A 129,610-nucleotide genomic window follows, 5' to 3' on the forward strand; every position below is an offset into this window, starting at 1 on the left:
CATTGTTCAGACGCTCCGAGTTGTGGCGATAAATAAATGTGTTACAAAAAGGAGGGGATGCGGCACAATGCCTATTCATGAAGGCAACATATGCAGCGCTCAAGCGCATGTATGCACATAGGTATCGGCCCATTTGTCAAGCCAGGAGAGCTAATTATCTCATAGCGTGCGGTATTGTTTTCAAGCCACGCCATTTCAGTTCGCAACATTAAAACACACGTGGCGGAGGCAGCCGAAATGGTTTCCATGAGCATGAATGCATTAGAACATTTTGGGAAGGGGGATGTTGTATTAGAACTCAGCGGGGACATCAGCGTGCTACACCTCTTTTGGTTTGCCATTCATCTTCCTGCGCGAGGGCGGGGAAAGAAGCAGTGGGTAGCGACGCCTTCAGCCAACTTGGCAGGTTAATGAAGGTAATTTGATTTCCTACATAATGGCTGCCCATGCCACGCGGGGCCTAATTGCGCACGGTGTCCGGGTGTCGCTTTTTCGTGGTACCAGCCGAGGCCCCGTGCATTTCCTGAAGGTTGTGCGGAGGCAAACAAGTTCCTGATTCAAGCGAGATGGAACCGATAGCTCTGTTTCATCTGCTAATAGTTGATCTTATTTCCCAGGCAGCTGTGAGCGCAGTGAGACGGCGGCAGCTCGAATTTAGCGAGTCAAGCGAGTTCATCGCAGCGGGGCAAACAAACACCACGGCAGGCCGTTCAGTCCTGGGAGGACTCTAAAGGAACGTTGATGGCGTTAACGCAGTCCTCTTTGTTAAAACCTCAATATTGTGTTATGCTGTCCACGTGGAATCGGTTTTCGGGTGATTGTTCTGTCGGTTGTTGGCATTGTCAGTCATCTGCGGCTGCTGTTCAGAGACATTTTATCCGCACGCGTGGATATTTCTTTTTCAATAAATATAAAAAGTAAATTGTTAAGTGTGAGGTGATACTAAAGCGGCCCCTGTTTCCGTGGTTGGAGATGCTCTTCGCAATGTGTTATTGAGAAATATGCATGAGCCTGTCAGTTTGTGCCTGTCGATGCAAACAAAGTATTATTATAAGTTCTTAATTTAATAGACAACATATCTAGCATGAGGCAAGTAGCGGCGCCATGTTTTTTGTAGTTTGAATTTGTCCCTCTGTGGGTATGAAGCCCAAGGTGGTTAATGTATAATACAATACGTTGTGAAAGAAATGTTCATGAATCAAACATACAAACTGCATCATATAACCATGAACATTTTCAATAATACATTACTTTTAAGATCAGTTTTTTTATCATCATTTATACATTTCTTTCTTCGACCTTTTTCTTTTCTATAAAAAAAAACTATACAAAAGAAATAGTAAAATACTTGTTTCTGTGTGAAAGTAAAAGAATAAATAAATAATAATTTTGCGGTGAAATTGATGTGTTGTTGTTTGTTTTGTTTCCCACCGTGCCATTATTAGGTTACGTAACCTAATAAATAAATGATAATATAGCATCCAGAAGTATAAATTAACAGGATTCAGTGTTGTCTCTGTTTTGCCCCCATCGCTCTCTGTGATGTTTTCTGGAAGTTATGTAATGTAGCTCCGATAATTTGTTCATTCGGCATTCAGTGAACACATCAGTCATAATTTTAAAGTAACTGATCAATATTTAAAGAAACTCAAACGTCGGAGGAAAACAGCGTTCCTCATCAGAATCAAACCCAATAGTGGTAAGTTTGATGGAGTCTGAAACATCATCCCAAAGTTAATTAGTGTTTTTTCTCACCCTATAATTGGATCCTAATCAGCATTGGGGTTCAAGCTATTTTCCTAAGACCTCTTCATTTGATCATTATCTACAAAGCCGTGGTAGATATTATAGACCATATTCCTTTTACTCTGCCATACAATCTAAATGGATCTTGTTTCAAAGCCTCAAGGACAGGCTGTGATGAGCTTGACTAGATTGCACTCTCCTACTTATCTTCATCGACAGAGAAGTCTGTAAACATAATAACGCACAGATCAATATAATATTGTGTTGCTAATAAAAACCAAAGAGTTTCTAAATATTACACACACCGTGCTCCCAGCGAAATGTCAAACTTTAAAACCAGTGCACGAAGCATTCAATTTTGGATGTTACAGTTGTGCTTTGAAGAACCTTTTAAAATTATAATACTTCATTATGTGTAGCCGCTTCACTGGGCCACAGTAGTTGAGAGCAGCCTTGTTAGTTTTGACTTTTTTGCTTCCATGCTATTGACTTTTCTTATTCTCTCAATTGCAGCACACGGTGTGCAGTTGTTCCCACTGACTTGTGTTGTTGGGAAGCAAGTCCTGTGCAGTAGGCCTATTATCGCTGGAAGGTCACTGGTTATTGTGTTAAATATAGCGAATTATAATTCTTCCTCTCAGCTACTCCACAGTCTTGGAACAACTATCCCTGGTATGGAATCACTGTTCTAAGAGACCTCGTCTCATTTTGGTTGCTAATGTTTGCTAAAATCATTTTTCACAGACTAACAGAACAAAGCTGCTGTGAATGCGCTGCAGATTCTGATTGAGTCGATTTAGAATATTGCAGAGTATAACTGAGGGACTCCCAGAAACTATAGCCATGGGTTGGTATTCCACATCAGATAGAAATGATGGGGCTTGAAAAACCTTTTCAAATATCAAAACAGCAGAGAGTGGCGCTTCTCTGCCTAAGAAACCCCCATTAGCCAAGCATACCGACACCGGCCCTGTCATCTGGAAACCCAGAGCAGGGTTTCCAGATAACAGTTTGATTTTAAAGCTTGGCTAACTCACAAAATGAATGTTGATACAGCTGACATACCGAGAAGTCTGCCACTAGTATGGATCCTGCCTGTTATATAAAAGATGCAGGGAGGCTGTAGTGAGGGGGGATTTAATGTTTATCGCTAAAGAACAGGAATCTGACAAATGATTACATTTATCATGCTTTATTAATATTGAAGGAAAACGTGGGGTGAAACTATGAATGAGGTTGAGGCTAGAGGGCCACAAGGTAGTAAAGTTCAACAGGGCTGTAACGGCATACCGGTGTATTAAATATGACTGTTATCATACTATGTTCAATTGCTTATCTATAGTCTTGAAATAAATGACATAAGTGTGTGTGTGTGTGTGTGTGTGCGTGATAGATAAAGGTACAGGAAGGAGCAGTCTGGCTGCGCTGTCCCACACCCAGGGTGTATTTTCATCATTAATAATCATGAGGACTTAACTTTAAAACCTCATAGCTGATGTTTTTTTCAAAAAGTTGTTCATTTAACATGCTTTAGTGCTGCCAACCGGTAATCTAACAGGCTTTATTTACATTATATTACATTACATTTAGCTGACGCTTTTATCCAAAGCAACTTACAATAAGTGCATTAAACCACGAGTCCAAACTCAGAACAACAAGAATCAAGCAAGTACAATTTCTTCAATAATGTTAAACAACAGAGTGCTATCCGTAAGTGCCATTTAAGTGCTACTAAAGTGCTAAACAACAAAGTGCTATCGGTAAGGGACATTTAAGTGCTACTAGAGTGCTACTACGGCTCTACCTTCCCTATTCAAGGTATAGTCGAAAAAGATGTGTTTTTAGTTTGCAACGGAAGATGTAGAGACTTTCTGCTGTCCTGATGTCAATGGGGAGCTCGTTCCACCAATGAGGAGCCAGCACAGCAAACAGTCGTGACTTTGTTGAGTGTTTAGCTCGAAGTGAAGGAGCTACAAGCCGATTGGCAGAATTGCCATTTATGTAACATGTTACTGTTACATGATCATTTTTAATAGCTTTTTGTACTAATCTCTAATATTAAAGTTTCTCTATACAATAATCAGAGGATTTACAGCAAACAAATATTTCAAACAAAGATATAGTGAAGTAATGTCTGCCCGAGCAGAGAATGAAGACACTTGTGTTTCGTAATTCAAGCTCCTCTGTGCTTTCTTTACGTTTCCGGGCCAGTTGCGTTCAGGTGCTTGTGAGTCTCTCTGTTGCGCCCCACTGGGTAGCTAAGGGTCACCTCTCTGCACTGCGCTCATACGGCGGTTACACCGATGGTGTTGTTGCGCAAACCCCTCAGGTCAACACTGTCAGCCATTGTTTGCACCACTAGCACTGTTAGCGCAGTTAGCTCAGCCGTCAGCCTTTTAAAAGTGTTGCTGTTGTGGGTTAACAACAAGGCGATGCTTGCTGGATAACACCGTGACTTTGGGGTCGGGGGGGATTTTGTGCCAGCAGTTTGGAGCGAAAGCCGACCATATGGCTGGATGTAACCTTCGACCCTCATCAGCCGGGCTCACAACCGCCAAAGTGTTATTTGCATTGGCCGGTTTCATTGTCCTCTTACTGTACAACAATGTTCACTTGATGTCGGGCATGAAATGGAAAGCCACTGGACTGAGTGCAGAGTGGATAAGCACTCCTACAGATTCTCATAATATGGAGCTAAAAGCCTGCTTCTTCTCCACCTCACTGCCTACCTTCACTAGTGGCTGTACAATTGGCCATAAAAATCCCTTGCATAATGTATTTGCGTGCCAAGTCCACCATTAAGCGCTTCTTTCACAGTTGCAATATTTGGGCTTTGATTCGCATTTAAGGGTGTTTAGCTGCTACCTCGATCTATCGAAACAAAACGTCTTCTTAACCGTTAACGACAAGAAACCAGTATGAACCATAGAGGCTTGACATTTCATGGTAGTCATGGTAGAATGACCATCTGAGAAGAAATGGAAAGGACATCAAAATGTGCATCTGCTTCATGTGTAACAAGCAGAGGTGCGAGCATCGGGCACAATTTAACTTCACCGTCGGCTAATCTTAAAAGGATAGTGACATCCACAAAACACAGAACAAGTATGATCAACAATAAAATGCGACAGAGGCTTTAGCAATGAGCACGTCCTTGATGACCACATTAGCTATTTTTCCCGTACTGGTATTATCCCCCCCACACACACTTTTTCTTTTTATGGAGCCAGGCCCAGTTTAAAGTTTAATGGCAATGAGAGTGTTGAGTGGTTTGTTGGGATGCATTCTTTGCTTTTTAGTAGAATATCAACAATGTGAATGTGTGTCCTGATGGAAAGAGATCTGCCTTTGCCCCAAATGAAGCACAATAATACTTGTCTGCTCGAACATTTATTTTCTTAGTTTGTACAAGAACCTTTCTTGTTTTTCACCGATGTTCTTCTTTGGACTGTCTGGTTTTTGGCAGCAATGTGTTGGACTCTCAACTCCGACAGTATCTCCGTTTCGTTTGAAGAGGTCGGGGACCATCCACCTCAGCTTGGCATGAGCTACGACAATGACGACCCAGCAGTCTGGACTTCACACTATGCTGGGTAGCATGTGGGAAATTGGTGTGCTCTGTTCAGATCGATGGCCATGGTGGGGGGTGGAGGGGTGAGGGATACAAATTAAGTCGGATCAAAAACAAATAATATTTAAATTCACTGCATTTGGTTGTCTGTGTGTAGTGCACATTTTACATCGTTTTTTCCTTCCACTCTTCCTTTATAAACCAGATTTTGTAATCTGTGGCCTTTGTGCTAGTGCACAGTCACGTCGGGCTTTTTCAAATAGATAAACTTTCCTTTTATAAGGTCAACATTCATGGTTGTTTGACTCTATAATCTACCATAAAGCCAAAGCCAAAGTCCACTTCGAAAAATGGCTCATTAAGATTTTGATCAATCTTGTTCTTTCGGTGAGACAGACTTAGGAAATGCCATCAGAAAATTGCATTTCCCAATGACATTAGGCGCCCAGTTGACCATCCAATTCCATGTGTTTCTGTTGAGATGTTAAGATCTGATATTGTTTGGGTCAGAAAACCTGCTTTTTTTTCTTTAAGTGAGGCAATTAAATTTCCTTGATGGTCTCTCGGAGCACTTAGCTAAAGAGAATACACTTTTATATCAAAAAGCTTTCAATCATCTCAAATCATATTTGGGAGAAATTTGCCCCCGAGTGGAGTGTCACATGCAATGCTACTGAGCATGTGACAGCCTCGTGCTGAGATGGGCAATGTTGGGAAAGGTTATTGTGCATCTCTCTGTGGGCTGTGTATCAGTCGCGGCATGTTGTTTGTCGGCATTATAATGTTACTTCATATCAAAGCCTGCGAGGATAAGAGTGCCCGGCAAATTGAGACCCCCCCCATTACAATTTTTTATTGTAATGACAGATGACTGAACTAAGACAGGGACATTGTCTTTAAGAGCAGACAAACACACTTCACTCCATTTCTTACACTTTTGCTCATCTTATTTCAGTTTGGTTTAGTCCTTACACGCTTGGGTCACATGACTGTCGCAACGTAATCTGATAGGCCCGACTAGCGATTCCATTCAGGCTTGATTACAGCTGATTGTATTTCTCAAAATTTAAATATAGTTTTTGAATATGGAGTACTTGCATTGACCCGCATTGACCCATACTGAATATTGAAAATTGCGAAGAATTCACATGACCACATGAATTAAAGTGGATGCATTTTTATTGGAACATTTCTAAAAGTTATAAATTAAATTTCAGTATTAAGGGTTCGTCATTAAATTCCACAAGGTAGTAAATTGCTTTTGTACCTTTGTTGTGTTAGCAGTTTACAAAAATACATGATGACAACATTTTATCAGGCAAAAGTACACAACATAAAGTGCTTTTTCCTCAAAAATAATAACAAATAAAGATAAAAATAATCAAGATGACTTTCTGGCAAGTCTGAAATCTGAAACCTCTTTTTCGATAACTACCTGTTCCCTGGTTTACCATCATGCTCTATTTTACGACAGCTAATTAGGCAAGTTTTATAACCAGGTTTACTTAACTCTGTCACACAAGGATGAATTACCATTTTGCACTTCTCACTTAATCATTTTAATTACCACAGGCAATTTATCAGGCTGTCTTCAGGGTATGAATAATTGCAAAGATTATTAGATGAGAGCACAAACTGTATATATCAGGATATAGGGTATATTTTTAGAAGAATGAAGAAAATATAGTGTATTAGTTTTTACTACCCGCTACTTTTACATCCTATCATTTCATAGTCAAATGTATTGAATGCAACCATTTTACAGTCGTTCACAGGCTGTCCTCCCTTGCAGAGATCATCAGCAAGACAGAAGGCTCACTGTTCTGCAGGTTTACACATTTTAATGCTTGTGTGCATCGGCGGGGGTGTCAGGGAGGGGCCGGCCCTTTGCTGACTTTGTCCTGACATTCATTCCCACACTATATACAGCAGGGAAAGAGGGGTGCACCGGGCGCCCCCTCCACACAGATCAAAGAGGGGTGTGCCACGCTGCTGTGGGCTCACTTGAGAGACTACCAACGTGAAAATACCACATACCCAGTCCTCGGTGGGGGGCCTGGCTGTAATTGTGTCTTGTCAGACCTCCAAAGTCCCCCTCACAGCTTCGTACCTGACATTTTCCTCCACTGAATTTATTTTCCATTCTTTGGTGTTTTGGCAGCGCCGCCACTTGTGACCAAATTTAGCTCTTTTCTCCCACCGTGTGCACTGCGAGCCAATGACAAAAGTGTGTGCAAATTGCACTTTGTATGAAAAGAGAACGTTACCCCCATCAAGAAAAGGTCACACGAAGCAACTGATGAACAGGCGGCAGTGATTTTTCAGTTTATGATTCATTGGCTTGTATGCGCCTCGCTGTACAAAAAATAGAAATTGCCACAGAATTCTGAACACTTCAGTATGAAAGAGAAAAGCCATACCAGTGTTCCATCTACATGCAGGATTAAACATACCATAAAGTAATGTGTGTGTGGTCAACCCAAACCAAATGGAACAATACAAGTCACTACTGAGGACAACAATTGCATGACATAAAATATGAAACAGTCAACAATGATTCTGAGCTCTAACCACCATAATGCATTATCAGAGTTCATCTTTGAGAGGTGCAGAACACAATGGTGTACAAGGCTCACTGTTTTTGTTTTTACTACATCTTACCAGGAAATGCCTCAAATGTCTACGGAGTGGATTCATTCAAATAGGATTTGGGCCTCGACTCATCAAAACGTTTTTTACAGTTCACGCAGTATAAGGAGATGTCAGTTTGCCATAAATAAGATCCGCTGTCATTTAACCAATATCATTTAAAATGCACACCATATTATTATTAGTATTAACTAAATGATCAATAACTAGTGTTTGTTTGTGCTGATAATCTGGTTCAGCACAAACACAAACCGTAGCTCATCTTGCACCGTTCATCACTGCGCCCCTTGACTTACTGTGGTGCTCTTTGAAATCTCCCTGTGCTAACATGCTGTATGTTACTGAGAGGACTGAAGATTAGCATATGACATGACAGATTACATTAAATCACGTCTGCGCCGTACTTTATGACATTAGCCTCTTAGCCCAGGCGTACAAACGCATGCAAATGCTCCCCCCAAACCCTCTTATTTAAATCTGCTGCATGACATGGCACCTTTGATATGATTATTAGCCATCTAAGCGACTCAACTTCACCTCATCAGATAGGAGATGTCGGCGAAGGTGAGAAATGATGGCCACTTTGAACATGAACCTTGACAAGCTGCGGCGAGACACCCGAAAAGCAGAAGGCTGACTGGAAATGTTATTTAACAAAGGGCGTCTATGCGGGGAGATGTTTCTTACTTTCCTCGTAGAACGTTTAAATAAAAAAATAAAAAAATAACGTTGGGCACAAAAGTCTCACCATCACCTCAGATTAAAAAGAAGAAAGTTGTTGAGAATGTGGTTGTTCTTTTTCATGCCGTCCAATGTCTCCGTCATAACTGATGCCCAGATGGCTCTCCAATCTGCCCCGTGTAAAGAGTGAATCATCATAATCACACATAATCTGCTGTTTAACGGCATGCCTTTTGCTTCAGTTCTTTAAGATTACGCACTACAGTTATACATAAATCGAGCTCTTTCCTTTTTGGATCCGCAAGCGACATGGGGATTGTGAGATATATCGTCTGAAAGAATTCAGTGATCTTGATGTTTCAACCTCATTCCAATTGTCAGTCTCATCCAGTGTTTGCATATAGTGATACCCACAGTCTTTTACTCTTTGGGGAGGTAGGGATTGTAGATACTTCTCTTCAATTATTCCCAGTGTCATCGGAGAAGCCCGCAACACCACTCGAGTGTCTTGTCTGTGCTCTGTGGTCTTTAATCTTAATTATAAAGCTATCATTACAGCATGAACCCTGGGCTGCCAACAGTGGAGCCCTGGGCTCATCTGCTCCGAATCAATCAAACTAAGTTCTGCACTGGAGGACTTTTTCTCTCTTTTTTTCAATCAGGTCATTTTGATTCTCCCTTATCTCATTTTCATAATTATGCTTGTCCCTTCTCTAATGGAGTGAAAATGCTCGGCCTCCTGAAGCTTTACACGGTCAAGTCTGAATATTTAAACAGTGTTGCAACCTTGAACATCTGACCTTGCTTTAGAACTCTGTGACAATGACTGGTATCATTTTTCGGTCGCAAGCAGAGTTTTTGTGAATAATCCAAAAGATCAGAATTGGTTGCCCGCAGTGCATGTTAATAGAGCACTGTTAATAATGCAGGAAGAGACAAGAACAAAATAACTTCAGTAGTTTATTGTTTACGAGAATGTGTTAGTTATGGAGTTATGTGACTGTGAAACGCCCTCGTTCACACTCAAATTGTCAGCTTCTGCTTTAAATCAAGGCAGTAAAATTGGATGACAGAGGGAAAGTTGGCAGCAGCCAATGACAAATTCTCCCCATCTCAAACGCAGCTGACATCTTAAAGCTGTGATCAAGTGGAATGATCAAAGGCATTCAGTACTTCACTGAGAATACTGTGTGTGTGTGTGTGTGTGTGGATGGGGGGATGATATTGTCAGGTTTATTTTAAATCAAACTGAAGTTTATTTTAAACATTTTTATGAGAAATCAGTACACACATCCACTGTGTTTTAATTTGGTTCACTATTTATTTTAGTATATTTTACCAAAGTAAGACATTTCAGTTTTACTCATTTTTCAGCAGCGCCCCCGACGTCACAGTTTAATATACAATAAGTGTTGATGTTACAGGACTACTTTTTTAGGTTTTGACAGTGTTCATTTGCCATCACCAAAGAGAGACAGTAAATGCTAGCCATCAGCTAATGTTGTCAATTTTTTGTGGGGGGGGTCAGGACAGAGGTTAGTCTTGTATTCTAGCTTCTAATTTTCTTGAGGAAGCGAAGCTATACTAACGTGCACTTTTTTAGCTGAATATGCTAACTAGCTAGTCTCTCTTGCTAAGCCCCATTTTTTGAGTGGAGGCTAGTTAGCCTACCTTGCTAGCTTCCATGTTTCTTATATAATACAGACCTAACAAATGTTAAATGTTGTAAAAAAGTAGGTTAAATCAGATTTTGAGAACCAACGCTAAGTTAACTTTTTGAAAAACGCACCTCGTAACAGTAGCTGTGTTTCTGTTCACGAATTGTAATGGCTCAATTCTAGTCTCTTCCGCAGATACGGTAAATATTTATGATTTTTTTGTGACTTGAAAGATTTGATGCTCTAAATGTATTATGGTAACGACTTTGCCGAATACATTTTGATATAGCAAATACGTTTAACTCAAATGACTAGCTGCTTGTGCTGCCAGGGTTTTCCTGGATATATGTGTGTTGTCTTCGTCTCCAGATAGCTAATATTAACTAACAGTAAAAATGCACCATGGAAGTTGAAAGTGTGTTTCCTAGCAACGTTGGCCCTAAAATGTTTCTCAGCTGGTGCCGTAGGGAAAACGTCCACCCAAAAAGCTTTGACACTGTTTCCATAGATTTGTCCCAAATATGGTTCATCATCTTTAAAAAAAGGTTCACTGTAGCTAACAAATCATTACATTTTATATTTCCTAATTTATTTTAAATAAATAGATTTGTAAAAGGAGATTTATTCCGTTATGAATTTAGCTTTTGGTGTAATACCTTGATAATTAACAGGGGTTAAATGACGTTACATTTGGTAAACATGAAGATGTTGTCATCGAGCAGTCACTCTAAATATTTCATAAAAGATATACAATATCCAAATATAGAGCCACAATCTGACAGAAGAGTGAACTTATAAACCTTCAGTCTGCAGCGGAGAAACTCAAACAAATTCCTACACAAAGACAACCTGTAAGTCACATCATTCATCATTAAAGACGGTGAAACAGATCAAAGAGTAGATGAATTGAGCTTTTCAGCTTTCAACAGGCGGGTTGGTTGGGTATTGCTTCGCACTGTCAATGCCACCTAGTCATAGCACAAAGGGAAAAGAGCCTGACAAGTGAGCCATATGACAGAGAAGATTATGAGTTCAAAGGTCACTTTTCTTTAATGCGCAAAGCTATCCAGAATACCTTTTTATATTGGTATCTGTGAGCAAGCCTTATTTTAATGCGATTGAATGGAGGTCCTCGTTGGTTTTAAAATATGCAAAGAAGTACATGCTAACATTAACTACTGCCTACATTATTTATCCTCCTGAAAAGTGTTTTATCAGCACCGGGCTCAATTTACTTTACTTTAAAATATTCAAATTAGAGTGGAACTAAAATATATCTACTATGCAAGAAAGGGGGCTTTTTTTACATTTGATTTTTAAATTAAGCTCATAATTCTCATATGTTTGGTTAAAAATGGTTTGGTTGATTGTAAATTCTGTGGAGCTGCATTTTTAAGGGAATTGCTCAAGGCCTAAAAACCCTCAGTAATCAATTTCTTTCTTCTCTATGTGACTTTAATACAATTGTAACTAAAGGAAACCTCAAACTGATTTCATTGACAAAATAAAATGCCTTCAATGTACATTTTTAACATCACAATGATACCAAAAAAATCTGATCAGCCACACAGAAATGTGTTTCCAAGACTTCTGTGTGATGCGAGTGTTGCATTTCATGAATTTAGTTCCACTTCGAGCATTGACTTCAAATCCACTTTAAAATGTTTGTGAGACTTGAGAGTGAACTTAGAAATGTACTAAAAGCTCGGTATGACTGTGTTTCTCCCCCAGTAACACCGTGGGGTCATAAACTAACAGAGTAATCTCTCACCAGTTACTTTGTGTCCATTTCTCTATCTTTAGTGGTTGATTCTTTCCCTGATGTGGACTTTATTTAGATGGGAGGAGGTTTTAGAGGGAGAGGGAAAAGCTTTTACTGTGGTTTACATTGGCCATGTATCACTGGGCTTACTAAAAACTGAAGAGCTGTTCCTCGCTTTGTAGCACTCAATCACCCCCCCCACCCCCGCCCCGCTCTTTATTCCCTAACACCCATCACAAATTTGGTCTGGTATGTGACTGCTAATTTATCCTTTCAATGTATGATATCCTGTCATCTCCTCATTTGTCCCTGAGTGTTTCTAATCTGAGATAATCCCAGTCAAATCCTTTGATTGTGTGTTTGGACGCGATCCATCTCTAAAGAAGCAATTTAATGGGCTTCGTGGCACTTGGTGTTACGTCATTTATCTCATGGATTGGATGTGAATGCTTGTTTTAATAAGTGCTCTTCATAAATAGGAAGAGACGTGCCATTTAATTAGGCAGAGTGTAGACCTACACCACACCGACAACTAATCCAAGGTGTTCTTATTTGGAGCTGAGTGCTTCGGTGGAGGTGTGGAAACCTTCACATTTTGCGTCTGTATAAAGTAAAAACTGTGAGATCATTTCCAAACAAGATCTTTGTTAAAAAAGGGTCTGAAATATGCGCTATGAACATGATATATTCTGCATGTCCCAAGGATAAAGTCAGCGTTCACACCAGCTGATGGAACCATGATGGTTCATGAAGAAGACATAAAGAAATGGCATTGTTATTGTTTTGCAGTGTAGAGCCGGTTTGCCCTCAGATTAAAGTACAGCATTATAGACACAAAATATCATTTCATATAATTGGTTTGGGCAAGAGAGAACCGCTAACGTTGTACTAAAAACAGAATTGTGTCTGTCCTCTTAATGAAGGACTTGCTAATGCTCTCAGATTACATTTGCGTAGATGAACACACTTTTTTTATCCTTTTCTAACAATGTTGCTCCTGTGTTTTGGGGTTTGGGAATGAAAAGAAACTCCCTTAAACTCTGTATGTATCTGTATGTATTTTCAAATATCTTACGTGGTTTTGTCTTTCACAATTTAGATTTTATATAATTTTGTGTTTTATATAATTTTGTGCTATAAATGCCATAGTGCAAACAAATAAATATTATTATTGAGCTGCTAACCATTGAGAAGATTGTTACTGTCGGTATTTCCCCTTTAAATGCTTTTTTTAAATGATAAAAAAACTCATGCAATTTTAAGTCCGTTCAGAAACTGAACCTACTGAAAGATAATTTTAGCCTTCAGAATGTTTTAATTAATAAATTGTGACTTCATTTCTATTGTTAATACAGACTAATACAATCTTTCTTTCTCTCCATGTCGCCAAGGCCGAGTTCTACAAATAAATGCCCGGACTGTTACTTTGGAACTTTCCATTGATATTTTGATTGTGTCAATATGCAGAAAGAGTGCGTGGGGAAATTCCAAGATGCATCAGTCATTTCCAAGCAGAGCTCTTACTAGATGGTTTGTTGCAACACAGAGTGTCACTGTAAGAAAACAACCTCTTCCACTACGTGGTCCTCCTTCATTATGAAATGTTTTCCCCAAAACAAAACAATGCGTGTGTCGTTTTACAGTCCTCCCGTTCTCACTCACAACATCTGGTTTTAGAGAATTTGCTGGAGTTCACCAGAAAGCTTTTCTTCTATTTTTTTTCCCCCTCCATTCGACTTCCTGTCCTGACGTGCTCCGTTGTACAGCTGTGATTGGCTGCCGTGTTCTTTTTTTTATTTATAACTTCCCTAAAAAACAAAAACACAAAGCGATAAGCTGACAGTGAGTGCAGTAGTTTACAGTGCAGTTTGGAGTCTCTGAATGTCCACTTAACCCCTGCGACGGTAAAACAGAGGAATGCCAACAGGAAGGGAAGAAACCGCTGCTTTCTGGAAGAACTTAGAAGTGAGGGGAAGAAGTCGTCTCTCAACCACAACAGAAAGTGAAGTATGAGCAGTGAGTACCAGCCACTGTCCTCAGCACAGTCATGCAGTTTATTCATTGGTATGTATGTCGTCCTGAAAGTTTCACTTTTCATTTCCTGAGGAACATATATTACACTTCCATATTTTAATAGTAGACATCTGATATTCTTTATTTGATATCATAATATGTGTTGACCACTCTGAGGCCAGGGCATGTATCTGTCAATCCCTCCAAGGACCACTCCTTGATCTGTCAATCCCTCCAAGGACCACTCCTTGATCTGAGCATTACTCAGCCATTTATGATTCTTCCTGTTCCTACTTTCAGCAAATTACAAAGCATTAAGCAGATGAAATTATGACAATGTATTGTAGTTTTCAGAAAGATGTAGTTGAAAGTGGTAAAGTTATACATGGAGAAACCATTTTTTTGTTTTGTTTTGTTAATTAGGGTATATGCAAATATTGTGCTAAAATGAATAAGTCACTATCTTAAATAGCTTAATGAAAAATCTGTATCTCTAAATCATTTACATATGAGTTTGTACATAAGCAAACAGATACAAGCCAGTTGTGTGGCACATGCAATTAAAAACTACTTGACTCACATTGTTATACATGGCTAATTATAGTGCCTTTAAATGAGCTGCATTGCACGTGCAATGAATCCCCTCTCTCCGACACTCCTTGTTAAAGAGCCACTCAGTTCAGAGCTTGGCGAGGCTTGAAGAATGACCCTGATGACGTCATCAAGGCTAATTCAGCTTGGTCTACAAATTCATAACAGAGGAGGAGTTCAGCAGGCAGGGGGTCTAGTGAAAAGATGGGTTTGGAGAAGCATATGTGCCCCTTTAACTCGTGAGGCCTTGCAAATATGGGAAATATTAGTAGTCTGTCACCAAGTCCTGTGACTGTAACAATATGAACATATGTCTCTCAAACATTAAAGGCCCTTCGCCGATCATTTAAAAAGTGAATAGATTATTAATCCACCGTTTCACTTGAATGTAGCTTGTGGAAATGAATGAATCGGCACATTATCTGGTGCCCTTTATGTGCCGTCACAGTTTGATTCATAGCTGCTGAAACCGTGGTCATTGCCGACCTAAATCATTTCTTGTGCAAAGCTGCGTTTTCTCTTCTTGTTTCCATTTTAAGGTGGTGTCCATTTTAAAACTCCGAGAGCTTTTGGGCCAATTGGGACGGCTTCCTTACTCTGAGATGCCCCAATATGACATATCTTTATACATTATAAGTGTATTCATGTGCTGTAGGTGTGTCGTGTAAAGCAACCTGCCATAAATGTGAGCTGCTATCCGTCACATGTTTTTCCTTTATTGCTTCCATGTCAGTTAAAATGACGAGAGGCATTTCAGCGGGTAGTTTTGCTCTCTAATCTCATTGTGTGCCTTGGATCACATCGTAGTTCAAATAGATGAGCAGAAGAAAAAAAGAGTTGAATTATAGCTTGAAGGAATCCTGAATTCTCATTGGTTGGAAAAACACTAACAGCTGCCTTCATCTAGAGGTGCTCTCGGCCTGCGCTTGGAAGTCGTGACGGCCGCGGTGTTAACTTACCAGTCCCCCAACCCCCACTCAACCCCCCCGTAGCCAGATGGCTGTCACACAGGAGGTTCCTTGCCCAGACCATGCTGATTTCCCATCATTCTTTTGTTAATGAGGTCGTTAGCAACGCAACGGACAATTAAATGATCTCAATCTGGCATCCCCCCCCCCCCCCCCATTTGTTTACTGTATGGTGTACTGTACAGCGTTTCGAAGCGCATCATATGACACTGCTCAGTTCGTCTGGCCGCTCTGGGTTCCTATCTCCGGATTCACGTCCGTGGCTCTTTGCAGGAGGGAACTAAACCCTCGCTGGCAGACGCCCACCACTAAAGCCCATTTTCAGACAGTCGAGTAGTACAAACAGAGCTCTTGATAGAGCTTGTGTCGGTACGTTCTCCTCTGTGATAGCAGAGATCAGCGTCTCCAACTGACTAAATTTGTTTTAGTACATCACCGCCCTGCATGGTAACAACACAGCCCGGAGCTGCTGCTGCAGGGGGAAGTTTTGTTTGCTGCTAAACCGTGCGTCGAGGGTGACTTCAGCCAGTTAGTCGAGCACTCACCTTCATGTGAAACGCTGCCGAACACTGACACCCCTGACAGTTAATTACGGGTGTCACAGATCACGCAGACGTGTCAGCTCTGCTGCGATTGACGCGCCGCCTGTTTACATCTCTGTTGTAATGTTGTTTTCTACTTATTTTCACAGCAAGTACATCCGTTATTTAGCTCTAGAAGTGCCTCGGGGCTTGCCATAATGATCGTAAAAGCAGCACCAATTCGAGGGAGTGAAATAAAAATAAAATAAAAAAAGGACTTGTGGGTATAATTGGTGAACCTGCCATCACAGTAACTTTGGAAATATTTTTGGTTGGGCTGTTGAAACACGAACACAGTGTGGCTGTCATACTCTATATGGATGTCTCTGCATGGCTCCATTATTTCCTACAAACGCCTCTACACACACACAAAGTTATTTTGACTCAGTGCAAACCAACTAAACTTGATATTATATTGTCAGACAGGCGGACGAAAAGGAAGCAAACATGCAGCCTGACTTTTGACACACAGTTGTAAAGTGCCATTAGTATGCCAGGTGGCTAGTGTCAGTAACAGGGAGGAATAGGTAGTGGCACCCAGACACCACACATTTATCGAAAATTGCCAGGTTTAAAAAAACTTTTTATCACAATGGTCGTTGGGAAGGGGAAATAATAATAATAATAATAATAATAATAATAATGCATTTAATTTATATAGCGCTTTTCATAATACTCAAAGACACTTCACATAATTAAAACATCCTAAAAGCTAAAAAAATTAAAATAAGAATAGCTAAAATACAGGTAAAACAAATAAAACAAATAAATAGGGACTTTCTGAGTCGCTCGGACCCTGATAAGAAAACAAAAACAAAAACAAACAATCACACATTAAAAGCAGTTCTGAACAGGTGGGTTTTGATTTGCGATTTGAATGAGGAAAGATCAGTGCAGTCTCGGATGAGTTTGGGGAGAGAGTTCCAGAGGGAGGGGGCAGATATGGAGAAAGCTCTGTAACCCCACGTCCGGTGCTTGGTCCTATGTGGGATGGACAGGAGATCATCAGAGGACCGGAGCTGACGGGATGGAGTGTGGTGGTGGAGCAGGTCGGTGAGGTAGGAGGGGGCCTGATTATGGAGGGCTTTGTGAGTGAGGAGAAGGATTTTGTATTGGATCCGTTGTGGGACGGGGAGCCAGTGAAGGCTCTGGAGAACAGGGGTGATGTGATCACGGGAACGGGAGTGGGTGAGCAGGCGAGCAGCTGAGTTCTGGATGTATTGGAGTTTGTTTAGGATTTTGGAAGATGTGCCATAAAGAATACTATTGCAATAGTCAATTCTGGAGGTGATGAAGGCGTGGATTAAAGTTTCAGCAAAAAAAATGTTTCCTTCTATTTCACAGCTTGTCTCTGAGACGTGAATGCGAGGTGAGATATATGCCTGGTCAGTAATAAAATCTGCTTACACAGAATCTGATGGGGCTACATTTAAAAAATAAAAAACAACACCCTTTGATTAAAAGATTTTTCTCCCGAAGATAGATTTCCACCTGAAGCGATCACGTTCAACCAGAGGCCTAAAAGAGACGGGAGCTTCTGAGGCAGCAGTTTACACACAGATGACAGCTAGCCCTCACTGCTGTCTCCCAATGTTCTTTATGGGATGAAACCAACAAATCTAGCTTCGAGCTACTGTCCAACAATTTAGCTTCAAAGCTCCTGTTTGAGAATCATCAGTAACGGAGACACTAGCAAAGTTTTACTGTTTTAACCCGAGAGATGCAGGTTGCTGTGGCTAACCCCCGGGGGCTAGGAGTACATGTGTGGCAGCAAGCGCATGATGTATTTATGTATGCATTTTAATGTCCGGCTCATTTTGCTGCAAGATTTTGGGCATCGTCTCAGCCGAGAGCTCAAAGCATGTTGTTGTACATGAAGGCAGCGCAAGACGCATGGTTGTTAGCAATTAGCAACTCCTGATCCTTCTTTTCCCCCTTGTTGCCAAACACAGTCTTACATCAGACAAGGCCTCAACACATCCTGTTCAGTTTCATGAGCTAATGTTGAGCAATGATGAAATAGCCACTTTGCAACAAGATAATAATTTGGGAAAAGGGTGTGTTTTTTTCTGTATTAAAGTGTGTTATCTCTGCTGAATAAAAAAATTATAAAATAGTTCATGTCAATGATAATTTTGGTCTTACATAACACAATTTGGCACGTAAATTAAAATAATATCACAAATAGAAAAAGAGAAGAAAAACATTCTAGCAGAAAAATAATCATTAGATTGTGTTTGCCATTGTCACTCTCACCTCTGTGCCGTTGTGTTCATTGTCTAGTTGGGAATGTCAACCAGCTACAATTACCTTTAATGCCCAGACTCACTTTGCCACGCTCCCACCGGGAACAAAATAAAGGACTAATGCTCTAGGGAGCTGTAGAGTGTGTGTTGAACACTGTAATGGGGGAAAAGAAGTCCCAGTATGAGTGGGAATATTTGCACAACTCTGTGAAGAACATATACCCTGATCTACAACAATAAACTCTGAGCCAATAAACAATTCCCTGACCGGCAATAACTCCGATCATGGACCCGGGATTAGCCTTTGATGCAACGTGAAATCAGTGCAAACCATTCACAACTTCCATCTTCTCCTCTAGAGACGTCAGAGTGCTTCATATGCAGGGATGTTGAACTTCAAGCCAGTGACCCGCTGAGGCATTTCTGTGACTGCAAGAATTTACTTGCCCATCACTTGTGTCTGTCCACGTGGATCCAGAAGGTAAGAGATACTTTCCACATAGGGAGCCTTGATATTCCCATCATCAGCCATTTGTCAAAATGTGAACGGGGGGAAGGGGGTGAATGTCTTTGTTGGACTTCTCGCAGTGAATAAATGTGTTTGCCATGTTTGCATTCCTTATTGAGACAAAACATATCCGTTTGCCTCAAGGTAATGAGCTACCTTTCAAATAGCAATACCAATTAGTTTTAATGAGGGTTGCTAACAATGATAACACGTCATCGGTATGCAGCTGAAACGGCGAGGAGTGCCTCATAATGGACTGGCAGGGATCCAGCAAGCTATCATGCACCCGGACACCTGTCACCCACCGCAAAATTACTCATTAGCATCTGTAACACTCCTTGAACCAGTAGTTGTGTCGTTATAACGGCCACTGATGTGGTGCACTGCACCGCCCGAAAAAAGACCCCGCTCCGCTCCTCTTTTCTCAGTTAATGAAATGTACGCTTCTGTCGGTGGCATACATTTCTCCTTCTGTTCTGTCCCGGTGCTCATTGCTGCTCATGCTAATTACTCCTCCTCCATTAATTCCCAGCAAACCGTTGCTGCCGCTGCCAGCGGAATAGTATAATTACCGCTGTATAAGTATTTCACAAGAAATAAAAAAAAGTTCAAGTTAAAAAGTAAGCGAGGAGAGGTGTGTTGACGCGAGAATGGAAATGTAACTTCAGATTTGTACCTTTCAGCCGCAACTTATTTTTTACAGGACTAATACAGCTCTTCTGCATGCAAATTATTTATTATATCGTGTGATATGAAAATGCACTTTAGGAGCATGGACAGACGTTTCTTTATACTTAATGTAACTACCTTAAAGGGCATCATGATAACCACAATGTGGTACTATTATCACTGGCTGGCACTGAGCACAACAGCATACAATATTCTGTCATTTAAATCTGCACTATAACCACCCATTACTAACGAACCATTTTCTTTTATTAACAATGTCTAAATTTGAATATGTATGATATGAAAAGGGTCACTCGTAGTCTGAATCCACAACAATTATCACCCAAACCTTGCTTTCCCCCTCTGCTCTTCCGAGCTGTATTTAGCTCATCATTTTGGTTTCACACCACACAACTTTACAACTTTTATATATGTCCTGTGTTAGTAGCAGTGGGACACTGCGGAGGAGAAAAGGCTTGAATGAACACACGGTAAAGTTCAAAGTATGAACACGACAGACTGAAGTTAGCAGCTAGCTTGTGAGCATAGCTGTCGGTTAGCAGCTAAAGAGCCCAAAACAGAGCTAACACGTGAGCAACATCACTCCACAAGAAGGCGTTGGTTTCCTAACTTATTCCCCACATCAGCTTTATGAAGGCATCACAGGTGATATTTAACTTCATGTGGAGCTGCTAAATGTAATACAAAATTGCTCGAGTGTCGCATTGACTGCAGCGCAGATCCAGCAGATCCAGTGAAAATTAATTAAATCAGTGTAGGCTATCTTACTCACTTTTGGACTTTATCGCTCTACCGAACGCCTGCTTCCATCTGAGGTACACAGAGTGCAGCACTAAATAATAACATCCAGATCTAATTCTGCATCACAGTGTACTGTAACTGCAAGTTACCGCACTGATGATAATATAGGAATTAGCTATTATTACATACAGCCATTGCATATTATTGTTTTTTCCGTTTTTTGCCATCCACTGCTGTGTGCTTTGGGTCCCTTTGGATACTCCACAAGTGGTAGACAACATGCTACAGCAGCCCTTTCATCTGCAACACCCAGCTGTCAGAGTGAAGAGCCACTTCCATTAAGTGTGTGTCTTCCCACTATACAATTATATACAGACACGCACGCTCAGGCTTGTGAAGCGGGCGCACACACCAGCGCGGAACACCAATCTCTGCCGAGAGTGTGCGCCGATGCTACAAGGCTACTTTAGTTTTTTGTGTGTGTGTGTAAGTGAGGCAGACAGGGCGAAACAGAGAGAGAGCGTACAACCTTTTAGAGTGCTCAGGGTAGGGAGCCCCTTTCCCTTTTACAGAACAGAAATCAGCAATTGACCTGTCACTTTTGCTCTGATAGCCATCTTTGGAAAGCAGGTCATGCACATATGTCTAAAGTGCCTCTTAACCGCATTTTATGAAGCCAGAAAATGTAATCCAATAATGATTTGATTTGCGAGAGAGAGAGAGAGAGAGAGAGAGAGAGAGAGAGAGAGAGAGAGAGAGAGAGAGAAAGAGAGAGAGCGCCGTTACCGCTCCTCAAAGCGGCTTGAACAAAAAGGAAAAAGGGCAAATTCCACGTCCTTACTTAATTTCGCCAACAACAGCATCGTGCAGATGTTGTCACTAAACAGCGGGCGGGCTGAGTTCAAACACAACAAAACAGCGCTGGCATTCACTTCCACAACTGTTGATGCACACTTCAGCATGTTTGCAGCCGAGGACTATCTGAACGATCATCATCGGCACTGAGGCGAGCCATACGCTATCTTTTTTTAGACTGCCTCATTTGTGCCCTCCCCCCCCCCATCCCCGCCCTACCACACACACAGAGGCTCTTCCATCCCATTTCAGGTTCCCAAAGACAAATAGCATGGCGCAAAACTAATTAGTAACCAGGAACTAGTTAGGAGATGCCCTTTGAAAAACATGTCCTAAGGCAGGATTTAAATATAGGGACAGAGTCAGTGACTGAGTGTGCCTAGGAGATCCCGGCCTCCAGGCGCGGCAGCACTTTGACCCCTGACCCTCATTACAGGGAGTGCATTCCTAGAGGGGTGAAACCCCTCGCAGCACAAATGTGCAAGGGCATGGGAGGACTGTATGGCTCGCACCACACCAGTCGAGCGTGGAGGCCTGGTGTGTCTCATCGTCTGACCCAACGATGGCTTGACAAGATACAAAGCGAGGATGCAGGCTTTTGGGAAAGTAATGGCATACACATGGCATCCCGACGGATAAATATGTTTTAAATTTTTATGCATCTGGTTCTACTGTTGAAGTTGATGCGAGTGGTATCCTTCAAAAAATATTTGCTCTTGAGAATTTGTAACCCCATCCATCTGGAATAAAATGCATAGTAGTTATAGGGAGGGAGGAGTGTGTGTGTGTGTGGGGGGGGGGGGGGGGGGGGGCTGATATGGACTGGCATGCTAGATATGGAATTAATTTAGTGGAGAGTGAAGCATTGACCAAAGTGTGAACACGGGAGTCTACATGCTGATGTGTATTATACACGTGTTTAATCTGTGACAGAATTGTGTGCTCATGTCAGCAAGCATGCACTTGCCTGTAAGTGTACGTGCCTGCATTTCCCTTTAATTGCAAGTTGGTGTAAATATTGAGCCCCCCCCTACCACTACCACACACACACACACACACACACACACACTCACACTCACGTCGTCTCTCATGGGTTGATAATTCTCATTGCTGCAAACAGACTTGGTTTACATTCATTAGGCCGACACTCACAGCAATCAGGCCACAGTGCCGGGGGCAGTGGCCCTCTCTATAAAATCGCATTGCCTAATAGCAGTGTTCTATAATTATATGCCATTAACATCTATCAAAACATGCTCCTGCATGCCATGCATATTAGCAGCGGATTTGGCAGTTTGTGTTTGTATAAAATGCCCATCGTTATTATTAGCGTCCTCCGATAGTTAGCACCAGCTTGAAGGTTATTATTGCCCACGTTATTTTCTGTCTCATGTGCAGTTTGGTCCTGTGAGGTGGTACACATGGAAGTGTGTGCGTCAAAACGACATCTCCCGGGCGTTATGTATGTCTATCTATTCATTATTATATATCTGCGGTTTGCCAGGAAGTAGAAAACAAAACAATCGTGGACACAACGCACACAGAACCCAATAACAGTGCAAATATTCTATATTCTAAAATTAGGTTGTTTCCCATTTTGATATTGATATTAAAACTTTTTTGGTTAAAAATGCAATCAAACAGTTATAATTAGCTTATTGAGCAAAACACAAACAATGGATTTGTCACTCATGCATGTCATTTTACAGAAAGTCATTCTTTAGAACTGTTGTTTTGATGATTTTCTCGGCACTAAAATTACTTTCAAATAATTGTTTCCTCAGGGATGTGGGAGTGAAAACAGGCTGCGCTGCATCATCTGCAAAGCCAAGGTAAGTGTATTGATGCGCGCAAGTTCAGAGAGGGAGGGTATTATGAAAATTCAATGAGAGATCTGATGATGTCTCATTCTTTTAATCTCACTTGTGTGAAATGTAGGTGGCAGGCTTTTAAACAAACACCGTTTAAGTCATTAAACAGTGGCTGCATCTCACAAAACAGATTTAAGCAGAGCAGATCCATAATACTAATGAGCAATCAGGTCTTTGTTTTGCCCCGTGATTTAGCTGATTTTCCAGCCGTTGTGTTGCTTGTAAGCTGTCTTATATTCCTTATTATTGCAGCAGAGCACTCGCTGCGGAAAAAGGAGGGAGAGACATTACAATATTTGGCAAAGGATACAGGCCATGTAATGACCAAATCTGTATTCATTTCATGAGCAGAAATTAATCACGCCTTGCTGTGGTACATTCCTAATGCAAATTTTCCCGTCAACACATTGGGTCTTGTGTTTGTGAGTTTGTTCGCATGACACGGCGGAGCTGATCTGTCATCACAGATGGGGTTGCATGCCGGATAAGGTGGCCACATCACTAACCATCTCTGATTAGGAAGTATGCTGTTGATGTGTTGTATGTATTCATGCTTGTGCCGTGGGTCAAAGCTTCAAAAGCTGGCCACAGAGTGTTTTATTCATTGTTTGCTCCGCAGCGGCGGCGTTTGCTGCCTGCTCTCGTGTCTATGTATGGGAGGGATCCGCTCTGAGTGGAAGAAAATGTCACAGTTACTCTGACAACGACCTTTCAGGATTTTAAAGATATTTTAAACATGAAATCACACGGACACACAGATTCACACACGGATGAAAGTTAAAAGAAACAGTCTGCGGGGAAGTCTCCACTGATCGTTGTTATTCATCTAGGAATTTGTCTTTGTCTCCGTTTGGGGTCAAAGACTAATTGTTCCAGAGCGTCTCAATTACATACAGCTTGAGTTTGTTTCCAACAGGGTGATGAGTATGTTTGTGATCGTTGAATTCTTTTCAATTCTTCTATGCCAGTTTAAATGTAATGATGCTGTGGTTGTTGGACGTATTTTTCTAAAGCGGATAAAATAGCTTTTGGACATATTTGTAACAGCAGCATTTAAGCTTGAAGTCCCAATGTGGGGCGTTGGCCTTGGCAGTGGCTGACTGACTTTTTATAGTCAGGGTCTCTAGGAGACATGCTGTTAACGTTTGTGTTGTGCTACTGACTGGAGAACATCATCATCATATATCCTACAAACATTGATATTAGTGGGTTATCAACCATTACCGACTCACTTAATATTTGGGAGGACGCAAATGTATTCCAGTTTGTCTTACACTCAGAACGAGGACACTAGTTAGCTGGACTTATTAGCTCACACTTTCCGACTAGTTAATCTAGCTTCCACTAGTTAGCCAAGCAAGGCTTTGACCTGAAAGGTGCTAACTAGTTAGCCAAGATTGTTTCCAATAAGAAAAACCTTAAACCTTCTGAGTAATTGGCAGCTCCTACACAGTGTGTCTGTCCTGCGTACCATGAAGGACATGGTGTACCTCGCTGTAGTTGGCTGTTTCTTTCATTGGTCCAGTTGTTGTGACGGCAAATGGCCACACTGTCAAAACTCACAAAGAATTCCACTTGAAAAGTGGAAGCTAGCAAGCCAGGCTAACTAGCTTCCATGGAATATGTAGGCCTATTAGAAAAAAAATAAAATCAACAGAAAGAGTTTCTCTTTCACAAATTTTTTTTTTACAAGATTCAAATGTAAACATAATGTAACTCAATGCAATCTGTTAACCGCTGATGGCTCTGTTAGAAGCAGGACTGCGTTAGGGAGAGAACTCTTGTTGTCGGCAGACAAACCGATTACCCTGAGCAGCCTGCATGGGAATGAAGTACAATATAATCGGCCTACGTGTCTGATTAAGTCAGTTGTTCAGAATGTTGCTACGTGGTTAGCACCGTTATTTAGCCAAGCAGGACGGTGACGCCAACCGGCTGCGAACAGCTAATACGAACTAGATCTCCTCATGCCAACATTCACAATGTAGCATTTCAGGGACTGGCGATTAGTCATTTATTAATGACGATCTCCCAGTTGCATATTTTAATATCTCAGCCCCTGATAAAGATCACATGTATTTGTCACTTGCCCGATCGGACAACTGCATGAGGCATTCCACTTGCCCGAACACAGAGTTGACTTGCCCCAGGCAAGCATTAATGTCGAGCCCTGCCTAAAATTATTCTCCGCAGGAGTTTACTGATTTGCTGTACAAAATAAGGTCCCCACAATATATTTCAAGTGAGGTTTTGGAAATGCTACCATGAGTTGTCATGTTAGCCAACAGGCTCTTACCTAACTGTAACGGTCTGACAGTATTTGGCTGCAGGCAAACACGTTTAAAAAAAATAAGCTTTAGGTGTTACAACCAATTTGGCTCTTCTCTTACCTAAGAAGGGACATTTCTTGCACTTGTGCAGCCTCTCTAACTGACCGTTGCACTTGTCTTAGTCCATTGTACCGATGGCATCGTCATCAATTATTGATGCCTGGCAGAGACATCCCACGGAGAGTCCAAGCAGCCGTGAACAGGAGTTAGCAGCGGGACTGGCGAAGGCTGCGAGTGGCAGCGGTGCCATTTAGAGAACGATTGTTGGGAAACTGTATATTGATATGAGCTCTGCTGTAGTGAGTTAATGCATCAGTATAATAACATTTTAATGTCGGCAGTGGCACGGCCATTTAATATGTTTCCTCAGAGAGATGTATATGTACATCAGCGATGACTGTAATGATGGTTGTGATAATCATTTGGTCCTGCGCTGCTTTCACTCTGAAATGCATTACTGCAATCACCCTTGGTTAACATTAAGAGGCTTTAGTCATTAAGACTTTGAGCAAGCAGTGCTCATCTTACAATCTCCATTTCCATTTCATTTTCTGGGTTTCTTTTCTTGTTGATGCTGCTTTTTCCCCCTTATATATTGTTTTCCCCGTTTGCAACGCGGTCTCAAATGTGGGCCATTTGTACGAGTTATGCTAATTTGTTGGGGCAATGAATGCATTAATTTCATTAGCACATGGCCTCAAAGCAATAATTACCAGAGTAGGTGTGTCACAAGCAATCATGTTCAAATTTGCCAGTTAATTATTAAGATTTTGTTCGGAGGGACCTGAATTTGACACAAGTCGCCGAGGGAAAAAAAAAAGAAAAAAAGAGAGGAGAAAGTTAATGCATTCCAGTGGCCAAGGCAAGGTGCTTGTTGTTGAACACAGTGGGGGTGGCCGCGGCATTGTGGGCCTACTGGCACGATTGTTGCATGTTGACAGCTCACATTCTGGACTAATTACCGCAAATAGCAGAAGGCTAGCTGGTGCTCGGTCAATCCAGGAGGGTGTAATTATGAAGAAAAGGAGGTCCAGAGCCGCCTAATGGCCTCTGCTCCCTTTGAGTGGAGTCCGGTGGAGGAGAGGCTGGTTTGGGAGCTCTGACAGAGGAAGCACATTCACAGCCCTGATTAGCCTTTGTCTGACACAGAGCTGGGGGTCAGCAGGACAGGTGTCTAATGATGCACTCCTAATAAAAAAATTACAATTCTTCTTGGTTCCTCACCTGATAATTTTCAGAGCTATATTGGTATAACTGGGTTGCTATTTGTATCTTTTCAAGGAACTTCCCTTTTCCAGTTCCTGTTTGGTAATGAATTCAGTTTGGATTTTTGTGACAGGACACAGGCTTTATAACAGTAAATAATGTTGCAACATATTTAGATTTTTTATCATGGTTGAACAAAAAAACAACAAAAAAAAGGTCCAAGACCTTCCATTTTGAAGCTCACCATATTATTTATTGAGTTGTTTGTAGTTTTCCATGGCAACCACTGCAAAATACATGTTGACATGCATTAGCTGCTTATGAAGGTTTATTTTTTTTGGGGGGGGTGGGGGGGAATCCAGATGTTCCCTCATATTTCCAGACTTTCATTTCCTGGGAACACACACATCAAAATATGTCAACACAAATGTGAAATTAGTCTTTCCCAGTGTTTTGAGCAGTCTTTATACTGCATGGATAATTGTGTAGGTCAATCCCAAAAGTTAGCATCGCACTGGATACATCAACAAAAGGGCCAATGGGATTTTTTCCATTAGACTATTTCAGAAGATAAACTTTGGCAAACAAAGGTTTATGATACTGACATGTTTTGTTCAGCAGGATACTCTTCACAAACGAACAACACTTTTATGATGTTTGAAGGGTGAAGGTTGATCTACAAACAAACTACAACAGTCTCGAGAGTGCGACTATGCGCACAAAGAGACCGTGAAGGCGGACTAGTCGACATGATGCCGTTCTGTAGTCTCATTTCTCTCACTTGTTAGCGATCGCCTTTTTGAAGACACGTAAAACGTAAAAGCTTCAGAATTCACAAGACGGGTACCTACAGACACATTTGATACCGTAGAACAAAACGTTGAAATATCTTAAGCTTGTGTTAATAACAGACCTTATTTCATACACCTCAAGACAAGGGAACCGGAAGTGCAAAAAATGCGAACTTTTTTCCAGCTTTTTTGACTCATTCCTTTGGCACTCTATCACCGACAAGCGCATCTGCAACCTGGGAAACCATGGCCGTCTACTTTTCTCAGCAGCAGATTATATATACACTGTGGCTTGGACGGCACCTAATTCCATCGTTGGCTTGGTCAAAACAAATAAAGTATAGACGTAAATTAAGATGATTTGCTAAGAATGGAACATTTCTGAGTTCAAAATACAATTTATGACACCAGAGATTGTATCGTGTTAGCATTTTACAGCTTGAGTGCCTGTTGTGTGATTTATGTATAGCTGACAGAACTGGCTTTTTAAAAAGGCAGCGGGCAATTAAAGTCATAATATTGAAATCAGACCGTCTAACAGGAGAGCTTAGTTTAAACACTACGTTCATGTAACTTCAAATCTTCTGACAATCCTGCACGGTTTCTGAACCTTTCCCACCCCGTGTCTCTCAAGTGTCTCCTTAAAGGTGCTAGTATCTCCACTCCCACCCCCCTCTTTGACCAAAAAAAAAATGTTAATCATCACTTGATTTTATATGGAAAGCAGATTATCCTTTGATTTTGATGAATGCAGCAGCTGCCAGACTCTTCATTTGACTAAAAGCAGGACATTCTGCCGAGGCCTCTCATATGTCACTAAGCCTCTGTCAGGACACTACTGTGACAGGAGATGACACATGAAAGGAATTCCTCCTCATGGCTTTCGCAGGACAATGGGACATGGCCTTGAGGTAGTGTGTGTGTGTGTGTGTGTGTGTGTGTGTGTGTGTGTGTGTGTGTGTGTGTGTGTGTGTGTGTGTGTGTGTCGCTGAGGAGTGAACCACGTTGGCACGACAATGGACACATAACAGCAGAGAGGTGTTTGCGCTTTATATCTCTTCAGGCGGACTTTCTTCTTCTTTTTTCAAAAATTGAACTGGAAATTAAATTCCCTTTGTTGTGTGTGCGGAGACATAGCTACACTATATAAATACAAATACTTTATTATATTTTTGGACAATGTTTGACACTTGAAGTCATGGCAAGGAGAAGTGTTTTTTAGTCTGTATGCATAAGAGATGAGTGCGCACAAAAAAGGCTGTCTCCCACACATAAACTGCTATTCATAAAAAAAGAATGGGCAGTGTGAATGTGTGCACCTCAAGTATACATCAAACCATGCGTAAAAAAAGGCTTTCTAGAAATAGCTGCTGGGGGTACGATAAGAATGAGCCTAACCATAAAGCGAGGGACATAAAAAGTCTTTGTTTGCACAAATAGTCGTGAATCTGCACAGGGTTTCATGCAACTGACCCGTGGTCTCCACACATGTAAATGTAGATAGTATTTGTATTTAGTGCAATTCCCACACTAACTTTTGGCTGAAACTTGTGTCCCTTTTAGACTGAAGAGTCACAATTTAATCACCAGACAAAAAAAACAAAACAAACAAACACGACAGCATCTGGTTTTGTGGGATTAGGTTGCAAGCAAAATGTAATTTACATCGTAGCAGGGTCAGTCTGAAGCCATCATCCCAGACTTGGACTCTTTGTAATTTCACCCTTTTTTATTTAACCTCCATGCCCTCCCTCTCTTTCCTGCCATCCGTCCCCAAGCACAATTCATTTTTAGTTCCTGTTCGGGAGGGTCCTGAGGCTGATTCAATTAAGTTTCCTTTAATTGGCTTTCAGGCATCCCAACTGAAACTGATGGAGAATTAATAACAGCTCCAGTTGGTCTCCGAGCGCTGTTTGCAACCTTGGAAACATCCTGAAAAGTGAAGGCTAAGTCGGGCCCATTTTGGTAGTTTGATAACATAGCTGAGGAGGAAAACGTGGCCGCAGTTACTGTGTGGTCCAAGATCCTGGAATGCAATTCATCTCTTTCTCAACGGCCTGGAAGTGCGGCGCAAACTCGGTGCCCACAAAAACACAGCCGAGGACAAAGAGAACTCTGCACAAGTACAGTGGGTCTAACCATTCCTGCTTCTGCTGGAGGAGCGTGCACCGTTCTCCAGACACATCACAACCATCAATTAGTGATGAAAGATTAAAACGCCATGCCGTCCCGTCAGGCCTTTATGGCGCGTCCCACTCTTATTTGTTCTTCGCCAAAGCAAATGTCAGAAAAAGCAAACATAAGCCGGGAAAGCATTTTTTCTGATAGACGAGTAGTTCTCTGTGGGTCTGGCTCAGTCTGTGTCCAGAGAAAGAGAAATCATTTGCAGATGCATCACTACATGTAGCTAACAAAAGACTGGCTAACGATGGCTGCTGAACTGAAAGGTTTGAAGTTCACATTAACTTCTCCTCTGACTCTACTTTCCCCCCAGAGCCTTTCTTTGTCTTCACACAGCGCCAAAGCAATCATTATGCTCAGACATAATGCACCATAATGACAGTAATTTCAGTATCACATTTTCAAATGTTAGGCCTTAATTCATTGTGGTTAAGTAGCTTAGTTGTAACTCACATTTTCTGCCCTTCTTAGCTCAGGGAATGAGACGTCTGAAGGACCAGAGAGCGCCGCGTGGAGAAACATTTAAATGCTGCCGAGGCCTGCGTTAGCCTTCAGAGTTTAACTGGAGTCTTTTCTCTCACATTTGTTCCTATTGTTATTTTCTTTACATTTATATCCAACTTCTTTAAGGTGCTAAATTCAAAATTCAGAGCTATTGACTGTGCGCGGCTCTCAACATCGCCAGTTGAGACGGCGGCTCGCAGCTAACTGTCCTAACAGCGCGAGCAGTACGAGCAACGGCAACAGTGCGGACAGAACCAACAGTGTTTACCCCGGGGGAGGAGCCAGAGGGAGGGCGCCACACTTCAGTGTGACCGCCGTATGAGCTGTTTAGCTGGTGGGGGCCCGGCCGACCCGGCTATTTAAACAAAGCACAGAGAAGCTTGGATTACAACACACACAGATTACATTCCCCACTCAGGTTACTCCACTTTATCTTTTACAAAGCAAGTAGTTGTTTCCTGCTATATTAATGTGCTCTGAATATTGCATAGACAACCTTTTAATACAAAGGTTTACACAGGGCAAGATGCAGAAAATCCATAGCATACGACATTTCCATTCCATATATATATATATATATATATATATATATATATATATATTACTTATGCACTGTTCCATGGAAGACATTGTATGAATAATTAATCATTGTTTTTTTTAAAACCCCAAATTGCAGCTTCTCAAATTCAACGACTCTTTTTTTTTTTTTTTTGTCCTCTTTGATCGTGAACCGAATATCTTGGTCTGACAAAATAAAACATTTCTAAATATCGCCTTACACTCTGGAAACTTGCAAGGGGCATCTTTTGTTACAGTGCCCACGTGCGGCTCATTGTGTTTTTTTGAATCTTTTTTTTCTATAATTCTTGGACAACAACGAAGCTACTCAGAGGAACGGAATACATTTTCACCAGCAGCAACACTGGTATTGCTTTCACGCCGAACTTGCGTGTGAGTCATCGTGTCAGAATGTGTTCCTGGAGACACCGACACGAGAGCGGAAGCTACCGCTGAAGCGGTTTTCAGCACTTTGCCAGGCGTTTTTATATCTATCTGTCGACGGGGTTCGTCAACGCCGGAGCATCGCAACCGTGCAAGACGCAGTCACACAACTTCTGGTGTGTCTGAAGTTGTCTTTTTCACTTCATTTGTCCTTTTGTTCTCCACGGGTTTGGACACTGTTTGGTGCACAGCAAGAGTTTGTCAGGACCCAGTTCGTAGAGACAGTGGGGATCAAGAGAATAACATTTTGGGTTTCATCATGAATCGAATTAAAGCATATTCATTTCTCACCATTAGTGTTATCGTAATGTTTGACAGTATGATTATTCAGATGATGATTTGTTAGTATTATTTAACCCTATTTATATCAAACACCCCCAACCCCCTGCTTATAGTGAGCCAATATGGTGGCCCAAAGCCCATTTTGTGTTGGGACAGTTGTCCTAGCGTCTGCAGTGAGTAGTCAGACAGGAAAACAACATAAACCGCCTTCAGCCAGTTCAGCCCAGTGTCTCTGCTGCTGTGGAACGCGCTCAAACCCGCGCAGTTTTCAACGGCTATGCATGTTTGTTCGCGATTCAGCGTCCTCCTCAGCGGCAAAAAAGTCGCTGTGGTGCGGATCAGTATTGTCATTATAGAGGCTCCTCGCAGCCATTATGCACAGAAATCTTTCGGTCCCAAACTGAGCTGTAAATTTTGAGAGAATCTGACACCCTTGCCCAAGGGTTACAGCAGAATGCTAACGAGGCCACAGCGACATTTCCATCACCATACAGTCAGCCGCGCCATACATCAGCTCCGCGCCGAACATCTCCCAGCCACGCATGAAGTCAGTGGCAATTTCAGACGCAACACTTTATTAGTACCCCCCCCCCCCCCTTCGCTGTTATGAATGAGGCCATTTAAACAGGATTTACGATATCTTTAAAACTTGATTGCTTAGAATTTGAGAATTATTCATAAGACTAAAGCATAATTTGTCACAGAGCGAGGGCTGTTTTGGTGGGGACAAATGGTTTTGTTGTAGTTTTTTCAAACAAACTCCGTTTCATCCGCTCTTCAAATTCAGTCATTTGCATGCGCACGTGTGTCCACACGACGGATGTAATTAAAGGGAATGAGGCTCAGGTGACAACTCGCAATCAAGTTTTCTTCATAATGCGTCAGGCCGCCGCCGAGCTACGGTAACAGATATGGGATGCAAAATGATTGAGAATGTGCACACGTATTGTATTGCGCCAGCAACTTCTGCTGAAAACCGGAGAGTGCGGCGTCCGTACACAGGCACGGCTGCGATTCAGAGGCGTGAAAAGGAAATGCTATATGTGTCCGATTTTAGTTGGCTTAAAGGTGTTGCACTTGTCTCGTTTAACAGTACACTTAAGGAGTGATGTTATCTCCCCTCGAGTTACATTTCCCTATTTCGACCAAGCGAGAGAGGAAGAGGCTTCCTTGCCTTGTTACAAAGATTATTGTGCTCACTTCCTGAGGCAGTGTGACCATGCTTTGTGTGCGATGCCCAGATCATCTCGTAATTACACAAGGATCCTGAGGCAGAGGGTGGGGACCCAAGTGAAGGACCAGTTCTCACACACGCACACACACACACACGCTGCTATAGCTCGGAGGCATGGCTTACTATTGCCAGAGCCAAGAATGAGGCCTCTCAGGATAGATTTACACACAAATAAAACCAGCCTTATCTTGGCCCACATGTGAACGAGAACTGATTACACGGTCTACATTTCAATGCTCAGATTGAGAGGAGTCAATTTTCTGTAGCCTATTTAAACCAATTCTAACCTGCTAACCAATCTGATATTCACTGTTTGGAAACCGTTCTGGAGGTTGAAGATGTGGGATGTGTTTTCAGTGTTCAAACACGTGGTGCGGTTAAGTTATGTTACACTTGTTTAGCTGTGTCCTTGATTTTCCAAAAAATTGAAACACAATGAAAGACAATTGATACAATGGGGATATTTGGCAAATTTATCACTGGCTTTGTGCCATTACAATGTGGATATTATATCTCAAAAGAACAATGTCGAGGGCCACTTTACTGCCATGCTTTTGGCCACATGTGGAGTTCAGAGTACATATTTCAGGTTTCCAAAGAACAAAATGGACTTCTGAGTATCGAGCAAATGCAAAAGCGACAGTCTTTCTCACCTTAAAAACTTCACAAAAAATACTAACATACTTTGCCTACTCAGTGGCTGTTAACAAGCCCAGTGCATTCTGGTTGTTGTAGGTTGTCAACCTTTTTTGATGAAAGGGAGTACCACAGCCATTTTGCTCTGACGTCGCTTGTCATGTAGCACCGATTTCAAAAAGTATTTCCACCCATCTATTGCATTGACAAACTTGTTTTATGAAGAACCATCTTTTTATGCAGTGAAATACTTCCTTAACACCATTTTCCATGTCTTTTTTTCTTTTGCTTTAACCACAGTAATTATCGTTGTTGTAGACACGGCATAATGTAATTTTGTCACTTTCCTTACATCATTATTAGCGCATCATTATCCCACAGACACACACAGACTTGAAGTGTTAACAGGCTGCAAATGTGGTATGGTTTACATTTAACGATGTATTCATTTAACCGGCACTCTTTTTCCACAGTGACTAATAATGAGAGCATTGTAAGTCACGGTTAAATCATTGCATTATGCGTGGCTTTGATTGGCACGAAGAGGCTGAATGAAGGCACTGCGTGGCAGAAGCATGTGACCAGATGCAGATTGGGTGATCGCAGCGTTTTGTTCTGTCTGGCCCTCACCATTTATATGGGCAGCATCACAACACCTATATGTATATGAATACACACTTAGGAGCTGAGTCAGCTCAATCGTCCAATCTGTGAACTGCAGAGATTGGCTTGACTGATCACCTTGAACGTGCTCGCGTCAACAGAAAAAGGCATCAGAACTATATAAAATGACTCAATAGCACTATACCAATAAATCTATAGCAACATTCATATCGCCTCAGAACTCTCCAAAGGTCAAAAAATAAAAATTCAATAACACAAAAATAATTAGTGACTTTAACAGCAAGCATAATGATATATCTCCGTGTTATCAAACTTATTAAATCCATTCCATAAACAAAAAAAGTCTGAAAAAAACATTTTATTTAATGTCATTATACAGTAAACATGTCTACCTCCAATTAGGGGACAGGCCAAGGAAGTACAATCGCCCATTCCTCAGGGACTTTTTTTAGCAACATCCATATAAAAGAAACATTCCAGAGGTTTCAAACTATTTCAAATGGCATTCTTGAAAGCATGCGGATAAGACTTGACCTGAGCACATTTTGATTGGTCTGTTACTCTTAAAGCCATTATGGCTCAATTATTTGGTATATTACACATTATAATACCATCTGGCATGAAATTGCAGCTGCAAATACCCCATGGTCTTGTATGTTCTAATTAGTTTACATTGTTTATCGCTAATGGATTTTTCAATGTATTTTGAAGGCCAAAGTCATTGGTTTTAGTGTGAACAATGACCTTTAGGGCCATGGAGAGAGATGGAGAGGATGTGCGTTGTCTGTAAGTTATCTTAATAATTGAGTTTAATTAACTTAGATGGGAATCACAAAGGTTGACTCTGATCAATCTCTTTTTTCTATTTTATGTTCAAATGAAATGCCTTGTGTATTGGCAATTATCTGAACTGTGGGGAGGTATTCCAAAAAACTCTTTATTATCCATTAATTATTTTCAAACTAAATGTGTGTGTGTGTGTGTGTGTGTGTGTGTGTGTGTGTGTGTGTGTGTGTGTGTGTGTGTGTGTGTGTGTGTGTAAGGGACGCATGAACGCTCGCACATGCGTGGGTGTGCTTTTAGAATCCCACCCAGTCATATTGCGTCGCCTCAGCAAAGCTCTTGATTAGCTGCGGTTTTATGTTTGGATGGTCCATTTAATTAGGTTATGTACGAGATAAAGGCCAGCCAAAAGTAATCACAAGGATTATTTACTCTTGCTAATTGAGGCTCCATCTTAACACCACAACTAAAGGTTAATGGTCTCTTGGTATATTATTTACCGTCCACACTCCAGAGGCTGGCTCGCCATCACACCCGGTGGAGGAGGGAAAGGAGACTCCACAGGTATAGCGGACGGGTGGAGGGGGGGGGATGATTTGTAATTTGTAGCGTAATATTGACAGTAGTTGAACCTTGGATATTTAACTTTAAGCCTTCTGAAATACTGTACAGCCTTCATTTTAATAATCTTCCTTTGGCTCAGGTGTGATGCTCAGGTTTCCTGTAGCTTTCGGCAGGTGCAGCCCATCGCAGCTGCTAATCTCTCCTTTAACTAACCACAGATAATTCTCCATGCACAAGTAAATCATAGAGAGCGCTTTAAAGTGAATTAAAAGGTAGATTCGAAGTGACATTGTGTGATTAATTCTGCCGCTCTCTAAATGACCCTTAGCTCTGTCTTCATAGCAAAGCTGTTCTAATATTCTTTTCCAATAGTGATTAAAATTACAAAAATGTGAACCTGTAGGTTAATAAAAATGGTAATTTAACTAGTATCTGATTTAATTGACTCTGAAGAAGTACTTAAACGTGTTTGCACTCTGGAAAATCTACATGGCTCAGCGGCAAAGAAATTGGAATATCCAGCTGTCAAGATAATACATTTGACTATTTCATCACTGTAATCTTCATACAATCTCCCTTTGTACTGGTCTCTATGGCTCACCGCTAATGTAATAAATCACCTCCATGTTTGGAATTGTTTCATGTGTTTTAGAGTAATTGTAATATACTCAAAAGGCCCCAAGTGTGGTGATCAGCGGGTGTTCTTAACCTTTGTAGATTCGAGATTTAGAAAGTTTGACTCAAACTTCCACCGACATCAAACTTCTGCCGACTTAACGTAAGAACGGCACGTTCTCGTTGGAATGTAATGTCAAATCAGGTATCAGGACATTTTTTAAATGTTTAGTAGGCGTCTAATTCAAAACATCACCAATATTTCTGCATTCGGGTTTGTTCCAGAAGTGGCCCGTGGTTTATCCTGGTCTGCTACATTTGCTCATCCCTGGTTTAGTTTAGAAATGTCTTGTAAGATATTGACATTCTGTGAGTGTTGTTAATCATAAAGAATATTACATTGCTTCAGTTTACTGTCGGACCCATTTTCAGGCTCATAAATGGTTGAAAAACACAATTCAATATTCAGTAGTTCTATCATTCAGTATCATTCTAAATAGTAGTTTTCATTGTTAGTGGCAGAGTCCACCATTGTTATGTGCATTGTTATGCGTTAGTGACACAGACATATTTATGATCCGAAAACAGTCATGCATTGAACAGCTTCTTTGTTTGTTTTTATTTTTAAAAAGCTTGATTAAGGTTCACAAATAAAAAAAACTCTAGTTTTGCATTTATTGTTCACAACTATGCCTGTTGTAGCCTAACATGGTTTGGCATCTAAAAGCATGTCACATGCCTATGATTGTGGATCCCTACAAGGCTTGCAAACCAGATCATTCATTTAGGGGTATAATTTCTTTTTTTTTTCTCCATTTCTTATTTATATGATGCCAAAAATATGCTCCCAGGGCTATCATTTTTCCAGTGTCTGTTTGCAAAAGCGGAGAGCAAAAAAAGGATTTATCTTCTTGACCCATCAGACAAAGACAATGAGCTGCAGAATAGTGGTGTCCAACTGGGAGGACCAGGGGTGGGCGCACCCAGCCATCCTCGGGCCTTTTCCTCTAAAGACAGAATCATGTTACAGGCGAGAGACCCATTACTCTTGTCTGTATCAACTCTCACTGCCGCTCTCAAAAGGCCAGCGCATGTGTGTCGGTTGCAGGGATTACTGTATGTCAGTGTTATATCTCTGGCTTGTTTTGACCAGCTCGGGGGCCTCAGGTTTCTGCCATGTACACGGCATTCGATATCCGCGATGGCAGCAACAGGACAAAGCGGCTCGCCAGCACAGTGCCGCGCTTGGCGTGGAGACGAAGTCATGAAATGGTGTCGCAGGACTCCTCACTTTCTTAGGAGCCGTTGGCCCCAGAGGCTAGAGCTAATGGTTTACTCACTCCCCGACAGGCCCTCGGGCTCAGGTAGTCTCCCATTGTTAAGCTGCTCTCATTAACTCCTATTACCCCTGGAGAGATGAGCATCAGGCAGTCACATACTGGAGGCCTTACAGACTGACAAACACGTTTAGGTCAAAGGTACACAGGTATACTTAAAAATCAAAAGTACTTGTACGAAATGGCCTTTTCCAAAGTGCTTTATTATAATAATTACATTTTAAGGAATATGATTCCAATGGCTTTATATTGTTAAGTTTCCCTCTGAATTTCTAGTGGAGCACCTCAAAGTTCTACTTTACTACAGTACTTGAATTTCTGAACTGTCTTCACAAATAAAACAACTGAAGCAAATACCGTGACATGTAGTTGAATTCCCAACAATAATTTGTTGTGCTTTTCGTTCAGCCTCGTTTGAATGAATGCACAGTAAATGTGTCATAAACACGGGGGTGGAAACATGCGGACACCTTCTCAGTCTAATCTCTCATGGTATCCATATCACAGGGCAGATTGTGCAAGAGACACACATTTCGGGGATATTCACATGTATGACAACATGAGGTTTGGTGTATGTTGCTGACACATTGTATTGTGTACTTGTACTCAGCCACATACAGCACTCAGTTGTGTGCACATATACACTGACTGCAATTGTAAAAAATGTTTTTATTAAAGCGCACCAACTTTTTGGAAATACACATCCTCTATTCCAAAAGGTGCACTCTGAAACCGTCACTGCGGCGCGGTATCATGATTTCTGAATTATACACTGGACCTGTGAACGTCCTGCGTACTCTCACAGTCACCTGTTCCACGGTTTCTCCTTTAATCTTGATTAAATATGGCGATCTCTGTGTTTGACAATGTTTGAGCTGCTGGACTGCCATCGCTCAGTAAAATATGCACCCGGGCCCAAAGAACTGTAGAGTAAATTATAGACCGCTAAGCCAACATGTTTTCATAAGACATTGTCTCGGATAGAGGCAGTCACTTTGTTAATCTGCTGGTCCATTTATTCACCCCACAGCTGACTCGCATATATATATATATATATATATATATATATATATATATACATTAATTCATTTAAAAGTACAAAGAATTGTTCCTTGTTTCTGCTGCAATAAAGAACTCTGTTTTACATTTATTTACATTGTAATATACATTATTTTTCTTAGGTTAGTGATGCATGGACTGTTAAGTGACTTCAACCTTTCGTGTTTACTGGACCTATTTTTATTCCCAATCAGCTTTTTTGCTCCGAGTGATGAACACGATCGCGCCGTTTTCACAAAGTTTGAGCTGTTTCGGTTGTTTCACGTGAGGGATTTTGAAATATGTATCCCAAAATTAGCTGTTTACAATGTAGGTGTGGATTGAGGATGTTGCAAATGATTTAATTACTATAATGCAACACCACAGAGCCACTCATCCATTAGGAGTCTGAGTGAAAGGCGCTATGCAGCTGTTAAGCCGCACTGTAATTTCACAACAGAGGTAGTAAACTGTCAGCCAGCGTACAGGAAATAACGCCGTTTTAAAAGCAGAGAGAGAGAGAGAGAAAAAAAATGTTTGTACCTATACAACACATTTATCTCTCTTCTCTTCTTCCCTTTGCCCTGCACTTGGTCTTGTTGAGGTTGAAAAAGATTAGGGGAAAATAGTGCATCATAAACTGGCTGCAGGCCTCGGGGCAACAGTGTCTGCTCTAAAGCTGGATAATCTCATATCAGTGTGGCGTGTTCATTTAGCTTAAAAGATAGGACCGTTTTAGAAGCACCTCCTTAGGTTATTATGAAGCTTTTCATACTCAAGATGATAACTCATTCTGGCACCTGTGTAATTTACTAATGACACATGATTTTTGCCTGCATTGACTGCGAGCCGGGGAGGAATTACAGCGCTCTGCAGAGCCTCCGCAGATACGCCAGCCACTGACATTGAAGCAGAACCTGGTTGGGTTGTGTTTTAACTTCTTTAATTAGGTGTGTTTACTCTGTACTTTATTTGCAGAGATCATGGAAGAGCCTGGGGAAAGGTAGATTTAATTAAGGGACATTGATGAAAGCACACAGCTCGCACAATCTCCAAAGTGTTTCCTCTGATATTGCTTCAAAATATCCTGATGACAGGTGGTGCTGGGGAGGAGTTGACACGGCTGTGAAATGGAACAATTTGGATTAATTCTCACCATGTGTAGGTGGGAAAGTGTTGTAGGTCTTCTGTTATATATCACTGAACTCAATTTAACTGCTAAATAAAATCCATTTAGACGCACAGACTTACGCAGGATAGTGCGATTTTCAGAGTGGAAACGTGGAAAAAAAGAAAAAGAGAAAAAGATGTGATTGCACATAAAGGAATAGTGATGGTCGATGAGATAGTGGAAATGTACGAGCAGCTTTGCAATTAGCAAATGCAGGCCTGCCACATTGTCAAATGCCCTCACGCTCTGTCTCTGCGATAATTGTCACAGCCCCTCTCTTTTATTGCAATCTGTCACAGAGTCAACCATATTCATTATGCATTCTTATCTGCTTGTGCTTTAACATTTGCCAGATGGCACGTCGGTATCAAAAGCTAATAATGATGTAGTAAGGAAATTAAGACTTTATCAAAAGCTACTTAATGCTGGAAAAAAGGAAAATCAAAATACATTGATGCATTAGTTGATCCTTGATGATCCCATCTGTGAAATTGTAAAAGGTGAATCATCCTATCTTATAGCTACAGAATATGCAAATTGGAGAGCAAAGCTGAAATTCGATTGGGTTTAGCTTAACTAATCTCCTTTGGTCACAATTTAGGTTTGATGTAGAAAGAAATCCCATTTTATACCTAGATGTAATCTGGTTGTCTAACCTACAGTACAGTATTCGCTGGTAGAATAAAAATGGCAATGGATAGTCCATAACATATGTAAAGTAATATACTAGGGCATGGACCGCTACTTAAACTACAAAGAGCTCTCCGACATTTTATACACCTGCCAATTCCCAAGAAAGGGATTTTACATTTGCCATATGCTGCAGATGGACCGGCCTAATTAGTGCATGCACAGAATATTTAAGTCTCCTATAAGAGAGTAGAAATGCTGTATGTTGGTCAACACATGGAAGCATGTTTTTTTAAAGGAAGAAAGAGAAAATGTATTTAATTGGACTAATCACATATTTATCATGAATTGGTCATTGACACTCATGTAGCCTGTAGGAAGCAAAATCAACTTGAAAAAAAGCTCAAAGAGCAGCATAAATTAAGGCAACTGAAAATAACTAAGAACCAGACTACGTGTCTTCAGCCATGCTGACAGCTTAGTGCGACTGTCGCTCCCCATCAGCATGCCAACGTCTTCACAATGGCAATGCCAGTTCATTGTTCACCATCATAATTCATCATATTACAGGTAGACATTTGCTAATTAGTACTCAACACAAAGGGCCAATGAGACCATTATTTCTGCAGGTATATGTGGTCACAATCCAAAGTGTTGGAGAAACTGAAATGTAAGATGAGAGATTAGTTATTACAAAGTTGTTCCAATTTGTCTTTCGTGAAGCATGAACATCCGTATCAAATTTCAAGACCATCCACGCCAAATGTTGTTGAAATATTACAATAGAAACCTAAAGTCAACCACGTGGTGGCGCCAGAGGAATTGTCAGTCCATCACCAAAGTAAGATTCATCATCTGGGAACCATGAATGTTTGTTCAAAATTTTGTGTGGAGGTATTTCTCTGTTCAAACCTTCTGATGGAACCAGAGGGAAAAAAGGATCGCCTGGGTCGTGAGAGTGTATCCTCTAGAGACCATGAATGTCATGTAAAGGCAATCCATCCAGTAGTTGTTGAGATATTTCAGTGGTGGACCCATCGACTGACATACTGACATTACCTTCCTGTTGTTTCTAAAGAGAAGAGAAACAACACAAGTATGAAATGGCTGTTGTTGTACTGATGGAATTAGTGCTGTGGAAATGGACATTTGAAATGTATTCAATAGGTAAACATAGAGGAAGTTTGCATTAACAGCAAACAACAAAAATGTACACATATTTGATATAACAATACAGGGCAAATTTGAAATAATGGCCTCTTTTATATAAGCCTGTTTCAGGGCTTTCCTACTTCTGTGATTCTACCATTAATCTTATCTAAAACGCAAGTAAAACACGTTATTAATTTGTCCTTCCTCTTGAGAAGTAGGCCCAGGACAGAGGGAGAATTTCGGCAATGCGCAATAAATAGCTGAGAAAATGAGGCTCATGGGAACAAGCGGTAGAGCCCTAGATTTCCCTCCCTCGGTGGCATCTTGAATAGTTCAGGAGTTATGTGCAAAAGTTGGGGAAGATAATGTCTGGTGACATAGACTTGTTGTCACATTTTTCATCCACAACTATCCAAGTCCCATTGCATTCGGATCACACTTCTTCAGGCAGATAACTATTTCCTTAGGATTAATGTCCCAGGTTCTGCATCCTCCAACACATCATAGTTAATGACCTTGATTTAAATCACAGGAATGTATGTAGGAACTCATATTACTTCCAAACGAGAAAATAGATCAGCCTTTACGTGTTGTTTTTGTCTGCCCCGGTGCTAGGCAACTTTTGGCCTGCAGCTATCAGTGAGATAGGCAATCGCCTCTACTCTTAGTTTGATTGATTCAATGCAGGTTTACCGAGCGGGGGACATCTCGCTCATGCATAGGCTGTTTCTCATTTCTGCCATTTTTTTTTGTTTTAGTGTTAAAGTCAGATACTTTCCGCATTTCCTGTTTGATTGCAAAAGCTTAAAGAGTTTGACACACTGAATAATCGTGTAGGTTATGTGGCTTTGCAAAAGTGAAAGGTGCGATAAGCTCAGAGGATGAATTAGTGCTACTTTAAAGCTTGCCACATGTTTTCAACATTTCCAATAATTCCCAAAAATCTAGGCTAAGCTGATGACAACATCACAAAAATGACAAAAGTCAAGTGGAGGCAAAGGAAACTGCTCACGGGCCTTTAGATGATTTTAGGCTCACAGGGGGGTGAATTCTGAAATGTGTGACATCCACATTGAACACACACCTCCCCCTCAAAATGCACCAACACACACTCTCTCTTTGTCTTGATTTTACACCTGAAATAAACACAACCGCAAAGTTTCCATCGGACGACAAGTCACAGTTATTTTAGTCGTTTTATACATACATTTGTTTTTATTCTCAAAGGTAAGAATATAAGGAGTGGCTCTGGTCTAGACTGCCTTATCAAGGTAATAAATGTTGCTGTCTTGGTTTGGACTACAGAGCGTCCATGTTGTTGAATTCTAGTGTATATTTGGAATATGTATGATCCACACAAGGGGGTTGGTTGATGTCTTTATTCGTTGTGCAAAAGCTCAGAAGAAAACAACTTCCGCCATGTAATATTAGCTTTTTGTGTGAAAGTACTCTAAGTACTTTCACACCCCCGGTCTGTAATGGTTGATTGACACCATATATTGCTTAAAAAGCATTTACACAAAAAAAAAGTCCATGACAAACGGAAGCAGTTGGAGTGACATTGTAATAATGATGCATTCATTTATGTTGTAGGTGGTAAATAACAGTAATGTAATACAATCAACTGTTTGTTATTTTAACATCCTTTCAATGATCTGAGCCAATAGTTGAGGCTCAAAATCTTTTGGCAAAGAATATTACGAGTTAAAGAAAATAAAAATAGTTTTAAAGGTGCAATGTGTAAGATCTGGTGCACATGCTCCAAAACCAATAAGGGGTTGCATTTGACCTCCAATGCTGAATCCATTCAATCTAAATTTGCAGTCATCAATTCTCCAAAATCAGTTATCATATATGTGAAAGTAGTTTCCGTGGGGTTGAGCTCACTTGATCAATGAAAATAAAAGCATCTGCCTTCAATCGTCGGGCAGCAGAGGAGAAGTTAAAAAAAATCGGAATAAATACAACGACAATATAAACCAAAATTAGTAATGAAATGGTCAGAAAACTATGCGGCGTGTATCAGCTGTGCGTTCCAAGACGCAGCAGGACGCCGTGACGCATGTGTGACAACGCTGAACGCAAGTCTGCACGGAGCCAATAGACATCAACTTTAACTGGAGGGGGAATATTTTTAACATTTATGTCCATGAGACAAATGACAAACAATCATGAGTCACTTGTGGTAAAGGTACTGTGATACAGTTTAAATATATAGCCTGTCTGATAGTATATATAGAGCAGTTACCATGACACAGTTACATTTCAGGAGACAATTTGTTAGGATTGTTCTTGATGATGGGGGATCTTTTTTTAATGTTTATTACATAGATTAATACATAGATTTAATTTTGTTGCTATTAAACTCTCAGAGCTGTGAATAAACAGCATCATCTGGATTTGATTTCATAAGGCCTGAGGAGCTTTACTAATCACCGGAGTAAACTATTGCAGATGTGATAAAATTAAATGGACTGGCCCTCCAAATAACTTAATTTGAATTAGCAGAAACTGCCCTGTCACTAAGAGGGGGTGATGGGTGATTGGTGATCTCATTTCCCTACCCCTCCTCAGTGCAACGTGATCTACCACAACCTGTAAGGACATGTGTTATGAGAAACTCGTCAAATGGCACAAATGTAAATGCAAAAGTTTAGAGTTCCAGGTTTATGTTCGGATTTAATCGACACACTTTAAAACTAGGCCTGTGTTGTAAGGTGGAGAATATGCGCTGACACACATGCAGGGTATTTTGAAAGACAAACTTGCGTAGACAATAGAGTTTGGAAGTTGAAATGCAAGCTGCAAAGCATCCTCATTAATTGTGTAAAGTAGGTTTCTCCCCAAAGAACTGACAGAAATGGTGTAATGCTGGGCTTCATGGGTAGATATGCTGGCTAATTGGCTCTTTAAAAGAAGGTTAAGGCATTTTAAAGGCCTCAAATTGGTCTTTTCTCCTTCAGAGCAAGTTGTGAGTGCCAAAAATAATTAGGGCGGTGCTGATTGTTATGGACCCCATATCACACTAAGGCAAAACAGACAGCAGGGAGGATGCCAAGGGAAGCTTTACGAGTCTCATTTGAGGTAAGCTGAACTCATTATAAACTATATGAGTTGTGTGAGAGATAGTTAGCAATAAAGATTACATAACTATCTGGAGCCTTTACAGCAGTTTGTATAGTCATTATAAGAGGAATTACAATTCTGTATAGGAACACTTTTATTGTATGCATGATGATGTCTCCAGCCACACGGAGGCATGAATCTACAGTCAAGAGAAGGTCCCCACCCAAAAGCTCACGCCGTTGTTTATTTGTTCAAATGCTTAAAGCAGTATTTTCTTTTTGGGGAACATGTTAGCAGTTGTGCATATATTTATATATATCTTCATGCATATATCTTTAGCAGAAATGGTGCAACATTAGGGTTCATTTTTTTCATCACCCAACAAATGTAATATTCACTCTCCTTTTAGCTCTGTTTCGGTCTCCACCACCTCCTGTGGGATATGTCTGCCTTTCACCAACTAGCTGCTAACTTTGTCTCATGTCTGGTGCTGCACTTTGGGTTCATCAGAGCTGTTTCGCCTGCTGCAGCTGGAAATGGGTTTCATTAGAAGCAGTGAGAGTGGACCGAACAGTAAAGTTGCAGGTCGCGGAAAAACTAAACAATGAGCTAAAAGACACCAAAATGCTCCGTAGGCTGCTTGGAATGAACAATCCTTCACTACAAGCCAAACCTTTACCTTAAGTTGATACATAATATATGATATTGATGTGTGCCACTTGAATCTACTTATACTTACGTTATCCAAAACACTGACCTCTGTGGTTGTGCAACAACGACTGTCCTCTCTCTCAGAGGCAACGTGATAGGTAGTGTCACATCGTTATATCACCAAAAATGTATTGCAAAGGCGATCAGAGGGTGAGGGATAAAACCATGGTTCACATCCCGTCTCCTATACCATGACCACAATCTTTCCTCAAACCTCAACCCAACATTGTGTTAGCTTAAACTAAACTTCACCGTCTTGGTGCGAGGCACAAAACATAACCCGTTAATAAATAAAAACAAACTTCCCGCTACTGATGAAAAACAAGTTTGATGAGAGCAGAGACTGAGCCAAAAGGGAAAAGTAAAGGTGTGAAAGGTGTTATTAGTTATTTAATCCATCGATAATTAAAGAATACATAGACTGGTGCAGCTTTAAAGCCTAAATTTGATTTAACAGTCAAATATTGTTGTTGTAGCGTAAAACATTTTAAAGTCACCTCAATTACACAAATTATTGCTAAAGAAATCGCTGATCTCTTTTTCTCAAATCTAATTTTGTTAATTGTTTAATTTAAACACCAAAAACATTTGAGCTTACACGGCGGATCTTTCAACCTAAACTTTTCCAGTCGTGTGTCTCTGCTCTATATTCTTTGGCAGTGACAAAGATCAAACATTAATCGTCAAACGCCCCTCTGAGCGCTCATTCCGCCGCTGCAGCTGTTTGGGGACTTCCACATTGTGAGGTTCCACAACGCTGACAGGGAAACATGAGGAGCAGTCGGATGTCCTAGTAGCCTCATTCTCCCTGCTAGCAGAGCATGTCCCAACTGTTGTCAATTTATCAATGTATCTTGCACTAGTGGGCACAGTTTGAGCCACCATTAGGACAGGTGCCTTCATCCATCATGGCCAAGTCACTTATTCCACCTTGTCAGGGGAAACTAAATGGAGCTTCTGAAGAAATGTAAACAACTCTCAGTGGACAATCAGAGGAGCCAATCTCAACACTCCAACTGGAGGACTGAGCACAAAGAGAGTTCAGTCTCCCATTAACATCCAGGGCCTCCTGCACTCAGGCGGATGTTTTCCCCATATGTCCTTTAATTGTAGACACACTGATGTGCAGAGTCTGAGCTGTGCAACGTTTTAAACGCTGCACGTTTTAATCCCAATGTAATTATCGCATCGTCTTGATTACCCAAAAAATCACTCCACTGTGCAACGCAAGAACGTTGCATCTCTGAAATGTTATATATATATATATATCTTTTTTTTAAATCAATTTTGTGCTTCGTTTTGCCTCGTCCAAACACTTATATCCAAACACAAATTATGAAAGAAGGAGGGGACAAGAACAAATGTCTCCAAAATACTTACAGTGGCATTTATTATTTAGTAGTGTGGATTAATAATATAGGAATAACAACATAATGGGTGCATGCACTCACTGTACAGTCTAATCTAATTCATGTTTGAGAATGTGTTTAGCTGAAGCTTGTTTAGAAGAGTTTCATCTTGACAATTATAATCCTGAGGAGAGCTCTCCCCCCCTGGGCTCGCACTTCATTCATTTTTGTTCTACTGCTGCACAATACAGCCAGAGGTGAAGTGCACTAGGTTTTAATTAAAAGACACAAAGAACTTGGAAAAGTGGGTGATGCACAGAGCTGTTAATCAATTCCCAGCAATCAGCCGGGGTGTTGATGGCACAACGACCGTCAACAGAATGGAGTGAATAGAGAGCAGACAGATTGGTGTGTTTTCCTTCTTCATTCTTACACATATCTGAATAAACATTTGCAGCCATGATGATAGTTTTAATGTCTGAATGCTCACTATTGTATAGGTTATCCCATGCCAACTTAGCACCATGCACATCGTGTTAAATACCTTCTTTCTTTTTTTTCATGCCATATGAGGAAAACCACGTGTGAATAAAAACGTTGTGTCATAGTGGTACGCGTTACCTCGAGTTTGGAAGGAGATATAAGTTTCTAAAACGTTATGTTTTTTACATAAAAACCTGTGGCGCTTAGCCCAGTATATTAGCACAACCGTAACTAGTGTCAGCACTTCTATGCTAAGCTAGCTACTGAAGGTATGCTGCTTTTGCTTTTTAATGATTGTAACAGTGAATAAAGACCCGCCGGTGATATTAGCTTTTTGCAGATATACAAGTATCGGCGCATATGCTCTCTGATTTGCTTAGATATTAAAACAACAATTTTAATTGGCTTATGCCTGTGGCATGTACCACTGCATAAATTAGCCCAACAGCTAGCAGACTTTCCCTTTCTTATAGCTCTTCCAGTCTGACTTGGCTTCAAGTCCTGGCATCGCCTGACAGAGCACCACTGGTAAATGTGATCTGAATCCCTCGTATTACACCTTTTAAAAAAAATGTGTCACTATGAGGTGTAATGAGGAATATGAAAATTCGCAGAAAGATTTGACCAGCCTTGAAGAGCACTCCTGTTGATTAGCTCAGAAGCTCTTGTGAGGTCAGCGAAAGCCATCCTGCACATGTATTCATGCTGAATAATTTTGCAGAAGCCAAGTCATTTTTTTCCTCTCACAATTTCTCAAAACCAGCAGTTTTGTCGACCAGTGTTCTGGCTCTGCTTTCGGGGGAAGTCCGGCCCCGCTACGTCCCGTTATGATCAGTATGGCGTCTGTCTGACAACAGAGTAAAAGTCAGGGAGAAGTTCAAACTTAACTTCTGCAGCCTACCTCGGCTTTCGCTCCGTGTATGGTCGGACTTTGACCCAGATTCCTCTGTGTCCTCTCATCATTCCTCCCAGGAATCATCTACACGTCTCTGGAGACAGCAACAGCTGATTCATAAACCCTCACCACGGTTACCGTGAGTCGGCGAGAGCAAACACTATTTTTTTTAATCCAATTATCGGGCTTTTTAAAAGACTTTTTCATGGTTGTAAAACATAATAACAATAACAACAGACTGCAACATGATCCACACTCACGAGCAAAGACATGGACAATGAAAATATCACACTTTTAATCCAGACATATTTCACCTCATTCTGATATATTGTTACGAAGTGAATTCATTTCAACAGGAAAGTAATTATATCTATTATATTCAAACAGAATGTTGTAAACCTTTGGCCGTGCTAATCACATCTTCTTTTATTCGAGTAAAGACTCCTGTTGGCTGTTCCTTTCCTTTCATATTTTATATGCTTATTATCTAATTTTCTTTTAAAGGCCTTGATTATTCCCGGTCTGAAAATGAACAATAATTGCGCCCTATTGCTTACAGAGTCTGTTGAGCAGAAGAATAAAAGAGCAGTCCTTTCAATGGTCAATCAACAAAGAAGTACATTAATCATTATCTCACTTTACAATTTCTTGTTTTGTGCATGAAACAGGGTTCTGGAAGAATTAAGATGTCTTTTACCCTCCAAATTATGCGAGAGATTTGTATGGTTACCCAGAAACATAATACGAACAACAAGGATAAAATAGAATTCACAAAGAGGAGAGTGCTTTGATCACATACGGTATGCCTTGAGGAGTCTTGCCTGAGAGTCTTTGATGTGAATCAGTGCATGAAACACAGGTCCAATTGGCCCGGGGTGACCCTCAAATTTCACTCTTTAATCATGTGTTCCATGTCAGGTGTATTAAAAAAAAGGTCCCTTGTGGTGTATAATTCTTTTCTTTTCCCATTATAAAGTGTGTGAAACAATTTGCCATCCTTTATTTATTGCACAAAACACTATGAATTGCTATGTAGGATATATTGCAGAGGACTGAGACAGGATGGAAGGAAAAGCCCAAACAGTTGTTGTGTTAATACCTTCATAAACACTGGGATTGCAGCATCTAATTACCATCAGATGGATGGAACTGAAAGGTCAGTCATAGCCTTTTTTAGCCACGCTCCCAACGGCTCTGGGGATTTCGATGTTGATCCATCCCTCGGTCCAATATTTGGTTCCAGAGTAAAATATCTCACACGTGTGAGAGGATTGGGTGGATTTCTGTCTCCTATCTTGCGCTACCAGCAGGTTGTGATTTACAATTGTTCCACAATGTGTTTGAGAAGGCAAAGAAGTGATGAAAACGTTACCATCACACTTGTGTTTTGAGTTTAATGACTATGGATGTATTAAGAAAGCTGGTTACGGCACCGACACTCAGCCATGAGAGGCCACGCGTTGAATTACAATGAAAACATTTAAATATTAGCATGTAAGCATATGGTAGTAACATTGTTGAGGTAGACATTATATGTTAGACCTGGTGAGGTGAGACCAGCAAGGTTCTATGTCTTGCAGGTAGACATCAATAAAAAAGTTAGATTTTATGTTAAACATCAACAACTGCAGGATTATTGACACTTGGAAGAAAGTACAGCTAAACTTCACAAAGTGCAGCTGAGGCTGATTATTGACCTTATCCTGACAAAGCCTTTCTCGCCTCAAGGTAGCTCACTGCTGAGTCATTCACCCATTGATGTATAAAGAGAACTGGATACAGTGACGGAGGTGGGGCCCCATTCAGTCCGATGAAAGTTGCTCCCGGCCCTCGGCCCAGCCTCGTTCTCGGGCTCATTCACATGAACGGAAGAAGGAAAATACCTCTGGATTTGGTTATTAGTACATTTGACAACTTTTAGGATCTAATGCTAAAATCAAGGAAATTAATGTGTTCTTACTGGGAAGTTGATTTACCTAAAAAATATATTATCCACTGATTTAAAGACGTCTTTTTTTCCAATATAAGTCCATAGGAAGGACATATTTTTGGGCCCCAATGGCATCACATGACTACAATGTTTTGCTTCCTGGTGCTTTACCTTGGGGCTTGGTCTAACCAGGCACGGAAAACCTCCTCTCGTGGCATCCTTGATACGGTCCATCCCAGCTCCAACCACCATTTTGCTCTCCCAAAGAAAAATATTGTTCTGTACTGAAACTCAAGCAAAGACCTGTGAGGCTTTTGGGTACCATGTCACATAATCTAGTTTTACTGGTACCATGTACTGTTTGTATGGTTATTGTTATGGGTCCAGTCCAACTACTTCACACTCGTCAGTTTTATATATCGTCCACTTGGTAAAGAACTCTACGACTGGTTCAACGAGGTTTAAGAGTACGTCTCCCAGAGCAGGAACACCGAGGTCCCTTAAGAATGGTGCTCTTTGGGGATACTCTGGTGGCCAGTTAACCCCCAGCTTGATGTGCACATGCTGAATATAAACACCAGACTACCTTATAGGCCACGGTCAGGAAGTAGAGTTAAAAGTATTTTTAATTTGGGCTATTTTGTCATAATTGTGGCCGTTCTGACTAAAGGTCATGGTTACTTTGTACATGACACCTCCGTTGTAGAGATTAGGAGGAAAAAAAAGCCACGTTAAAGCAACTCACAGCACCGCAAACAAAAGCAGCATCCAGCCCAGAGACAGACATAACATTATATCTCTTTGTATTCTTGGAAACATAAGCATCAGGGCTGGTTTGGACAGGCCCCCTATTACTAGTCCTGAGTAACAGAGACGCAATGAATGAAAGTAGATTTTAAGGTCATGTTTTTTTCTTACCACTCTTCTGACATATTTTACAATACATCACCATTGGTACGTAGAGCTGGAGGAGCCTGAACTTTTATAAGAAGTCGGAGATGCTCCAGCTATTGGGGAAGATTGTATGTCTTACTCCAAAAACAAACCTCTCAACTGAATACATGAGACAGCAACAGTGAAACTGAGAATAAATGTAATAAAGTTTGTTCCTCCCCATATCGACCATTTGAGAATACTTTTGGCTTGTTTATAATGAAGAACTTGCAATGGTACCTTAATCTTGACTGGCAAATGCAAATTGTTATCTGTCTGTAAACTGAATTCCATTTCTCCCGCTTAAAGACATTCCTGTGTGATTTAATAGGGTCTTCTTATTTCTATATGGAGATGGAATTGGAAGACAAATAGGATTTAAGGAAACATATTACCTCTTGTCCCTCTCTGAATACAAAGGGCAGACCCTAGTGCTATCACAAAGAAAACAGCTTAGCAGCAGTGCATTTGTTTTCCATTCAGAGAGAGAAGCACTTTGTCTTTCCAATCGTTACCTGTCTGTGAATCAGTTGCTCCATTAAGGACAGCCTAAAGAGGGAGGTGCTGTCTAGGGCTAAATTGCAATTAGTCGGCCTGCAAGTGAGGCTGGCACCAGTTAACTTGGGATATCGGAGTGCAAGGGCCCCGTAATCAGGCTTTGGTCATGTAGAACAATGCATAAAATTAAATTGACATTAATGAATAATTGTGTAATGAAAATGGAGGAGTAGAGTTAATTGCATGTTACAGTGAGTGTAATGCCCAGATAACCTTGTGTCTAATGCTATTCTTAGTCTGACTGCCAAGGCTCTCACCGTGGCTCCTCTCGGTGGGAAGTCATTAAAGCTAGGGAGTAGATAATGCCAGAGTGCCGAAACCCAGAGAAGCTACAATCTTGCAAAGAGTTTCTTTCACAGGCTTTTTCCCCCCTAAGTGGGCTATGCTGAAGTCATTTGTACACAGCCTGAATGAAATTAAAGGTCACTAGTGCTACGCATCTGTGTCTGGATGAGCTTTTAGAGTGGGGCCCACTCACCCACAGGCGCTGTCACACGGTAGAATGAACACCTTAAGATGACTGAGGGCTAGGATATTTGCCACAGAGGAAGAGGACTTGAGTGGCAGGTGCTCTGACTAATTCATAAACGTTGAACTACACCTTCCATTTAAAAATGATTCCAACAATTAGATGCTTTGTTCAGAATTTCAGTTAGCTTTGCATTCCTATTATCAAACTTATAGACTTATATTTCTTATAATTAGACATACATTATCGTATGCGCTCTTCGACTTGGGGGTCGAGACCCCTTTAGAGGGTTGCAAGATAAATCTAAAGAGTGGCGGGGTCGTTATTGGGATAGGAAAGGAGAACAAAAACACTTATTAAATGTTTGGCTAGTTATCACTTCAGGCATCTGCAAGTATACATTTTACAGGTCTGTAAACCAATACTGAACTAATATCGTCCAAGGAAGTTTTATGAAAATAATACTCTAACTTGGCTTCAATTTAAGGTAACAAGTGTAGGTTGTGCTTAAACCTCCAAGTACTTAATGCCAATGAAATGCCAAACTAGCATAACCGAACATCCCAAAAACTGTCAAGATGTCAATCGGCAAGCATACAATTTAATATGGAGAATGTTTCCAATTATAAATGAATGAAGTGGAGCAATTCTTACAGACATTTTTGCAGAAATCAACTGCTTTTAAATTTGACACAATTAATCTTAATTATAATTTTGGTTACACCTACAATTTGTCCAAACAACTTCTCTCCAGGACATTATTAGGAAGCAATGGGCTCCTAAAATAAAGTGTTAAAAAAACAAACAAAAGTATCACTGGTTGATTGTGTTATGTGCGCAGCTGCAGGTAACTGGACCCAAATGCCGTCAACACTCGAAAAGGCAACTTTATTGCTCCATAGGATTCAAAACAAACAAAACAGGCTCACACACATGATCTAGACAAGACGAACCGACAAAGGGGAATGACACGAACACGACTTAAATACAGAGGGCTGGTGCAGGTGATTGGTCACAAGAGGAAACAATCAGGGACAGGGCAGACAATCACAGGGACAGGAAGTGCAGAGAAACAGAGGACACGAGAGACAAGGACTTCAAAATAAAACAGGAAACACGACACAACACTACAGATCCACTACAGATCCTGACAGATTGACCTGGGCATAATCCATTCACTTATGGAACCTGTGACGATAACGTCTAATAACGACATTGCTTCATTTCCAGTTTGTTGGGAACCACTGCCCACATTTTCCGTACATAATAATATATTTACAACATACCCAAATCAAGATTAGAAAAAAAAAACTGCCTCTATTTTTAACGAAGGCCTAAGGGACATAAAGGAATGTCTTAGACTCTGCGTGGGCCCGTCTGCCTCCCATCGGGAAAATCTGTGAAAAGAACAGCAATGTATCAATTTACTAGCTCCTAATGTACCATTGTCTCAGCTCATTAAGCTGAAATGCATCACTAACATCGCATCATCACAGTAACATGCAATAAATAAAGCTAAGGAAGCAATATTATAGTAATTGACCTTCATCATTTTTGTTAATCACTGGTTTGTTTTCTTATTGCTAGTTGCTGTTAATGTACTGAGTGACTGAATGCATGTTATCTAATCATCTCATAAGTAAATCCTATAGAGGAATAAACATATAAAGCAATCGCGTAGTGTACATTTTTACACCACACAACAACCCAGTGTTTGGTCTGTAATGAGCAGTGGATCACATCAGTAGAGGGAGGATGACAGAGGACCGGATGAATGAATGATGTCTGTGGTCTTCCTTCTTGATAAACCCTACTCCGTATTGGGATGTCAGAGATGTTATTTATTTTCTTGACATTTTAGATATGTGTCCAGTGAGATATCAATGAGTTTAAATTGTGACTTTGCTGTCGTAAACATGGCTGTTGTGTAGAACAACCAAACACTTAATAGGACATTTGTAGGTGACCAAAATGTTACAATTAATGTTCATGGACTGAAAACACACTGTGAAAGGGTTAATAAGATGAAAACACGGCGATGTCCCAGACTGGACATCGCCGTGGGAGTGACCTGTCAATAACATGATAGACATCCTAAATCATACCCTGCTTTATTGTCTATTTGACTCAAACTGGACCATAGTCCACTAAATAAACATCATGCTGTATTGAAGAAACTAGCAATGAAGACCATAAACTCTTGTTTACATGTTCACTGAGCTAATAAATCAAGTGAGAGGTAGGGTCATTTTCTCATAGACTTCTATTCAATCAGACTTCTTTTCGCCCCCTCATGGCCATTAGAGAGAATGCAAGTGAAAGGCACTTCTGCATTGGCTTCACATTTCAGTGAGTAGTGAATGATGTAAGCATACTGAGGCTGGAATCACAATTGTTTCCAATACAAAGACCGAAAAAAATTATGTTCACTTTTGTTTTATGAATATTTTGTAAATGTGTAAAAAAGTAATTTCTTCATTTTTCTTTTGTATAATCCTAATTCAAGATTGCATACAGTCTGCTGTTCATATTTCACAACAGGTTTTTGATGGTTGGTTATCTTCCACGGTGTCAATTGTACTCGTAGGCAGTTTAAGGTAAACAAGCTGCAACTCCAGAAACCATGGAGAATAATCTGGAGTCATCAGAGCCAGTGCAGACCACACTGATCAGAACATTATGGGATACAAAGCTAAAGTAAGTAATATGCTTAAGTCCTATCAATAAGCATGATGTCACTGTGTTTAGTTTCACATATCCATGCTCCTCTGGACTTGTATCTACTGGAGACTAGATAGATTTACCCTAGATATGTCAATCTAGCCATGTTTTAATAGTTTATTTCACTTGAATAGCTTTTACCTCATGTTGGGAGAGATCGGAAACTGGACTTGAATTACATAGATTAACATTCATGTTGATAGTGCACACAGATGTACCGTGGCATGATGTAATGCTTTCTATCTTATCACATGGCACTTAAGGGTACAGCCTCAGGCCCCCATGTCCCTTCCTGTGTGTGTTTAGTTTCATTACAGATGGTGGTGACAAGGCACTGTTTCCTTGAACAAGTTCCATCTTGTACAGTTTTATAGTTGCCTTGTATCATTGGCGAGAGAAGCAGGATCTCACACTGGAGGAAGTAGGCTAATTAATTTACAGTAACCCCCCCTTCACATTCTTCACTAGTATCCACTAACCAGGAGTTTCCCAAAGTGGAGTCCCTGGAGAGTTCCCAGTGTGTTTCAAAACTGTTCACTAGGAAGGGGATCTGGATGTCGTAAGTTGTGGCATGCTAAGATTTTGAATGTTGTCACTTGTCCAATCCAACTAAACTAAACACTAGTAAGCTCAATGTTTACGCACACCATTTGACATGTTTGGTCTTGTTTTACAGTGTAATTAACATTGTAACGTCACCCCTAATAAAGATCCAGCTGCTGAAAGAAACAATTTAATTGCATTTGCCTAAAATAGCTCATTTGATTTATTTGAAATTATTTCCTACTTTCTACTCAGTGTTAACACTTCCATACTTCCTTGTTCTTTCTAACTACTACTACTAGACTAGATTACGTCTAATAATGTGTGTAAAAACTGAAACTGATATGTGTTAACAAACCAGTTCCTCAACTCTGTTTAGCTACCATATTAGCAGAATACAACCTATCCCACTTTATCTAAACATCCAATATGTACTAAATGTTGTATACCATTTGGAATTTACACTGAACCATAAATAACATTTATAGGGGAAAAAATAAAAAAGGCAACATGTTTTGATAGACACTTAGTAGCTACTAGTAGTAGCCGTTGATTGGCTAGAATGTGTGCATCCTACATGTCCTGCTATGCAGAACGCTGTCACAGGGTCAGTGATCTTTCAACTTATGTACACTATGTAGTGTAGCCGTCCAAAATACACGTATATGTCTGCTAAGTGCTCTTTATTTATTTAATTTTGTACCTGATTTTTTTATTTTCTACATACATTTCTAAATTACTGCATCCATATCTTTGGCATTTCTGTACTGGAAATTTGAATTTGTTTTCAAACCACACATCACATCCTTTTTTAAGATTGAAGTCAAATTAACCAGTATTCTGACCTAAAGTGGAGATTATCACTGTGTCCATATAAATTGATGCAAATGTCTTTGTCAACCAGTCAGGTGCAATATGGTGGTCCAAGTTGTTCTTAATAGGGTCCTAACAGCAGGCAGCAAAACAACTATTTCTGTTGAATCTTCAAGACTCCCAGATGCTTTCTCTTTCTTGAGTACAACTAAAAGAATAGAGGGATTTTATTACAGGTTGAGGGATGTATGTTCATTAGATTGGGAGTTCCGTAGCTGTCTAGGTCACATAAGCAGAACAAGTGGACTTACTTATTTCATATTGTCATCATTGTTTTTCTGGCTGTTGTGTGTGCTAAAAAAAAGTCACTATTATAGTTTCTGGAAAGAGATTTCATTGGACGGACAGAATCAAAATGTATGTGAATGGCATGAAATATTACGGCTGAGAAAATGAAGCATACTTTAACTTTATATAAATCCAGGCCTCACTCTTAGACAAGCAGCCCATTGAGTGCTGAACATGAACTTTGATTCAGTCCACTGCATACGTGATGTCCCAATTTATGCTTATCTCCATATATAGTTAAATCCAAACTGATCAGGTCGTTAAATGTTGATGTACGTCAAATGAATTGAAAAGTTGGGCCTTGACATCTTCATAAGCCTTGAAAAAAAAACTTTTGCGGCACACTGACACTCTCGGCTATGCTGACTTACCTATCTGAAAGGGAGCGATGAATAATTTGATCACATTTTTCATTACACTCGAGTGCTGAACAAACAGGAATCTGTGATTAACAGTTTTAATTAGGATTCTAACTTGACAAATTCTTACAGCCTCACAACGTGCCTAAGATGAATAAATCACTGGCCTGGGATCATCAAGCTGCCTCCTAAGTGAATGTGCCTCGAGATTACTTTGTGATTCCACAAACTGTGAGTCAGCCAAGGCTGAGTGTGTTTAACTAATCCTCTTCCCACCATATGTCAGGAGGAAAGTTTATGTCCACTCAATGAGCCGACTACCACGCTCAGGTATTGGACCCCCAGTGCTCTGCAGTGTTTCTTCTTTGACTCTTGAAAGCTGGATGTCAAAACGGAGTGGAGCCAGTGTTAGTTAGCCTCACAGCTTGTAAGACGTTTGCACACCTGGCTTATGAGGGAACGTTAAAAATAATGGCAAAACATTTGGTTCATTCAGAAGTTGGGCTTGGGTGCATGTACACTTCATTTTCAGCTGATACTGCGAGCCCAGCTAGTCAGTGAAAACAGAGAGACGTTGCCTTTTTCATTTGCTAATCAAGGGTGAACCCAAAAACTAACTAGTGCTATAGAGATTTATATGAATTCAATTCAGTTTATTTTGTATAGCCCAATATCACAAATTACAAATTTGCCTCAGAGGGCTTTACAATTTGTACACATATGATATCCCTGTCCCAGGACCTCACATTGGATTAGGAAAAACTCCCCAAAAATAACCTTTCACAGGGAAAAAAGGGAAGAAACATTCAGGAGAGCAACAGAGGAGGATCCCTCTCCCCGGATGGACAGATGCAATAGATGTCATGTGTACAGAATGAACAGCATTACAGAGTTACATAAACATATTACATGAATATGACAATGTATGAATGGACCTCCACAATCCATGAAACAGAAGGAGGTAGAGAGGAGGGGGGGGGGGGGGGGCATCAGCAGGGCCAACGCGGGAGGCCGGCTCACCAGGCATCAGACACCGCCAGGTCCAATGGACCTTATGAGACGTGAAGTCACAACGACTCCGGGGAGGAAGCAGAGTTAGTAAAGTGCAATGGAGAGATGTAAATTGAATGTAATGTAATGTAATAAATTCATCCATAAGGAGAGAGAGAAGAGGAGATAGGTGCTCAGTGTATGCTAAAACATCCCCCAGCAGCTTTTAAGCCTATAGCAGCATATCAAGGGGCTGGACCAGGGCAATCCTGATTCAGCCCTAACTATAAGCACTATTAAAGAGGAAAGTCTTAAGCCTACTCATAAATGTGGGGACTGTGTCTGCCTCCCAAACTGAAAGTGGAAGTTGGCCCCCATAAAGACTTATTTGTTATTTTTGTAATCTTCTTTGCGCACGAGGGTCTTAGAAACACAAAATTGTTTGTTTGGTTACCCAATATAAATCTAATTAAATTACGTTGTAAACATTCTATTACAATTTCATTGGTTATAAGTGCATTCTTTAGCTGTTGATGATGTTTGTTTGTACGTAGTGGTGTCATCAGCAAACATCGTTACATTGGCTTTGTTGAAAACAAGTGGCATATCATTGATACAAATAGAGAAAAGCAGAGGCCTCAAGCAAATTCTCTGGGCGACGCCATATACTTAAGAAAAATTACAATTTAAAAAGACTTCCCGTTAACTAAATAAATATTGAAATGTTAAAATATTAAAATGTCGTGGAGGGCCTATGTTGAAACACCACTCTCCACCTTACCTTGCCTTGTAGAGAGACTATCAATAGGATGATCACTGGAAACATGAAAATGTGTCCCTGAATTTGAAAAGTTTCTACGTTATGGTATTCAACTAATTTCATTCCTAATCATAATGTGCTTATACTTACAGAACGTTTCAGACGAGATGGTCCATAAAGCAATACATTTCTACGTTTTTCCTTTAGTCGCTAGTAAAGCCTGTGCTTACTGTGCATCAAATATAAATTCTGAGCTACAAAAAGTCCTGCACTGTAAGTTTTATAAAAGCAGTTGGGTTAGAATTGTAGATGAAGATACGCACCATCCCTCAACCCCCCGTGACCCGCCCTAATGCCAAATTTAAACATCAGTAATGTGCACTGGTGTCTGAAATTCCATTGTGAAATGTTAGATTTAAATCTTGATGATATGCATCGTAACTATTGTAATCAGACATCCCGAGCTTCGTCTCCGTTATTAATTGTCCAAAGCGTAATGATTTATTGTAGTCCTGCAGAATGATTATTAATTTTCTGGTTGATTATACCTGTGGGCGGAAACAACACCGTTCTGCATATAAGCATCTGCTAAATGAAAACAGTATTTTTCACATGAGAAGGTGTCCTTGGAGAAACAACAGCTAATTTTTACTTTAATCAAACATATGTAAAAGTGCTGTTGATTAATGGTACCGTGCCATGCATTCGGGGGAAATATGTAAAGTACATTATCTGATTGCTTCTTTGTTCAGACTTGTACAGGAAAATAACTTCTATTGCACACGCAGTTAATTAAGTCCACCTAACTGTTTGTCTTTCGGATCATTTGCCTGTTATAAATTGGCAAATACTTCAATGCTGTACCCCGAACTGCACCTGCACTGCAAAAACGTGCAGCCCCCGTACATCACGCTGCTGTGACACTGTTGGTTTACATTCCGTAGCAGTAACAGCGGAGAGTGGCAGGAGTGTGTGTGTGTACAACACAAGCTGCTCTCAGTCAGGCAAGTCTGGGTACGCCTGACCCGCAAACAGCAGGCCAAGTTCAAGCTTCACTTCAAGAGTCGCTGGGATCTCAACGCTCAGAGGAATGCACAGGTGCCGACACTCAGCAGCAGACAATCCCAGCTAACACTTGATCGGTTTGACACTGCAGGGCCGATGCCAACGACGACTCCCTGCAAACTAAAGAAACAAGTCCATTCAGCTGCTTATTTCGTTGTTGTTGTTGCCGCCTCTGGTCTTGCAGAAACCTGGACTCTGCACTTTTCCTGCTCATTTACAACATCACAGCTGATGGTTCGGTAATACCACATTTGCTCTGATGAGCCTGGCATCAATATCCAGTGGCATATTAATCTAAGTATGTCCAATTAATCAATGCTGGATCACTTGCTGGCGCCCTTACATTTAATATCAGCTGACATGTTTTAACTGGGGTAACCTTCATATGGAGGAGAGCATATATTTCTGTCATAACACCTTTTTTTTTGCAACTGTATTCATGAATATTCTGCATTAATCAGTCAGTAGAGAATCTTTGAAGAGCTCTATTTGCAGCTTCATTGATCACCAGCAATATCACTGTCCCTCAAACTAAATTTCCCAGGACTTTCATTAACTAAATTAGATTAAATATCCAATTAAATAGCTTCACTCGTAAAATTAGAGAGGAAGGACATGATGTAGTGTTTTAATGATACTGATTAGGGATGTTGCTTAACATCACAGCAGTCGTATCCTGAATTCGATGTGTATTCGTCGGGAGTCGCGTCTCTGACACACCAGTGCTGAGGAGGGGAGACAGCACTTTGTTCACCCCGTCCTCTCCGGCCACTAAGAGGGAGAGGCAGATTAATTAACGGACCTTTGCAGCCAATGAAGACAGGTGGCAATAATCCTGACAAGAGACAGATCTGAAGCCTCTCATACAAAACCAATTTCAACCGCACTCCATTTTTCAAAAGCTCATCAGGGTGAGGAACGAGAGAGTTGAACCTGTGTGGCTGCAGAATTTGTTTCTCTCTGATTGCCTTGTCTGGATGTCTTATCCGATGGCAGATGACCAAAACCCCACCCTTCACCAACCAACTCCCTCTCTCTCTCTCTCTCTCTCTCTCTCTCTCTGACACACAAATGGTTTCAGACAATGCATTCTGTGTCTCCCACACTCACGCACATCCTCTCACACGGTCTTACGCCAGCCAAGTTTCCATTGGTGCGCTTCGCGAGCTTTCGGGCACAAATTCAGTTTTACAGTGATAACGGGGCAGATTTACCACTCCGGGCATGTATTAATATTCTTTATGGACAAAAGGAGAACAAAGCAGGCTGCTACTCTCTACTCAGCGGCCTTCCGTTTTGTTGCGGGCTGAAAGACAACTGTCTGAAATGTTGTCAGCCGTATAACTAGCTAGCATATGAAGCGGAGGAGCCCCCTGAAAAGGAGCATCGGGTCTTCTAATGACACGCTAACTCTTGGCCTTAGAACTAACCCAGGTTTAGGTTACCACTGTGGGCCAACTCGGAACCCACAGTGGTAACCTAAACCTGGGAGATTTTAGCCTTTTTTGGGCAACAGACAATATTTTTTTGGGGGGGGGGTTCTGGTATTGCCAGCGGATATCCGGATAATGGCTTTCCGGGCCAAGACTTCCTCTTCTGTTGTTGCTTACAGTCAGATCTGCAACATCTATGCACCCGATACACAAACATTGATAATTTAGGGATTGCATTTCGGCTGACGCGACCCTTTTGTGCTCGTCGCCGACACCGTTTACCTGCATGCAACCAAAAGCCCTCTCAAATGGGTCCTGTTGCCTACAGATTCTGCATTCATATGCAGATATCGTTTCTAGGGATTACTACTTTGGTGAGTAAACCTGCTAGCTGGGCATGATAATGTTTAAAACAGATTAGCACTTCAGTGACATTTGAATGGCACTTACTTATAGCATGGCTTTCTGGAAGAAACGTTACTTTCTTGATTCTTGTTCTGAGTTTGTACTCCTGGTTGAATGCACTTATTGTTAGTCGCTTTGGATAAATGAAATGTAATGTTTAACCCGTTCCCTGTACTTTTCCTCTTCTGTCTTGCTTGCTGACATTGCTCTGGGTTGGACAGTCACTGTTTGGTGGAGGGGTTAAGCGAAAGGTTCAACTGTAAGTCCATCACCACTCAAAGACCAAAGATTTCCCCTTTATACCTGCGATTATTCCTTATTAACGCTGCATTGTTTTATTGGTCTAATTCATCAAAAATGCAGCCTCAAAAACTTTACAGTCGACTTAAAACACGTGTAAAATAGAAGTGAACAGGGAAACTAAATTGTTACTACAGAGGGCATTGATTCTGACTATTTGTCTTAGTTATTGCCTGAGGTACAAAGAAGTTATTTATTTGAACAGAGTAGGCCCCACTTGGTTTGCAGCGGCGCAATCAGCAGCACATTATAGTAATGCTACTAATAATGTGCTGCACTTGCATTAATGTGATTGATCACGTCTGCTTCGGGGATATGCATATGTAACATTCTTTCCTTTCCACCACTCAAGCTAACCCTCCTCAAGAGAGCTTCAGTGGTCGATGATAGGATCCACCCTGACTGTCCAAACACCACTCCCTCAGGGACATTAATTTCCAAGCAGTCCCATGAGTGAGTCAAAAGAGAGAAAGCTCACTGAGCATGAAGAGTAGGGAGTGGAAACCACACTGTGTTTAAAAAAAAGGAATAATAAAAAAAAGTCATTTTTTCTTTTTCTCAGGGAGAAAGTATGGCAAATTAATTTCCTAGAGATTAATGTACAAGGTAAATATTTTAGTGAGTACTTATCTTCTAAAAAGTCAGAGGAATGGACACCTCCTTCTTCCCTCCCCCCCCCTGCCGTGCTCTCCCAGTGTGTGTGTGTGTGTTGAAACAGCGAGATGCATGAGGAGTCTAATGAGAGAAGAGATTCCAAGCTGCCTGATGGCTCTCATCAATCACCTTTCTCCTTTGGAGGTGTGGTGCCGGTCGGGGGAAGGGGCCATGGAGGGCCGGGTGGGAGGGAGGGAAGGCATCAGGCTCTTCATCTCAATAAGTTAATAGACTTTCCAGTCCGGCCCTGCTAAGTAGAACTTCATCCCTGTTGTTAACAAACAGGCAGTACACGGGAGACTGTCTCTGGAGCTGCTGGGTATTTCCACATTGCAGTAGTTCATTTGTGTTGAAATTAGGAGAGCCAACTGCATATTGTCAATATGGCGATAACGGCCAGTTAAAGGTTAGTAAGAACTGAGTTTAGGGAAACAAATCCAGATCTCTACTGTTGCAGGTACACATGGTAGAGTTCCTTGGGTAAAGGATTTTGCAGCTTATAGTAAATGTGTTTCCTCATTTAGCTGAAGGCATGTACATCCCAACACTCCTAAAACACACAGGACATAACCTCTGCCCAGATGTCACGTTGTTTTGACGTCTGAAGGTGGACCTGACAGTTTGCTAAACCCTCCTCCCTTAACGATGAATGTTTATTCATAGCTAACAGACATGCCAAAGGTCTAAAGGTGCAGCATGTGAGATATCGGCCAGAATTATAGTTTAAATGCTTAAAAAAACAATTAGCAACTGCATGTGAAGAAGTAACAGTGTCAACGTTACGTCGAAGACCTACGTATTGTGTTGCACAGACCAGATACATCCTTACGCTTTGTTTATTGGATTAAAAATTACAAAGAGGTCAGAAACGATGAAACAGTTTATATTTTCGTTCCTTCCCGCCAACAGGAGACAGCCACCCTGTTATTGGCTCAGTAAACACGGAGGTGGCTCTTGAAAACCAAAGGCCAATGCCACACGTGAAGATGATAAGATATCAGTGGTAATTCGACTGGCTCTCAGAATTATTACGCAGTTTAGTCAAATATTTTTTTGCTTTTGGTGAGAAGTTGTTGTTGTTTTCTTTTCACCAACTGAAGACTATAGCTTTAGATCGTATGGATTTAGAGGTAGAGGTGAAACGCACCCCTATTTAGTTCGAGCATGTGGTAAATATACGAAAGCTAAAGCAAAAATCTAGCTTCTGTGTTAACTGTTTTTAAACAAAGTTTCATCCAAAGTTTTTTGCCTGTGAACGTGTTTGTTGCTTCATTCCAGCAGTTACTTTGCATGATATCATGTCGCCTTTTTTCAGGGTTTTCATGTTAAAAAGGGTCCGCTGAATAAATTGGAAGGTCCGACTAGCTAACGTTATTTATTTAGCTAGCCAGAGCCGATAGAATCTAGCAGCAGTTGTAATTTCAGATGAATAAAAGTGAAGGTCACGTCTGTTTTGGTCTACTTTTGTCTGAAATCAAGCGCACATTGTTGACCTCATACGTGCCATCCTAGAATCCAAAGCTAAAAGGCATAGCAAAAGTAACAAGAGGATGACATTGAAAACTATACAGTAGTTAACCTGACTACAATATACCATATAATTGCTATTTTGCTATTTTCTACGTAGCAGTCTGCCCCACCCCGAGCATTACATCTGAGAACCATGCAACTTTTTTGGTTCTTAGTGTTTGATACATTGTATGTTACAGTTATTTAAATGGCAGGTCAAACGTGGGACCATGCCATTATAAGGATAATATTGTATTTGTGCCATTGTCCCCTTTGCTGTACCACTGTGACAGCTCTGATTAAATAATTATCTCCATGCTGGACAATGTGTTGTGTTTGTACTTCTGGAGGGAGACGGGGGTAATGTGGAAAATATGCAGAACATGTATTTGGGTTGACTGTCCGGCTATTAATAAGGATTGTGTTTGGATAAATAGTGCCCTACTTTCAGAATCTGTGGGTCTAAATATTCCCAATAGGCTGCTTCCCTCCTGTATTGATTGATTGGTATGGTGTTTAAAGGTCATAGTCATAAAACATCAGGATGTAATTAACACACTGTGATTCTTAACCGTTAGTTAATGCACTGCGATGTTGACTTTTGAAGTTATAGCTTGCTTCTTAGTCTACAGTTTGGATTACCACGTGTTATTTGAATTTAAGATTAGGTGCAGAGGAAATGTAATTTGGTCTTCCTCACCAAAAAAGGGGCAGGTAGGTCTGCCAGGCCTGTGATACATATCCTCATGCGGCGTGTCTTTAATCATGGTTTCCTTCAAGGAATAGATGGACTATTGTATCTACTTTTCCTCTCAACCACTGGCCTCCAAAATACTAAAAGCCGACATTCCATGCAGAGTCACGTGGATACAAGACATATGTGACTGGTCTGTCTCTTTATGGTTTCTTTACTCCGCTTCTTCACTGATAGTATATTTGGCTGAGGGGATACAATGAACATATTGAGCTGCTCTTAACCCGATTCAAACTGGTCTGGCCTTGATATGACTAAAGGCTGAGGTAGATGGATGTGGCGCTAACTGCTTCGATTAAATGTGTCTTTTTCAGGGTTGTCGCTAAAATGTGTTCAATGGCTTTCGACCAAACCTCAAAGGAGCTGTATTTAACATTCAGAGCGTTAATATAGCAGCAAACAACTATTACCTATGGGAAGATATAGTGGAGTAATGTCTACCTGAGCAGAGAATGAAGTTGTTCTTCCTCTGTGTGTGTTGTTATTCGAGCGTAGTTCAGTTTGCACTGTTAACGCTTTTAGCATCGTCAGCTGCCGGCTCGCCGCCGCCATGTTGAGATTCTTGGAGAAGCAATTGAAACGTTCCCAATCTTGGATCTTGTCCCTTTAAGTCCTTTAACGACTGATCGCCACATTTATTCCCATTTCCTTTTTTATAGCTTGTGTCATCGAGATCCATTTGTAAATAACAAAAGAAAACCTTCACTGTGTGGAAACACATTCGCTCTGTTATTGCATTGGGTGTTGAGTCTATTCATATTTCCTCCAAGATGGAAAACACCTGTTTTGGTTTGAGAAAACATTTATCTGAATGTCTGGGCTTATTTTTGGCAAAAAGGATGGACTTTATGACATGTTTTTTTTCTTCATTTTCTTTTCCGGAGAACAGAATAAACTGGTGTGCATTCTGAAACCAAATGCCAAATGATTTATAAATTCAACATCAGCTTTTGATTTATGATTACTTCAATAATTAATTTGGCGGAAATCTAATTTCAAATGTAATCATATCTGAATTATTAGTTTCCATGTTCCGAATTAATTTCAATAGATTTTATTTCTTCAATGTATTGACCTGACTGAGAACCTCATCTAGAGCTTTGTCATGTTAAAAATCAGCCGGAACGTTTTGAAATGGTTTTATTTGAAAAGCGCCGATTCATTTTTGACTTGCTACAATGGCTCAATCCCAGTGGGTCCAACAGGATGGAATGTGACATTAACACAGTATTTACAAATTCCTTGGCAGCAATGTTTACCTGACAATCCCTAACAATGTATTCATAAAGAGGATTTATAATCTAAAAACACAAAGGAGGTGTTTGGTTTTCATTTGGCTGCACCACTGTTCCACCCTGTGAAGGGAAAAATCACCACAAAGGAACCCGATATGAGGGCAAACCACAACCCAGTAATTTAATCAGAGCAACTTAAATCAAAGGAGGCAAAAGTTCAGGATCTGAATGCAATGAAATGTATCAGTTCCTTAGAACCTAGTGACATAGCTCACTTGTGGAGGAGCAAGCCCAGACAGAAAGGGCTGAGTAATGAAGATGGATGCATTCTGTTATCAGGCAGCCACTTACTGGGGCCTGATGTAACCTTAAACATTGAGGATAGCTCAGTTGCACAAAGAATCTAATTAATGAATAGCAGCCACGAAAGAGGACAAGGCAAGTGTGCATTTGCAGATGAATTCCAGACACTAATCAAACGCTGTTTGAGTGGTTTGCTTTGCCTCCAGAGCAAAGCAATATTTGGCGAGGATTTAAGGCAATGTTTGCATACTGGCTTGATGACTGCATACATGCTTCGTTGTTGTTATGCCTGCGTCTGTGTGAGCATTTATTGCTGTTTGTTTGTTTTAGGTGTTTTGTACCATTTGTTATTTTTAAAGTGCCAAGCCACAGACAACAAAGAAAGCACTGGGTGTAAAGAACAGGTGCAAGGTTGTATTAATGAGTTTATTCCAACAATAGGGGTTTGTTTACTCTCCATTATGGGTTCACATTGCAATCACTAAGGAAAAGCGTCTCCTGTTTTACTCATTGCCGCAGTAGCTCAGTATTTTATTGATTGTTTTTAGCTGGAAACGCACTACTCAATTTAAAAACCCACCACACTAGTTTGTGTCACCATAGACGACATTCAGTGAACATTATCTTGTAATGATAGGATTTAAAGTGCAAAACTATTGCAATAGACCAATCATATAAAGCAAGGATTGGTATTCTTGAGAAACTAGCAAGAGTATGCTAGATTTTGAGAGCAGTATTTAAACATTGTTACAACTCACAACCGGTAAGTGAGCAGCTTGTGGAAGACTTGTGAAGATCAATGACTGCAAGGGCGGCTCAGGCGCAGGTAGCCTGTCCAATCATTACATTTGGGCCAATTGAAGTGATTGGACGGGCCTATTACAGCCACGGTTACTGGATCTTTTTCCTCCTTATTTCTGTCTGAGGATTTGGTTCATTTATTGTTGTCAGGATGCAATTAGAATTTTAACAAATATCAAAAAAGGAATTTTGAACAAGAAGACCATCCCTACCTTTAATGACTACAACCTGGATGAGATCAATGTGATCCATTATTCTCTTGCTTGTAACACAAAGTAAGACAATGATTAGGTTTCTGGGTTCCAGACCTCTAAATGGCTGCAGACTAAAATAGGTTGGGTGTTATACCCATCAATGTCCATTTCATCCGGTTTAAGAAACATTGAACCAATCAGTGTTGTAGCTGGATGAAGAATGGTCAGTCATCTTCCTACATGGCTAGCTACCTTAAGCTACATCCATAATGTCAGAAAATAATCACAACCAGCCTATGTTAGATTGACACAGCTGTATATGCTGTTGTATATCAATTTATAAAAATAATAACCGGCATTATTTTTTTAATTGTCATGAAAAAAATCAAAATGTACCTGCTAGTAGCTTTATGAGCCTACCACCGTAGTTTAGCATGTTAGCATGCTAACATTTGGTAATTAGCAGCACTAAACGTCAAGTCAAGTTGGGGCTGGTGGGAATGTCATTAGTTTTGCAGGTATATGTGGTCATAAACCCACGTATTTGACAAAAGGACCTGTTTAGCTGAAGGTAGTACTGGATGGAAGGTCAGGGGTCACCAAGGTTCCTGAGGTTTATATTGTAAAGGGGCATTGATGCCTGTACAAGATTCAATGACAATCCATCCAAAAGTTGCTAAGATATTTCAGTCTGGACCAACAAAACAACAATGCCATCCATCCTCTACGGTGTTTGCAGCTTTCGATCTTTTTTATATTTTCATGCATCTAAAAATGTACCCATTTTGATGAAAGATTTTCCAGTGATGAGACACAACAGTGTGATTGCGTGGTTAAGTCATGAAGCTTCTCTTTCTTGTCCAGTACCAGCTCCAGAGGACTTCTCCGTGGCGCTCAGTGAGCCTCCAGTGGCAAACGTGGCTGGTGCTGATCACCGCCTTTGTTTTGCTGTTTCTGGGGCCTTATGTAGTTCACTGCATGATGACGGCCTTCAGCGACCCCCCACCGCCCATCACCTTTAAAGTGGCCGCAGCCTCTTATGGTCTGCTGACAGAGATCCTGCTGATCAAGTGAGTGGTTTGTTTTTTTACTCTGTATGTGTGGACCCAATCTGTACTTTTAGACCGAAAGAGTTCTTAGTCTGAAATTGGCAAACATTAATACTTAAAATGATGGTGACGGTCTTTCTCCTCTGGTTTTTCGTCTGCAAAAATGCAAACAACATTTTCCAGTAACATTTTAATTGTATGTGAGTTTCAAAACAGGAAGTGGTGAGTGTCAGTGTCATCCAAATAATCATCTCTAAAAACATGCTGCTGTTCGACCCCCACCCCACCGCTCTTGTTTTCACTCTTGCTTCTTTCCCGTTTTGATATTGCTAATTGGAATGATGCCTGTGGTACATTAGTAAATGAACAGCCTGTCGTTATCAACATCTAGCTTGTAGATAATGCATTAGATTCCTGGCATAAACAATATCTACTCAGTGATTAGAAAGCGACATATGGCGGATACTGTAATCAGATTACAAATACAGGTTACGTAACCTGTAATTACCTAAAGCTTCTAGATCGGAATGCAGGTTTCTGAAGAACAGCTACTGGATTTTAATAGCATGTTTGAAAACTATTGCGACATATTCACCGGCCATAGTCAACTGAATGATGGGATTTAGACAGGCTCCCATACTTTTAAAAAATTCATTGTAAAATAAATTGGGAGTAGTAGAAGTGATGTAATCCACCAATCAACTCAAACGGCTTTTGGTGCCAGCAGCAAAATTAAAACTCTGCGCTCTGCATCTGTCCTGTCTCCAGTATTGGTCTTAACTAGCATAAGAGAAGCTGTTTGTAATTAACTCAACAAGGCTCGTAACTTTTTTTTATTCCACCCCCTCACCCCACCCCATCAAGCGCCTTTGCAAGGAATGTGGCGAGTGAACTGGTAATTAATAAATATGGTTACACTGGTAATGTGCTTCTGCATCATTATGTTGTTGAAGCCCGTATCCACGCTAGTAATGAGCTGTAATTTTATGACAGGAAATTGGTTTGTTTACAACACATTCAGCAGCTTCAGACGCCGCAGCTACATTCTTGGCAGATCTCGGCTGCAGGTATTTGCTCATAGCTCGAGTTGAAAGAGGTTTCCGATATGTTGTCATGCGAACAGTCGTACTGTTAAAACACTAACACTTGGTTTATGTGCACGAAACATCCGTTGCATTGTACGTTGTTTTGAGATCTTCAAAGCCCTAAACGAGTACATTAAAACGCTTCCGCAGATATGTATCATTATTATAAACACTGGAGGTGTCCCACTGTACGAAACAGGTTTTCTGTTCACCGATGCTTACATTATTGCTGGTGCAATAGTTGGAGGTTGGTGGGTGCCCTTATTAGGATTGGTTGGCCTCATAGATCAGTGCCCTATGGTGCTTGCGCTGCCTCGCATGTGCCAGCCTCCTGCTGCCCCCTGTCAGGGTGCATCTCAGTCACTCTTCACCCCAAGGGGTGGAAGTCCTCATAAGGAGCAACCCCCCCTCATCTCTCATCCACCGCACGGCCTGGGTTTTTTTTGAGACTGAAACGAGACAAACATTAACAAGTAAACACTTCGGAATGACCTTTTTACAGCGGCGCACGTGTACTCGTGCGTTCGTTCACACTGACTCTTGATGAAATGGTGACATGCAATGAGCCCGTCTCTTGGCAGGCGGCGAGAGCCTTTTGCTAGCCTCTCAGTGAATGAGCCTCTGTTACCTGTTGTCAGTTGCCGTGGCTACAACATTTCGGACGCTACCAAATTTTGTTTGCGATCAAGGTTGTACTTTTTTGTTTTTCATTATTGGTCAGTTCTGAATAAGTAACGTGATGAAATATGTCGGTTGAGAAAGCATTTTTTTTCTCGTAATGAAATAAAAGTAATGGTTTTATGGTAATTGTGTTCATTAAACAAAAAATAAATCTTTCTTCTAATACTAACAATATTCTATATTTTTTAAGTTTGATGAAAAAAATTCTACAATGAATTAATCCAACTAATTAGTGTTTGTGTGGGTGACATGTCGCGTGAATATAGCACCAACGTTTATTTGTATTCAATCTCACATGCACAGCCCTGCTGCTGTAAATATTCACTTGGGGACCATATGTGTATTCATCCGCTGCTGAAAATAGTCCGCAACAAACACACTGTTTGCTCCTGTTTGAGTAGCGTCTGCTAAAAACTACAGTGCCCAGCATTTTGGAAACTCCTGACTTTGGGCTTTGTGTAATTTGTTATCAGACCAATTATTAATATTAATTAGTTTGTTTATGTTCAGTTTGGTATCTTTTTTTAGTTCAAAAGGAAAGTAGGTTAGCCTGCAATTATAAAGACATTATATATATATATATATATATATATATATATATATATATATATATATATATGTATATGTGTATATATACGTATATATACAGTTTATATGTGTGTATATATATATATATATATATATACTTTGACAGAAGCAGGGAAAGAAAAGAGAATGGAGAAGGAAACCCACTGAATTACGCATCATTTGTTTTTCCTTACACAGTCTGCTTGCGAACTTCTCTCAACTGACTCCTTCTCATTCTCTCCATCTTTTGCACCCTGGCTTCCTTTTAACATTTTGAATCTCCAAAATAATCTTTTTTTTTTTTTTACGCCCTCCCCCTCGTGCTGCAGGTCTGTTATTGGACACATTCACAAAATCACATGACATTTGTCAGGCTTGAACTGCCTTTCCGAAGGCTGTCACACAATATGCGCCCTCTCCTTCCGTTACTGTCACGGCGATAGTTGGGGGCGCTGCGACAGTGGCCTGACCATGCAGCTCTGCACTGTGAATTTTTTTATGCCATTGCCTGGAGGTTAGAAACTCTCATTATGCCGCGTTAGATTTATTAAAATAGATTATGGAAATGTTAATTAAGTCATTAATTACATTATTTAAGCAGCATTGACAGATAAGGGTGTGTGTGTGTGTGTGTGTGTGTGTGCGTAAGGGGGATGGGTGTGGGGGGTGGGGGGGGGGGTGTCGAGCTCCCTTGGTGGTTTAAAAGGATGTGATTGGTGACAAGGGACACTGTGGAGATGGCGTCTAACCGCTAGCGCTGACATGATACAAAGTGGCCTACACGGCTCTCTCACCTCACGCTACTGTCTACAGCAGTTTGCAGAGCTGCCTGAGGACGAGTAGCTCATCGCCCTTTTGCAGACATAAGTGAACACAAGGGTACAAAACGTACATTTTGTTTGGACATAGCAGCGACACGTGAGTTCCGGGGAATTTCGGGGCCCGGTTGCGCCATACGGACGAAAAGCATCTGCCGTGACGTTTTGCACGAAGGCCTCAAACTTTATTTCCAAGCTGCTCCAAAGGAAAACACAGCGGCACAATTGTAAGATGAATTACCCAAGAGTTGATACTATGGACTCTCTTATCTGTTGACAGTTTAGTTACCACGAAGCACAAGAAATGTGTTTTCCAATTCTCTGAGAATTGTGCTTTTTTTTGTCCCATCAAACCTATATTAAGGGAGGTAAAATTGCTCTGATCGCACTTGATAGGAGCAAATGATAGATGTTGTAAACAAGCAGAATGCTTCAATTCTGATCTGAGGCATTGATTCGCCTCGGCAGCCAATTACAATGTGAGACTGAGGTTATGCATCCAGTCAGTCTGCGGGGAGAGGGATCTTTTATTTTTTTATGCCTGCTGTCAAGTCCATTACTTTCTACCAAACAGTTCCTGCAAATGTTGAATTAAAATGTTTCATTAACCGTTATAGTTGAATAATGAGCATCAACCCTGATCCCTCAGGTCCTCCATCAGGTTGCCAGGCAGTACTGGGAGGTGTGTGTCTCGATATGAAGTGGCTACTGATTGTGGGAAATGATACAGTATGAGGCTTTCCAACCACCTCGGAGTCAAGCTATCGTGATTAGCTCCGACATCAGTCACGTGAAGCCCATGGTAACTCATTCATTGCTCCGGTAGTTAGTATGCACCAACATGAGCATAATCCTGTAATATCACTTAGCCTCCTAACAAGACTTAAACATGCATATTTCTTCCTGTGTGGTAGCAGCTGAGCACACTGTTCTAGGACAGAGTACCGCACTTTGCCCACAGCCTGACGATGAGGAGGTAACCTCTTGGCCAATCACCAGACGGCGATATAATGTTACAACTGTCTCCTAAAAGTACTTTCAAATGCAAGTAATTGACACGAGCAAATATGTTTAGTAACCAATGTAATTCCATACGGATCCAAATCATCCAAACTTTTACATTTAACATATTTGCAAATTGTTTACAGGCAACGTATTTAATTTCATCCATAACCTTGTGCATTACACACATTCTCAAGGTGACTCAAAGCAGTTGGTTATGGTTATGGGAAGATCGTAATCTTGGTTATCAAACTATAAAGAAAGGATCCTCGGTGTGTTCTTCGCACATCTCGAGAGCCGTTCATCCGCTTTACCTCACACAGGGCAGGTGGATTTCTGCGGGGGCCAAGGGCCCAGTGTGGAATCAGGTGCAATTTGGACATTTGACACATTAATTATTCAGGAACTTTGAATAAACAAGCGTTAACTCTGGGTGCCGGAGAGGCGACGGGCCTCTGCAGACTGAGGCTCATTGACTACAGTTTGCCGTTGGATGAAATGCATTTCGTCTGAAGCAAGAATGAGCGATGAGTGGTCAACCTTAGCTTGAAGCTAGAAGCGATGGGACAAATCTATGTATTCCCTCTCAACATTTTAAAGGAACGGTTTGACATTTGTGGGAAACAGTGTCATGGAATTATTTGATCACCTTTCTAACATAAATGTCCATTAAATACAAAGTTACAACTGTTCAATTCAATTCAGTTTATTTTGTATAGACCAATATCACAAATTACAAATTTGCCTCAGAGGGCTTTACAATCTGTACACATACGACATCCCTGTCCCAGGACCTCACATCGGATCAGGAAAAACTCCCCAAAAATAACCTTTCACAGGGAAAAAAGGGAAGAAACCTTCAGGAGAGCAACAGAGGAGGATCCCTCTCCCCGGATGGACAGATGCAATAGATGTCATGTGTACAGAATGAACAGCATTTACAAAGTTACATAAACATATTACAACTGGAGATGTTTAGCCTAGCTTAGCATGAAGACTGGAAACAGTGGGGGAAATAAATCTGCTTAACATCACCTCTGAAGATCCCCTATTAACATGTTATATGCTGTTTGTTTTATTTCTACATAAATTGTAGTAAAGTTGTTTCTTGCAGGAGATATAATTGAATAAAATGTATACTTTAATTTCATTTTTACAGGTAATAATACATACAGATGCATTAAATGTTTTTTAAGTGTTCTAAAGTCAAGATGAGACTCAATGAGACACCAGTTTTTGATTTGGACAGTTGCTTAACAATTTACAAAAACCTCCACTTCCTAAACACTTCCTTAAGTGAAGGTCTTAATGGACTGAACGGTTGCATCATATCAGGAGGCCAAGGAATCCAAAGGAGTTTCCCACATATGCTAAAGACTCAGTTGAGACAGATTTAACAATGAGTTTAGGATTATACCTTATGTAAGCTAATTGGACTTGCGTGAGGGACCCTGAGTCTGTTCTCGCCTAACGTTCTGCACTTGGGTGGTGTTTTCTCAGGTGTCTGACCAGCTACCTCAGCGGCCGTTACCGGCAGGCTGAGCAGAGCTCCTTCACGGTCCGGGCCAGAGGCTCTGAAGAGGACAGAAGGAGTCCGGGCCGCTGGGATCGGTCCGAGGCCTCAGCAGCGGCAGGTCACGCTCCATCAGAGGCGAAAGTGGACGAAAGGACCGAGGGGACGTCTCAGCTTCTTTTCTGAACCAGTAACTGAAGGAGTTCACAGGGTGAGAGTAAACCTTATGGGTAACACCCATTGAAGATATCAGTTTTATGAGATTTATGAGATCTTACACTTTAAAACCCATTTTCGAGTTGTCGGATGATCTTGTTTTCTTCTGTCAAACCTTTACGCCCTTTATTCCGTGGGTACATTTTCACTTATTTGCAAATTGATCCAAAAGAAGCTAATGCATGCAGCTGGCTTGAGTGTGTTCGGGCTCGGGTAGAAGGAAATAAAAGAGCCTGGAATCACTCTCTTTCCTTAATGATGTCCACACAGAGACAATGGGGCGCCGCTCTGATTAGTGTCACCTGTCCTTGTGCATCTCATCAGCTCCATTATGGCTCCATCTCCCATGCTTCTTCTGCTAATTGAATAGCCTGTGAAGTGGTGACGAGGACGGGGGCGAGAGCGACGTCGGTCCCACCGCTGCTTCAGAAATGAGAGGGGGACATTACTGTGGTCCTTAGAACATAACAATCATTATCATAGAGAGGGAAGAGGTGCTAACAAGTAGCCCTCCTGTTGAATCACCGCCATGTTGTCGGCGGATTATGTTCATATGTGAAAGCTTTTAATTAGCGTGTATGGTATGTTTTTAGGTGGGGAAGCAATGCTGCACTGCACATTTATTCAGTGTATCAGACAGCATTCATATCATAGTGACACTCGCTAATGTCTTTATAGCTGCACATGACAACCAACGTATGGGTAAAGCAAAAGTTGGACTTTTAAGGAAATTGGCATATTTGCTTGTTAGATTGTTAGACGAGAGAATTGATATCCATCTGTTAAAGAAATGTACTGTAAAACCACAGCCCGCAGCTGGTTAGCTTAGCTTAGCATAGCACACAGGCTGAAACAACAGGGTTAAATAGCCAGGTCCAGTCGAATAGTAACAAAATCCACCAGCCAGCACGTCACTGACTAACAAGTTAAAACCTGTTTGTTTGTTATTCCAGAACCAAAACCAGAGCTCGAAGACAGCGATACACTGATTTAACTGGGGTCATGTGCATGGCCAATCCCAACAATCAAAGTTTTCCTTTCAAATTAGAAACATTTGGTGCATTATTTTACATTTATTTTCATGTCGTCAACAAATCCCATGAAAAGACGATGATGTTGGATTAATTTCGCCGGCTCAACTCCGCTGCTGACCCTTTGCCCACCTTTTTGTTTGTTTGTCTGAGGTTTGTAGCTTTTGTGGTCCTTGTTTCATGTGGATTAAATGATATTTAGCGACACAGAATTACAATGAATTTAGCGCGACAGGGGATTACATCCTGGCGTTATGGCATTCCTGCTGCATTCTAGTTGGAAAGTCAACACGACTGGCTGGAAATCTAGATGAGAGAGGCTGTGTATCTTTATGGATAATACCTGAAACAGAGATCACTCTTAGGCCGTATACAACACGCCCGCAACCAGCATACCTGCAGTGGAGTGCATCAATTATAATCATCGCGCAGCTCATCTCTATTTTGATGATACCGGCCTATTTTTGTTTCTCTATGAGTGGCAACAGGTACAAACTAAGTAGAAGTACAACCTGTTAAAAGAATTCTGAAAAAATGTTGGTTGTTTCAAATGAATCAATTAATCCATGTGCATTCATGATCCTGTAAACTCCGGTTATGTAATTTGGTACCACACGCTACAAAGTTGGAGTCTGTGTACGAGGTATAAAAAACTCTCCACCTACAATGCCACATGTATTTCAGATGTTTTTTCTCACTTATGTCTACTTGGAAACATCCCAGATGCACATGGGGCTGTTTGCAGACCACAATGGTCTTCACCTTTCAGTGTATTACTGACACCAGTGAAAAAACCAGTCACCACAGTAGTTCATAGTAAGTGCGGTCTGGAATTTCGATTATAGAGGACACTGTATGGGACATTGTCTTTGAATCTTCCATGGATGCTAATGAAATCCCAGACACGGTTTCCTCCTATACAAAGTTCTGGTGAGGATGATGTGTGTCTGAGAAGACTGAGAATCTTCTCAAACCGTCTTTTTCAAGAAAAGAATTGAAATGTCTTCATGATAAATGAATAAAAAGGAGTGCAGTGTGGACAGGGAACAGAAAACAACCCATAATAAATATATTATTGTGATGACAACAGGGGACATGAGACCAGCACAGGAAGGTTAAAATGTACTAATGGGGGTGGCCAGAGAGAAGGAATAATGCTCCGTCAGTAACAGGCAGTCCTTTGCTAATGAGCTAAATGTTTATTACAGTAGATTTGACTGTGAAGCCAAAACAAAAAAAGGCCACTGGCCCAGACGGTCTACAGGCCCATGTCCTTAAAGACTCAATTAAAAAGAGTTTTTACAAGGTTATTCCAGTGCTTGTTAAAAAAAGACGCACAGTGCCTAAATCAGGGGATCATTAAGTCGGTGACCAAAAAGCCAAAAGCGAGTATGTGGAATGACTTTGGACCTGTTCCGCTCCATGGAGAGAGTTCTAACTGCCTCTGTGGTACAGATGACGTTCTAGATCCCAGATATATTTAATTTGTGGACTTTGTTCAGTTTTTTAACTCCATGATGGCACAGATCCGTTCACAAAGACTGGAGGATTTGGAGGTAAATGATGACTTTTCCTAACCGACCACAGATAGTCTCCATCCGTGGAACAATGTCTGACTCGCTCACTGTTTGAACAGCTGAAGGATGTATTCTTTCCCCTGTACTGTTTTCTCTGCACACAAATATGTTAAAAAATCAAAGAGCTGAGTTTGTCTTTAAATTATGGAGATGACGCGGCCTTAGTCGGCCCCAGTCAAGCGAGTATTTGACCCTCAACACTTAGGGCGTGGCAGAAAAAAGTTTTATTTTTTTAAATTTGTGCCAGATTTCACAACAGAGCCGGATGCATTTGACTTTTTCCAAATGGTTGAAAGTTTCCCGTGTCTTGGCTCAGACGTGGACTACCAATTTAACTGAACAAGTGTTTTAACATTCCACTTGCCTTGGTGGTTTTTGTCACCTGAACTGCAGGCTGAAGAACCAGTTGGCCAGAATAGTTGGCATTGCCAGCACAACCATTGGGAATCCCCAGATGAAGCTGAGTGAGCTGTATACTACCAGGGAGCTGAGATAAAGCCCTCGTTTTCTGACAGTCCTTTTGTTTTCTATAGCACCCAAACATAGTTTTTAAGAAGTGCAATCAGCACTTTGAACTTCAAAGATGTGTGTGTGTGTGTGTGTATTTAATCTTTAATTTGTATTTGTGCACTGTACTGTGAGCTGTTTGTCTCTTGTTGCTACATTTGTTCCAACAGTGTGGCTCTCTGTGTTTTACTAGAATTATGGACAACAGTGGAGCTCTGCTGCCCAAAGGAATGAGGTTCATCAGGCTTTGGAAACACAAGTACTTTTTAGGCATCGCTTCACTCTTGGTTTTGGCCTTTTCGTGGGTTTTGTTGACGATGAGAAAAGTAGCGCACATCAGCGGCCTTATCCTTTAAACATGGTCAAAGGAAATGTATTCACACTTTTGGAAATCAGTCTTGTAATTTCTAACCTTCTTTGTTCTAGGTTAGTGGCTGAGAGCGGCGCTCCCTGAGCCAATTGTACAAACACAAGAGATCAGAACACATCATCAACCCCATTTGGTTAATGGCCATGTTTTTCCTGCAGGCTTTCTGGTCTTCAGTTGGAGTCTGCAAGCCCACGCGAAGATGACGCTGGTGACGTCATCTAAATTGCCCTGATGACATCATCTGGGCTGTTTGCTCCCCAAGAGCCACAGAAGACCTTTTACGTATGTTTTCACAGGAGTTCCTCTTTAATGCACAGTGTTGACTTTACATGTGCTGTCAATAAATGCTCCTCTATGAACATAGGAATGCTATAGGACATATGTAACATATACATAACTAAATGTTGTGTTACTCTAAACAATTATTGAACTATTATACTGTTAATGAAACTTTTCCATGTGAACAAATAAAAAACGGAGAGGCAAGCCTCTCGATCTGATGTTTACACTGAATCTTTTTCAGGTCTATCTGTATTTAGTCAAAGGATCACACATTATATATTTTCCAAAATCTGCAAAAGAAAACCTTGAGATGTAAAAAAAGAGTCTTTTATTTTGATTGGATAAACATTACCAGCTGTGAAGCAGGGCTGTAATGTTGGTGCCTCTCCTGCCAGGCAGGAGCTTTGCTGTTATCTGCATGTGCCCGAGGCACAGCTAATGTAAAAAGATCCTCCTCACTCTGCTCTGCTCTGCTAGCGGTGAGCTCTGCGGGCTTATCCCGCTCATTCCCTCTCCGTTTCACCTCTCGGTCACAGCCAAGTGACTCTCAGCTGTGCGCCACCTCGGCTGGGCCCTCTTTCTGTAGACACAACAGAGGAAGTACAGCAGTATCTCACACTCCTGTATCTGGTTAATGCCACGACGACAGGACTGCAGAGGCTCTCCTAGTGTCCCCATGCCTGTATGGTTCCGGGGGCTTAATGTGTGCATGTGGGGCCAGATGGACACTTTCATGAGTGTATGAGTGTGGATTATTCTGCGCGCTACATCTGGGACTCCACATGGTACAGCAGACTGCCGTAAGAGAGGCAGGTGGGCACGTGGGGAGAGCGTCCCTCCAGTGGGCTCTCGTACATTTATACCCACCGGAAAGGTTACGAGACGATCCAGCAAGATGAAGGCTTCTCTCTTGGCAAACTGTGTGTCTGCTCCTGTCCTTAACTTCCTGTGTGGCAGCAACATCTCACCGTGTGCAGTCTTCAGACGTGACTACAATGCTCTTTAAATATATATTATATTTGGCATAACGCATTTCTCCAAAATGGCTTTTTTTCTCTGACATATACACACTTTGGGAACAGGTCGTCTTGCTCAAAGACACTTGGTATTGTGGACAAGAGGAGCGGGGGATTTGGCCGCCACTTCCATGATTAATGGCCTACCTACTCGCTACAGCTGCCCACAATATGAACAGGCCACCACCATCAACACATTAGCACATAATGATCTGATTCATTGCTGTCAGGGCTCATCAGTGGGTCAAACCAGCAGATCATATGACAACGTAGCAGGCAGACGATAGGAAGTAATACTGTACGGCATGAGAAAACACTGGCGCCTGAACGAGTCGACTCATTGTTCAGTCAAGCAACAGCAATTTCACCCGCAGCCGTTTTAATAATTGATTAATCATTTAAAGCAGTAATCATTGATTTTCTTGGCCACTTTGAGGGGGTAACTAGTTGTAAACACAACATTGGCACACTGTATATAGTTGATATGGTGAACTTCTTAAACAGTTTGCTGCTTATCCATCACGCAGCGTTTTGTTTTTTGTGTCACGTTTGTGTCCATCTAGTTTCCATATGTACTCTCATTTTACCTCTGTTTTAGTCTCCACCAACTCCAGAGAAGAAATATTTGTTTCTCTAGCTGCTTAAAGCTTCACAATGTCCGACAGCTTGTTTCCAACATTGTCAGCAACGGGCTGTTTGTTGCCGGGCAGGTAACGCAGTCGATTCTTCTGAGCTTTTTCTGCTGAAAACAGATGCTTGCTGTTACTGGAGCGGTAGAGCTGACAACTTGTGGGCTGTTAAACCATGTGTCAGAAACGGCATGTCAATTTACACTTGTTTAATGCATACTGTCTTTTCAAAATAAAGTTTCGTCTTCACAGGAAGTTATGTTTTAGGCAACAAAACCCCTTGGTCAGGTTTAGGAAAAGAGTGTGGTTGTCTGATGAAAGACTCTCGTGACTTGGGAGTGACAGACGAATAGCGCCTCGCGTGAAACAATCGGTGTGACACTACGTCAACATACTGTTAGTTTGGCTATAAACGCCGGTCTCCGGGACGAACTTCCTGTGTTTATTTGATCCAGCTTTCACATTCATATCATTGAAATCATGTCATTCGATTCAGCAATGAGCAGATCATCACTAAACCCGCATTCAGACCATGATACATGTGTTACAGTAAAATAAATATGTATCTATAGATGTTTACGTGAATTTAAAATATTGAAATTTGGAAATTCCATTTGGCATGGAGCTCGCTCCCAAAACTCAACTTATTAATGCCCCACACTCATATTAGATTGAACTCAAGCCAAGGCCTTTGTGAAATCAGAGCTCATTAGACAGGCCCACCTCATAATGAGAGGCCAGATCCATCAGGAGAGATAAATCTCCCACCCCGCGCTGACTGAGATCCAGTTGAACACGCCCAGCAGCGCTTCAGATCACATGCAAACGGGAGATTCGCTTTGAAGCACCAATACGTAGACTTGAATCATGTCAGAGTGCCAAATGTCCTAGGTCGCGAGTCACGGGTGCTCTGCTCCAGAGTTGGCTACCTGTTGAGGAGGATTAAACGAAATGCAGATGGTGTTTACATATTAGACGAACAAAGGCCATCTCTCATCCAATGGTGACGGGAAAGATTTACGTCAAGCGAGGTTGTGGTTCAAAGTGGAAGATGGCCGATCAGCTGTGATTAATCGGTTCTATACCTTTTCATAAATCGTCACAGTTTTGATTAAGACTTGTGTTCTCTCCTCGTGAGATCACCCGCCGGCTGCAGATAGGAAGATGTAAATGATGGTTCCTTTCCAGTCTGTGATAGAATCACACACGACCCTGGGATCACCTCTGAAGGACGGAGGCTGCTGAGCGTCCGGGCCACGTACACTCCGGCCGCCAACGCAACACGAGGCACGCTTGGATCCACCGCGGGTCCGGATGAATAAATTAAATGAATTACCAGCTGCCTTGTGCGGGCTCACCGGATGTGGGGTGGCATGAGCATGCCATTACGACAATGATAAGGATATCTGCATGGCCTTGTGTTAAAGGAATTACACATAGCATCCAGGGCCTTTAAGAGAGCCTGACAGTTGTGCGCACATTGGCACGTTGGTGTGACATGAAAATGTGTGCAGCTCGGCTGCTGCTTGGCCCGAGTCGGCTGGGGGGCGGGGGGCACTGAGCACTTGGCTTGCTGAAAAGTCGCTCAGGAAAAAAAGAAGACGACCATGGGATCTTATTGTGATGCAAATGAACACGGTGTTGTGCTTAAATAATGCAATAATACATCTCTTTTTGCTCAGATAACATCACAATAATTCAAAATGATGTCCTCCGAGGTCATTTAAAGCGATACCACATTGAATCCTGACATTGCAAGAAGCGCTTACTGCCCCGTCCGTCTGCCTTTGTCTCAAGTCTTTGATGAAAACAGTTGGATGGGAAGGCGAGGCCATTTGCATAACATTATGTATATTGTATTCTGCTCCCTCCTAATGCTTGAATTAGGTCTCTAAGGACGAAGTGTTGTAGCTTAAACGCAAGACACGTGGCGACGTGTCCAATAACTTTGTCTTCCACCTGTAATCTGATGCTGCGCGGAGAGGAGGGATCGGCCTCACTTCGTCAGGGTGATTTATGATTGAGGACATGTTAATAAAAATATCAAAACAATCTGAGCTCTGGTGGGGGAGATACCAGTCCGCTACGTACATCATGCCCGACAGGCCCCGTGCAGGGGAACCGCCTGATCGGGGATATTGTGCTCCTATGGATGCCCCGTTGCCCTCGCTCTTAAATAGAATATGCAGCTGTTGTTTTGGTGGGGGTAGCGCTACTCACACAAGGTGACATTTGCGAGTGCTCTTCCTGGCCCGCCATGTCCAAAAAGAGCCAGGAATGGTTTTGCTTCCTTGAAATCCGACGCCAAGTTGTTGTTGTTTTTTTCTTCAATTTGGAGCTACGTGGGTCACCTGTCCTTTTAAGAAGAACACGTGTGCTATCGCATTATACGTTGAGGTCCAGGTACACGCTGCTTCCGAATCTGCTCTTACCAAAGGATGGGTGTGGCAGCGGGGTGTGGCTAGGCTCAGCTGCAGAGTGGGTGGAGCGGGGGTGTGGTTCAGGGAACAGTGTCATGATGTGTAAATGAGCCTCAGCTGGGATCAATTTGTGTTCCATATAAGAACAGGAGTAGCTGGAGAGGAGGAAGAGCGGGTAGCGGATGCCCGGATCGGTCGCTACCAGCAGCGTGACAAATAAATAAATAAATAAAAACTGTTACTGCCCTCACAATTGTGTGTGTTGCCCTCTTTGGTGCCTGCCTGAGACTCGAACCTGTTACAATGGGTATCGCAGCTCACCGAAGAGACACACTCCAAATAGTTCATTAAATGCCTTGAATGACATGCCATGAAAAGATAAAGCGCTGTGTTCACTTCTCACACACATTTATTTTCTTTCCCTGCCCTCTTGCCTCTGATGGATTTATATCGAGTAACGGGCGTGGACGCAGAGTAATTTAGTGCGTGTTAAGAGCCGCAGCAGGGATGCAGCCTGTAATACTCACTCGATTCCACGTCCAATACCGCCGCTCCTGAAATATCTCAGTGATTTTCTGTCTCCGCGTCTCGCCGAAGACAAAATCATCACAAAGTACTCGGCCGAAAGGGGAGAGTGATGTGAAAACGCGGAATCCGCTCTAAACATGCCCCCCCCCGATGCCGTTGTCAGGGAGCACGCGGTGTGCCCACGTTGTCAAAGTGTTACACTGATGCAGCACCAAGTCTCAAGGTGTTCTGGGCAAATAAAAAGAAAAGAGAAAATAAAAACCTTTACGTCTCGCGGATGCCTCCCAGTAGGGAATCAAACAAAAATGCTGTGATACTTAACTTGTTTTAATACAGCAGATTGCCATTTCTGTACATCCAGACATTTTTATTTTCTCAGTTAGATATTAAGTGCAGTGGTTATGATATACGGTACAATTCAAATGCAGAGCCTGTCAGATGGTCGACCAGCGCTGTTTGAGGGCGGGCGGTTCAAAAGCCAGCTATCACCGCATCTCATCTTTCTCGAGCACAGCAGGTGTTTTCAGCTGTCGTCCGTCTCACTCGCATCTGACTTGTTTTGTTTATTCTTTTTTTAACCGTCCGCACAGTCTATTTTCTTCCATTTTCTGCATGTGATGGAGGCTTTGAGGATTGGAGCTGTGGCAATTGCTCTGCTAGCGCACTACGCTACCAGCATAGAGGCATTATCGGACCAGTTCATCTCGAGCACACTACTTTGTGAAAGTTGCACAAATTGGTTGATTTGTTCGACTTCCGCTCATTTCGCAGGCTTTTTTTTTCTCACAACATTTTGCAGCTGATAATTGAACACAACGTATTATCTGAGCATGATATCCACACTGTGCAAAATGTGTCACCTTCAGCTCCCACGAAAAGCACCAGTTTTCATTCAGTTTTATTGGTTCCCAGTGAGGCCGTTGTTTCGAATCACTGTCTCTCGACAGCGCAGGGAAACATTCCTTCGAGATAGATTCCACCCGGCATGAGCTGTTGCACCCCCGACACTGGCAAACATGAGACTTGCATAAACGCCGAGAGAGAATGTGTCCTCCTTTTGTTTTCGCCGTGGAATTTGCCAGCAGCTCATTTCCTCCAGGAACGCATTAACAAAGCAGTTAATTCTATCATTAATTAAAAGGAACCACAATTCAGTGAACACTTCAAATTAATCTTTTGAGATTTGCTCTCGCACAATGCTCGCATTCTGTTTTCCCCTTTTGTCTTGTGGAAGGGATTGCAGCTCGCGGGACAGGTTTTTCATTTCTATTTCGTGGTTTGTGGCGCCCCGGACCCGCGTAGCTCCGTTAGCAAAGCGTGTCGCCAACACTGCCAGTTTTAACGGTTTGATTCCCATTGGGGATCCGTCCGTGCGATACATGAATACACCCATAGCGTTAATCGCATTTAATTTACTCCATTAAAGGGCTGCAAGACTTTCGGAGCAGCTAGTTCATGTGAAATGATTCTACTTTAAAAAACAAAAAATGTTTGTCTTCGCATCTTGTTCCGAGAACAATGCAGCAAACTGAGTGTCACAACTGCAGCCAAATGTCTGACGGCCACTGGCCCCACCGAGACTGTTGATCTGCTCACTGGAGTTCTGGGTTATAAATAACCCCGGGCTCTGCGTCTCTCACGGCGTGGAGCTACTTGGAGGGTGATAAGGTGCTAATTAGCAACTGTTAGTAGAGGTAAAAAAAAGAAACACCCAAAAAAAAACGCCACACGTAGAATGGAGCACACATCCGCCGTTGCCGCTCAGTGTTCCGCCGATGATCCTTTCTCCTCACACCGAGACTTGAGAGAAGTCCCTTATTAACACTTTGTACAAGACACTCTTTTTTCCTTCTTTTTTCTTTTCTTCCTTCCAGGCAAGCCAGGTCTGACAAATTAAGGCTGCGGAGTCATTAGATTAAGATAAGAACTTATCTTTTACTCTGAGACAGACTTTTATCTATTGTATTTTTCTTCTTTCCCATCTCTTTCGTTCCCCCCTCCCCACCCCCTCTGCCCTCGGACACACACACACACACACACACATCCATTGTGAGATTGTTAAAGTAATTGGGATGTTATGTGACCAGAAAGGCCAGATAAGTTTTTAACCCTGTCATGGGATTAACCTTTCATGTCCGAGGCAGGTCATGAAAGGTGCAGCTGGAGACATGTTAAGACTCATTTAGGGGGATTTTGATGTATTATTGTTCGACAAAGGCATGTTTCCTCTGCAGGTACATGTGTCGGGAGGTCTGGAAAGGACTTCTGTATGCTGTCAGGGGTTATTAAAGCATAAAAAGTGTGTGTTTTGGGGTCGCTGAGCAAGACTGGTGTGGAGTCTCGATCTCTGAGATCTCTGAGTACATCATTTATTTATATATATATATATACATATATACATATATATATATATATATATATATATATATATACACATATATACATATATATACATATATACATATATATATACATATATATATATATATACATATATATATATATATACACATATATATATATATACATATATATATATATATATATATATATATATATATACATGCATTTTAAAGTTAATCATACCCATGCTCTGTTCGGTTTCCAAAAAAGAAGAAAAGATTGTGAAGAAGATGAATGTCTTTCATGATATAATCCACAGCAGGATAATTAGGGAAGTAGCTCTCATCAAATCAACAATCGCCATCAGAAGCTTTGTCTTTGTCTGCAAGCTGTGTATGCATTAGAACCGATCTCTGATGCTCCTGCACACTTTCTGTGTTATTAATATCCAAGAGGAACACCACAGCCCCCGAGCAGCATGATTAGAGCATTGGGCTTTATTATTCTTCAAAGTAGAACTTATGAAAAAAACCTGAAATAAATGAGTCGGACCCTTATGGCAGCGGCTCGTGCATATCTATCATCCCCGTGTTTATAATCCTTTGTTTTAAAGGTCATTGCACCACCACGTTGATACCTCAACGTTTCTTTGAAGCGCTAATTGTGTCTACATTCTTGACCACTTTGTCAGACATCTCCACACTAGAGCAGTGCAATCAGAGGAGTGCATGCCGCTTGTTTACTGCGATCAAGATAACAAGGACGAGTCTGTGAAATAACGAAGGTCGGGGGCCCCGACGCCAAAAACACTATATTCTCCATTTTAATGGTGTTTTAAGCGTGCAAGCTGGGGGAGAGATAGCTCGAGAAATGTAACTAAAGGATCGGATTCAGTGCGATCCAAATGGCAAGGGTAGCTGTTGGGCATGATGACGTCCCTTTGATGTGAGCTATAACTAGCTTTAAGCTCGGAGCGGGCGCATCACGGGCCCGCATCCTGACTGATGTGTGTACCCCACTTAGATAAGGGCCACTTTGTCGCGTGGGCCAACTGTACCTTTAATTTAAAATTCTCTAATGTCTCAGATGGGATGGCATTAAAGGCCCCCGGGGTCGTTAGTGCATTGTAGTGTTTGCCCACAACTGCGTGGGCCGGACTGTCATCTCTTGGAAGTTTGTCACATTCATCAGTGCCCTGCATAATGGGATGAGATATTATTTACATATCGGATCAAAAATGCCAGAGGAGAGCATTAATTATTGAAAAACTGACAGAATCAAAAGAGCAGCTTTAAAAAAAATATATATATTTATTGGCCCCCCACCCTCTTCATAGTTTGTTGTCTGCACCGACTGAAAGAAAAAAGCCGCTCCATGGCCAGTAAACACAATTAACTCAATTTTAAAGACATTGCAGGCTCTTCTTTTGATGGCCGCGGCAGCGTCAAAATGAAGGTTTCTGCCCTTCACGCCGCACTTTGCCCAACAGGCTGTAACAAGCGTCTGGAGAGGGGACGTGGTGCAGCCTCTGGGGAGCCACCTTCACTGTGCAAGTCTGCTGATGTGGTTACGAACAACTGGAAAGTGCTTCGTATTGATCAGGGACCCTGAGCGTGAGAGTTAATAATGAAAGCGAAGCAGTGTGCTAACCAGTGGACACAACACTGCTGATATATATATCAGGTCGTGCAGGAATTTTCCCATTAAGGTCAATGCATTCTGGACTCTGATTGACAGACTTGAGTTTGCAGCGTGAGACATATTGATGCATTATTAGTGCGGATTAGTGCTGTTATTATACCTGCGTAGTGAAGCCGACCTACATTGCTATTTTACCGCAGTAGGTTGTTATACTTTACGAACTCGTGATAAAGTATCACACCTGGCTCATCGCCATGGCACTGCACACTAGAACTTTTGGGATTTCGCAGTAATTATTTAATTTTTATGCACTTTCCCTTCGGGGATCATTAAAATTTCATCTTGATCTTATCTTCTTAATCATAATCTTGAAATCTGTTCGAATATGTCGTAACCTGCTTTTTTTCCGCCCTCCTCTCATGCAGTAAGCTGTGCCTATTATACACTCTCCTAAAATATATATATAAGAATATGAGGTAGAATCCTGCCATTGCTGACCTCTTTTATTTTATTATTTTTAACTCGTCTCGCACGCCAGACATCTGTTTAAACAGAGCCATAATGGTCCATAATGAAGTTTGTTTTACAACACTGCCCCAGTGTATATAGTATATTCTATGCATATGCAATGGAGACAGTAAAGACCTGAAAATGCAGACGGATACATTTTTTACTGCATCCTCCCCGTCCACAGTGTCATCCCCTTAAGCTGCCAAGAGAGTGTAGGGGGGTGAATTCATGAGGGTCTTCTGTAATAGGCTGGCACACACACAGGCACAGCCTGTGGAACCTTACAGGCTGCTGAAGCTGGTCCTGGCATTGCTTTTGGCAGCCATGAGGTTTTGTGCTCTCTCTACACATTCTCTCCCGGAGAAAAAAAAAAACACACACACACACAAAAGTTTTAACTAGCCGGTTTTACCGCTCCCTTTTATAAACGAGGAAGCCTTTGGCATAAATAGATCTACATGTTCATTTGGTATATTAAGAGAGACACACAGTTAAAGAGTGTTCATTACAATTGTAGATTTCTGCCCTCGGGCCCTTGGCCCGGCGCTAGATTACATGAGGTCTATGCTCATGGACAGCGCCTGGCATCTGATTGAGGGTCCAGTGCAGCTAATTAATTTCATTAGAAAGTGAAGTCATCTTCTAGCAGGAATTAATATTTGGAGCGTCATGTTGCTAATTTATTTCCAGATTTAATTAGCTCAGAGAAGAAATGTTGCTTGGGCAAGAGGACTTTTTAATTATCAGCTTGGATAAATTTGAAAATGTTGATGCCTAAGGGTTGAGTTAATTAAAACCTGCATTATTTTAACTTTAATTAGCTCCCATCTTTGTTTTTCCTCACCATATGGCCATGTCCTGTAGTCAAATTTAGTTAATTAAGCTAATTAAGCTAATCATTTTAATTACTCAAGACAATGTGATTGGATAGAGGATGACTACAAGTTTATAGCCAAGTGCTTGTTTTTCATTAAGTTGAAGGGACAGTTATTTCTGATTGCAGTTGGCAAGCATAGCGGGAGTAGCTTGAGAATAAGACAGCCTCTGAGATATTAAGGCTGAAGTCTAATTTCATTCAATGATAAATAAATAAATTAATAAATATATATATTTAATAATAATCTTGTCACCAGCACAACTCTTTTAGAGGACAAATGGTTGACTTCGTCTTTAAGCTTTCTGCTTGTATGCTGATGCCGGCCCCTTGTATTCCATCAGATTAAGTAATGACTGCGCTTACTCACGTTTAAAGCGGTTCAATGTCAGACTAGATGCTCTGTTCACTCCTCGGAGCGTACGGGAGACGCAATAACAGATATCATGATCTGCAGATAAAGTCACCGTTGGTTGGGCAAAATCTCAGATATACTCTGGTGGGAAAACAAGTGAAAGCGTGTCTGACTTGTTCCTTGTGACCACAGCGTGCTGCCATATTGGATTGTAATTGGATAATAGACCTGCGTATGCGGTGGCTGGTGGGACAGGACGCTGCCCTTCCCCTTCGTGACCCTGGAGTGTGGGATGGCTGGGGCAGGGGGGCATAGGGGGGGTGTCTATGTGAGCCGCTAGCAGCTGTGCATCAGTCTGGACGCAAGCTGGGCCTATCCAGAAGCCAGGCCTAGCCGACAGATGCAGAGGCTAAACCCAGTAATGAAATAATACTGGGAGACATCATGTCCGTGGTTTCCATCATTGTTAAAAGATTTTTGGTAGTACCCCCACTTAGGTAATTTGTTTCCATGTATAATCCTATTGCTCACTATTAAATTAAACCAACTGGTCATTTCAGTTCGGAGCCTATAAATAAGCTGGTTGCTATGAGCATGGGCGGTATGTGGGACGTCTCATCTGATTAGAGGCGAAGCACTTAATAATTTGAACCGGAAAAGGTGACCTTCAGTGTCAGGTGACCTCAGTGGTCTGCCACACATATGGCCCAGCAATATTACTAATGTCTGCTCCCAATGTATTTTTTTCAATCCGGATCCACTCTCCGCAAATTGTTTTGGACAAATGTTGATGTGTGGTGAGATGGCAAAGTGTACTGTTTACATGGTCAGGAGCAGTGGTCAAGAGAGATGATAGGCCCCTCTCTGCTTTCATCTGAGTGAGGCTGGTTAGTCATCCGTGAGTGTGTGTTTGGGCTCGGGTTTTGGCCGGTGCCGTAGCAGAGGAGCCCCCAGCCTTCTCATAGTTTCACTGTAACTTAGAATGCAATACGAGAGGGAATTAGTCACCAAGGTCCCCAACAGGCATTCGCCCACTTTAGTAATGTTTCTGTCGCCACCTGCGCATTGTAAATGGCCTCTTTTCTCACTGCAGCTGCCCACCCTAGGAAGAGACTCGTCTCACTTCTGGACCTTTGGTTGGAGACAATCAATCCCTCAGTCAATAATTATATTGAGGAAATCTCCCCTAAAAGGACTTTTCTTGTAAAGCAGCATGTGACTCGTTGGGTTCATTGAAGCGCACCCCAGGAACCTAATTTGTGCGCATTAAAGGTAAAGACGAATGTCATGAGCTGAGTATGAGGCATCTCAAGTCGTAATGTTCAGTCTCGTACTTATATACCTGTCTCTTGTAGAAGACAGCGTTGCATGTGTGTCCCTCAGTAGGTCAAGGCATACTATTATAGTGCTGCAGGGATGACGTTTTTGTCTTTTTCAGGCCAGCCCTGAAGTTAGCATCGCACTGGTTGCCTTGAATACAAGCCGATTGGATTTTTTTTGGTATCCTTTGTAATTAGCTGAGTTAGAGTTAATGTATTTTATTTTGATGTAATTGTAAACGAGGTAGCCATTGTGCCGCCGGGTTTTTTCCCTTTTCGTCAGGTGGCAGCATCGTAGTTGTTCTAGCTGTAACCGACCCTTTTACTGCCGACGTCCTCAAGAAATGCACGCATGCATTGTTGGGAACGGAAGGGGGGGTTTGCCCCAGCCATTCAGAAGAGGAAGCACGTTTTAAACATTTAACTAAATCCGTCTATTTGCTTTGGTTGCATTTGAATCTTTGGTGGTCTCTGGCCTTGCAGAGCATGACAAGCTATTGCTCGCCGCCTGTTGCCAAGTTGCACTCACGCTTGCGTACCTCGTCGTTCTTTACAGACCCTAAAGGATCTATTTCATCAGTCTGATCTCATCATCTTTAAAACGTTTTTTTTTCGGCCCAGGTTTGTCCCACTGTCCGATATAAGCCCTTCCACCGGCCAAGGAGAGCTCGGCGAGAAGCAGCTTAATAGATTTAGATGAAAGGAGAGGAGTCATGGAGGCCTCAACCAGCAGAGAGTGAGAGCATCTGCTCAAAGGCCACCTCCCCACGCCCGGATCACCATCTCCAGAAGAACTCGGGCATGGAGCCTCCATCTCCACAGCTCCACGCTAATTCCAGTGCCCCCGCCACACGCAGGCTAATTAAGGACATGCATTTATTTATGACCGAGCTCATTAAACAGCGAAAAAGATGGTCGCCGCTCCGAAAACACATTAGTCCCCGAGGAAACTGCCTGTGTCGTCGCTCTCCCCGGGCTGTTTCAGGTCACAGATTCTGAATCTTTGTGACATATGAAGAAACAGGGAGCTGTAATGCCTTCAAACGAAACAAAAAACTTCAGTTCTGCGGCAATGGAGTGATGGAGTGATGGTTCAGGAAATTCTTCGGGGTGTATTTGAAGCTGCTTGAACTGGTCCCATGATTACATGTATAGGTCATTGACCGGGGGATGAATACAAATGCTTTGCATTTTTTGGTCTTTGGGTATTTGTGAAAACTGTTGTTCTTTACTTCCTTTAATATAGAACGACAGCTGCAAGAGAAATTACACTATGGGCAAAAATAGCAGTAATTAACAGACATAACTTAACTTACATGAACACGAAATGCCCCGACCATCAAACACAACCCACCCTCTTTTTCTCTTATATTACGTTGGTATTTAAGTTCAGTTGGGACTAAGGCAGTGCAGAGTTATAAAAACTAAGATAGAGGATATCCCTCAGGTATATTTTCTGTCTTTGGGTGTGTGTGTGTGTGTGTGTGTGTGTGTGTGTGTAAAGGGCATAGACAGAGGGATCCTACGCAGATCCTAGTCCCTTCCTTGTAATTGCAAAGATAATGCCAAATCACACAGTCCATTGCTGAGACAACTGGCAACTTGATGTAATGCTCTTTACTGGCTCCAACTTTAAACTGTCTCTGCTTGTGCTGTTGAGCTGGAAGAAACAATGAGCTCACCTGACCTCTGTAGCCCCCTCGTCATCGCCGCCTGACACCCGAATCTCCTACCAAACAGTTGGCGAGCAAGTTGCATCGTGGGTAATGTAGGCACCAGGTTTGGACAAGGAATCATAATGTTCTTTTTTTAACTTAATAACTACGTGTCCGCCAATGACGATGTCCGACATGAAGTGCAACGTAAAATCAGCGGAGAAGATCTTTTGAATAAAATTCGAGAGATCAACGCAACGCGCTTTACGTTTACTTGTGAACCGCAATTTGCTGTTGGAAGCTCCAGTCCTAATTTAATTGATGTTTGTTGTTTTATTACTTTAATTCAATTATTACTGTGTAGTGATTATGGGTCACACCAGTAATTTAAAAAACATGTTGTATTGGAAAGGCGTGTATTGTGTGAACACTACATGAACAACGAGTGATCATTAACACGTTCAATAATCAATACATGAAACTCTTTGACATTTTCTCACGTCTTTCTTATTACTATACGCCGTATTTGAATAAAAGGGAGCGCTGACAGGGTCGAGGCACAGAGGGGCTCAAAAATAAATGAAAATCAATCCACAGGGTACCCCCCCCACCCCCACCCCCACCACCCCCATGCGCTTCATTTTAAGGACAGCTGATAAACAACAGCATTTGGTGACCTTTCAGAGTTCTTATGGGGGATTTAAACCCCCGTGCTCAGAGCTGCACCATGCTGGTGGCTCCAGCAGACAGGGAGCACGGTGTGCGCTGGAACTCAGATGCCAGAAAAGCCATCATAGGACGGCTGCGCAAAAACAAACAAACAACAATAATGATATCACATGTTGAGGTCCTCTGATTCACCAGACAGTGCGAGACCCACGAGTCTGATGGTGTTTCTCGGCTCATCATCCGGAGTCACATGTCTTGTGTGTGTGCGTGTGAGACAGAAAGAGGGGGTGGGGGGGGGGGGGGGGGGGGGGTGGAGGCCAACTCTCCACTCTCTGTAGGACTCTGTGTAAGATGCTTTCAACAGCAGACAAACTGGTTCTGCACTTACTGTGAGAGGAAGCTCTGAGTGTTTAGAGTACTCAGCCCACTTAATGCATTATTATTGTTACTACATTCTTGAGGAGAATGGTGGAAAATGGAACAAGGAATGCTTTTCAAGAGTCAAACCATTTAAAGGGGAGGAAATGTGTGTGTGTGTGTGTGTGTGTGTGTGTGTGTGTGTGTGTGTGTGTGTGTGTGTGTGTGCGTGCGTGCGGGTTAAACAGGAGTGTTGAGTATCTTGTTCTTTTCATATTTATGCACTTTTTTTTTTAATAGTGTCCCATAAAAGCCATCTGAGCACAGATGTCATGTTTGTAATATTCTCTGGTGAAATAAACACTCATGCTAAAGGAGAAAGAGTGGCTCCCATTCCTTTTGTGTATTTATTTGTTCAGCGAAAAAAAGATGATGCAGCCACTTGATTAATAAACGATTACATTTCTTTGTCTTGCAAGAGTGATTTTCATTCTGGTATAAAAAACGTTCTTTCTTATTTTTTTTAGGAAACCTGAGACAAAGTTTCCTACGTGAAAAAGTGCAACTTTTTATTTATTTGTTGAGTCTTTTTTTTTTTTCGAGAATCAGAGCTGCATGTTAACAAAATCCCCTTTGAGTAAATGTGGCTTTAAGGAGACGGGAGTCCTGAGGGCGAGAGGCGCTTTGTTTCTCCCGTTGCATCACGAGTGCATTTCCACTGCGAAGGACATCTGAGAGTAAAGTGAGCCTCTTTTGGTCAGAAGGTGAGCCTTTTAACGGGGAAAAGCTCAGCTTTACCGGTGCTCCTTGCACCACAGTTCACGGCATACATAATGGAGAGGATAGAGTTACCTGCTACTTTGGGCCATACACGACTGTCAATAATTGCCTTACCAATATTTGCATGTCCCTCTCTGTGTTATTGAACACCCTGCTAAGTGACTGTGCACTTCGGGCCGAGGCACTATTTTAAGGTGTTTGCCGATTTCACGGTGGGCTGGAACGAGACAATTATGAAGCACATTTCACACCATTATGGTGTTTTATGGGGCTTCGGGTTTCATTGAAAGCTTGGATTGTGGCCGGCTCATGCTCCGACCTCTAGACCTGGCTTTTCCCGGAAAATACCATGACTGTACTTCATTTATTGTTTGATGTGTTAGAGAGAGAGTTGTAGTCGATCGTTAAAATGACTGAACATGCAAACAGTACCTCTTGTCTCTGCATGTACCATCATAATAATATTGTGTGATCATTAGAATTGGAGAAAACTGAGTGTGCTGACGAGAGGCATCACTTGCCCAAGTCTTGTCAAAATCTGATAAATGGTTTATGAGCTACAAACGAACAAAGGAACAGACAAAACCCCTTGGACCTAATCAGTGTAATTACAGAAATGCTGGAACGCAATGGTGAGATGCATAATTTTCACAGGTTTTGGCAAAATCAGCTCGAGACTGGCCAAGAAAACAGATGGATGGATGAGCGAATGATGGAGCAAATAAAGAGATGACCGTTGACTGATGGTATGGAGGAAGTTCTATTTATGAAGCACAGGAAACGGCCAAGACAGCATGCATTTATTTGAGCTACATCCTAAGAAACGTGCGATAAGAAGACAACATGAACAATGAACCCTGTAAGGCTGCAGCATTGTAAGAATGTACGTAGTATACTACGCAGATAAGTTAGCTTTAGCCTATTTTACAGCTGTTAGCATGACGAACAGGTTTAAAGGCACCGTGAATTATTTTTCTTCTCAGTCACCTTCTTCTTCAGGATGTTGGAGTCCCACATGAGCGCAACCTTTTGTGTCAGAGTTCCAACTATTTCGGTTATTTTAACAGGTTTTCTGTATTCTGTCATTTGGCTTTTTTCAGGGGTTTAAAGTGGGCGGAGCTTCGTCCGAACAAGGCCATGTCAGGTGTTTCCATGCATTATAGTTGTTTGTTTGTGTTGCCAGACCAATGTCATTCACATCTGATAAACCACACCCACACAATTCTCATGACAAGAGAAGATGAGGTTATTTTTGTTTGGGATCCAAGATTTGCTTTAACGTTTAGTATGATGTTTTCTTTGAACATTTCATTCGAGCTGTTTTATTTTGTTTTAACTCCAGCTTGAAACAATGTTCCTCGAGTTGGCAAGAAGTCGGCTATGACTCACTGAATACCGACTCACTTTTTTAAATAGTATTTTAACATTTATCGGTGAGTCACAGTCAGCAGCCATTTTGTGTTAGGTCACCGTTTTTTTAATTTTTTTTGCCTGCTCTAAATTTGGTTGGAGACTCAAAAAGAAGATTGATCTTCTTCTCTCTAACGTCTATATTAAGGCCCGAGCCCAACAATATTTTGTAATTTCTTTTCGTTCTTTTCATTCATATCCGGCCATCAAAGCAAACAACAGTGAACGTGTTTTCTCTGAAACCTTTCCCAAAATAAAAGTATTCTGCACAGTTGCAAGTTGTAGTTAGTGATAAGAAGACCGCTTTTAGCACGTGTCATTCCCCCGCCACTAGATTACTAGAAAACTGACTGAAAAAATATTTCAATGAATACAAAAATAGTTCTACTGTAGTTAAATCATTATATATAAATGTAAACAAAGTCAATATATATTAAAATAGTATATTTCTTCTTCAAAAATGTAATACAAATCCACAAATATACGTATTTAACACATTTGGTCGTTGTTACAATAATATATAAAAACTGCTGCTCATTTGTTATCCTGGCTGTATTTGTGTGTGTGTGGTTTTATTTAGACTCCACTTATGTTGCTCAATTCACAAATGTATTTCTTTTAACAGGGAATTATCTGTGGCCAATCAGATGTCTCCTCCATTTTCAACAAATCACATGAGGTTTTCTCTCATGTCATGGTCCTGCACAGGGTGGGAACTTGGGAATGTTTTGACTTGACAAAATAATGGTTTCCAACATTGACACTGCCAGCGAAGGCACAACCACGCACGACGAAAGCCTCGATGCAGCGGCGACGAATATGACAGCTAGCTACGGTAGCTTGGAAAATAGCCAGACAGGATGGGGCACTGAATTCGCAGGTTTATCAGACCACAAATGAGACAAGAATTGTACGCTGCCGCTTAGAGGGTGCCAGTTCTAGTAACCTGAATTCCATAAGCTCAAAACCCCGAGCGTCTCCGACTCCGGAGCAGCCGCATGCTGAACACCCGGCACACAGAATACGCTCATTTTCTGTAACCGGTGGCATGTTGTTTCAACACTTAGCTGGGGCTCCAATGTTGGGACCACAGAAGCTAAAGTTAGCTATCGGACTTGGATGTAGGAGTATGTCCCCTCTTGTGCTAACGTGATTGGTTAAAAATGATGGTGCAGTCTGATTGGCTGCAGATATTTCAATTCACAAATGTGGATTTCTAATACATTTATTCATAGCAAGAAATCTTCGAGTGTGCATCAAAAATATATTTGTGAATCATTTTTTTATATGTGGATTTTGTTTACATTGATATATAATTATGATGTAATATATAAAAGTATTTTTGTGGAGAGTCATTTATATAAAAAAATACATTAGTGAATCCTTCTTAAGTATAGTCTTTTGAAAGAAAATATTTGGAGTCTTATTGTCGGTTTTGTTTTTGTGATATATATTTCAAATGGATGGTTTTGGTTCAGTTTATGAAGTTGGAAGCACTGAAGCCTGTTACACAATTAAAGAAAGGTGTTTTTGTCAAAAACACAGCCTGTTCCCAGGTCATAAACTTGTAAAACCTTGTCCAATAAATACATCTAATAAAAAAATGCGATGACATTTTTCATCATGAAGCATCTGGAAGGTGTTACGTTTATTGCTTCAGATAACCAAAAGAGAGAAAACCAGTTTGGCCGATTTCTGCATGAAACTCCTCGGTTTGCACGGCCTTCCATAAAGATCTCCCGACCACACTGCAGATGAATAAAAAAACATGCGGCAGAAATGAAGACGTAAAACTAATTACAAATAAATACTAGGTGACTAATCATAAGTAATCCAGTTGTGGCGCATCAGCAGACTCCCCAGTGAGAGCAGGAAGGAGCTGGAGTTGAGGCAAAGTGATTTCCCTCAGGCAGACATGCCATTTAAGTGTGCTCCATTGTTGTGGGGTAGATCCATTAGCCCCCACTCGGGTTTGCCACATCAAAGTAAATTCTCACATATGGATTATGTGTAAATAGTGTTTTTAAAAAAAATATGACTTACTTATATAATGTCAGTGAGTCTGGAACTGACCTATTTGACTTGTTCAATAAGTTGAAAAGGGAGATGTGTGTGCGTGTGTGTCTGTGTGTGTGTGTGTCTGTGTGTGTGTGTGTGCGTCACATGTGTACAGCTTACGTATATGTGTGTGTGTGAGTAAACAGCTTAATGGAACCAAGCGGATTTCATAATGGAAAAGGCCAACGTTAGTGTAGCACGAAATAGTGTTGTTATGATGTGGATTACACTTAAAAGCAAAATCAAACCCAAAATCAACTTAAAGGATAATTCATTAAAAAATATAAAAAAATCTGATACTCAAAGGCCTTCTTTGGCCTGAGTCATGTAATAATAAGCATGCAAAAGTGGAATGCATGGTCTAGTTCTCTGGTCATCGCCTTTCCAAGCATCAACCCGTGGATGACAACTGTAACATGTTTCATAATTCATACTGGAATCACCGTCAAAGACCTTAAATCAAATCAGCAGTTAAGCTAAATGAGGATGATGCTTTTTTTCTTTAAAGCATTTCACATCTAAGCATTAATACTGACTGCATTTTGATGATGTTTACGTAGCTATTCAAAAATTCCTGTTTTTAAGTGGTTCATAGAACCGCCAGCCAAAGCTCCATTTAAATGTCACGTGAAAAAGCTGAATTATCCCTCGAGATAGTTTTTTTTTTTGGTGCAAATCTGACCATATTGCTTTTGTGCATTTGCTCAGCATTCAGCTCCATGTTGCTTTTAACGGAGTTAAAACTGCCGTGGTCTTTTACGCCGGTGCCACCGTTTGCGGAGCCCGGCCTCGTTGCACACCTGAACTCTCCCTCCGTAGAAGCCGAGTCAGGCCAGGTGCCGTCTTTGCACTCTGCTCTAAATATAAGTAGTCATATTAAAAACTCTATACTCCTGAAATATAAACTCCTATAAGGGTCTTGAAAAGTGAATCCACGCATTCACCTCGAGAGTTGGAAAGCTCTTTGGCTACTGCAGCATGTCCAAAATGTACTTTCTTTGTACGTCTGAACTTCACAGAACGCCGAGGGCAGCTTTTAACGCATAATGCTAGTTATGTATGTTTTTTTGTTTCTTGCCATTGTGTCATCTCTCTTTTATACATTGTTTCCGTTTTCACCATCTAAAGTGCCTTTGAATAAAATGTATTATTATCATTGTGCCTGGGTCTGCCGTCTGTTCCTCAGGTCCCTGTTTGACTATTTATTGATAATTTCATACAGCAGACATGTTGACTATTCATAGCAACAACAGGTGCTAATAACATCAAAGATGGCTCCGTTGTATTCGAGCGTCCCAGTAAACCATGGCGGTGTGTCAGGGAGCCAGCATGCGCAATAGCAGGACTCTGAGGCTGAAGCAGCGAAATGGAATCCAGCCATCACCCATCGTACGATTTACACCGGAGCTTTTCCTGCTGCCACTATTCGGGTTGTATTCCTGGAGATGCTTTCGGACGCAAACCAGATCGGTTTCCTTTCCTTTAAAAATGAAAATAAAATGTTTAAACACAAAAGTCAGTTCACCCTTTTGGCCCGTTTCCTCTTCTATCAAGAGACAATTTTGCATTAGAGCCTTTTGCCGTACAGCAGCAGTGTTTCAGCCACGGCGTCGAGTGCTCCTCGCAAGGGTGGGGGGGCGGGGTGGGGGGGGCAGACTCCACAGATAAGCGCATCAGCCATTACCGGGGTTCCTCCTTCAGACCCATTAGGTCTTGCAAGGACTTCAAACACCAATTTGTTCTGCAAATAGCCTATTCAATTTGTGCCTGCCAAGAGAGAGACACCTCTCTCCCCCTCTCTGCAGTAATTGAATCTTCAAAAGGACATTTTCCTCCATTTCTGTCAGGTATTAGAGTGATGAATAGCAAACGGTCATTTGAACAGAAAGAGAGGATACATGTTTATCCATTTGCAGTGAAGACGCTCATCATGCGGCGGTGATGATTGCCGGGCCCGGGAAATCGAATGGCAGCGCCGCGGGGTATTCCGACGGTACGGCGGCCCAATCACGCTTTGTGTTCAGGCTTTTGTTTGGCACCAAAGACGAATTATTGGGCAACTTGATGAATTGACCTCACAGTGAAGTCCTCGGCACTAACGACAAACTCAGATTGGAACTTTTGGAGTACAGTTTCGGAGGCGTTGCAATGACTTTAAGGAGGCTTTTTAAATCTTCAATATTTTTATTAATTAAATACACCAGACTGGAGCAAATGTCTCGGAAAATATCACAAATAAATTTCTCTTTCATTCAGCAATTATATGTTGGTGATGAGCTCTACATTACTGACTATGAGCAAAGTTTTTGCCGTAGGTTTAGGTTTCGCGTGTGTGTGTGTGTGTGTGTGTGTGTGTGTGTAGGGAGGGGACTAGAGTGTGGAGTGTGGGATGTACTGTAGCCACGCATGGACAACGACATTTACATGCATACTGTACATACATGATAGTTTTTACAAATACACCAAGAGAGTGTTCATGATTTGTTTTCCACAAAAAAAGCCACAGATGTTGTTTTTTTTAACCCCATCATTTTTCTATATATATCCCACCAAAGGAAACAAAAACAAAAACACATTCCCCTTTGACAACACTTAAAATATATAAAGTGGAAACACCATGTTGTTGGGGAATGAGGATAGAAGGAAAAATTAAAAAGGTCCCAGGTTTTCCCCTAAAATGTCCTTTTAAACAAATATGCAGTGGAAAAGTCTGCATCTTCTTCTGCGTCATTAGTCTTTTTGTTTCTCTTCCCCTCACAACAACCTCTGTTTCATTTCATTTTTCTCTTCCGGAAGAGTCCCCATGGATTCTGATCGGTCCCCTTCTTTTATTCCAAGGTCACAGAGTCCTCGGCGTTCCCGATTCAGGTGCATTAAGTGCAAGTATCCACCCATGTTTGGGGAAAAGCCGAGACTGAAGGCTGAGCGTTGGGTATGGGGGTCGCAGAAATGAAAGTCAAGTAACTGGTCGGCCGGGTGGAGGATTCCTTATGGGGAGACGATGGGCCTGGGAGCACAGCTAAAAGGCTGCCGATCCACGCCGTCTCGGGGTGAGAATGAGTTGGGCTAAAATGAAGGCACACATCCTGCTTCCTGCACGGCTCCCGCCTAACACACCTGAATAGTGAGATAAAAAAAAAAAAAGTGTTTTTAGTCCATCATCATAAAGTATCAGCTCACAAAATGCCACACGTTTCACCCTGATGAAATCCACATTCCACCAGCTCCCAGTGTTTAATTTATTGATCAGCCAGGCTTTGAAACCCATCTGGTGTCCCATTTACTTTACATTAACTTAAAAGTGCATCCATGAAGCGACTCTCTTTGGTATAATTATAACCCTGCGTTGACATAACTGCGGGAGGTGTTCAGTCCTGTGCAACCAAAAGAAATGTACCCCCCCCCCCCTCTATTTTTCCTTCCTTATGATTCTTAGAGGCGGTTTACTTTTCCCCTTCATCCCTCAAATCACTAGGAGGGCTTTAGTCTATTAGTAATTGCAAACTCCTACTTGGGGGCTAATTAAAGTGACTGACGCTGGGAGGGTCTCGCTCCCCTGGGTCAAAGCAGCTCCGTGTGGGAGGTAATTTGTCTGTTCTGAACAAAGAGATTAGGGAGAAGAGGGGAAGAAAAGCTAAATAAATGACCATCAAATGCCCCGCGCCACGAAAGCGGACGGCGGCAATTATGTCACGGCAAAAAAAATCATATCCCACGTAATCATAAACACCGGTCGGCCAGGATAACCCTGCGTGTTTGCGAATGAGATGACTGCTTCATTTTCTCCCCTCTGAACCAGCCAGTGTTTCCCTTTGCAATCCATGTTGTGTTGTTGAGGACACACGAGGCGTATTGATCTGGAGAGCCGGTATCCCGCTGCAAGTCTGTCATTTCAGGCCGTCCACATTGTGCTCCAGCAAAAGAAATTAATGTGGTTTTAGTGGTTTCTTTTTGTGACGAAGTGCTTCAGCAGCGGGCTAATTGTCCTCGTCTCACTCACAGAGTTAACAAAAGCATCTTGAGACTGCTTCCCACTGAGCGATGCGATGCGTCTGTTTATTTAATAATTCTCTCCCTGCTATAATTAAAGCACCGGGGCCAATATTCAGATTGCATTTTAGCATCAATAATTCAGCAGTTTTCACTACAATTGATGTTAGCGCATAAATAAACAATGAGGCCTCATATTTACTACACTAGCCGTGCTGCAAGAGACGTTGGGTTGGGGGGTGGGAGTGAGGACTTAAACAGACATTTAAAATTAAGCTAGATAATGCAACGGCTTTCAATTTAAATGTGAGGAGCTCTAAGAGCTCTAAGAGCTGATTTGTAGAAGTGACAAGCTCTTAAAAAGGCCCGTGACGTGGAGGGAGGGAGGAGGGGGGAGAGAGGGGAGGAGGGGGGGCTTAATGGAGTTCTACCTCTCTTCTACTCACAAAACCACTCAAGGTGAAATGCATGCTCCCAACAATATAATTCCTCTTTCAGTCAGACCCTGACAAACTCCAACCTCCCCCCCCCCCACACACACACCTCCTCCCCATATCTCTCAGTGTGCTGTGTGTGCAGACAAGGTATCAATAAAGCTCCTTGTTGTGAGGCAAAAATGATCATATCTCCTTGCGGGCAGAATGAAGCTATCCCGAAGAATGAAGTTATCCTTCGTATATGATTAGGCCTTCTGTTTTGCTTTCACTGGAGGCCTCAAGATCAAATCAGGGAAAGCCATGATGACAGCTTCCGTGATATACTGGCTGCTGCAGCTTGCCGTCTGGGTTCCACCTCGGGGGCCCTGGATGCATATTCTTTTTGGCCTCGGAGTGATAACTGAGCCCAGGTGATCCCAGTCTTGTTGATACAGGATTCGAAGTGCGTTTTTTTTATATACCACTCGGCACTGGTGGCAGCGTCTGTCATGTCTCCTCCGCACAGTTGGAAGTGCGGTTTGTAATGGCAAATCAAGTCAAGATGGGTCAAATATGTATCTGCTCATAACAAAAACGAGTGAGAGGACTGCTGTACCAAAAGAAGAAAAAAAATCATTTTCACGTTTTGTGCTGACGGTTAATACAGATTTTTTGTCCAACAAAGAATGATGGAAAAATCCATTGGCTGTCTAAAAAAAAAAAAAAAAATTCATCATCTGCTCTGTGAGATTTAGTATCTGCTGCATGCCCTGCAGTGAAGTCGAATCGACGGCATCAACGTAAACAGAAGTGAAAAATGTTGCCGTGGAAATTACAGATGTTTTCTTGTCTTCCTTTTCCTGCTAATGACTCCAGCTGACTAATGGCGCTTTTACCGCTCATCCTTTTACTTTGAAGTGATCAGACCATTCAAATACTTTGAAATGAGACCACAAAGCACTTGGGGGCTCTCTCCCTATCTCCCCCCCCACCATCATCATCATCATCATCATCATCCTCCTCCGGCAGCCCCCACAGTGCATAGTGCCCAGGAGGGCGGAGGGTCTTACCTTCTGGTCGGGCAGTAGCGGGTTCGTCTGCAGTGAACTCAAATGGCCGTTGATGAGCGCTGTGGGTCTGTCGTGTTCGCAGAACAGGCTGCCGTTGATGTAGTGGAACCGATCCCCGGGGACGAGCCGGTTCCGGCAGGTGGAACATGTGAAACACTGCAAAGGGGGGGAGACAACAGTTCACAACCAGGAACCAAGCATCTTTTTTACTAGTTGATTAACGGTTTGGTCTATAAACTGAAACTGCCGAATGTATTCATTGATCAAAATAGACGGCGATTCAATTTCTGTCAATGTTGTGTTGACGGGTTAACCAGACAATCATTTCAGCCTTTCAGCAATTCAGTATTTTTCCTACCCGTTTTTAGCACAATGATTACTTCTTGACAACTAAACTTTCCGCTTTGTGTTATGTTTTGCTCATCATTTCAAACTCAACTTTTAATTAATAATTGCTCCAGACTTATCAACCCAGCTCTTCAGACAGTTCTTCCTATTCCAAAACAACAAGATATTTTTTATTTTTTTTTATGTTTACTGTCTGCAAAAAACATCTTGATCCAAACACCCTCTACAATGACTGTCGACCGGTTCAATTCAGTGCAACTTTATTCATCCCTTTACGGGCCGTTGGTCTTAAAAAGGTGTGCGCAGCATTCTGAAGTTGACCAGGTCAAGACTTCATCGAGAAAAATTTAGTTTTACCTTGAGGTGGAACACGTTGCCCTGTGCCCTCATCACCAGTTCACTGGCTGGAATGGACTGACCGCAAGCACTGCAAGCTCCACTGTTTCCAAACAATCTGAGAAAAATTAGGAAGAAGGAGACGTTACTTTGGAACCCCAGTAGGCATCGTCATAGTCCGCCCTGTGCAATGGACTGTGGCAGCCACGCGTCGTGTTTAGTGCCAAGTTCTCTGCTCTCCGCATGCATCGAGCACTGAAACGGCATATTACTTTTTGTGCACTTCTCCCCCTCCATTTTTTTCTTTTTTGCAACCTAATAATAACCTGGAACATAAGCAATCAGGACCTAAGAGGATTTGATTGTACGTCCAGGCGGAGACATAGTGCTTTTGCCATTAGGACTCCGGTGAATGCTCCGTCAGTGCCGTGTTTCCATTAGAAGCCAGTAGCTACTCGCGTTGATATATAATGTGCATGGGTTAACCTTTTCAATCATGGTGTCAACACTTTAGATTTGCTTCTGCTCATCTCTTTCGTCCCTAACCTTCTCCCCCTCTCCCTCTCTCTCCCCCTGCCTCTTGATAATGAAATGCTTGCTCCAGCTTCCCTTCTATCTTCCTTCTGAGTCCACAATTTAGATTACTTCATCTCGGTGAGCAGCAAACTGAATGAAATTTCGATTTGAGCAGAAAGTAATTTACTGGGATCTGGACCCATTTGTCATCATATCTCACCGGGTGTTTGCTCTATCACTGCACTTTTCCTAAGCAATCAAATAAGACCACGGCATCTGACATGCTCCGCATAGAAGGGGAGAGAGGGATGAAGAAAAAAAAAAAAGAGGAAAAAAAAAAAGAGTGAAAGGGATAGGGAGGGGGGAGGGGGGAGGGGGGGGAGTGGTTAACATTAGTGTGTGCTACAGATAAAGTTGTTTGGCTCCCCCAAAAGAAAGAAAGAAAATTAAGAAAAAGAAACGGGGAGAAAGGGCTGTACAAATTACTTGTCAAGACGTTCTTAAAAAGGAGAATTTTACAAAAAGTATTTAACAAATTCGTGCAGAGACTGACGATGGAATAAAAACCAGAGCAGTTGTTGGATATATTGACAAACAAACAAGCCAGAGCTCCGTTTTCGCAAAGGGGACACAGAAAAGGCTTTCAATAAGACAGCCCAGGCAGAAGCAAATTTTGTCTTGGCGTCATTTGGAAAGTCTCCATCAAAACTCAATTTCAGAAACTAATTAACTGGAGACTGTCGTCACGACGCTGCCAATTATTTGCTTTCACTGGGACAAAACGATAGTGGAAACGACAAAATAGGCCTCTCGCTTTAAGACTCTTGTGCAATGTGGTAAAAGGCAAAATAAAATAAAAATACACACACACAAATACATCCGTACTTTTCCTGCAAAAGACCCATCAAAGCCAACTTTGCTCAAATTGCAAATATGCTCTTCGTGTTCAGGTTCAACTGGTTCCCCCTGAGGAGCTCCGCCCCCCCCCCCCCCCCCCCCCCCCCCTCTTTTGAGAGGTGTCGAAACAAATACGGCGTTCTCACCACCGCCTTTTTATGTTTCACCATCGTGGAACTCATACTAGGTTAATTATTTTATTGGGGGGAGGGGGCTCTTGGTAGTGTTTGATTTAAGGAGCTGAAGCCTTTAAGGTGCTAAATTAAGCTGCTCTATTGGTTTGAACTTGGGCTATAATGGCCTCCTCCGCCAGTGACCTACAGCGCTGAGGTGAAGTAGACACCACTAGGTCAGTATAATTAAGGCCAAGGGACTCTTTAATTGCAGTGACACATCTGGTTTCAGCTTCTTTTTTCCCCCCCTTGTAAAAAAAAGAAAAAAGAAAAAAAAGAATCGGGGGCTCTTTCTTTGCTTCTGGAGGATGAATGTGCTACGACCAACGCGTTTGATTAAATTAAATACCACAAAAGAAACACATTGGGAGCTGTCTGTTGTCTATATAGGCAGTGACTATTGGATTTCATTTCAGCACAGACTGCCAGGTGAAATATAGCATGGCTTGCTGCTCGGCTGTCGGGTAAATGCAGACCTCATTCACCAAGGCCTTTGAGTGGGGTAAAATTACCCCACAACAATGATTTCTACAACACAGTCCATTAAAAATGCCTCTCTACATCAGCAGCCAAAGCACCTTAAAAGCACTAGGCCATATTGATACTGAAGCGGGGCTTTGCATAATGGCAAGAGCTGCATTAGAGAAAGAGGGTGGAGGGGCCGGGGTGAGGAGATTGCTGGGATGAGGGAGGACGCGTGGATCTGCACCGTGCATGTGCATGTCGTGTTGGGAATGGGGGGGTGGGGGGGGGGGGATCAGCCAAATTACACTTGGTTAATTCAGAGTAACAGATCTGGCCCCAAGTGAATTGAAGGCCTTGAATTAATTCTGTTATGACAAATCAAGATAAACGTTTCCTCTAAATTGCATGCGATTTAATTAATTTCTGAGATCCCGTTTTTTTCCACTTTTCCTCCCTTCCCTGGCTTAAGAGTTCACATTCTCTTGTGCTGTCATAGTGCTTGAGTGGGCAGACTTCAAAGTGATATTAAATAACCAACTATGAGATTTACCTCACACGTTCTATTGGAAAAGTGCCATTTAATTACCTAGGCTTATTCAATTAAGAGGACAGCGTTCTCACTGAATCCAGCAGCTCTACTAGCAGCCCACAGAAATAATATCAGCTGCAGCTTAAAACAACATGATTCCTCCCCCCCCTACCCCTCCGCAGCAAACCCAACTTTGGCTTCAAAGTTCCGACATTAGAGCTTCTGGTGGCAGCACTGCATGTGTGACAATATTTCCACTTGATTGATGGGAGATGGGTATCAACCCAGAACAGGCAGTATAGCTGTGATGTGATGCGTTTCCACTCCTGATCAATAAGATGAGCCTTTTCTTATCAGCCGTATTAATCTCAGTTTGGAGCTTAACATGCATGTCGTACAGGGCAGCATAGCAGTCTATTACAAAAATGAGTCTGGCCCTTTAAGATGAGTGAGTGCGTGCGTGCGTGGGGGGGGGGGGGGGGCAGCGTCAAATGGCCTTCGCAATAATCCCTCTTCTCTATCTGTCTTTCTCTCTTGCTCTCTTTCAAAAGCCAATTTGGTTAATTAAATGTTTTGTTTGCAGTGTGGCTCTCATTCATTTCGGACACGTCACTGGGAGCGGATACAAGCCAGGGACCAGATCTCATTAGATAAAACCCATCAGGACTAAAGGAAATGGAGGGGGACTATAATTAAAGCATTTAATTGTGTAGACTCACTGTCAGATGTTTTTTTCTCTTTCGCTCTCCCCCCACGCTCCTATCTTTATCTCTGCAGAGATCTCGAGGTTCCATAATATGCGTTTTAGCTCTTCCACCAAGCATGCTCTAATTTCAAGTGGAAAGGTGTATCCCCCCTCCCAACCCCCCCTTCACATTTTAATTATGTTATAGTCCCATTATGAATGAAGTACCCCATTGACTTCCTCATCCTCCTCATGAGGTGGGTGTGAAAGCGCAGAGGCACACTTTAGATTTTGAATTATCCACGCGGATCTAATAGCACTGATGCATGTTCTATGTTTACCGTCAGTGCAGGTTATTAATGCAAAGGGATATTAACTGGACCTCAGACACATGGATTTGCATGCATTTTACATGAATTGCGTTGCATGTCTTAGGTTCACATGAATGTGAATTACTGTGTTCAGAGAATAATAGTCAAAAACTAAATCAATACCATTCTTGGGCCTCGGGGTGATTGAAGAAAGCATCTAAACTTCCAGTAAACTGTGCCCCGTGCCGTGACATCAGCCTGCTCCACATTACCAGAATGAGGGTGTCATCAGTAAGCTCTGGTTGGGTGTCTGCCACACCTACTAGAATATTTAAAAAGGCTCTCTTTGCTAATTAAAAAGGGTGCTTTTTTCAGTTACATAAAAACAATAATCTGCGCCCGACACGAACACTGTGCACACGTCTCGCCGCTCAAACACAAAAAGCCACAGAGACCACGCGTTTTTGTCCTTCAGTTGACCATGAACATCAGACGGGGCAGACGTGCGGACGGCCTGAAAGAACGACACTTTTTTGCTCTGTGCTCTGTCAACATGCCAGCGTGTTTGACCTCGTTTGTGTAGACCGGGGAGACTTCAACCAGGGCAGTTTAATGAACACCGATGATGTCAGTACAATACGAGACACATGTTCCGCAGAAATACACCCAACCTTGTTTATCGTTTGCATGGGCAAGCCCTTTTTCTGGCCCGTTTAGAACTTGATCCAATAATGTTTCTTAATGTATTCCAGCACTTAAAATAAAATAAAAAAGACAGTATCTGGATGGTGAGGAATTCTCTTGAAAAGAAAAAGAACAAAATCTAAACATCTAACTTGCACCGACGGTTGCTTTGGATAATCTGAGGCAATAATGATCGTTGGCGATCTCCTGAACAAAAGAGTGCCGATCTAAATGATGCGCTCATGCGTTACAACTTGGGTTTTTCTTCCTCACCTGATGTAGTCGTTTCGACAGAGGATCATGCCGCTCTTCGTGTAGCATGAGGTGCCGATTTCGCCCAGCTGGGCTTGGCAGCAGGAGCACTTGAGGCATCGGCTGTGCCAGTAGCTGTCCATGGTGTAGAGGAGGAAGCGGTCTGCGATTTTACCCCCGCAGCCTGCACACCGCTTCCAGGACAGAGAGCCCGTGCCCACCGGTGGTGGCTGGCTGCTGCCTCCCGGATTCACCATTGTCCCTAAAATAAAAATAAAGACACCTGTTAGCCAAGACAAGTTGCTGGTCATGCTTTTACCGGGCCAGTTGTGTCTTTGTATACAATTGGGTTAGTGACCTGTGATGGGTCGGTTCTCTACACAACCATCATCTGTACCACACGCCACAAGGGAATTTATGAAGTGTCAATTTTTCAAACTCCAGTCCCTTGAACATCTTGCAGGCCGCCAATCGCACCAAGACACAAGTCCGGAGTGCTGCTCTTCTACAAGTCTTTTCGGTGAACTAATCTGGCCTTGATCTCCGTCCCTGGGCTGTTGCTTTGCTTGGACCTCTCTCGTGACGAAATACCTGCCTGCCCACTGCTAAACCCCCCCCAGGGAGCCAAAAGGTACAATTATGCCACGTGGGCTTTTGTAGAGCCATCCTAAGAAATTCTAAACGGCACAATACTTCAGCACACAAGTCCTCGCCCCATTGCAGCCCGAGTTGCTGAAGGGAGGTGGTATTTACGGTCTAAAAACACAAAAGGAGCACTGTGTGAATGGGCTGGAACAAAAATTGGCTTCCAACTATCAAGCAGGACTGCTTGCCCCCCCCCCCACTGTGTTTACCAACAACTTGATGCTCGCTGGCCTTTGACCCCCGATCGATCAACTTAAATGAAAAATAATGTGGCATCTTTCAAATGTAATCCTTTCCCAATTTGGACGTGCAGACGACATGCCTGGATGAAGCCAAATCTTTGTTGAAAGGCAGGTAGGCTAATTAGAGTTGGGGGGAGGGGGGGCGGGGGTGCACACAGAAAAGCATTCAGTAAGCCCATTAACGATGGCTCTTAGGGACAAACCACAGCCTACCTTAGCGCTGATTAAATCTAAAGGGAGATGAATCAAAAAGCCGACCTGAAAGTGACTCCCTGCATAAACAAGACGGACCATCGTCAAGTTTCAGTCAGAGAGGAGTTTTTTTTTCCCTTTTCTTTTTCTCTTTTTTTTCCGCTGAGAGATGGAAGGGGACAGGAGGGGAAGGGGGTGCTGAGGGAGGGAGGGAGGGGGGTGGCTTTTAACTTAAATGGGCTAACTCAAGTAATTACACGGGCAGGCAATTTAGGCGCAGAGACCAAGTCATGGAAATAGAAAGAGTGAGAGAGAGGGGAGGAGAAGAAGAAGAAGAAGAAAAAACATAGCAGACGGCCATGTGCTAAAAAGGTCTTATCCGCTGGCTGCTGCTCTTTAGTAGAAAATAAATGTAACCTCAACGTTGGCGTTATAGCGGGCGCGTAAATAGGGATAAGAAGTGAGGGGAGGAAAGGCGGGTGTAACGTCGCAAGAATAACACAGGCTATCAAATATCACCGCTAGCGTTCTTAAGAGAAAGACGCGAGATGCTAGTTTCACGGCGTGAACTAGCTACAACTACAAACTGACTAAAGCTGGTTTTCTTTTCTTTTTAACCCCATGCAACACAGCGGCGGTCCAAGCGGTCACCTACCTCGGTTGTCTCTTTTGAGAGTAATGGCTGTAAAGTTAATGACCTGCAGGGTAGCAGCGTAAACAGGTAGGCTACTACGGTCCCCCCACCAGCCCCTCCAAAGAACAAAAAAAAAAAAAAAAAAAAAAAAAAAAAAAGTACAGGTGGAAAGCGGGTACACTATCGCGCGCGCAGTCGGCCTCCGGCTCCGCGCGACAGCGAACCTCGGACGAGGACTTCGAGCTCGGACGACAAGCGGAGCGCCGAGCAAATGGAGTTATCAGATAGTATTTCCACTGGACGGCTCCCGTTTTACTGCTGCTTCGCTCTTTCTTTTCTCTCGCTCGAGCCACAGGAGTCCATTGCCAGATGTAATGACAGGTCTACGTGTGCCCCGCTGTCATTGGAGCGAGAAGTGCGTGTGTTAGGCGGAGAGGAAAAGGGGAGAAGCAACAACGAGGCTGGCACACGGACTGTGATCGACTGTCCTCCCGGTCTGCTCGCTGGGTCCCGTTAGCTGCTTGTTCGACATGTGTCGCTGACAGGAAGAAACCTCCAGTAAAAAACCCTTTTAGCCGCGTGACGAAGGCGCCGCCGCAGCCAATCGGCGCGCGGTCCATTTAGCAGGAATAACAAATCCAGCCAATCAGAGAGAAATAGAGGGGATGGGGATGGGGGGCGTGGGGTGACTTGTGGACACGCAGAAAGGGATGGAAGCGAGGTTGAATGGGAGAGATACGGGGGCCGGAGAGGTGCGAAATAAGCTGCGTAAAAAGACGAGTGTCCAAAATGTACATACTTGCAAAACACTGTCGGGGGAGAGGCGAGACCCGTGTGTGTGTGTGTGTGTGTGTGGGATGGGGGGGGGGGGGGGAATCATAGCGCCATTCTTAGGGTGTGCCGCGTGTAATTAGTTGCAAGAATATACATTGTGTAATGATTTAGCTATCTTCTTGTATCGTCTACGCACTATTCGCAAAGGGAATGATTGGCCGCGATAGCTGAATAATTGTATCCTAATAAAAACGGATGGATCTCCTTTCTTATCTTAAGGGCAGACTGAACATTTATTTTCTTCTTTTCTAAATACGAGCCGCACAGGCAGCATCCAGTGGGCTGCATTCATCTCACGTCTGAGTTTAATTAGTTGACATTCAATAACTACTTAGTTTACCGAGGGTGACTCCAACCTCTGGGAAATATCGAGGCCTAATAGCTGCGTAGTGGCGCCATCGTCTGTCACCGAAAGTTATCGCAAGGCCTGCTGTCGTGTCCAACCTCATTAAGCCCCGGGTCATTGGTTTCAACACCTATTAAGGCTAATCTGCAAGACCTCGATTTGGCTGAGATGCCTCGGATTCATTGAGTCTTGCAGTTTTAAGTTTCCACCATCACGTGAGACATCAAAGACTGAAATGGAAGTGATTGCAACACCGCCTCATACAAATAATGTAGTGCTGACATGTTGCTGAACATGGTGTTGACAGAGAAAGGAGATCCCTGCTCTTTCATATTCAGCTTTTACAAGAAAAAAACCAAACAAGGAAAAAAAACCTGCAGCGTAGCTAGTGAAAAACAAGTGACGTCTTCGAGGTTAAAAAAAAAAAAAAGTGTTGCTATTGGAGAAAAGTTGCCTCAGAAAAAAGTTAATAGAGATCCACCGGGTTGACCGATTTTACATGACAAAACAGCTTCATTATAAGATGCCCCTGGCTTCATTAGAAAGACATCCGATGTATAAAGATTATCTTTTTCTTGACTTTAATTGTATAATTATTCCTGCAGCTCCAAAGGAGACTGTGCTGCATCAAGCTGATTTCCCCTTTGGCAAAGCCGATGCGACTCCACCTCGTTTTGAGCTGCATTCTCTTGACGTCCTCATCAAGCCTCTCACTCGCGAGAACAAAAAAAAGCACAGAAGATGGCGAAGAATATCGTTTCCCACCAAGGAATGATTAATTGATATAAATGATTAAAACAGAGGGAAATTATGAAATGAATTTGTAAAGGGGCCTCTCAGGAAAAGCTTTGTTTGTTCCAGGCCTATTTTAATGAGCTTTTCATAACTGGGCAAGAGAAATGACTCTGTGTGTTCTTCGTCTGGAGCACTTTTGCAAAATAATTATGGCTAGCTGAAGGGAGTAAGAGGGGTGGAGGGGTCAGGGAGCTGTATTCGTGGGGGTGAGGGGTTTGGAGCTTGGCAGAAAATTGGAGGCGGGGGGCGGGTGTTCCCTCAGAAATTGATCATCTCTTTTCTCCGCTGAGATCTTTCAGTCCTGTGGCAGTTTCCAAGCAGCCGCATTATGAAGCACACCAAAATGGGAAGAACACACACAACAATTGTGGCGCAACACTATTTCAATGTTTAAACAGGGACAAGAGAGCATCAGACGCGGCTCGCTGTGTTGATACTCCCCACAGGGGTGATCTCACCGAGATGAAAAGGAGACCACGGTGCCTCATAATGAAGCTGCTTGCCCTGTGGGAAAAAGCAAGAGAGAGTCACATTCAACGTGGTGGTTAACTTCAGATTGGGTTTCACTCTATACACTCTATATATTCTATTAACATGACACTGAGAGCGCGGAGAGGCCCGCTTTTTAGTCCGTCACGTTTACACACCACAGGCAATCTTCAAACTACACAACGCGCAGGTCACTCTCGCACTCATTTCGCGAGATCACGTTGTGCTGTTTACCACAAAGTGTGGCCTCGTCTCCTGTTTGTGAAATAGCGTCACACTGGATGTGTGTGTGCGTGTGTGTGTGTGTGTGTGTGTGTGTGTGTATGTGTGTGTGTGTGTGCACGCTGTCTTTTCGAGAGAACGATATTCAGTTAGCTGAGCCAATTGATAAGGGAAGATTAGAGTTCAGATTATCTACGGATAGAGAGGACCCACTCCATGACTGAACCGAGGATGGCGGATTCGGCAGAAAGATCTCCAAATGAAATCTTCTAAATGAGTAACTGGCTACTTACCTGAAAACACATTAGGAATAGTTTGACATTTTGGAAAATGCACTTACTCGCATGCTTGGCGAGAGTTGAGATGAGAAGATCAACAGCACTCTTATGTGTGTAGCCTAGGCTAAATATGTAAACACAACTGCCAGTTAGCTTGGCTTTGCATAAAGTGTGGGAACCCGGGTAGGCAGGGATCAACTGCGTGTCTGTGTCAGCTGAAATCAGGACATGGTTAGCGTAGCTTAGCATTAGCCTGATCTGTACAAAGTTTACACTCATGAACTGTACATAAAAAGTGGACGTAGTCACTGTGACGTCCCCCATCGGATTGTGGACTGCCCTTTTGAAGTCTTGAGTAAGGCTTTTTGACTGTAGCCATCTTGGTTTTTGCAACCAGAAGTGACACGAGAGGGTGGAGCTAAATGCAGCCAATTGCAAAAACAAGACATGTTTAGGCGACCAAAATGTTACAATTAACTGTGAAAACTGTGAAAGTATTGAAGTTGAAAGATGAAAACACAGACAACTTCCAGACCACAACACTGTGGTAGCAACCTGTCAAATGCAAGGTAGCTCCGCCCTAAAGCATATCCTGCTTTAATATAAATGGACCATCATTTACTAAATGAACATCATGCTGCATTGAAGAAGACTTGAAACTAGAGATTGAGACCATAAATCAATCAAGTGAGAAGCAGGGTCATTTTCTTATAGACTTTTATACAATCAGACTTCTTTTTGTAACTAGGGGAGTCGCTCCCTAATGGCCATTAGATAGAAGGCAAGTTTATGGCACTTGTGCTTTGGCTTTGGCTTCTCTTTTCAGATCCTGAGGTGGTCACCTGGTAATAGTCCAGGTTTTTCCACCGATTAAACAAACAATGTGTTAATTAGAGAGCTTTAGATTTGCTGGAAGGCATATTTTGTTACCTTTGGAAAGAGCCAGACTTGCTGATTTCATCCTGTTTCTAGCCTTTGTGCTAAGCTAAGCTATCCATCTGCTGGCGGGAGCTTGAAAACTGCAGAGATGAGAGTGGTATCGATCTTCTCATCTAACTCTTGGTAACAAGGCAACAAAAACCTTTACCAAATTCTCTCCACTCATTAAAACTATGGTACTTTTTTTATATAAAAGTCTGGTGGTAGCCTACATTTTAAAAAGCAACCAGTGAGAACACTACAAGACCACGCTCATTCGAACACATGGCAAATCAATACACTCCAGTGAGATGTGAATAAGCACATTCGGAATGACTAAATTAATGTAATCAAACCCTTCAATCTGAGTTCATGGTGGTGTCGCTTTCTCCTGTGGTATGTTCTCTGTACTCCTGCCACTTTCCCATGTGGCTCCAGCTCCACTTGGGTCAAGAAACAATGAAGCGGTCAGAAGTGTTTTGCTCAATATTCTCCTCTCAAAATATGTCTCACTTCATTTACTTGGCGGTATTGATCTTGTTCATTTATTGTTTTGTAATTAAACAGAGAACAAGTGAGCCTAAGTAAATAGTAATCAACAACTCAATGAACCACCCCTGTATGGCCATGGCTTTCTTCAAAGCCTGTGTGGATGATTTCACAAGCTCTGGGCAGTGCAACAACTCTGAAAAAATATGTCAGGGCCAATACAGTGTCTGGAGATCAAGAGATAAAGGGATGTTTGATTCCAGAACGGCCCTGTGTTTGAGACACATGTCACATGCATACAATACAAATTAGTCAGCAGAGAGCAAGTAAGTATTTGTAGTCATTCTGGGTCTCAAAGGCATTGTACAACAATTAGGGAAATACTCTAGTATTCTTTCTGAGATTAGAAGATTCATATCTTTAGCCCAGCTTAGCATAAAGACTGAAAACTTGGAGAAACAGCAAGCCTTGCAGTGTTTGTAAATTCAACAATACACATAAAAAACTTTTTTTTAAGGGGACTTACAAGCTGGAGATATTCCTTAAGCTCTATGGAGCGTTTTAGCATCTTTTAGCTAATTGTTTTGGTTTTTGGACCCACAGTGCTTTTAGGTTTAGTCCTTTGCCACAGCAGGCAGCTATTTTTCGGCACAATTATTTTTTTTTTATCCACTCTACACTTGCAACCTACCAAATCATCGGTTAGCAACTACCTGGTGAATACAGTGGAGTATTTAGGAACCCAACATTTCCCTCAAATAGAGCATAAGGAGAGTGAATAGATAGTTTATGTGTCGGCTGGACATGTAAATGTTTGTTGAACTATTCATTTAAAAACAAAGTGTAATTTAAAGAAATATTTATATCATTCCCATATTTTTCCCATATGTTCTTACAATGCATCACATTTGGGGCTGATTTTCGGACGCATCCATTGGTGGAAACAGGACTGGACTGAAAGGCTTTACTGTGGCAAGAACGACGCAAATATCTATAGTGATGCAAACAACAAGAAAAAAGAAAAAAGCTTTCACAAGACTCTTGTGGGGTTATGGGTGTCCCTATGTTTCTTTTTCTAAATTGAGTGGCATTTCTTTGTCATATTACACCCGCTTCAAATCTTATCAGCCGATTGAGTTGGTATCATCAGCATATTACCAGCCTGATAGACATGGGCCTGTTACACCTGGGCCGTTATCTTATTCACATCATGGTTGATCATCGACACGAATACGAGAAGATGACGTCTACCTCTAGTGGCCGTAGTAATTATGACGTAAGCAGACGAGGAAGTCAGGTGATTTAGTATAAAAAGTGACGAGGCCACAGGGTGTGGTGGTTGGGGTCAATGGAGGGGTCAAAACCCCGGACTTTCACACAGGAGACCAATTTTCGTCACCTGAGTGAACCAAAATGTATCACCGTCTTATTTTTCTGTACTCTACTCACAGCAACTTAAGTAAGGTATGTAGCAAACCAAGGACACAATCTTTCCCTAACCATAACTAAGCAGTTGTGTTGCCTGAACCTAAAGTTGTTTTGTTTCAGTTCACTATCAATTTTACAAAGGGTTGTGCAGTTTGTCCCATCTGAAGCATTAGAATGGTCGTGTTAACCAATGATTTAACACCCAGGCTCATAAAAAATACACAAAGCGTTTGTCATTGATACCATTTGAAACAAGAAGGGATAATGTATCGTTTGCCATAGTTAACTATAGTCACACTCCTGTCTGCACAGGATTTGGGCTCCAGGGGCAAACTTTTCCTGCAAAGCTAGGCCTGTATAATGAACCCATCTAGTTTGTTGTGACAGTTTCATATAAATGTAATGATTTTTTTTGAGGTTTTTGATGGATCAGGGTGCACATTTTCAAACACAGCAGAAGCCATTCACAGTAATGAATGTGCACAACAGAGCCAGAAAACATCTCAGCCATGGAAAAAAGAAAAGAAAAAGATTTGGTGTGATGGAATTCAAGATTAAATGACAGAGCAGCAAAAAACAGCCCTTCCTTTAAGTGCTTTAATCGTCGGATAATTACTTCTACACACTATCTCAGACTCTCTGCATGTGCACACGTACAAACACAAACAGAACACCATGTGCTGCCTCTAACAACATTGCTTTAATGAAATGTCATGAATCCTTAATGAGTCCCAATGTCTTGTGATAAATTTCATAATTATTCAACCCCACACAACTGGAGAGGGAAATTCATCAGTCAAAGCAAATTAGTTGGGATCCATTAGGGTTCAGTGTCTTGTAGGGACATTCACTTTATTAGCTCCTTACACACATTGCCATAATTGGGAGCATATTTCATTTCGCTCTAACCCCACTTTACTGAATGACTGCTCCTTTCCTTTTTTTTGTTATTTACAGTGTGCATGCAGTCGCTGTGAAACAATGCGATACAGTGTGGGAGATGACGTCTTTCAGTTGGTTTGTTTCAGAAATGGCATACCTTCAACTTCGCCATCTCAGAATTTGCTCATTTTCCTTTCAGTAAGGCATCGTGCCAAATCAACCTGGTCCATCTTTATTGATTCATCTCGAACTTCAAATGAAAGAAGTGGTAGGACGCAATGATATCGGCTCCCTTTAATGTAGATTAAAACAAGCCAATAATGAAAGAGGGTTTTGTCTTTTTGTGAGGAGGCCATGGTCTAAGCACGCAGCTCCTTGTTGATCAGTGGCACACGGCGGAGGGGATAATTTCTTTAGGATGACTGATGATGGCTTCCACTCACAGATGCCTCTCTTGTTTGTCTCGGGGCTGCCTCGGGGTTCGCCTTACCCTCGCTCCTCTCCCTCTTGCTCTGACAACCTGCAGACATCTCAGATGAGCAGCATTCTTCCCACAGAGACACAAAGTCTCAGACACGGAAGAATGAACAGGAAAGCCTCTCTGTTTAGTGCCGAAGCCATGAGAAACTGATGGCGGAGAGTGGCACTCGGTTGTGGTTCGGGAGTTGGTTGAGCTTCAGGATTTGTGAAGATTAGGTACCAAAAAACAATGCAAACTGGTAGCAGACAGATGGTTGTACTCATTCCTACGACACTATTATTTGAAAACTATTTATTTTCAAGAAATGGCTTCTGTCTCTGAGTCATGCATGAACATTTCAGAAAATTCAGCCAAGTATTACTCCTATTTTCGGATAATGTTCTTTATATGCCTTTCGAGAAGTCTTAGTTTGTGAACAACATGGTTATGGGCACTATACTTTTTAGAGGGAAAGTACTGTATTGATTGATTATTCAAACGCCTAAAGAAAACCTTGTGTTTACCTTACAAAGACCATTTGTGCCTCTGCAAATTGTAACTGTGACCACTGTGACTGTGACTGTAAGTGCAAAACACATGTTATCACTAAACTAGCGCAAATTCAGCAATAGTAAATACATGTTCGCAGTGCAACCAGTCAGGCAGTTAGCTAATTTTTGAGCTTGCTTGCCATTTCCATGGCTTCATACATGCCTGTTTGGCCAAAGGGGGGTGAAGTGAGCAGCTGAAGTTGCGTTTATGCAGACCAGGTGGCACAATGCATCTTTTGGAGCCATGCTGCCTTCAAACTTGGCTTGCATTTGTGCTTGCACAATTTCGTAGACAACTAGGTCCTGAGGTGGCTGCTTACAAACAGTTACACTCTGATGCAATTGTTTCATATATTTTTATTTATATTTCAGGCTGGTGTTGTGGATTTGGAGCTAGTCAAGGTATATGTTGTATAATAGTGATACTCGTTACCCAAAGTAAAAACCTGTGTAGCTATCATTAGCAGAGGACGTTAGCACATCATTAACTAGCGTTAGCACTTCTAAGCTATCCAGTTACTGAATGTATACTGAATATATACACATACTGCTTTTTGGTTTTCAATGATTGTAACAGTGATTAAAGACCTACCGGGCCTTACAGGAACACTTCCTTAATTTTATTGTCTTCTGTCTCGTTCGACAGATGATGTGGTGGTTCACTTTTACACTGTGGCTTTTGCTATATCTTTATAACCCTCTCTCTAAGAAATATGTTTGTGTTGTATAATGTAGACATTTCTTCAGGGAGTGGAGTTAGTGACAGTGTGGGCTCTTTGGTTGCTTTGACAGCTCTATGGAGTAGCAGACAGGGGGCGGGGCAACGCGAAGAGCCAATTAATAACGATAAAAGGTTTTTAATGAATATATACATACAAATGTGTTAATAGTTTCCTGATGAGATTCAATAGAGGCACATTGCACTGACAATGTATTTTTGGTGATCTAGTAATTATGGTTGCATGAAACAGTAATGTTAGCCGGTCCAGATTGAGCTCACGTGGATATATCTTTTAAAATGTCTTAAGTAAACGTATTGTAGATTTAGACACAGAACAAACTTGAAGGGCAAACTCGCTCTCATACGTGTCATTCAAAGCATTTTTCGGAGTTATCAGGGACACTGAATTTACCACAGCAGCAGAAGGCCCTTCACTGAGGCCTTGTCTTAATCTCATTCTGCCCACATCATGGCCATGTTTGTCCAAAAAGCCTTGCTTTGGAGCTGACCTGATTGGAAGGTAATACAAATCTAAGTCGAACAAAGGAAAGAAATAAGCTACATTCAAGCACGCACGCACACACACACAGAAAATAGCACCCTTATCATCCCTGTTTCATTTAGAGTTGATTGCTGTCGGATTATAATGCAATCACCACGCTGTGTGAGCCGTAACTATGGGAACTGGTTTTAACTGTTTATCTTGCCAGAGATCTTAATTTAAGTTTGAACACTCTGGATCACTTAGATGTGAGAGACATGGGAAATTGACAAAAAGGGGACAACAAAGAGAAGGGAGGGAAGGGGAGCGGTGGAAGAAAATGGAGACACAGACACTTTCTTGTTCTTTCTGTTGTATTTCATATGCAATTTAATTTGTCTTTCAGAGAGAAAATCAATTTATGATGACAATCCACGGGGCAGTAATGAAAGCAGCAGAGTTCCCTTGCCATGGGAAAGTTTCTGCTGGAGAATGCCACTAATCTTGGCAAAATGAATCATTCACACTATATTTGGACATCTGTGTTAACCCCCCACCCCCCCCCAGTTTCATTTGTGATTCATTTTATTACAAGTCGGGCAGGTGGCTGGAGGCTCAGGAGCAAAAAAGAATGCTGCATGGAGATGGTCCAAAATGTTGAGGAGTTGTTGGGTTCTTAGTGGTGCTTCCTCTGTGCAGTATGACTCACTATACCTAGTACACTCTCAACTAACATAATATCAATAGCTGAAAAGGCACACTGGATAAAACACATTTTTGTGTTCCTACATTTGCCTCCCACTATGCTGCAATCTACTCAACAAAGATGTTTGACTTTAAGGTGTGAACAAATCCAGATTAAGGGCTCTGAGGCTACGACTTTATGTAAGCCCTAACTAACTCCATCCTAAATACAGAAAATTGCACATGCTGCCAAAGTGTCCACATTATAGTTTGGGGACGCACAGCATGCAGCTTTATCACCATTTTGGCATTCCAAGAATTTCTACAAAATATCTGCAAGCTGCGCTCATTTTAAAATTTAATAGAAAGGTTATATTAGCAATTTTTTGAGCAACTTTTCATACACATTCAAGACTACGATTCAATAGCTATGGTATAGATATAAGCTGCACAAGTCAATATTTTTGTAGTTCGCATGATATCTTATGAAAAGTCCTGCAGTGTTTGGGCAACACAAGTGCTTGGTTAAGTTACGTGACAAATAAGTCAAATTTGATTTCTGTTTTCCATGGGACATGAACAACAGTCTCCATTTTCTTTCACTCACCTGTCCACTCAAAATCTCCCAAAGCGTACTTTTGGTCACTCTTTTTACTATGTCCCCTCTCCTTGCTCGCAGTTACGTGGATTACATACAATTTGATTACGTAGGTTATATATGATTTATAGTGCGCGGCATAGCTACGAAAAGTGTATGACAACAGCCTGATATTTGTAATGTTAAAGTGGTCACTCGTAGTGGCCCATAGCGTTACTGTTTTGGTTTCCAGATGCCGCTAATGCTTTAAAATCCAACTGAAATTATATAGCTTTTTTGTTTGTTTGCCACAACATACATATCTGCTCTGTAAATTAATTGTTCTGAAACCAAAAGGGAGAAATGTAAATAATTTGGCTACATGATGGCACCCCGTAGTTTTGCATTAATTCAACAGAATACTCTTCTGGTGATTATCTACGCAGATGGAAACATTATTTTTATAGCCAATCAAATCTTGCATAAAGTAGTAACATCTGAGTTCTATTACAGCCAGACAGCAGTCTCAACACAACACAAGAGCCAAAAGTATTGAGTGCACTGCTAACGTCACTTTGCAGGCATGATAGCTAGCTAGCTACACAGTTTAAATAGCATTCTTGGCTAACACATAATAGCCTCACACATGGTCAGTAAGGACAGCTGGCTAAGTCGGCATCGATGCAGATTTACTGTTGGAGAGCGAGATAATCCGCTTCCACTCCCCGCTAATTGCTTTGGGATGCGGTACTCACTATGACGGACCCTCCAATGAATGTGCAAACAGTGGAGGTGGCTCGGGAGGGTCGGGGTACTTTGCTGATTTCAATTTTGGCACTTATTTCAGATCAAAAATGTGTCATCGTGTCATGTGTTCAACCTTTCTTTTGGAAGTGGAGCGACTGCATCATAATTCAAGTGCACCGCAGTGCGTATCAGTATAAGTGAAAGCATCAGTGTTCGTTAGGCCACTAGGCTCTGTGCTGATTGTGCCAGTCTTTGCTTCAGGAGCCGAGTATTTTCAGTGTGTTTCCAAGCCCTGTACATCAGGTTAAATCAGCTGTTTGAGTGAGAACGTCAGGATTGCTTCTGTGTCTTTTGCTGTGTTTGCATAAGCTTTTAAAAAAGGTTATGTACTGTGTATCTAAGCTGAACTGGCAGTAGTTCACTCAGTCACCAGTGAAGGAGCTCCACTGCTAGAAGCTACTGATTACTTCAGGGACAATGGTGGTAAAATAGGGTTTTTTCATTATTTTTTTTACTTTTTATGGGTTATGTGATCTCTTATCTCATCATGATGTTGGTATGTGGAAAGCGGCGAGTCCCACACTGTTTCATCACACAGTATCATAGCTATGATTACTTTTTGGATTGGTTTTAGGTACCACATATTCCCATGTTGATTTATCTAAAGTGAAACCGTAGTGTGAGATTTCTGCATAATATATGTAGCATAACCTGTATTTCTCAGATTTCTGCTCTAAAAGAACTTTAGCTTTAAAATCAAGCTCTGATCATGAGTGAATAAACAGTGTCAGCCCTGCAAAGAATTCATAACGTCCTCCAGCCTCTTGAGCCTGCTGCTGGGTGGGTCCTTGAGCTCAAGTCTAAAGCCTGCACTTTACATTTCAGAAAGATCCATTATCAACAACAGTTTTAATGAAAAAGGGAATTTGAAATCGCCAAATGGGAGATAAGACTGGCTAAACTTTCATTATTCTGAACATTACATTCACTTCCATTTGCCCTCACCACTTTCTTGTACACATGCACTGTATTTCACCGGAAAACACAAATTGACTAAATTGTAAGCTGAAGTGTGAAATGGAAATAAGTAGAAGTGGCGAGGTCAGCGATCAATAGGAAGTTAATTAATGACTATGCAATGGTGAGAAGTATAGATTTCCGAATGCTTATGATTGTGTTCCAATCATTGAAATGTCACCAGTGTTACATCTGAAAAAAGTAAACCAACCTTCAATTTAATATCTAATAAAGGAAAATATTTAGTTTTGCCTTCAGCCAACCCCTCATACTGAATATATATACTTTTGTACGGACTTGACTGAAGAAACACACGTCATGACTAAAATGTGTTCCTTTAAAACGACATTCATTTATCCCCAAAGACACAAGCCTTTTGACTTCATATTTTAGGAAATACATTAATTTACAAAATGTCATTCAAAGATATGATACAACTGCTATGCAATAATGATGGTATTTACATTATTGAGTAATCATGTTCATCTTCCATCAGCTTTGATCCATATGACAGAAGGGCCAAGTAGAAGTTCAGACTTTGATGAATGGTTTAAAATGCAAAGTGAAGTGAGAATGGCAAGGAACACCTAGAGTATTAATTATTAAAGCTGTATGTTTAAAGAGCGGTGAAGGAGCTAATGAATTCAATGTGTGCTATGTTTAAGATAGAGCTATGCACACCGAACATATTGAATGGGTCCATTGCCATTGACCAATTCAGTGATCACTTTGTAAATGGTTGACTGCATTTTACGGTTATTGTATGTAGAACATAGCTGCCGTATTGTTCGAGCTTCAAAAGTTTGCGTGAGAAAAGTTGTGCCGTGAAAGGGAACAAGGATAAAAAATTAAGTTCTGATTACAATTACGGGACGTGACACTTAGCTGATTTCAAATCAGCGAGGCCAAATTTCACAAAGCCTGTCAATGGTGGCAGCAAAGCTCGCCAGATCCCTCCCCAATCAAAAGTTTGCTCTATATAATTTTACGCAATCAGATTTCTCCACAGTCATCCAGTGCAATCAGGTAATCAGAGGGGAGCATTAACAAGACAAATGGGGTTTAAAAAGTGGGTGCACTCTGTTTGCAGGAACTTCCTATGGAGAAGCCCCCTCCCCTCCTTGATTACTCCTATCACCCTCATACAGCGCAACATTCCCGCTAAACAGCTTACAGTGCAGCCAGTATGTTCAGTAGTGATTGACTTTACATGTACAATTCGACAGGTAAATTGTTAAGGCTATTTATGTCAAGTGATTAACTGCACCAACTAACAGTCTCCCTGAACAAGCCTTATTGTGTACAGTAATGGCACTGCGGCCTCTTTTCCACCTTTCATTTGATGTGAAATTGTATGATCCAAATTGCAGTCAGGGACTATTTATACCAGCATGCGTTTCCCCCCCTTGTGTGCAGATGTAGCATATGTGACGAGATTTGTGCTGACTGCTGTCTGTCTGTTTCTATAGAGTTTTACTGAACGAGCTCTGTAACTGTGGAATCATATTTGTTTTGTGTTGCAGCCACTGTGATTACTAGCTAGCTTGTGGTTACTGTCTAAATTAGGTTGCATCATTAAGATAAAAAAAACATCTTAGTAAGTAAGAGTAGAAATGTGTATGCCGGTTGCTATGAAACATCTATAGCACCTCCAATTAAAAAGCAATCATGCTTTTGGGGATAAAACACATTCATTTATAAGCCTGTGCTGGTTTTTGCCATTTTTGGACTGAGCCAGGCTAGCTGTATGTATGCTAAGCTAAGCTAGCTAGCCGCTGGCTTTAGCTTAATATTCTCTGTATAGACATGAAACGGGTATCGCTCTTTTCATCAAACTCTCGACAAGAAAGCGAATAAGCATATTTCCCAAAATGTCAAACTATTCCGTTTACCACAGGAGTCTTGTATAACAAATGAATTATTAATATATTTGGCTATACATTCTTTTGACTGGATTGTGAGGTATAGATAGAGTAATACGCATGTTTTAGGATTATATTTAATATTACATTTTGTGTATTTTCTTCCTCCCAAAACTTTCCCTCAGTTATAATGGTGCGTTTTTGGGTAAACTAACAGACTGACCTTTTCACACACTTACCCAATCCTTCGAGCAGATTTCCGTGGCTCTAAAATAATTAGGGAAGACAAAAGACAACAGGAAAATGAAATAGTCTCCCTCTCCCTCTCTCCCTCTCTGGCCCTTAGGGTCTTTGCAGCAATTCTAATTAAGCCCATCCAGAAACAGAGGGGCCGGATTGGGGCAGTTTCTCATCAGGGTCCCTCCATGAGCCTCTTTTGTCATGAACACACAGCCAATTACAAAGCTCAACAATAGAGTGGGGGAGTCGTATACCCTCCACACAGACGACGGACTATGGAGATCTCAAAATATCCAAAGGCATGGAGTGACTTTGCGAAAGCACACTCTCACCTTCCTAGGAAGTGAAATCAAGCATGCCATTGTATTTTTGGTGCGTGTGTGTGTGTGTGGGGGGTTGGGGGGGGACGACGACGTAAAACAACTAAGCAGGTTAAATTCCCTTAACACATCATTTTATGTTACCAAGGGAACATAATATCTAGACAAACCAAAAGAAAACCTCACTTGTTTATCATCTTTTGCATATTAGTCTTGGCGAAGAATATGAGTGGCTACGTAATCTCCGAGCTTGCCAGACCTTAGATTATGGAGCTGTCCCTCATTTTATTCATTGTGCACAGAGGGTAATTACCCAGAGATAAGTGTTCTTCTATCGGGGGTCCAGTCACAGCGCTACGAAAGCAATCTCCCGTCCCGGGCTATTTGGGAAGTGGGTGCAGGAGGACGCTGGCTGAGCTTTGTGGTTGCCTGCGTTTTGGATGAGGCCTCCTGACAGTCACGGCCAGGTGGGCCAATCTTTCAATCAGACACCCTATTTACCATCGCAAAGCTCTACTGCCCGGCCTCATTTACAGCTGGCGATGAAAAACAGATAACAGTGTACATTCACCCTTCCACCTCTTTCCTCTGATGGAGGGAAAACATCCTCTGGGGGGGCCCTTGGACTATTATTCGTTGTGTCACATCAAAAGTGTAATTCCCCGCCGGATTTGTAGGAAAAATCAGACGACGTGTCAAAAAGTGCAATTAGTCACTGAGAGAGGATTCTATTTTATGTGTGATTTCTGTTGGGGATAAGTGAGGCAAGATTAATGCTTCTAAGAAAAATCAATGAGTGGAGGGAAAACATCTTTTGTGCGGTGAATTTGTATCCAAGATGTTGGCGCTGGTGTCACACACGGACACAGAGACACAGACACAGAAACACACAGACAGAAACACACAGACACACACACACAGACACACACACCGATAAATGGCTGTAAAGCAAGACAACAACAACCCTCCCTGTACACGGAGGAACAGACAGACTTGTATGAATAAACACGACTAAAACTGATGAATGACTAGCGAATAAAAAAGGCAAAAACTGGAAATAACATGGTTAAACATAACTGGCCCAAAAGAAAATGTTGAATCCATGAGGATGAAATCGTCACACTTGACTTAAAGGCCCAATCAGCTATATTCATGGTCATGTAATATACAGATCGATAGCTGGATATTGTTTTGGTAATTTAGAGTATACACCTTTTCGTCTCCTGCAGCATTAGAAAATACATCAGTGTTAGTCTGTGTATTCAATGTGTCACCTTGTGAGTCGAAGCAGGATTGGATTACAGATTGTTGAATTGATAAGGAGATATCAATCTTGAAACTAAAACAATAATTTATATAATGCCTTTTTTAAAATGTTGAACCCATTCTTATATTAAAGGGTACAGTATGACCAACAAAAGATCACACTGCAAATTGGGAAGAATGATGCTATATAGTGCGGATTGTACTATGCAGTGAAAAGTACGGAAGTATTATCATCAAATTGTACTTGCTATGACGAAAGGCCCCTTTTAGAGTTTTGTATGTTTATACATATTGTACTATTAGATTAGTGAATTGAATTAAGGTACAAGGAACATTTGAATGTTGTTGCTGGTTGAGGTGTAGCTAACTGTAAAACCCTCATATCCTGTGCAAGATTAATTGATACCAATGCATATTTTACAAGATGATTATATGTACAGGTTAAAGAAATAGTTTGACATTTTGGGAAAATATCCTCAATCATGTTCTTGTCAAGAGTTAGATGAGAAGAATGATACCACTCTCATATCTGCATAGTAAATATTAAGCTACAGCCAGCAGCTGGCTAGCTTAGCTTAGCATATGAATGTCATACCGGGAAGGCAGCTAGTCTGATTGTTGAAATCGCTGTTGAATAGATTTAGGAGAGTGAAAAGTACTCTATTTACCTTTGAAATGTGGTTGAGTATAACTGTATGAAAAAATTAAAAAACAAACAAACCTCAAGTTTAGTGTGCATCAAAAAATTGTCTAAAGATAGGAAAGAAACTGGGTAAATGTAATTGGTTATTTATGTCTGTGGTTACCCATAACGCCCTTCTCTGAGTGGAGCTGCAGAGAGATTTGCATGCATCTTCTCAGTGCTATAATTCTATATCATTCTGAACTCTGTGCCCTTTAAAACATAGAACTGTAAATCTTAAGTATGTCACGTTTATTTTCTCTGAGCTGAATAACCCCCTCTACATGTGTTCGAGGGACATAAGGAGACCTTATGTCTGCCACATCAGTCACAAAAGGAATTCCACTATGAGACGCTTAATGAATAGCACTGAGTGAACGTTTTTGATTATAGAAAAAATAAACATCTTACCTCAACACACCAAATGGAGCCACCCCATTGGTCAAACCATTTCTCCCCCCAAAGGACATAATGTAAAATGAGGTAAAGCTGCAGCTATACTTCCAATGTCACTGTTAACCCTCTACTATGGTCAACATATTTAATGGAAATATAAAAAAAGAAAACACCTGGCATGACGTGTTGGTCACTGATTGAAAACAAAAATCCAAATCATTTTATTGAAATAGTTTTGGATATGCGGTTTCCACTCATAGAGCCCTATAAATGTGACTATCTGACGCATGTGTTGCACCAACTTGGCTCAAGAAGTCAAAGGAAAGCCATTTCCCATCCAATCAAGACACAGATTCATCACAACTATATTGCTAAACAAAAAAGATCCAATCGGGGCAGTGAATAAATCTCCTGGTTTGTCAAATTTGGGAAGGAAAACAAAGGCCAACAATAAAAATAACCCAAAATGTCCGTTGTGAACATCCATAACTTCCACACGTCGGGCAGTTTTACTTCAGCTGTATGAACTCAGAATAAGAACATTTAATTGGAAGTAACGGATGAAAAAGGGTGCAGAAAAGGCAACTACAGAATGATGTTGTAAAAAGTCTTAATTCATGCTTCGTTAGGTCTGTCAGCGAGACAACAAGCAAAAGAACTTGTCCTCTATTTCTGATTCAACAACATCTGCGACGACAGGAAGAAAACCGTAATGGCGAAAGGCTTTTTCGTGACACAGTGTCCCGCAAATTCAACTCAGGCAAATCTTGCGTATTTGAAGCAAAAGTTGCATCTCTTTGCGTAATTGCGTTGACTTTGAATGTAATGGCGCCAAAAGTTTGCGATTACATTTTAGCTCCTTTCCATAGAATGAATCAGGCGGTTGTTGTTGTTGCTGTTGTTGGAGCAGGTTGTGAGGGACTCGTCTGGAAAACCCGTCTCCGGGGTCTGAAGCCAACGTCTGCAGCGGCCTGGTGAGTGCTCACATTGTTCGCCTTCAAACGTGAACTTTAGGGCACGGTCGAAATAAGGACATTTTCATGCCATTTAATTTCCCCTGTACCGCTGGCTTTTTGCCTCAGATGAACTCACTGAAACAGACCCCCGTGTCTCTCGGGCACCCAGAGCAAACACAGGCATGGCTGCTGTCCCTGCGGCGGTGGATGCTTCTCCTTTATTTATCATGGGAAAGTTTTTGCTAAGCGTGCATGTTCTCCCTTTTAACCACAGACATCCACATTTTGGCCTTGGAGCAGCAATAGGGGAACCAAATGGGAGCAAAAAGCGGTTGTTTTTGGAGGCGAACACATTACTCATTCCTTTTCAGCACCGATATTTTACACCTCTCACTCTAAGAGTTCACTTAACTCATCCAAAATATACTTTGTGTTTTAAGGTAATAGTTGTATGTCTCTTATTTGAGGGCGTCTACGGTCTAAGGTACATATTGTATCTTCAGTAAGTTCTCCAAACGCCGTGTTTCCTTCCTCCCCTGCGGATTCCAACCAGTTTCTGAGTCGCCTCGTCATGTACCGCTCTTCCCAAAGGGGAGGGGGAAAAAAAGAGAAGAAAAAAAAAACACTGCTTCTCACAGACAAGACAAGCACTAAACCATTTCCTGGTGTCACATGTTTCAACTCTGTGAGGGGCTGAAACAATTCTTTCTTTCATTAAAATGAAACCTGAGACGCTAGATAATCTCATAAATATGTGTTGTATTTCTTTTTCTGCACTCGTGCTGGTCAGGCGAAAGAGGCAGGCCTTTGTTTGGGTCTTCCTGGCCGACAGGAAGTGATTGCACTGGGACAGTGAGGGACACTCATCTCTTGGAAAGGGGAGGGGGGCAGGGGGGGGGGGGATGCTGGAAGACGTATCCCTTTTTGATCAAGGCTTGCTGACGGATCGCCCGGAGAAAGGCAAATGGGGATCATAGCGGGGCCTGATGACAAGAGGCCAATTTTGATGTCCCTTTTCTCTCATTGCGGCGCTTCTCTTTCAAGCCCGAATCTGGTTGAGCAGCCTGGGAAAATGTTTTTTTTACCCACCTTCCTTGTCACAGAGTTGAGAGGACAAGTAAGAGCTAAATTGAATTTAGATGAATGTTGAGACTAAATAAACTGCTCGTGGCTTAATTCTAGTAGCGATGATTAGGCTCCTGATTGCTCCATTTTCGTCCATTTCGCCGGATGAAAAAGTAACTCATCCAAAGTCTTATGGCTATTCTGCCTTTAATCACAGGATTTGATTCATGCACTATTCAGTCACACAAACAAAGACAAAGACAAAGCCTGCAACACAAAAAGCGCACAGAAGAGGAGAAGATTCAGGACCCTGAAATTGGCTGAAAAGGTGGACAGAGTGAGAGGAAAGCGCTGAAATAAAAGCCGCTCCGCGAGCAAAAACAAGCGCACCGCCTCGCTCTATCCCGGATTGTTTTATTGAAAAATGTTGAGCCATGTGAGAAACATTATATTGGAGAAACATCAAGCTCCATATTCAGTGTAACTATAACCTCAAAGGCGTCATGTATTCGCAGTGCTTATAATGTATTAGTGGAACAAACTCTACACTGTACTCTCTTTACAAATCCCACCTGGCCTTCTATGAGTTGCAGATGTGGCTCTCTAATTCATAATGAACTAATAATGGTTTTGTTAGTGCAAGACTGTTTTCCTTTCCTCCCCCTTGCACACACTTAGATGGAGATAATCTGTGCTGGAGGTGTGGCAGTGCAAAAGATATTGCACCATACGGGAAACATACTTTGGAATGTGTTGTTGCAAGATAGCAGCTCGGCGTTGTCCCAATGTGATACGCTCATCTCGAGTCGAGTGGATCTGTATCATTAAATATCACATTTGTGTTTTTCCTCAGAAGGTCACCTTTCAGTATGCGCCAAGATTATAATGATTATAATTATTTTTAAAAATGGAAGAAGAAGAAAGAAGAATCCACATAACGACCAACACAAGGGGAAAACGTTCAGCGCCCTGTTTAATTGAATGTCTTTGACATTATTTGTGGCAAAGTAAAAAAACACATGACACAGAACTGCAAATGAATGACTTCCTGTTTTGATTGTGCACCGATCCAAAGGAGAGCTCAAGGGACAGACATACAAGCATAGGCGGTCTTAACATAGAGGCATAGGTAGGCGGCTGCTTGGGGCCCCCTACCAGTGGTCGTAGTAGGGGGGCCCCCAACCAACCTCAAAAAGAAAAAAAGAAAAGAAAAAGCCCCTTATCATCATGAACGCTTCAAAAGCATGGTCAATTGTTTTAATATTCTTAAGAAATACGTTGAAGTAGTAGTTAAAATGTCAAGTTCATGGTTATCTGTCGTGTCCCTACACCCCCTACTTTCACAATGAAATGGACTAGTCCGTAACGGTGCGCGGCGCGAAAGATAAACACAGTGACAGGAGGACTGGAAGTTACACAGAGACGATTCAGAAGACAAGAATAAAAGCACAAATGAAACAAAGTTATCCAAGCGGCTCAATTAAAAGAAAAAAATTGAAAAGACGCCGATAAATATTTAGAAACGCTGCCAAAGATGACACACTTTTTACGGCTACTGGGGATACAGGCAGGAACGCCCACAGCGTTGAACACGCCACTACAGCAGCAGCTAGCTGTGAAGTGAGGTGAGGATAACGATGTTACCCAAGACGATGAAGAGGACCACCCAGTGTTATTGACGACGTTGACAACGATGATGTCGATGATGGGGCTTTGGTGAGTCAACTGCCTAGTTCTGCTAATAGCCCTAGCCCTGGGCTAATAGCCCTAGCCCGGGGCTAATAGCCCTAGCACGGGGCTAATAGCAGAACTAGAGTAAGATTGGTATGAACATGATGAGAAAGACAAAACAAATGCATGAGGAGGAAGAGAGGGAGGAAGAGAGTAAGGGACAGAGACAAAAGTAGATGGAACACTCAGCACTCTAACACAGTCATAAAGAAGAACAGGAGAAAAGCAGAAAAAGGAGGAGAGGAAGAGAATGAAAGACAAGGGAGAGAGAGTAAAAACAGGCATACGGAGGAAGAGAAACATGAGGGAGAGAAAGGAAGGGACAGACACAAAAGAGAGAAGGTAATCATTTAACAATACAAAAAATCATATTTCTTAATCCCAATGATGGACTGCTGTTGTTTTTTGTTATCCTCTCAGTTCACGATAGAAGAAATAAGCACATTTTGTTCATAGACCACATTGTTAGTTGGTGACAATGTTTTTTATTATTTCTATCATTATTTTACAAGTACAGCTCCTACATCTGCGCATCATGTTGGTGTGAAGACCTGTAAGAAAATGTCAACAAGTAGGACTCTGTGTCAGAAGCCTGTGACGTGGAGAACAATCTCTCTCTCTCACTCACTCACTCACTCTCTCACTCACTCTCTCTCACACACACACACACACACACAATAAACAGTGCTGGTTTTCCTGGCATTTTGGCAAAGACAGGTGTTATCTGAAACTTT

At 41.7% G+C, this 129,610-nt stretch overlaps 2 protein-coding genes across 4 annotated transcripts; one reads left to right on the forward strand and one right to left on the reverse strand.

The window, feature by feature from the left end:
• The first annotated feature begins 13,762 nt into the window (after window positions 1-13,762).
• On the forward strand, window positions 13,763-77,721 carry LOC117729250. 3 transcript variants are annotated; one of them, XR_004609349.1, is made up of 6 exons: window positions 13,769-14,131; window positions 18,826-18,947; window positions 23,045-23,092; window positions 67,657-67,862; window positions 71,642-71,794; window positions 73,495-73,608. XR_004609349.1 is itself a non-coding variant. In XM_034530149.1 (6 exons), the coding sequence occupies exons 1-5, from the start codon at window positions 14,077-14,079 to the stop codon at window positions 73,691-73,693; spliced, it is 630 nt and encodes a 209-aa protein (XP_034386040.1). In that variant the 5' UTR covers window positions 13,773-14,076; the 3' UTR covers window positions 73,694-73,718; window positions 77,367-77,721. The 3 variants fall into 3 exon arrangements, 2 of the variants coding, with proteins under 2 accessions (XP_034386041.1, XP_034386040.1); XM_034530149.1 differs by lacking the exon at window positions 71,642-71,794 and adding an exon at window positions 77,367-77,721 and having other exon boundaries at window positions 13,773-14,131; window positions 73,495-73,718; XM_034530150.1 differs by lacking the exons at window positions 23,045-23,092; window positions 71,642-71,794 and adding an exon at window positions 77,367-77,721 and having other exon boundaries at window positions 13,763-14,131; window positions 73,495-73,718.
• A 20,502-nt stretch (window positions 77,722-98,223) lies between these two features.
• lmo4b (LIM domain only 4b) lies at window positions 98,224-108,988 on the reverse strand. The gene is made up of 5 exons (XM_034531599.1): window positions 108,461-108,988; window positions 106,748-106,988; window positions 102,236-102,332; window positions 101,531-101,686; window positions 98,224-99,171 (listed from the first exon to the last, which is right to left on the reverse strand). Exons 2-5 carry the CDS (start codon window positions 106,981-106,983, stop codon window positions 99,163-99,165), a joined length of 498 nt encoding a protein of 165 aa, XP_034387490.1. The 5' UTR covers window positions 106,984-106,988; window positions 108,461-108,988; the 3' UTR covers window positions 98,224-99,162.
• Between the last annotated feature and the right edge of the window lie 20,622 nt (window positions 108,989-129,610).

The sequence above is a fragment of the Cyclopterus lumpus genome, chromosome 4 (assembly GCF_009769545.1).
Source record: "Cyclopterus lumpus isolate fCycLum1 chromosome 4, fCycLum1.pri, whole genome shotgun sequence".
Lineage (NCBI taxonomy): Eukaryota > Metazoa > Chordata > Actinopteri > Perciformes > Cyclopteridae > Cyclopterus > Cyclopterus lumpus.

What these genes read in the sequence shown, in the direction of transcription:
- lmo4b (XM_034531599.1), bottom strand. Translation starts at nt 106,983, where the DNA reads ATGGTGAATCCGGGAGGCAGCAGCCAGCCACCACCGGTGGGCACGGGC. An exon ending in TGTCGAAACGACTACATCAG is followed by an intron (nt 102,333 to 106,747) that starts GTGAGGAAGAAA and finishes AATTTTTCTCAG; the next exon opens with ATTGTTTGGAAACAGTGGAG. An exon ending in GCAACGTGTTCCACCTCAAG is followed by an intron (nt 101,687 to 102,235) that starts GTAAAACTAAAT and finishes CCCCCTTTGCAG; the next exon opens with TGTTTCACATGTTCCACCTG.
- LOC117729250 (XM_034530149.1), top strand. Translation starts at nt 14,077, where the DNA reads ATGAGCAGTGAGTACCAGCCACTGTCCTCAGCACAGTCATGCAGTTTA. An exon ending in GTCATGCAGTTTATTCATTG is followed by an intron (nt 14,132 to 18,825) that starts GTATGTATGTCG and finishes CTTCTCCTCTAG; the next exon opens with AGACGTCAGAGTGCTTCATA. An exon ending in GCATCATCTGCAAAGCCAAG is followed by an intron (nt 23,093 to 67,656) that starts GTAAGTGTATTG and finishes TTTCTTGTCCAG; the next exon opens with TACCAGCTCCAGAGGACTTC.